This window comes from Saccopteryx bilineata, chromosome 12, assembly GCF_036850765.1.
Source record: "Saccopteryx bilineata isolate mSacBil1 chromosome 12, mSacBil1_pri_phased_curated, whole genome shotgun sequence".
Lineage (NCBI taxonomy): Eukaryota > Metazoa > Chordata > Mammalia > Chiroptera > Emballonuridae > Saccopteryx > Saccopteryx bilineata.
Window position 1 is genome coordinate 29,753,791 of NC_089501.1, and position 144,179 is coordinate 29,897,969.

At 40.6% G+C, this 144,179-nt stretch overlaps 2 protein-coding genes, 1 long non-coding RNA gene and 1 pseudogene across 8 annotated transcripts; 1 reads left to right on the forward strand and 3 right to left on the reverse strand.

The window, feature by feature from the left end:
- Positions 1 to 11,061: 11,061 nt before the first annotated feature.
- Positions 11,062 to 11,216, reverse strand: LOC136316567 (U4 spliceosomal RNA; annotated as a pseudogene).
- A 109-nt stretch (positions 11,217 to 11,325) lies between these two features.
- On the reverse strand, positions 11,326 to 19,354 carry LOC136316022 (uncharacterized). Of its 3 annotated transcripts, XR_010727645.1 has the most exons (4): positions 19,286 to 19,349; positions 13,447 to 13,551; positions 13,100 to 13,269; positions 11,326 to 12,305 (listed from the first exon to the last, which is right to left on the reverse strand). It is a non-coding gene; the product is annotated as an uncharacterized lncRNA (long non-coding RNA). The 3 variants fall into 3 exon arrangements; XR_010727644.1 differs by lacking the exon at positions 13,447 to 13,551 and having other exon boundaries at positions 13,100 to 13,209; positions 19,286 to 19,354; XR_010727643.1 differs by lacking the exon at positions 13,447 to 13,551.
- A 133-nt stretch (positions 19,355 to 19,487) lies between these two features.
- TBPL1 (TATA-box binding protein like 1) lies at positions 19,488 to 55,115 on the forward strand. Of its 2 annotated transcripts, none has more exons than XM_066247736.1 (7): positions 19,488 to 19,714; positions 41,979 to 42,051; positions 43,350 to 43,432; positions 43,592 to 43,655; positions 45,081 to 45,184; positions 45,285 to 45,379; positions 54,581 to 55,115. In XM_066247736.1, the coding sequence occupies exons 1-7, from the start codon at positions 19,593 to 19,595 to the stop codon at positions 54,658 to 54,660; spliced, it is 621 nt and encodes a 206-aa protein (XP_066103833.1). In that variant the 5' UTR covers positions 19,488 to 19,592; the 3' UTR covers positions 54,661 to 55,115. The 2 variants fall into 2 exon arrangements, with proteins under 2 accessions (XP_066103833.1, XP_066103834.1); XM_066247737.1 differs by having other exon boundaries at positions 19,577 to 19,714; positions 41,873 to 42,051.
- On the reverse strand, positions 34,477 to 112,794 carry SLC2A12 (solute carrier family 2 member 12). Of its 3 annotated transcripts, none has more exons than XM_066247734.1 (5): positions 112,513 to 112,794; positions 89,923 to 91,263; positions 71,844 to 71,966; positions 66,188 to 66,320; positions 34,477 to 34,581 (listed from the first exon to the last, which is right to left on the reverse strand). In XM_066247734.1, exons 1-5 carry the CDS (start codon positions 112,625 to 112,627, stop codon positions 34,521 to 34,523), a joined length of 1,773 nt encoding a protein of 590 aa, XP_066103831.1. In that variant the 5' UTR covers positions 112,628 to 112,794; the 3' UTR covers positions 34,477 to 34,520. The 3 variants fall into 3 exon arrangements, with proteins under 3 accessions (XP_066103831.1, XP_066103830.1, XP_066103832.1); XM_066247733.1 differs by lacking the exon at positions 34,477 to 34,581 and adding an exon at positions 56,781 to 58,865; XM_066247735.1 differs by lacking the exon at positions 34,477 to 34,581 and adding an exon at positions 65,329 to 65,565.
- Positions 112,795 to 144,179: the final 31,385 nt, after the last annotated feature.

The following is a 144,179-nucleotide window of genomic DNA, read 5'->3' on the forward strand; positions in this document are numbered from 1 at the left end:
GTTTATTAAGTGAACAAATCAATTTTTTAATGTTAAAAATTATGTATGTTACATAGGGGGGGACATAAAAATGTTAGAAAGGTTAAGGTGGGTCATGGCACAAAAAAGGTTGGGAAACACTGTTCTAGAGGTTCCCTAAATGGTCAAACCTGATAACCAGTAGGTCCCCAAAGTCATCTGGAATGGAGGGAGGACAGTAAAATCCAAAAGAAAAAAATTACCTTGAGTGAAATACATAGAGTGGAGTGGAGTGATTAAGCTGCACAGCAGGGCCTAGATAGCGAAGAGAACATTGGCTCCATGGAGAATGAGGAACTAGGCTAAAATACAATCAATGGGTAAAGCCAATGGCAGAACAAAGGGCAGAGAATAAAGAGTCAGTGAACTGGAATAAAGGACAATAGAAATTACTTATTCTAAACAAAAGAGGGAAAACATATTGAAAAAAATTTTCTTAGTTCCTTTCGTTTTTTGAGATTATAACAAAAGGTCCAATATTTGTATTATCAGAGTCTCGGAAGGGAAGAAAAAGGAGAGCAGGACTGGAAAAGTACTAACGATATAATTACTGAAAACTCCCCAAGTTTGGCAAGAGACTGCAAACCTGCAGATTCAAAAAGGTAAATGAACTTCATATAAGGGAAAAAAGAAAAAGAAAAAGAAAAGAAATCCAGGATAAGATTTGACTAGGAAAGAAAAAAAAAAAAGACCACTGAAAGTTTATAATACTAAAAAGAAAAAAAAGTCTTGAAAGCAGAAAAAAAAAAGTGTATATATGATATATATGGTACCTTAGCTATAAGAGTAAAAGTGACTGATAGTGGACTTTTCATTAGAAAAAACAGGTCAGGAAAAGCTGACTTTTCTAAATTATGTTTGACAGTTGAAGCAAAAATTACTAAAACATTGCCAGATGTGGTTCTAAATGTATGTAAAGGAAATATTTAAGGCAGGCATATTTATTATAAATAAGAGAGGGTAAAAGGACATAAAGGGAAGTAATAAATCTATATATCACTTGAACTGATAAAATGATAACATAAGTATATTATGTATATATATATGGTAATGTATAGAAAATTTACTGATATATCTATACAAAGAAATACACTGAAAACACTATAGATAAAAAAAAAACAAGAAAATTCTAAAAACATTTGAATATCCCACAGGAAGGCATAAAAAAAAACCCAGAAAATAGAACAAAAAAAATAGCAATAATTACATTAAATGTAAATGATCTAAATATACCAATTAAAAGACAGATCACAACACTAGACTTAAGAACATGATCCAACTATATGTTGTCTACATGAAACTCGCTTCAAAAATATAATATAGGTAGGTTGAAAGTAAAAGAATGAAAAAAGATAAATTATGCTAACAAAACAGGAGTGACTATACCATAAAACATAGATTTCAGAGCAAAGAAAATTATCAGAGAGGGACATTAATATAATGATACAGAAATCCATCAAACATATATGAAAATCTTTAAAGTATACTGACTAAATAACAGAGCTGAAAAATATGTTAAGCAAAAATCGATAGAACTGAAAGGAAAAATCCAGAGTGATACAATATTCTCACTCATTCAACCTTTTTACAACAACTAGATACAAAATAAGTAAGAATTATAGACTAACCTTAACAGGTTTTTAAGAAGGCTTTACTTACTATAGGATTATTATTAAAATATTCCCTCAAATTTGTCTATTACATTTAGAGCTTTTTATGTTAAAATTCCACTTGGAATTTATTTATTAATATTATATAAAAAAGAGATTTAACTTATTTTTTCCAAGTGACTGGTCATTTGTCCCAAAATAATTTATTAACTAATTATTCCTTATAACTTCATTTGAAATGTCACTTTTATTACATATACAATTTCCACATATACTCATACCCATTTCTGAATTGTCTATGCTGTTACTTGTATGACAAGGTGAGAGGGTTTCTACTTAGTAATGTATTTATATCCAGCTTTTTATTCATAACAATGTGTCCTTTTTTCCCCATCTCAGACTGTTAAAGCAAATTTTTGTCACTTAAACGACAGCACAAATAGTGTACTGTATGTGAATCTAAGTTGAGATAATCAATAGATAAAAAGAATAGTGAAAAGCATGCACAATCCATCCTGTCAAATACTCTAAAACCTTCCCTTGGTTGTACAATGGAGCAGCAAAGAGCTAGTTGTGGACCATAACACATTGTCCATGGATAGGAATTTATTTACTCAACTGTGCTGGTTATGTACAAAATATTATGCAAAATAGAGTTCTATCATTTGCTACTGCGTTTACTGTAAGGTTGTTGTTGCACACCTAACAAGGTATGCTTAGCAGTTTCACTAATGTCCCAGAATACCAGGCATGGTTGGGCTTCTACTGCCAATGACTTTGGTTCTCTTCTTAACAACTGTAAATGGCATAATTTGTCTCCCTTTGCACAGATGCCTGAAAGATCATAGGCAAATCATCAACAGAAAGATCATAGCGAATATTCAGTGTCATGTAGCCAATTTGCTGCGCTGACTCCACCATGGGTTTCATCTTAGCTTTTTCACCGTCATTATCCATTTTTTACATACTCTCCTTTCACTGATTTTTCCTTCTTATCCTGCATTGTATTAGCCATATGCAGGAGACAGAATAATGGCCTCTCAAAGACATCACTTTTGAATCCCTGGAACCTATAAATACATTATCTTACATGATATGATGGTTTTTTGGAATGTCAATTTGGCTAGCCTAAAGTCCCCGGTTATTCAATGAGTCGCTAATCTAGGTGTTGGTGTAAAGGTATTTTTTGGATGTAATTAAAATTCATATTCATTTAACTTTAAGTAAAAAAAAAAAAAAGATTGTGTGGATAAAGTGGGTGGGTCTGATTCAATCAGTCAAAAGGTTCTCCAGATGAAGAAAAATATTCCACCATTGGACAGAAGATTCAGTCTATGCCCAAGAGTAAATTTATACAATGAATACCTTGTCGTTTGTCATGGGATTCCACACAGTATTGTTTCCAATCAAGAAACTCACATCACAGCAAATGAAGTACATCAATGGGCCTATGCTAGTGGAAATCACTGGTCTTAACACATTTCCCACCATCCTGATGCAACTAACTCGATCAAATGGTGGAACAGTCTTTTGAAGACTCAGTTACAGCACTAGCCAAGTGGCAGTACCTTACCAGGCTGGGGCAATGTCTCTCAAGAGGCTGTTGATGCTCTAAACTAACACTCAGTACATGCAGTGCTCCCAACAACCAGGGTTGGTAGGTCCAGGGATCAAAGGGTAGAAATGAAAACAGCTCCATACAGTGTTATCCCTAGTGATTCACTATCAAAATTTTGCTACCTGTCCACATGACCTTAAACTCTGCTGGTCACGGTGTCTTAGTTCCAAAGGGAAGAATGGCTTTACCAGGAGACATAACAATGATTCCATTTGACTGGAAGTTGAGACTGTCATCCCGCCACTTTGGAGTCACCATGCCTCTGAATCAACAGGCAAAGCAGTGGTTACTCTATTGGCTGGAATGATTTGTCTTGATTACCAAGAAAATCGTGTTACTACTACACAATGGACTTTAAAAAGAACATACAGGAGATACCTAAGGGCATCTGTTAGTACAGTCAAGTCTCCTCATTTTGGGTAGTTATGTTTTACAAAAGCCACTGTAAACATTAAGTTAGAAAATATTGAACCACTGTTTCTAGGGGAATAAAAGATTATATTGGTATGGGGCTAAAGTGTGAGCTCCATGCCACCCCAATCCCAAGGGGAAAAGAAGGAGCCTGCTCTCTCCTGGGGTTGTAGAGGTCGCCCCAGGGCTACTCAGCGAGCTTTGTGCGTTCTTTGGGGATGGCAGAGTGACTCCCTCCTGAGGTCATAGAGGTTCATTTCTTTTGTGCAGAGCCAGGACTTGGATACTATGCTGGGATGTACATATCCAGAGCTTGTCCCATATTGAAAAGAAAGAGCAGACACGAGATCATCCTAGGCCCAGTCCAAGCAGACCCCCCGGAGAGGCAGAGGGACCCAAGCAGTAAGTTCAAATCCTCAGGTGGAGCTTCAGATGGTCTCCAGAGTGGAGATGCATCTGCCTGGGACAAAGGACAATGCCCATAAGAGAAAGCTTGCCTCTAAACATCTGTCAGGCCTGACCTGTGGTGGCGCAGTGGATAAAGCGTCGACCTGGAAATGCTGAGGTCGCCGGTTCGAAACCCTGGGCTTGCCTGGTCAAGGCACATATGGGAGTTGATGCTTCCTGCTCCTCCCCCCTTCTCTCTCTCTCTGTCTCTCCTCTCTCTCTCTCTCTCTCTCTCTCTCCCTCTCCCTCCTCTCTAAAGATGAATGAATAAAAAAATTAAAAAAAAATAAAAAATAAATAAATAAACATCTGTCAGGTCTAGAGCACATTAGAACAATACTTTATTCTTTAAGATCTTTTATGGGTCTCTGGACTGACTCCTTCCTGTTCCAGCTTTTGGGAGTCAGAAAGTGGCAGGGCTAGAAATAGAGGAAAAGAAAATAAAGGGAGGAAAGACTGTGATTAGGCAACCATAGTTTCCTTTTCCACTTCTCATCTCAGGTAGGCCTTGTTCTGGGGAGTTAAGTTTTAACACATAATTAATTAGGTTCAGAACTTCGATTAAATATCTTGGGTTGTACAGTCAACTTACTGAATTTTGACTCCATGACATTTAGAAGTATATGCTATCTAAGAATAAGCACAAATTTATAGAACTTGCCAAATTTTCATTCAGGAGAATAAGAAGGACTTCCCTCACTGAACACTTTTTAAAGAGGCAATAGGAGAATGGATAAATAAATAAATAAGAAAATAAGCATTTGGAAAACATCAGCATACCAGTTAGATTTACTATAGAGACTTGCTTCTCCTTGCAATATATTCCAGTTGAAAAATTAACACTCTCTCTCCCCATGAGGCTATGTTTCTGTACCACATGCAAATTGAGCACCTAGAACCATCAAGATTTCTTTTCTTATATCCACTGAATAGTGTATCCTTCCTTTACATACTGTTATGCATTTATTCTTTCTTTTCCATTTTTCCTAGCTTCCATTGCTCTACTATAGGTCCAGACTGTCTCATATCTTGGTAAATATAATAGTTTCTCATTAGTGTCTTTCAGTCTTAGGATAGCTTTCCCATTGGATCTATACTACATTAGTACCAACTCTTCCTGAAAACATACCATATTTCCCCATGTATAAGATGCTCCCATATATAAGATACGCATTAATTTTGGGGCCTGAAAGAAAAAAAAATGTATTACACAAAGTTATTGAACTCAAGTTTTATTCATCATAAAATTCATTTTTGTGGAAAAGCGGGAAATACAAGTAAAATAATCTACAACCGCTGTATAAGACCCATCCAGTCTTTATACCCTGAATTTTTCAATAAAGGGTGCATCTTATACATGGGGAAATATGGTAGTATCTCTCCATGTTTCCTTGCCTAGCATTCAAGGCCTTTCATTATCTGACTCTACCTTCCTTCTAACTCTCTCTACTCCTACATCTTCCCTGTCCTATGTGTTTCTTCCAGGTGAACAAGTAAGCCTCTGCATCTTTCCCTTATGTCTGAGATATCCCATGGTTGTGGCTATATTTTTGTTCTTTAAAATCTTATACTTCCTTCAAAGTCCAACTCAAACGCCACCTCCTCCATGAAGCCTTTCCCAAACACCTCAGCTTGAAGGTATTATTTGCACTGTGAGTAGGGTGGATTCTGAAATGGTACAAATCGACCTAATTAAAGCAACTAGTAGCCGAAAAGGCATAACGTTTGCAGATTCCCACCAATATTGATTTGACCATTTAGTAAAATGTATAATCTGAGCCAAGAATGGATTGACAAAAGTGACATGATTGACATAAAGAAGCAAAATCTTTATTCTATATTCAGGACTTCCAGGAAGATATAAAGGACAGACTTTATTTTGTCACCAGAAAGGCATTTTTTTTGGTAGAATAGAATTTTGGGGTTTTCATGGAGGTTGGAACCTCCCTGGTGGTCTAGGGCTTAGGATTCCGCGCTCTCTCCTGCGGGTTGGATGAAGGACCCCGCCTGACAGTCCATGTCCAATTAGAGGGCAAAAATCGGAACAAGGAAAGTTTAATAAGTTTAATTTAAAAAGTTATTAACTACAGCAGAGGGTTAACTAGAAAGGGAGAGCCCTAGGGCTGAGGGAGTATGCCCATGGAGGGAATAAACTTGGAAGAGAAGCCCCCTTCACGCGGCTAGGATACAGGCCTTACTGGAGAAGTCCACTGCACGGAGAGGATCCCTGGGTTGTTCTGGACCAGAGTCGGTCCATAGCTGGTCTGAGCAGAGGCTGGCAAGCAAGAAAATCGAGTAGGGACCAGCATGCACGGAACATTCTTCTGGGACCCAGGCAAGCAGAGACTGACAAGCTCGGAGCCCTGGCTAGGGATTTTGCAAGGGAAAGCCATCCACAAGAAGTACCACCAGAGGAGATCCTGCGTAGAGGTCGTCACAGGGAAGTACTATGTTTTATTGGCCACCAGACACTGCTGGCTGCCCCATGTGCTCTAGGAGGCTAGTCCGCAGAGGCTGCCCAGCCTCGGAGACTGCTGAAAGGAGTGTCATCTGCGAACCAGAAAGACTAGCTATTTCCTCTTGCAGTGTCCCTCGAGCGCCCTCTACTGGCCAATTTAACACGGTGCCAGCTGCAAAGGAGGGATGCTTAGAAAAGCAAGCTCTAATGAGTGGATTTGGAGCTGAGAGGCAATACCTTGATAACTGGAACACAGCCAAGACCATCCTCTTTTTGTGTTTTTATTTCCGTAGTAAACAAACAAAATGGATTTTCAAATCAACTCCCCAAGTACCCAAATCCCAGGATTTCTCTAGACATCGCCAACACCAAAAAATACCAAGGAAACAGAAAACATTATTGACACGTGCTCTAGAATAGATGCTCACCTAAGAATATCTCCCAATGTACGATAATGTAATATGCATTATATTAGAAAGTAAGCAATATATAAGTGCATACTACTATTCTTTTTATTTTAATATATAGGGAAGTGAAGTTTGAGAACACACAGTAAGTGATAAGCACAAAATCTGAACCTAGGAAAATAGGTACCTGTTCACTAACCCGGCCCGAATGTCTTGCCAAGAGACTAATTTTGTGTGTATGATGTGCTAAGAAATTTCAGGTTCTAGACTGAGAATGTGGTATCTCAACTAAGGCCTTTGAGTAATCTTGCTGGCAATCAATTGTTTCTTTTGAATGACACATTTAGATGAATGCCTAAAAAATTCAATAGAAGTTACAGTTTTCTTCATGAAATTGGATAGCTTCACGGTGAGCACACTTATCGTCTAGCTGTCCACGCAGCTCCGGCGCCGCTGGGGGATTCTCGCAGCCTCCCGCTCATGGAGCACTCAGTGAGTGCTAGGCATTGTGCTAAGTGCTGCACGTGCCCCTTGCTATGGAATCCTGCCCACAACCCAGTGGGTAGTATTACTGCCCCATTTTTCTCAGACGTGGAAACTGAAGACTGGAGACGTTAAATATCTTAACCAAAGTCATCGCCTAAATGGTGACACTCAATGTGAATCCAAACAGGTCTGATTTGGAGCTCAAGTTCATGACCATACCATGAGGTCACCCAGTCACCTTCTGTTGTTTACCATCTTTATTTCAAATGGTCTAGAATTTTACGTTTTAAAAATATATAATAAGGGCCCTGGACGGTTGGCTCAGTGGTAGAGCGTCGGCCTGGCGTGCAGAAGTCCTAGGTTCGATTCCTGGCCAGGGCACACAGGAGAAGCGCCCATCTGCTTCTCCACCCCTCCCCCCCTCCTTCCTCTCTGTCTCTCTCTTCCCCTCCCACAGCCGAGGCTCCATTGGAGCAAAGATGGCCCGGGCGCTGGGGATGGCTCCTTGGCCTCTGCCCCAGGCGCTAGAGTGGCTCTGGTCATAACAGAGCGATGCCCTGGAGGGGCAGAGCATCGCCCCCTGGTGGGCGTGCCGGGTGGATCCCGGTCGGGCACATGCGGGAGTCTGTCTGTCTCTCCCCGTTTCCAGCTTCAGAAAAATACAAAAGAAAAAATAATAATAAATATATATATATATAATAAGGTTAATATACTTTTCAGCTTCTTTCAGTTAATAAAGGAGATGCTCCTTTGTGATTATTAGGCCCCTTTAATAATAGTAAGCTGTCTTACGGGGTGCAGTTCATTACGGACCCTGCAAGATCAGTAGGGGAAGAGTTACTGATACAGCAGCCTTTGCCCATTCTCATTAATTCCAGATGAGGCGTCAGAGACCTGTAGGAACCAGGTGTGAGCAATGTGCAATCGTGTAGGATGAGGCTAGTGGCTGACATAGTAAATATTTCTGGAGGACTTACTTTTCATGGTCTTGCTTCTTACCTTGGGTGTGCTGGCTGGAAGCATCGTATCCACAGAGGGGTATCTATGCAACCCAAGCAGTGTGTCCCCTTTTGCCTCCACTTTATGTTTAACCAAAAATAGAGCTCAGTGCACATTTCTGTGACATTCAAACTAGGGCAGAACTTACATAACTATTGAAATAAAATCTACCTAATGTTTAAATATTTGCTTCACATACCATTCATTAAATTCAAGTTTATTTATATAGCATGACTATAAATAGGAACAAAGAGAGTTTTAGAAATATTCTATAATGTATTATTTTACTTAATTCCATTTTATAAAATAAAATTGTGAATATATACACCTATTTTTAAGATAAAAAATGTTTTAAAAAGCATTTTAGAAATGGCTCAATGCTGGACATTTGTCAATTATATATGTCTTCCTGGGAAGTCAGGCATAGGTCTAACTAGGAGTTCCTGATGTAGTCTAAAGAGGATATCACATTATCGTAAATCTCATTTAATGAGTTGAAATAACAATTACAGAAGTTGGTAATTGATGTTCTAATCAATGCAAAATCACCTTGCATGCTTTCCTCAATTCATACACTTCTCTGAGGAATCCTCTCCCTTCGGTTCTACTGTCGTGCCGCAAGGTGGCAGCCTTGTTTCTCATTTCCTCTTCTGTATGCTGATTGCGGAGATTCTAATTGTTACTGTATGGGGCTGCGGATGCAGAACCACATTCTGGAGGCAGCTAGTAGGAAAAGTAGTGTGGGTCTTTGTTTCCTTATTTGTAAAACTGAACTGATCTCCAAAGTGCCTTCTAGGTCTAACTTAGGATTCGGAAACCGACTTGACACGGAACCTCAGTTATGGTTGTGGGAAGAGGATGGTGAGACAAAGCCTTCAGGAGCAAGCTGAACAAGCATACACAGAGACGAGGGAAGTAGGGAGGGAGGGCATGAATTGAGGGTGTTCCCAGCATTTTCAAATGGAAAAAGCAGGAAAGCAAGCCCATCAAACGTCTTAAATGGTTGAGGGTCTCCAGGATGAAAGAAATGAAGAAAGATTGTGATGGAAGTTATAAATGAGCTTGAAAATACTTTTGATGTGTTGAATTTCCATACTCTAGAAAATGTGCTAAAACCAATCCTTATGTATAAAATTACCATCTCATAGAATTAACTAGAATAAAATCAATTTCTAATGAAAGTAACTCTATCAGCTTCTTAGAAGAGAAATGCAAAAACCACACAATCCAATCACGGCATAGTTTCAGGAGTGAAAGAGAAACAATAACTGATCAATATTGTTAATTCCTCTGAAAAAAAATAATTTAACAGGATGACAGCTGTTGGCTACCTGCTTTTATCAATGGTGTCTGTAGAAGGGGATACAGAGGATTAAAAATGTCTTCTCCAGCATTGTTCAGGTGAGAAAGTTTTGATCACATTGCATATATATTTGGTCCTTTTGAGGTGACTGTACTTTTAAGAGGTGCCATCTTTACTTGATAATGCTTGTCACTTAAAAGTGTCTAAGGATTTTATTTATTTATTTGGAAAAATCTTCTGATCAGCAATCTCTATAATAGATGAAATATCTTATTTTAAATATTTACTTGGAGACAATATAACAAAGTGTTTCAGAGTACATGCTTTGGAATCAAAGCAAGCTCCAACCACCCTGCCACTTGAGCCAGTTATTCAACCTAAACCTTTTCCTCATCACTGTAGAGGTGTACCAACATACCAGAGTGCTGCTTGTGAGGGTTGATTGAGGTAATGAATGGAACTTGTGGAGCAGCTGCCAGAACATACTAGACACCCAACAAATTGCAGATATTTCTCACTCCTTTCCCTCATCGCGAGGGAAGCACTGCTCTGATTTCTATCACTGTACATTAGTTGTATTTCCTGGAATTTTATATAAGTGAAATCATACATATGTACTCAGTTTTGCCTTTTCCCCTCAGCATAATTATTCTCTGATTCATCAGTGTTGTTATTGCCTGTATCAATAGTTCATACCTTTTTATCTTCAAGAAGCACTCAATTTTATGGAGATATCACCATTTTTTTACCCATCCACCTGATGATAGATGTTTGCATTGCTTCATTTGGGGCTGTTACAGGTAAAGCTGCCATGAACATATGTGTTCAAGTCTTTGTATAAATGAATGCTTTCGTTTTTAGGAGTGGAAGAGCTGAATTATGTTGTAGATAGAGATTAAAATTTTAGCATACTGCCAAATGTTTTTCTAAAGTGGTTTTTATCATTTGCATTTGGCCCTGTTATCTCTTTCCTCTTTTTTTCTGGATTCTGATTAAATGTACATTAATTCTTTCTCCTCTGTCATTTATGTCTCTTAACTTCTCTTCTGTATGTTCTTTTCGTTTGTTTCATTTTATTATCTAATTTTTGCTCTCTACTAAATGGGAATTTATACACTCTTTTATATTCTCTTTATAATAGCAGTGGTCTTCTAGTACTCTTATTTAACAACTCAACAAGATCTAAAATTAACCCCCTTAACTCCTCCTTCAAACAGTAGAAGTCTGAGGACACTCTTCTTGAATCAACCTCCGCTCCACTTTCCCCCAACTTATTTGAGTTGCTAAGGATGCATGATGAAATTTCCAGAGTTGAAATAAAGTAAATAACTTCTCCACTACTAAAGAATGAGATGCGTTTTCAAGTCGTCACGGCGGGGTATTGGGAAAAGTTTTCAATTAGCAATAATCGCGCCTCGGATAAACCTCATTGGCTACGATACTGCCACTGCGCAAAGCTTGAGATGCATTTTCAAACTAATTTTTATTGTCTAAATTTCCAAATAATGTATCTTAGTTTTAATTTGAATTATTTATCAAATGACCTGTTGAATTTTTCTTTCAAGAAGGTGAAATAATAAACACATATTTACCTCTTTAACCTTTCAAAATTTAATAAAATTAACAGAAGAAATACAAACATAAAAATTAATTCATAACACCACTAAAAATGAATTGGGGTGCTACTAGAATACCAGATTAGTGGAGAATTTCTGAATCATATAAATTAGATGTCACCTTATAAATTCTGAGGAGGGGAGTGGAATGCAGAAGGAGGGGAATTAAAGGAAACCCCATTTGTATGTATGATTTGTATTGTCTGAATTTCTACAAAGAAAATGTACCTAGGTATTATTTGTGTAGAAAGAAGTTTATACAGTCATCCCTAAATAAACTATATGGTTAGAAATTGGACGATATAACCTAACACATCTGAGGATCTTTGAAACCCATACATTTGACAAATGTCCTAAAAACGCTTCCAAAATGGAGTTAAAATAAGACACAGTGGAGACCTTTAATCCATGTGGGATTTACTTTTGTTATAAAGATCCAGCAATACATTTTTTTTCCAGAGAATAGCCAACCATCTCAATACCATGTATTGTTTGTTTACCCTCTTCCAACAAAGTTGAAATGTCATCTTTATTATTTACTAGATTCCTTTAAATACATGATCTATATATCTATTCTTTTCCACTCATTTTTGTCCATCCCTGTCCAATTCTATACTGTATTTATTACTATTGATTTATAATGTTTTTATATCTGGCAGTTTAATAGTCTTCTTTTGCAAAATTGTCTGTTATGCTCCCACTTTTTCTTTTTCAGATGAAACTTCTGATTAACTTCATTAAAAATTGTCATTAGTTGCCTGACCGGGTGGTGGTGCAGTGGATAGAGCGTCGGACTGGGATGTGGAAGACCCAGGTTCGAGACCCCCTAAGGTCGCCAGCTTGAGTGCGGGCTCATCTGGTTTGAGCAAAGTTCACCAGCTGAAGCCCAAGGTCGCTGGCTCGAGCAAGGGGTTACTTGGTCTGCTGAAGGCCTGCAGTCAAGGCACATATGAGAAAGCAATCAATGAACAATTAAGGAGCCACAATGAAAAACTGATGATTGATGCTTCTCATCTCTCTCCATTCCTGTCTGTCTGTCCCTATCTATCCCTCTCTCTGACTCTCGCTCTCTGTAAAAAATTTAAAAAAATTGTCATTAGCTATTGATGGAGTAATATTACATTTATAGATGCAATAGAAGAGAATTGACTTTACACCATTGATCCCTCTATCCAAGCAGTTTTGCACTTGCTTCTCTTTCCTCTCCATCCTCTGTCTCTGCGTCTCTCTCCACGTTTGTTCAACTTTGTTATCTTCTAGTGAGAATCATCCTTTTCCTTACAGAAGAAGATGAGTCAGCCTGTTAACCTCAGTCCACACCTTCTCAGTTTCACTAACAGAAAGGGAAATGTTTTGTTTTTGTTTTTCCCAGGTGCAATTCAGTGTATCCTGGAATAGGACACTTTTTTACCTGGCTTGGTCATATACTGTACCCTCAACCCAATCAATCACACGAGCCAGGAAATTGGGAGTAGTGAGTCCAATCAGAAGACACAAGCGATATACTAATTTGAGCAGAGACAGTACAATAAAAAAAAATAAATAACACAAGGGGTTCGGGTATTGAGATTGGCTAGGAAGAAAGAAAGCTCTAGGGACTATAGGAATAGCACATGTAAGGAGCAGCCACCCCCCTCAGAATTGAGATGGGCACCCACGGGAGACCCCACCCCTCTAACATGGCTGAGCTCCAGACCTTGGTGGACAGGTTATGGCCATGGCTCACCAGATAATACAGTCTTTGCTATGATGCTTGACAGGCAGAATTCACTGGAAACCCATTGTCTAGGCATGGGGAAAGCAGTTCAAAGCGTGGTGTGTCCTGGAGGGATGCTCCTACAAAACCACACAAAGGGACGGCGTGGGGGACGAGCTGCAGGAGTGGGCACCGGGGAGCTGCAGAGGTCGCAGGAGGGGAGGCAGACACCTGAGAAGCTGCTCCCATTGTGGAGTTTCATGCATAACAGGAAACTGCCTGACTACTGACCTTCCCTGCACCCCTTTCTTCAACAAAACAATGCTGTGTTCCTCTGTAAGAAGATACTGTTAATATCTTTCAAGTGAAGTTCTCACCTTTTCCCAAAAATAAAGGGCACAGAGTCCTAGAAGTCTTTGAGTCCATTGCTGGCTGTATCAATTAATCCTCAAATTCAGTCCCAGTTCTAAAAATCCTGTCACCTAAAGATTAATTGTAAAGTTAACTTCTGTAGTGGGTTGCACTGTGAGCTCAGAAGTATATGTCGAACTCCTAGCTCCCAGTACCTGTAAATGTGACCTTCTTTGGAAATAGGGTCTTTGCAGATGTAATTAAATTAAGGATTTTGAGATGAGATTATCTTGGATTTAGAGTAAGCCCTAAATCAACAACTAGTATCCTCATAAGAGAAAAAAGAGGTGGGATTATTTATATAAATATATGTATTAATGGTTTATTAATTTTTATGAGTTATTAATGCAATACATACTTGTAGAAGGAAAAAAAATCACTCCAGCTAGTAGATTATTATTCCTTGTTCTCACTTTGTGTTTCAGGGATAAAAGGAACCCCAAAGGACCACGTGATAAACTTATCTTCCCTTTTTGTGGAACCATCGCTGCATCTCCTGAGAAAGAAGCATTCTCTCCATGGGGACTAAAGTTTCCACCCCAGTAGCAGTCCAAGTTTCCAAGTAAGGGAGGAAAATTTCTGAGTGGATTATTAGGTGAAACTCCCACTGCCATACCTTGATTCAAATATATTCTGGCTATGGGCAAAAGAGTACCATACAATGGTCTCTGCTCAAAATACATCCTGTAAGAAAGAATCGCATTTTCCCAGGGGGTTGCCTCCTGACTGGGCATTAACTGAGTCTTCAGCAAGGCATTTTACTGTTCGGTAGCCGGCTGCTTCCATGTGCTGTGTATGTGGTAAGATCTGTTCATTCCGTAGACATAGACATGGCCCCGCTGCTGCACTTCACTTCCTGTGAAATGAGTTCCCTGATCAGATGCAGAAGTGGTGTGTGGAACACACTGGTGGTAGATAAGCCATTTTGTGAGTTCACAGGTAGTGGTGCTGACAGAAACATGACCACTAAAGGCCAATCCAGTTGTACAATGTGATGATTTTAATGATGAATCTTTGCTCCCTCAATGATGAAAGAGGTCTAATGTAATATACCTGCCACAAGATGACTTGTTCTTCACTTTGGGGAACAGGATCACGTCAGGGATTCAATGCTGTTTATTATCTTGACAAGTTAGGCACTTGGCAGTAGTGTTAGCAAAGTGAGCTTGGTAAAGAGAACCCCGGGGGCTGAGTCAATGCAGTGTGTATCCTTACCACCATGGCCACTGTGTTCATGGAACCACTGAGCAAGCACTGGGGTGGCTGGGGAAAGAGGCTGGCTGACATCCACCGTGTGGCCCTCTGTCCACCTGATTACTAACAGTCTCCTCAGCACTGTCCATCCACATAGGTCACAAATACCTCCATAGTCTGTGCTCATCAGAGCAATCCATCTGTCTATATACCTCTTCCCCAAACTTCCTAGTCACAAATCTTCCAAACTATTTCTTGCAAGCCCCTGTCCATCTGGAAAAATCATTAGCAACTGCCCATTCTGGTCATCTCTCATTCCAGTCAGAGTAGACAAAGAAGGCAGATTCTAAAGAAGCCTTCCATGTTTCAGGAGCCTGAGACCAAGAGACAAAAACCTTTCCTTCTTCAATGTCTCTCCAGCACTTCTAACTGACAAAGTTTAACACTGTGATAGCTAGCGAAAGCAGCATATTTAAAGGGTTAAGATTCATCTTCACAGAGCAAACATGGACAGTGAATTTGGAACTGAGAGCAATAACTCAGTTATAACACAGGTGCTCTATAGCTGCTCCAGCGTAGCTCAGACACAGCCTATCAATCACTGTGGCTGCTGCACCTCCTATTTAGACCCGCATGAGATTGGAGGTAGGCAGAGTAAAAGTAGTTTCCTCAAATAAGAGGGAAAAGCACTGGGCCCTGGCCAGTGGCTCAAGTGTCATTCCAGTGTGGCAAGGTCCCAGGTTCAACACCCACCCCGCCGTGTCAGGGCACATATGAGAAGCAATCAATGAATGCACAACTAAATGGAACGAGTTGATGCTTCTCTCACTCTCTCTCCCTTCCTATCTTGCTCTCTCTCTCTCACTCTCTCAACTCAATGGGAAAAAATAAATAAAAATAAAAAAGAGAGAAGAGTCCTCTTCCCAAAAGAAAAGTTCTGGCCTGACAAAACAGTAAGTGTTCCGTACACTCATTAGCTGCTTAGTGTACACACACACACACACACACACACACACACACTGCTTTTGCCACTATCTAGTTTATCTTAGCATAAAGCAGCTATTACATATGCAGTTGGAAATCTCTACCCAGTAAAAGGAGAAGCTCAATGTCACATTCAGCCCAAAATCAGGCTCTCTGAGTGTAGCCAATCTCGACCAGAATCAAATAGAGCTAAATAAGGAATAATAAAACTTTGCCCAATGCACAAATATATAATAAAGGGGTGAGACAACAAAAATTCGTGAGAAAGGGCAAAAATGAGGTTCAATGTGCAATGACTGTGAGCATATACATATCCTGTTGGACAAGAGTAATAAGAGTAAGAAGGACATTGCTTCTCCAGCAGAGAAATGAGATCTTTGGTCAGTGAAGCTGCCAAGACTTCCTTTGTCTATTATCCTCATAGACTCTGCCGTAGAGTAGTGAGCAGGAATATCCTGGGACTGCCCTGACAACTGAATTCATCTTTTTACAGACACAAAGACTGGGACATTGTCTTTGAGGCAGCAAATCAGTAGGTATCTTTTGCCAGGCTGACTTCTGGCAATACCTTAAAACTTACATGGCTGCCAGCCAGTGTCACTGGGGGAAATCCATTAGCTTGTTATCAGAAATCTCACTGAGACATGGGCTTTGAATATGGACTCTGACCTTCTGGTTTCTATCTCTTGGAAACTGGCCTGGCAACTCTATCAATCTCCCTAGATCTTAGTTCAATATCTTTGGCATGGACTTTATCTGAGGCCAAAGTCATAAAGCCATGCTACAGCATCAGATTCTATGCCCAAGCTGCACACCCCTCACCTGGCATAACTGCTAAGGGGCCACAACAGATGATGGGCAAGAAGAGTTCTGAGGAAGGAGGCATTCCTGACTCCTACCTTGCTCTGCCGGGTCTTCACATTCCTAGTGCATTAACTTTATGTGGGGGCAGAAATTTCAGCTGTTTCCATTGACAGAGTAGGTATTAGCTGATCCCTATCAGTACTGGATAACTAAACCATGACAGAAAGGACTCCTCACAATGCATGTAAGTATCACCCCACTGTTGTCTATCTCTTTCATAAAGGCCATGCTGAACCAGTTTGTCTCTAGGGGAGGCAAACAGTAGCTAACATATCCCAATAGACTGATTTTTTAAAAAACCAAGTTCATAAAGCTAGAGCCTTAGTGGGCATGACTATCTGTGGTGAAGGATCAAGTTTTTTTTTTTCTTTTTAGTTACCAACCAGATAAATGCCTTCATAAACACAAAATCACATGCTAAGTTGTCAGTGATATCGAATTATTAGGTTTCAAAATGTTCCTCTCCATTTCTATACCTATTTCATTGATGATTGGTACAGTCTGTAACGACCTTTGGTCTATATCACATTTTAAGTAGCACTGACTAATCTAAGTAGTAAAGTTAACTATTTGCCCAACTTGTGTAGCAATTTCTGTATTAATTGAGTCTTATTCAGAACACCACTCTATTTTAATCTTACCAAGCACCTGAAAAATGGGGTTGTAAGTCCAGTGGAGATCATGGCCTTTATCTCATTGTCTTACTTCTTTTATTGTGATTTCCTTGGTCATATATCGGCTAATGTGATAGTGTTTAAGCATTCAACAAGTTTATGGAGTATGTTGCTTGCAGCAAAACCAAATCCAATTCCAAAATGAGCAACTGTTATAGTGAGACAAATTGTTGACTGATTTATGACAAAACGGAGTTTAAAGTACGTAACTGATGTTCTTGATACCACGTATCTTACTGGTCCCATGAAAAGACAGTGCCTGATAAAGACCTCAGAATTGGGTCACTGTTGCCGTAATATTGATTTTTCAACAGTAGCAGTACTCACCGGAATAGAGCCTTTCCCCTGCAATTCCTTGCTAAGTCAGACCATGTTATTGTACAGCTTACAATCCTTCCTGTCCCCTAGCACTTGAAAAGTTTACAAGGAACTAAAGGTTCAAGACTTCAGCTTTTCTCCAACTTCACCTCATATTGCTCTTCTTGCTCTGATCACAATACCGTCTACATTAATACTCCAGCTCAGCAAACTCTTAGCATATCCTGTTCCCTCTGCCTGGAACACAATGCACATCCCTCCCACTCCAGTTCCTTTTAGAGAACAGCTAAAATGTTACCTCCTAAAAATTGTCTCCCTATTAACACATAGACATTACTTTCTAATCAGCCTCTTGTATATTTTCTTCACTATACCCAGCACAAGCTGTACTTATTTAATAGTTTGAAAAATAATTCAGTGCAGAAATTGAAACAAAATGGAAATTCCGTAATTCTACAGAACTTTTAATTGCTCAGATATTTTTCTTAACAGAGTGGAAAGGAAAAGATCAGGAGGCATCCTTGGAGACCCTCTAAATAATGAAATGTCCAAATGGTTTCGTACACCCACCTCTCCAGAAAGTCAGCCACTGCCTTCTTTTTCAGAAGTAGAGTGCCATCATCATTTTCTATCAATGATTCATATCAACTACTGGCCGGGTTTCCATAAGCCCGCCTCGTGGTCTTTTATAGGATAAAATCAGAGCTGCCCATTGGCCTCATCCAGGGCCAGAGGCTCTGGGCCACGGCCGAGCTCTGGAGCAGAGCCCGCGCCGGCCTGGGAGCCGGCTCTGGGGGCGCCGCTGGGCTCCCGGGCCGTTACTCGTCTCGCTCCCGGGCAGCTCTCGAGGCTCCGCCGGGACGTCCCGAGGGCGCACTCCGACTGCAGCGCGGCCGTTCAAACCGGCGAGTGTGCACTCCTCGGGGTTCCCCGGGTCGTTTCAAGGCGCAGAGCCGTGAAGGGGATCTCAGTCCCCAGGGGCCCAGCTTTTAGGTGAGCGCCCCGCTAGGCCAGTCAGCCCTGGCCCGGCATCCCAGTCCCAGCCTGCAGACGCCCTGTCCCCCCTGCCAGTCCTTCCAGCCTCTGGTCACACGGCGTCAAGGCCGCCCCAGTACCTCGCGACTCGCTAGGCAGAGTCCCGACCGCAGGCTCAAAGGAAGTAAGGAATCTCGTAGGAAAAGGAAAGAAGTGCGACCTAAACTCCCTGCTTATCTATCTATCTAATCTATCTTATCTATCTGTCTGTCTGTCTATCTATCTATACCTAATCTAATCTGTCCATCCATCGATCCGTCGTCCATCACCTATCGCCTATCACTCTACTTTAGGATTGGGATTAGGATTCCTTAATGAGAGGTTTACCACGACGTAGTAAACACGTTTAAACTGAAAAAGAGAAGTAGGACTTTATAGTTGATAAGGTCTAAGCTTTTTGCTATGTTAAATGGTGAACCTTTTCTAGAAATTAAATGAGCTAACGAGAAAGTTATAAGGTTTCGCCAAAAAAAAAAAAAAAGGCATTTATATTACACTTTACGCTAGAAATTACGTGCTCGTTTAGGTATCAGCTAAAAAGGTATAAGGGATAGTTTTCTTTTTCCCACCTTTATTACCTTTTTCCATCACCATTTATTCCCCCTCCCCATACCCTCCTCCAACTCTCCCTACCTCCTAGTTTCTCTGTGTTGTTCTTTTTTTTCCCAAAACCTTTTTAAGCAGATCCAGCAAATGTCTAGCTAGCCCAACATTACCGAACAGCCCCTACCCTTACCAAACTTTGCCAATCTCATGGCACGAGGGGCCTGACTTCAGGACCAGGAAGGAGGAAGCGGAAGTCGAAACAAGGGCGTGGAAAGTGACGGGAGCAGTGAGAGCCGGAAATGAACGGCTAGCGAGGCACCCAGAAGCGTCCCGTTCGTTGACGCTCTAGTCTCTGCGCGTTGTCTCTATGCTCCCCCGCGTCTAGTCTATTTATTGTCGCGGGGAAGCAGCGGCCGCCCCGTACCCGGAACAACAAAGCGCGAAAGACGGATCTCGAGCCTCGGGGGCTCCTAGCAACGGTCCGGGGCGGGAGTTCCATGGAGACGGGAGAGCGCGCCCGCCTCATCATCATCCTTGTCCTCCAGCTTATCCTTCGCGTCCGACGCAACCGGCATCAGCGCTGCCGCCGCGTCCTCTGCCGCCGCCCCCTCTTCCCACGGTAACCCCACGGGCGACCCCGGGCGGGGGGGAGCGCGGGTGACTGGGCGGCCCGAGTGCCGGGGACCGGCGTCCGGGCGCCGGGCGGGCGTGTGCGGAGCCGGGGCCGGGCGGCGGGGGCGGGTGACTGGAGGAGGGGCGATCAGGTTGGGGAAATGGGGTCCGGGAGCCGAGGGAGGGTCCAGTTCTCAGGACAGGGTGACATTGGGGGCTCTCGTTGAGGATGATGAGGTGGGGGTTGGGCGTCACTGCCGGGGAGCGTTATTCAGCGGGGTGTAGGATGAGAAAGTGGTGTTTCCCTTTCCGTGTTAGCCGCCGCTGGGAGAGACTGGGGATGGGAGATTCCCCGTCTGTCTCCGTGGAGCACTCACCCCGGGGAAGCGCGATCGTGCAGAGATGCTCCGGCTCCGTTGTTTCCCGGAAAACTTGAGCGGCCTCTGCCGCGGTGGGGGGGGGGGGCTCCCAAATATCGCCATCGTCGAGAGCCCAGCTTTATATTATATAATTTTGTATTAACCAAAAATGTGAAGAAGAGTCTAGAAACTGAGGAAGATAAAATAAATTATGGGTAGGACTGAGCTGGGGCTAGAGTCGGGATAAACGCTTCGTAATATTAGCCAGAAAGAATCTTAAAAGTAAATTTAATTGGGAATGACGGTTTTGAAAACGCTGTTCTTCGGCCGCGATGTGCATTTGCGGGCTGTGTCAGTGTGCTCTTTACAATACGGCTCAGACTGCAGCCAATCCACATCTGTGAGCCCTCTGACTGCATCTGTCACCTGCAGTTCCAGAGCGACGCTGGCAGTTAACCAGCGTGGGCTTGTGCGTCTAGGGTTAATACCAGTGCCTTAAAATTGGCTCAAGAAAAGAAAAAGGAAACAAGCCCGGAGTGATTTTTGTGTGAAGAAACAATGGCAGATTCCCTGGGGGAATTGAAAAAGAAATATAAGGAGAAGGTTCGGCTATAAACAGCAGTCTCTTTGAGAAAGTTTGAGAAAATGGCAGTTCATTCAACTGGAGAAGGGACTTTTATCACTAGAGTATCTTGCTTAAGGAATTAGTTTGATATGTCCGTTAAATACTTACTGGTTTATTCTACCTCTTTAAGCCTTACATCACTAACTACTTAAAGGTTTTCTGCTTTCCCGAACTATTTTGTTCAGTAAAGGAGGCTTTCCTGTGGCGTACTGAAAGGCCACTATACATACTACAATAATACCATTTTTGTGTTCAGTGAGAACAAAGCTCTCACATAGACTTGAAGGTTAAAGATGAAAATAAGACTGATACATCAGAAACAATTAGGTCAGGCAGTTTCTGTTTGTCCCCCACCTCTTTTGCTAAGCCTGGCTTCTCTTTAAAAAGTGTCGTTCTTATTTCCAGTCCCCTCTTTTTATACTCTTTGCCCTCAAAATCAGTCTCAGAAACTGTAGTGTAATCTACTGTGTGTTCTTGAATATGACTGATGCCAGAATAGAGAGTTTTTAACTCGGACTTTTTCATGGAATGGAGTTTCCTTGTCTCTTGTTAAAGGAATTTCATGTGCCATAAGGAGGACAGTTTCCTTTAACAGAGATGGGAAGTGTAAATAAATACTGGGAAACTTAAAATTGCGTTTTAAGACTCTTAAGAAGAAAAACCCAATATTGTCATCTTTAGGTGAATGAATGAAGGACTGTTGCATAGTCTTTTCGTATGGCTTTTTTGGTGAAAGATATGCTGGGAGATGACCATACTTGAGGCTGCTGGATGTCCAGCCCCAGGATTTTCATAGTGCATGTGAGACATGTTGAAATCAATTCTCAGTCTCAAAGCTGCCATCACAGTCAGTTCACCTAGACCAGTGGTTCTCAACCTTTCTAATGCCGTGACCCCGCAATACAGTTCCTCATGTTGCGGTGACCCCAAACCAAAAAATAATTTTGGTGGCTACTTCATAACTGTAATTTTGCTACAGTTATGATTCGGAATATAAATACCTGATATGCATTATGTATTTTCTGATGGCTTTAGGCGACCCCGCTGGGGTCGCGACCCACAGGTTGAGAACCGCTGACTAGACCTATTAGCTGTTGCCTGTGTGCCTTCTGTGTTTGAGTGGCAGGTGTCATGCCCTACTGTCCACCTTGATTAACAATACAATTTCTGCTTTCCCTGCTCTCTGCTGCAACACTCCTGATATTTGATGCTGCCTTATTTCCTCTCCTTACTTGTGTCCTAATCAAAAAATAACTTTTAAAAAATGCTATTTGTATTACTTCTTTTTCTCAGGGAGTTTTCATCATAGGTCCTTGGCCTTTCCATTAATGTTACATTCTTTTCATTCATGTTACTTTGTTGCATTTTCCTTCTTTCCATATCCCTCCCCTTTATTTGGAGAATTTGAGTGGTCATGTCAGATGTTCTGTACTCATTCTGAATAACTGTTGGTTGTGCTTAAAAGGTAAGGGCCTTATGCAGAGATTGTATTGAAATAAGGCATGTAACAGTATTTGAACTTTTAGAATAAAAGGTGTTTTAGAAGTTCAGAAGTAATACCGAAATTGTAGATGTGGTTACTTTTTTAAAAGACAGAGGACTATTGTAGAGCCTGCTGTGAGTTTTTAATTGAACCTTAGATTTTCATAATTTATAGTCTAAAAAACTTTTAACATCAGTATTTTCTGATCATTTTGCTTCTGAATATTAGACTAAAATTACACTTTGACATATTGGGGGGACAAAGTAATTCCCATAAATTTTTCTTCATGTGGAAAATGTATATATACGTATATAGAACTTGTTATAAAGTATACTGAATACATATGAAATACCCAGCTGAATATTTTTGGAGAGTGCTGTTTCATATGGATGTAGCATTTTATTTAAAAACCAGCAAATATTGTATAAAATACTTGAGTGGGTGTCAGTGCTGTTTTTAGGTGAAAGAGGCCCCATGATAATCTTGTGATTGATTTCCTTCTGTTGCATCATTGGCCATGTGATGACATTATTATTGCTATGAAAAATAAAGTTTAAAGTTTTTTTATAGTAGAGTGTTTTATGTTTCTGTGTCAAAACCTGTGGTGTTGTGAAAATTTAGCTGTATTGTGACATTTGAATTAATAAAGATTTCCTGCAGTTTACATCCATATTTGCACCTTTTATATGCCTGATGCCACATCAGGTGTGCAAAGCTAGACAAAAAGTGTTTCTCTTCTGGTGCTTTTTGTGAACTTGTAAATTGCAGAGAAATAACATGCATGGATATCAAAATACAACAGACACAGATTTGAATTTTAAAGCTTTTATTACATCTTGCCTGGTGCTGCTACAGTTACTAGTGTTGAGATTTCTTCATGCTTGCAAAATTAGAAGCTTCTTGAGGTTCAGGACTGTGATGAGTGGCCACCATGTTGTATGTTCCTGCGTATTTTGAAGATTAATGTTAATAGAAAGATATATATTTTTGTTTTACTTAAGAGAGTTAACCCAGTAAATAAGGGGAACCATTAGGCATCTAATCTAATTAGTAGTCTAATTCTTGATCCCAAATTTTCAACTTTTTATACTGGCTGCTAGTTATAAGCCACAAAAATTTCTTAAACGTGATTAGGGCTTCTTTTATTTTTAACCAATTCAAACAGTAAACGTAATGGCTAGTGCCTTGAGTAGATACAGTATTTACTCTGTCACATTCCTCCTAGTTTGGGAAACTTCAAGAGGGTGAAAATATATACCTATCTGACATCTTGCAGGCCACAGACACAGTCAAGCCTTTTATTCAGAAGAGAGGTGGTGTATGTGTGTGTAATTGTAATTGTGAAAAAGCAAGTTTTCAGAAATATGTCATTTGAAAGGGATTAGGTCATGTCAGAAATTGTGCAATCTGGTTTCATCTTGTGACTAAAGGATGGAAAAATATAGAATTTGATTCTGATGGCGGGTGTCATACTGGAAGCATGCTTCTGGAGATCCCATAACATGTTAAACACACACACACACACACACACACACAAACACACTAAGGTGAATTCTGGAACAGCTGATAACAGCCTTCATGTAGGAGTCAATAATGAAACTTTATAATTTCACCAAAAAAAATGCAGCACAAAAGTTTCGCTGGCGACTTTGACCATGCAGTATTCACTCAGCAAGAAAGAATATGAAAAATCACATTGTGTGTTAAGGACAGAGTTTTCTCAGGACATGTGTAGGTGACTTTAGTACTTTGTGTTTAGCATAAACATTGATCTATAGATATTGGTCTATGGTAGGCTTTTGTTTTTTAACACAACTTGTTTAAAGAAGTAAAATTTTGTCTTATTGATTAAATGGTGTTCAGCTTCCTCTTCCTGATAAATTACAAGTATTTTCATTGAGACAGAACGGTTTTAATCACAATTAGCTGTACTTTCTTGGGATTGGGAGTAGTATAGCGTTAAGAGTACGGACTCTTAATACAACCTGCCTGTGTTCAGCATGGTGGTGATGCTGCTCATTATGGCCTCGAGCAAGTTACTAAGTGTAAAGCACTGAGAACAATGCTCAGCATGGTTAGATGAAAAAATATTAGCTGGTGCAAGTAGCAGTGGTACTTGGCATTACATTAAAGGTGAACCATTAGACCACTTGAATGCGTTGTTTTCTTTCATTTGGAGGCTTTCTATTAAAGCATTGAAATTCTTTGTGATTACTAACTATTGGGCTCATCTCTTCTGTTAGGTTTTGGAAGCGGGGAAGCACTTTTGTTTTAATTTTGAATTGTCACAACAGGCATCTGGTTATCACTTATGGCAGATGGACTAAGTAAAAGACATCTCTGTTTCTTGGAAAAGGAAGGCCAACAAAGCCTTGTCTGGCACTGTGTTGAAGCTATTGAAATGCTATTTCCCTGTGGACTTGACTGCTTATTTAGCTGTATGGGTCTTCTGAATAAAAGCAATAGACTCCAATGGTTTCAGTTAGCAGAATTAGTCTTTCTTTAAAAGACACTATTTTTTGTTTGTATAACCTTATATGATGGTAAACTTGAAACTTGTAGGTATCATTGTTAAGCCGTTTAACTTGAGTTTTCTGTGTCACTATAAATGTTCTAGATAGTAGCCGCCTTGTAATTTTAGCAGAGGCTGAACTACTTGCTCTGCTCCAATAATTCACGTGGCTCAAGAACTACGGCATGAAATTGCAGAATTACCTGTTTATGGTAAGGCTAACACCGGATCCTCGGGCTACCTAGTCAGGGGAATAACTTGATGATTAGAGCTCTTTTAGGCTGCTACTGAAATGGCTAACTTTAAAGTCCAAATGTTAGTTTAGTTTTAGTTTTAGTGTGTACATTTGATAATTCTGAGTAGAAAATACATATTATGCTTAAATACAATGAATTGCAGACTTTTTCCTATTTTGGCTCCTACTGAGGTCTTAGTTTTTAGTTGAAATAATATTTTTATAAAATATGTATAATATAAGTTCATATAAAATAGATTATTTAAAAGTATGTTTTGCTTAAATGTACAGGGGCAAAGTTTTATAATCCTTTCTTCCATGTTGTGCTGTTTGTTTCAGATGGTTTTTGTGTCCCTCGCAAAAGAAGGTTGGCAAATATGCATATATTTAGAGGTGTGTGTTTTGTTTTTCTGTTTAAAGAGAGTAAAGTCTAGTTGACATTGTTGATCTATTTGAGTAATAACTACGTTGGCCAGAATAGATTTAGTATTGATATAATATTGTTAATAATATTTCCATAGTCATGGATTCTGGATCTAAAACATGTTGATATAAGCAAGGAAATGATCATGGCTATTTTACACACACACACACACACACACACACACACACACACACACACACACGTTCACACTATATTAGGGGATTGTTAAGAAAATAAGTCTCCAAGGTGTCAGTACTATTGTCCATAATAAAGCCGGCCTGTTTTGAGATAAAGATTGGAACACATTGTTAATGTGTCCCAGTGTTCTTTCCCCCACACTATCTCAGGGACAGATGTTACAGTCCTTCAGATATGAAGCCAATAAAGCCTAAGCGTGTAATCTAGAAGTGCAAATATGGAGATGGGTATTTGGTTTTTCACTGTGGTCAACATTTTATAGAACCTATTATTATCTGAACCTCAGCTAAAAATCATAGTGAACCTGAAACTTTTGTGGGATAAGAACAACTCATTCTTTTTAGTTTACCAGATACTTTTGTCGAGCTACAAAGTCATTTTCTTCTTACCTGCTGATGGCTACTGTGAGCTACTTGCGTATCGAGCTATTTGTATGCAGGGGCAACCTAGTGAAGTTGTAGTAAGCATCCCCTAATTGCTCATGGGTTGAACACATCCCATCCCACCATCTCTGCTGGTGGCAGCTTAGGTAGTTGTAGGAGACACAACCATGTTGAAGGCACAGTCACCAACTTATTAGATCTTTCCAAACACAAACTTTGCTCATCTCAAAGGCACACTAGATTTCTTTTTTTTTTTCTTTCTTTTGTATTTTTCTGAAGCTGGAAACGGGGAGAGACAGACAGACTCCCGCATGCGCCCAACCAGGATGCACCCGGCACGCCCACCAGGGGGCGATGCTCTGCCCCTCCGGGGCGTCGCTCTGTCGCGACCAGAGCCACTCTAGCACCTGGGGCAGAGGCCAAGGAGCCATCCCCAGCGCCCGGGCCATCTTTTGCTCCAATGGAGCCTCGCTGCAGGAGGGGAAGAGAGAGACACACTAGATTTCTTAACGGGGCTCTATACTGTTTTTGGTGGTGGTGGTGGGGAACCTGAGGTAAGGGATGTGACATGTTTTAACAGTTCACAACTGATAAAAAGCTATATTAATAATAGTTTTATCATTTTCTCAACAGCTTATTGCTTTTGTAAATCTTTAGATCAGTACAGCAGAGAAAAACCTTTGACTAGCCAGTAATCTTGAAAATTCTGCTCCAGTGCTTAGTGTAAAATTACTCAGATAATTATTCATTTGTTTGTACATTAAGATTATGTGCCTTAATTTTTCTTGTGTTGTATCCTCACCCTTACTTTGTGAAAAGAGAGATATCATCAAACTGTTTACTTGGATGGTTGCCATGCCCAAAGTAACTGACAGGGTAGCCAGTCTTGAGCAGCTCTCACGGAATAAGCTGAGCATATGGGTGAGCTAAGTAAGACCCTTAGGGGAGTGTGGAGAGCATAGCTCTTAGGGGAGGGAAAGGAAATATACATAAAAAGTGCTGGGGGTCTGTATGTGTGTTTTAATTAAAAGAATTCTTTCCTTACATCAGAAGTGTATTATATTTCCGTATTTGCAGAAGCTTCTGGGGTACAGTTGTCCTTCAGGATTTGGGGGTTTGAACTAAAACCAATAATAACATGTTAGGTGCAGGAGCACTCAGCGGAACAGACCAGAAAGCGACCTGTGGAAGTAACAAGATACTGTTGGAGAATTTGAGTGGTTTGGGGTTACCAAGATTTTCATTGTTACAGTAAAAAATGTTTACTCTCCCCACTTTTTCCCCACCTCCATAATTCTTTTAATTGCTCTTAAAGTGTTCCTTTAATTCACAGCTGTTTATTGACTTGATAACCAAGTCCTAGGTACTAACCCAAATTTTAAAGACACACATTTATGTTGAACAGTTATCTTCAAGGAGCATGGTGCCCGCAGTCTAGTCGACAGCAATAATACCACAGTACCTTTGTGTTTGCCGTACCCTCTGCTTGGGGTATTCTCTCTCAGTCTTTTGCGTGGCTGGCTCCTTATCCTTCAAGTTCTGAGGTTAAGAAATTTTCATCTTTGAGGCCCTGGCCAGTTGGCTCAGCGGTAGAGCGTCGGCCTGGCGTGCGGGGGACCCGGGTTCGATTCCCGGCCAGGGCACATAGGAGAAGCGCCCATTTGCTTCTCCACCCCCCCCCCTTCCTCTCTGTCTCTCTCTTCCCCTCCCGCAGCGAGGCTCCATTGGAGCAAAGATGGCGGGGGCGCTGGGGATGGCTCCTTGGCCTCTGCCCCAGGCGCTAGAGTGGCTCTGGTCGTGGCAGAGCGACGCCCCGGAGGGGCAGAGCGTCGCCCCTGGTGGGCGTGCCGGGTGGATCCCGGTCGGGCGCATGCGGGAGTCTGTCTGACTGTCTCTCCCTGTTTCCAGCTTCAGAAAAAAAATACAAAAAAAAAAAAAAAGTTTTCATCTTTGAGGAAGTTAAGAGGCCTTCCTGGATTATCCTTCTAAAGTTTCTCTTCTGTCCTCGTATTTCCTGTATAACATAGATCGCTGTTCTCTATGTTAATGTGTCTCTATTCCTTGTCTGTTTCTTCCCCTCTGATACAACTGTCATGAGAGTCCCTTGCCTATTTTGTTCTGAGTTCAAGTCCAAGTGTCTAGCCCCAGTGCTGGGTTCACATTAGTTACAAACTAATTGAATGCAATTACGAGTAATAATGTGTTAGTTGAAGGAGTGGGAAAGGGCATCCTAGGCAGACATAGAATCAGGAAAAGGTCTGCTACTGCAAGAGCATTGAATAGAAGTTGAGACTGTTAAATGTATTGGAAGTAGAAGTAGTATATTGCAAACATGAGCTTGTAGCATTCCAAGCAAAGCAAGTTAGATTCTGTTTTGTCCATGTAAGAGAGCCAAGAGATGTTTCTTTAAGCAGGGTGTGGCACAATTAGGAAGATCATTCTGGTTACATATTTGGTAGATGGACCAGATTGCAAGCAGAGTTCCATTAGAGGGCAGTAGCTGTGGCCCTGGCCAGGTGGCTCAATGGATAAAACGTTGGCCTGTTGCACCAGAGGTCACAGGTTTGATCAGTGAGTGAGTACACAACTAAGTGGAACAACAAAGTGAAATGAGTTGATGCTTCTCTGTCTCTTCCCCTCTCTTTCTCTGTGTTTCCCCTCCCTTCCTCAAATCACTGGAAAAACATTTTTTAAAAAAGCTCTAAAAGAATGATATGTGAAAGCCTAAAATAAAAAACTGCTTTGGATGCAGAAAAGACGCTAGATCAGAAAAGTTAACTGGGTCTAAGAGAAAAAAGCGATGGAGGATTATTCTGAAACTTCTGATTCAGATGTGTGAGTGTTGGATGGTGGCTTCATTAACTAAAATTAAGAATCAGGAGACAGCAAGTATGTTTGATGAGAATAATTAATTTTGGATGTGTTGGTTTAATTTAATGAATATGCCTACCAGACAGGACTATGGGTTCAGATCTCTGATAGGTCAGGATTGATGGTAGGAACCATACACTCATGTTTAACAATTGAAGCCTGAAAGCTTAACAAAGAAGAGAATGTAAGGCAGTGAACTTAAACTTCAGGGATCTAAACTCATTTGCGAATATGAAGGACAGTAGCCTGCTCCCGTATACATCCAGGTTTGTGTGTACATACAGTGTGTCTGTAAAGTCATGGTGCACTTTGACCGGTCACAGGAAAGCAACAAAAGATGATAGAAATGTGAAATCTGCACCAAATAAAAGGAAAACCCTCCCAATTTCTATAGGATGATGTGGCAGCATGTGAGCATGTGCAGATGATGACGTAATACCGTGTATACAACAGAGCAGCCCACGGCCATGCCAGTCGAGATGTGGACGGTACAGAGCAAAGTTCAGTGTGTTCTGTGGCTCGTTAAATTCGAATCCGTGACCAAAGTGCAACGTGAATATCGGCGTATTTATAATGAAACGCCACCACATAGGAATAACATTACTTGGTGGGATGAGCAGTTGATGGAAACCGGCAGTTTGGTGGAGAAACCCCGTTACTGGTAGGCCATCAGTCAGTGACGAGTCTGTAGAGGCTATACGGGTTAGCTACCTAAGGAGCCCTAAAAAATCTGTGCATGAGCCCACATTGAACTGCACTGAATAGATATGAAACTGGGAGAGTTTTTCTTTTATTTGGTGCAGATTTCACATTTCTATCGTCTTTTGTTGCTTTCCTGTGACTGGTCAAAAGTGCACCATGACTTTACGGACACACTGTATATAATATCAAGGGGTTCCTCGCCTCTGGAACCTCTTGAGCTCTTCAGGGCCTGTTATGGAATCTAAGGAAGAACTTCTGATTTAAGGAGCAAATGGAAAAGTATTTGAGATGGGTGGAGAACCTAGGACAAAGTGCCTCAGAAGCCAGGGTGGGGTGGCACCAGGGGGAGGATTTTGAGCATCAGGGTTTCCCAGTGCTGTATGCCCCGGAGAGCTCCAGTAGGAGGTAGTTGCAACTGTGACGTTGGGTTCAGCAGCGAGCCATTCATTCATAACATTTTATACCCTGCAGAGGCAGAGGGTGGATAGAGATGACTTAGTGCATGAATCTGAGTCAAGGAAACAACTCATGGTAGACAGAGTGCAGAAATCTTGATGTTTTCTATGATAAACAGATTTGATATGAGACGATAGCCCCTTAAAGACCTATTTACTGAAAGGAAAATTCCATTATTTTGATGACTATTGTGGTATAGTGTTTCAGCCCAGCATTTCTTAACTAGGTGGCCATTAGAAACAACTTGGAAGTGTTTTAAAAATCAGGTCCCTACAAAGGTTAGTTAATCAATATCTTTGGAGCTTGAGCCTCTTCCATAGTTTTTTGTTTGTTTTGTCTTCTTGTTAAGAACCAGTGTTCCGCCTGACCTGTGCTGGGTGGTGCAGTGGGTAAAGCATTGACCTGGAATGCTGAGGTCAGTGGTTTGAAACCGCGGGCTTGCTGGATCAAGGCACATATGAGAAGCAGCTACTATGAGTTGATGCTTCCCACTCCTCCCCCTGCCTTCCCTTCTCTCTCTTCTCGCTAAAACCAATAAAAAAACAAATAAACAAAAACGAATGTTTTAATCAGGACACTTCCTTATCACTCGTGTGGTGTATGTAAGACTCTTTTACTTGTATGTTATTAATTGCTCAGTTTACTATTATTGTACCAGTTTTAAATCAGTGTCCTGCAGCCTTTCTCATAGACCTTAGTTTCAGTTTTAGAAGTTATGGCTTTCTTCTGATCTTTAGCCAAATTCTTTATATGTATCATTTTTGGTGATATCTCTCTGAATCAAGTAAAATCTGGCCAGTGCTAAATAAAATCAGAAATTCTTTATTGTGCTTATATGTGGAAAGAGTTTTTATTCTATAACCCTATTTGCTTTTATTTATGTTACATTTCTACTAAATAGTAAAAACTGTTTTTAACAAGGACAGTTTGAGTTCGATATGCTATTTTCCAAGGAGCTAATTTCATAGTCTCACCTTCCTTTTCTAACATGACATAGACCTTTGACAAGTTGTCTACATAAGCACAGACATTTTATATGAAGAATAAACTTATGAAGGCAGTTGAAAGGAAACTGTCAAAATAGGAAATTTTACCTGTTATGTTTTTATCATGCAGTGCATTCTCTGATTAAATTCCTGGTGAGCTGTCAGCAGTTCAAGTTTAGACCCTGAATTCACATTTTTGAAATATAAATCAGAATAAAAAGAAATTTGAACTTTATTCATGCATGCCAATCTTAACACCAACCAGAAGCTGAAAGAGTGTTTATTCGTTTTGTTAGCTGCCTAGTGAATTAATGTTTACACTTGCAAAGACAGTAATAATCTTTATAAAATTATGCTGTTTCATTAGCATCAGCGTAATGGCAAATTAGTCGTACAAACTGGAGTTCCTTCTCAGTAACTTGGGACAAATATGAAGATTTTCTAGGAAAAGATAAACTTTCTAGTTTTTAAAATGATCACCCATAATATGAGGAAATCAGGCACATGTGAGGCCTGTGGAGAAAACTGATGCCTTTATACTTGGAATGAACATGATAAATTATACTTTAAATGAAAGGAACATGGAATACAGTGTTGTTGCAATTGAATATCCAAACCAACAACTATTTGTTTTTGTTTGAAATGACTTTGTTGTTACTGGGGACTTCTTAAAAATTCACCGTTAAACTTAGTTATTTTTAAAATACTGATTTCATTTACCAGATACATCAAATTGTATTCTTTACTTTTACTCCCTCTCTTTTAGACTAGAAGGAACATGATCTGTTTTTGTGTTCCAGAGTTTGAGGACCTCAGTGAATAACTGGAAATTCTTTTTATTTTTGAACATTTCTCTAACCATGGAAGAATGAAGAAAGGAGAATAATAATAGTAACAGTGAGACTAGTTAAATTTGAATGCTTATTACCATGTGCAAGTACTATGCTATGTGCTTTGCATAAAATTTCAATTTTCACAATGCTCTGTGATAGGTAGTGTTATCTACCGTATTTATAGCTGAGGACAAGGAGGCATAGAGGCATTGAATAACTTACCCAAGGTCACATGACTGATAAATGGTAGAGTCTGGATTTTACCCAAGCAATCTGCCCTAGAGGCTGAGCTCTTAAACTTGTGTCTATGTGTAGCTAGTGCTTTTTAATAATCTCAAGATAATAGTTAAGCTCTTACAGACATTATATTGAAAATTGGTTAGTGCCCTAGGAACTATGCCAGGGCTAGGGACAAAAATAAGATTTGATAATGCATCTGAGAAGCTTATTGGAGACATAGAGAAATAGGAAGTTTCACTAGGTTATAGAAAAATGCAGTGACAGTGGTATGCACAGCAATATGGTTAATGGGACTCAGAGTGGGATATTCTTTCTCAGTCTTGGGGCTCAGATGGCTTAGTCCCTTTGATTCCTTATTTTACCCATCATGGTTTGAAAATTCTCTCCAGTCTCGACCTAGACCTGTCCTGAGTAATGGACTCTTACCGGATTTTTCTCTCTCTCGGATGTTTCCCAAGTTCCTTCAACTCAGCATGTCTGAAACAGCACCTTACCCTCGCCTTTTACTGTCTCCCCGCAAACCTGCTGTCCCTCCAGTGTTTCTGTTTCAGTAAATGGCATCTCAGGCTACAAGCCTGGGCTCATCCCCCACCTCCCTCTTCCTCTTCCTGTACCAGTTGCAAAGCTCTGTTCACTGTCCCCTGGAAATGGCTCTCCTCTCTCTGCTGCTCCGCGTTGTCCTGCACCCTTCATTGCTGCACTGCTGTCGTCTCCGGGGACCGCGCTGTGGACCCTGACTGGGCTTCTGCCCTTCCTGTCTTCCAGCCACTCTCCTGTCACTGAGGTGACCCTGAGGTGTTTTAAAAAACAAAAACAAAACAAATATACCATGTCATCTTTTGCTCCTCTTTTAGCTCACCATGCTCTTAGGATAAACATGAAAAAGTTTTAACGTGGCCTAGAAGGAACGATTTGACCCCTGCCTGCATCTCCGCCGGTCTTAGGCCAGTCTCCCACACCCTCGCCCCACTCCAGCCGTGCTGCCCCTCCTCTGGTCTGAACAGTTTACACTGTTAACTCACCTCGGAGCTGAGAACACGTGCTGGTCCTTGTACCTGGTCTTTTTCCTTTTTTTTTTTTTTTTTTAAATGTATTTTAGTGAGAGGAGAGAAAGAGACAGAGAGAGCAGAGGTGGGGGAGCAGGAAGCATCATCTCCCATATGAGCCTTGACCAGGCAAGCCCAGGGTTTCAAACCAGCGACCTCAGCGTTCCAGGTCGACGCTTTATCCCCTGCACCACCACAGGCCAGGTGTGTGTACCAGTCTTGTTCACTGCTGGACCCTGCCCCCTTGCCTGGGACAGAACACTTAGGTTTCCAGCTCACTGTTACAGACTTGATTGGATGGGGGTGATGCTGAACTGTAGAACAAGCAGGAGTGTGCCTAGACTCTAGAGAGAGGTCATTTTTAGCAGGAAGAGTAGCATAAGCAGGCAAAACACTAATATTCTTTACATGTAAGAGCCTTTATAAATGAGTAAGAAATCTCAGAAGGAAAATGGACAAAAGATTTAACAGTTAACACAATAAAAACTATTGGTAATATTGGGAAAGTTCACCCTCTTTTATCATTCAAAGAAAATCAGTCAATTCAGTATTGCTGTTTTTTTATATCTTGGGCTATAAAAGATTTTTACACAATTCTTTGTTGACTAGATAAGTTAGCATATGCATATGATCCCAGTCTTGTTTAATGTGCACAGAAAAATGTATAGATTTAGTAGCCTCAAAATGTATGGATTTAGTAGCCTCAAAACATGTCTACATAAGCATAGCAAAATATTGGTAATTATCACTGTGGTGGGTTTATACATAACTTTTCTTTGGTTTATTTGTTTGTCTTTGTGATGGAGGGACAGATAGGGACAAACAGGCAGTAAGAGAGAGAGATGAGAAGTATCAATTCTTCGTTGCAGTACCTTAGTTCATTGATTGCTTCTCATATGTGCTTTGACCAGGGGGCTCCAGCAGAGCCAGTGGCCCCTTACTCAAGCCAGTGACCTTTGGGCTCCAACCAGCCACCATGAGGTCATGTCTATGATCCCACGCTCAAGCCAGTGACCTCTGGGTTTCAAACCAGGGTCCTGTGTCCCAGTCCAACACTCTATCCACTGCACCACTACCTGGTCAGGCTGATTATTTCTTATGTACTCAGAAAATGGTATGCTGTCTTCTTTAAAAGCCATACATTAAGACATTAATTTTAAATACTAAATCTATCCAAAATTTTGCTTTTACATAAGAAATTGATATGATAAAATTCTCATCTTTGGGTCTGAATCCCCAAATTTCAGGTTATATTCAGTAAAATATACTTTTATTTCCTGTTACCTCTAATCAGACAGTTAAAATTAATGGTAGTACTGACAAATATGATATTACTTTAATAGAGCACTTTTTAATTGGTGAGGTGCTCATTATTCTCAAAACCATCATGTGGTGAGGGAAGGGTGGGGTTGACCTTTTACAGGTTAGGTAGGAACGGTTCAGAGCTGTCAGGGACTTCATTAGGATCCAACTCTTAAAACATCCATGTTTTCTTCCCTTCTGGATACATTGTAGTACCTTCTGAAATAGAGGGTTAAGTAGGTTACTGATTAAACATTAATATGGTTTGAGTATTGGGTTGTATATTCTTAAATTGCCAAATACTTTTTTTTTTTTTAACTGGAATTTCTTTATGAGAGTGTAAACCACTGACTTACCTTTCCTTAAGCACTCAGTCAGCAAATCAGCGTCATTAAAATTTTTCTTTACCACCTTTTAGGTACAATATTTTTAAAGACTGAAGCATAAAATACACTTCTCTTTATTATTTTTTTAAATAGGTAGTCGCTGGCAGCCTTCATAGTTATTAATTAATTTCCGTTGGACATTTTTGTAGTTTTCTTAATATAGATTTTTAAAAATTGTAGCAATTCATTTTGATGCTCGCTATTCACATGAACGCTACCTGCTTACCAGTCTTCAGAATTGGTATTTAGATTGAGTGAGAGAGATAGTAGTTGGAGACATGTAATGAACATAGTTTGACTTAATGTAATGATTTGGTACATCAAATACTTTTGCTTTTACTTAATCGTTTCTTAAATGTTTTATATTATTCATTGGTATAATAGGTAATCTTTTCCTTGAGAAGTACAAGGGTTTTTGTGACCAGACATACTATTAATAATTTTTTTCATTTGGTTCTAATACAAAAATGCCAACCCCAAGGATTGATTCCTAAAGTATAAGCTCATGATACAATGTTACCCTGCCAAACAAATGAGAGGGGTTTTGCAGTTTTGATCACTGTCTATGCCATCACCCCTTACTGCATCTAAATTTTTTTTTTTCTTACTGCTCCTTTCAACACAAATGCATGGTGAAGGGAAGTGGGAAGTTCAGAATTAGGGTGTTAATTTCACTTCACTAACATAATAGCTCTAGAATTAAAGTACAAATTTAGCCTTGGCTGGATGCCTCAGTGGTAGAGCGCCGGTGCCCCGGGTTCAGTTCCTGGTCAGGGCACACAGGAAGGCGATGATCTGCTTCTCCCCTCTGCTCCTTCCCCTTCTCTCTCTCTCTCTCTCTCTCTCTCTCTCTCTCTCTCTTCTCCTCCTGCTACCATGGTTTGATTGGTTCAAGTGCATCGGCTCTGGGTGTTGAGGATGGCTTTGTGGAGCGTCTGCCTCAGGTGCTAAAAATGACTCAGTAGCTAGCATGGCCCCAGATGAGCAGAGATGATTCCCAGTCGGCTGTTGCCAGGTGGATCCCAGTCAGGGCACATGCGAGAGTCTGTCTTCCATCTCCCCTCCTCTCACTTGGAAAAAGAAGGAAAAAAATACAGATTTAGTATATAATTCTAAGTTTGGCTATAGTGTGTCTTCATCTAAGATGTTAGAATCGGGAATTTTAGAATTAGATGGGATTTTAGAAACTCTCTGGTCTCATTTCTCACTGAACAAAAGACTCATTCTATAACCTTCCTAACGGTTGGTTAATTTTAGCCCTATCCCCCTTCGTTTTTTTTGACACTCTCTGTGGGGCCCCTATTTGGCAACTATTTGTTTTTTGGTGTGGCTTCATGAGATCTACCTCTGTGTGATCTCATAAAATAAAGTTTCCTTTTTGTTCAGGTATTTGAGAACTGCCGTCGTTCCTTTCTTGTGCTAAATGTCCTGAGACTTTCCTCATACAACTATTTTTATATCTCATATTGTCCTATTTTCCTCTGGATGTCAGTGCCCTCTTTAAGTGATAAGGTTAGTATACTCTAGATGTTTCAATAGCAAAGAAACTATTGTTTCCTTTTGCCTGGACACTCCCTATATAACCTAGGCTTTCATTTTTGTGTGTGTGTTTTTTTGTTTGTTTTCCTTAAAGTAATAGAATTAAAACTCCATATTGTCTTAGTGTGACCGATTATGAAGAAAATTCTCTTAAACAGCTTTTTAAAATTAAGGAGATTTTCAGATAGAAATGTAGGGAGGGTAGTGTAACAAATATACTCATATTATCTGTCACCTCAATTCAACAATTGTGAGGAGATAAAGCAGTGATAAGGTATTTTTTGTCTTAAAATACAATTAACTCAGCTATCTAAATCAATTCTGAATAGATTATCTAAATTTGTTTGGTTCCTATGGCGAGATTCCAGATATCAAGGGAGTCATCTGAAAATTTATTCAAATCTATTTGTTACTGAGGCTAGACACTGAAAAATGACTATATTTTAAAGTAAATTACAGACATGACATTTTCCATTGAATATTTCAATGTGCCTGTCTAAGGAAATAAGCATATTTGTCTACATAATCAGTCTTTCATCTAACATAATTAACAATAATTCCCTAATACTATTTATCACAAAGAATTTGTTATCTCTTACAGCTGTTCTCTTCAACCTAGGATCCAGTGAAGGGCCATGTTACAATACAGATGTTTTAGTCATTTTAATAAAAATGTGAACTTCACATTTATTTGTGTTAAATTTTATTTTATTGATATTGCATCATTGAACTCACCCAGAAATCAGCAGACTTTTCTTTAAAAGACCAGATAGTGACCATATTAAGCCGTGGGTCATTTGATCTTTGTCAGAACTGCTCAGCTTTGCCATAGTTTAAACATACGAGCATGGTTATGTTTCAATAAAACTTTTTTTTTTTTTTTTTCATTTTTCTGAAGCTGGAAACAGGGAGAGACAGTCAGACAGACTCCCGCATGCGCCCGACCGGGATCCACCCACCAGGGGCGACGCTCTGCCCATCCTGGGCGTCGCCATGTTGCGACCAGAGCCACTCTAGCGCCTGGGGCAGAGGCCACAGAGCCATCCCCAGCGCCCGGGCCATCTTTGCTCCAATGGAGCCTTGGCTGCGGGAGGGGAAGAGAGAGACAGAGAGGAAAGCGCGGCGGAGGGGTGGAGAAGCAAATGGGCGCTTCTCCTGTGTGCCCTGGCCGGGAATCGAACCCGGGTCCTCCGCACGCTAGGCCGACGCTCTACCGCTGAGCCAACCGGCCAGGGCTCAATAAAACTTTTTTTATAGAAGCATTGGCCCTTTGCCTGTGGTTTGCTGACTCCTGCCTGACCTATTATGATCTAGGTTTTCTCTGTCTGTTAATGTGGCTATTCTCAAGCTTTATATCAATTCATTAAATAATATTTGGTTATAATATTCAACTATGTGGATTTATCAAACAGTAATAGCTGCCATTTAATAAACATAATGCATGCTTTGTACTTGACATAGATAATGACACTGAATCTCTAGAAGCACCCTGGGAAGCATAGTGGTGTTACTACCCATTTCCAGAAAAGAAAAGTAAGATATGCGCTGAACTATTAAAACAGGTGTAAAATAATAAAATGTTTGATTTTCTCCATCCTGGTCACAGGTATGTGTTGAGAGACTGTCGAGTGGAGTAACCAGTTGGAATCACTGTACAAAATGTCTTTTCCCTAATCTGCTATTTTGGGAGCTTTATGAAGAATAGTTGGTTTAAATGGCATGTGTTTCTTTTAGAAAAGAATGATCCCTAGCAGACCATGTAGGTTCATATTGTGTTTGCCAGTTAGTCTATATCCAGTCTTCCAGTCTGCCATTTCTTAAGTCATGGATGGTAATTTTGGGGTTAAACCTGTTAGGCCCCTCCCTCATTATCATCATATGTAACTCAAATACATTTTAAGTAGCTAGAATCCAATTTTCTGTATTCTAAAGTTTATTTAGTTTTATTTATTGTTTTTTGTATTTTAATTAGATTTTAGAGTAGTATTTACTTTGTTTTATGACAGTGTTTATTGTGAACTTTTTAGTTTAAATATCTTTTCTGGTGTGGAAAATTTTAAATGTAGTAGTCTTGGGTGCAATTTTCTTAAAAGCCAGGAGGTGGCAATGTTTTCCAGGTGATGCTTTAAAGTTACGTGATGCTGAAGTAATGTTTTGTTCTTTTTTTAGATATTCTTTATTTTTTTTAATTCATTTTTAGAGAGGAGAGAGAGAGGGAGAGAGACAGAGAGAGAGGAGAGAGAGAGAGAGAGAGAGAGAGAGAGAGAGAGAAGGGGGGAGGAGCTGGAAGCATCAACTCCCATATGTGCCTTGACCAGGCAAGTCCAGAGGTTTGAACCGACGACCTCAGCATTTCCAGGTTGACGCTTTATCCGTTGCGCCACCACAGGTCAGGCTGAAGTAATGTTTTTAAATAGCACTAGAAAGTCAGGAGGACCTAAAGAACATAATGTATTCTTGTCCATAAAAGCATGTGTCGAGGAAGATGTTGCTTCAACTTCTACAATGCATTTTAATAGAAAGCTAGAACCAGGACATTTCCTGAAGTTAGGACAACTGCAGTTTTGAACTTTGCTTCTTATTAGAAGTACATATATGACCACATAGTAGGTATTTACTTCAGAAACAGGACAAAACACCTGATTAAACCATGTCTTAATATTAGGCTTTGGGCAGTGGGAAGACAACTGATAATTGTATTTAAATCAGAATGGAATTAACTGTATTTTTCTTACAGTAAATAATGTTATTTTAAAAAAGAAAAAAAAATCTAGACTCTACAAAACAAGAGAAGAACAATTTTTAAGCCAATCTTTGAATAGAATACTTGTTAACATTTTGGCTGTATAAATATATAAGTACATATATATACATAGATGGCTTTAGGCAACCCCTGTGTTTTGGTCATTCGACCCTCCCGGGGTCGCGACCCCACAGGTTGAGAACCGCTGGTCTAGTGTAACCTTGATTCTCAAACCAGATAAGGAAGGACAGTCCAAGAGAGGTTATTATATGCTTATTCTACTTATGAGCATAGATGTACCAATCCTAAAGGAAATGTTAGCAAACCGAATCCATCAGTGTGTATTTTTAATCATGACTTAATTGGGTTCAGTGATATAAATATTTATGTAATCGTTTAAGTGAATGATAAAACAAATCAGTATAGAGGTTTCCTCAAGGGGAAGGGATAGGATATGGTTTAAGAGAAGTACAGGGGAGACATCAATTGTATTGTAATTTTTATTTTTTAAGCTGGGCGGTGGGTACATAGATGTTCTTTGTATTCTTTTTGCCCTGTTTTATTTTAAATATTCAGTACTATAGTGTTAGCATGTATAACAGATTTATGAGTTTAAACGCTGCTATCAAATACTATATTTTTTGTGGGTGCTTATCATTCCCTTCGGAACGACACAAACCAGTTAAAACACTTACATGTATACCAACATTAATATGATAAATATGCTACATATGTATGCATTGTTATAGATATTTTGTTAAGGTGCTTTGGCAACTTATTCTCATGGGATATTTGCCAATTAGAATTAGATTTGGCTGCATACGGCAGAAATACAGCATTAGGGGCTTAATACAGAAATTCATATTCATAAAATCTGGAGTTAGGAAGTACAAGGTTAATGAGGAGTTGCCCGGTGTCAGGGACTCAAGCCTGTGTTACTGCTCTGCCATCCTTATCTCATAGTCTCACGATCCCAGTTGGCTGCCTGAACTCCAGCTCTCACTCCCAGACTCCAGGCTACAGGAATGAAGAAGGGCAGTAAGGCAAAAGGGGCTTTTGCTGGTTTAGTTCAGTACCTCTAGGCAGACTTTCCAAAAGACACAAAACCATTTTATTTTACATTTCATTGACCAGACAGAGTAATGTGGCTTTTTCTGTTGCCCAGAAGCCTGAAAGTGTGGTACTTTATTTCTGCCACAGTGTGTGCAGCTCGCCATCTGGGTTCTGGTCCTTGTGAAGGAAGGGTGGAATGGATGTTGGGGTGAGCAGTCAGGAGCCTCTGTGTCACAGCTGATACACTCATGGGAAGTGATGCTGACAAACCCCTGTTCTGCCCGCCCGTTGACTTGAACTTATTATCACGGCGTGTTTGCGTTATTTCCCAGATATAGGTGCAAAGTACTTTTCATACATTTTCTATAATCCCCACAACACTATCTCCTAGGCATCATCTATTATTACATTTAATAGATGCGAAAACCAAGACACGAAGAGATTGCATCACTTTCCCAGGTTCTCATAACTAGTTAGTGGTTAGTTAGACATACTAACCACTGCTTATTAAACCTGCTGCTTATTAAGATCAGTGTTGATAACTGCCTGTCCTCTACTTATTAACATACCCATATATCTATACATCAGGGCCACTGCCACCGTTGCCCCACACTTTGTACATAAAGATCATTTAAGGTTGCTTAAAAATACACAAGCTAAGCAGATTGAAGGGAGCGTAAAAGTAAGAAAATACAGTGAAAATACTGACACAGAGAATTGGTATGATTCTGTGGGGGCGCTGGATGTCTTGGTCTGACTCGTCATTGAATTCTAATATACCGAAGGGCAGAAAAACAAAATTGAATTCTCTTTATTTGGACTTTTAACATCTTCATTGTTTTAGTCACACAATAATTTGAATCCTTATAAAGAATACTAGTTCTTTATATTATGGCTATAAGTAATCTTAAAGATAATTATAATAGAATTGTTACTGTTTTCTGGATTTTCTCTTTCTGGGTTAGATAAGCTGAATTATCATTACATATTTTTTTAAGATGTAGCAACCCAGTCAAAGAATTTTTTTAGCTGGAATATGGATGCTTAGTTCAAACTTAGGATTCGTATTGTTTGTTTACAGAAATGCTCCTATCAGTAGTTGTGAAACAGTACATACCTGGAGATGGTGATCTCAATAAAAATGTGTGTTCTTTGTCAGAGCTCCTCCCTACACATACAGGTCTATGAGCTCCTTAAGGACAAAAGACTGGGCCTTAATTATTTTTTCTCTAGTATCTTCAGCACATAATAGGTGTCCAGTATGAATAATAAACGAATGGCTAGTAAGTGAGAAAAGTTTGTTTATAAATGTTATAAATAATATTCTTCTTTAAACTTAAGTCAATTACTCTACTGGAAAGAGAGGAAAAATAGGTCAACCTTTTCATAGCCCTCCCTATCAAGTATGAGATGGGTTACAGTACCATTAATGATTAGACATTGGAACCACAAAGTCCAGCTCTTGAACTGGGTTTGTTTGGAGACTTGCCATAACTTGGAACACCTGGAACATAATGGTTGTGGAGGCAAGTAGCAGAGATAGTCTGGCAGCCTCCTGGCGTGTAAAAGTTACTTATTAAATTTAAGGTATGAACGTTAGATTTTATGTGACATGGTAATCTTTTTTGAAATGGCACATTTAGTGGGGAAAAGAAAGGACGTGATTTGATCTGAGTAACATTTAAAAATAAATAACCGATTTATTTTCTGCATTTCAGTTTTCAAGATTATCTGTGAAAAATTCAGAAAACATTTAAGTTTAATTACTTTATTTTGTTTTGTTTCTCAGGATGTGATCTTCGTGGTGGGAAGCTAAGTTTTTAAACTACCCCAATGGATGCAGACAGTGATGTTGCACTGGACATTCTAATTACAAATGTAGTCTGTGTTTTTAGAACAAGATGCCATTTGAACTTACGGAAGATTGCTTTGGAGGGAGCAAATGTCATTTATAAGCGTGATGTTGGAGTAAGTGTCGGAACTTCAGTGTGTATGCTACGTAGCCTAATTAGATAGTGCTATGAATGATGAACTAAAATGTGCGCATTTACAGATAGTTTATGAGCACCTTGCCGTGTGCTAATTGTACTGGATACAACAGTGAGCCTTGTTGAAGTGACCCCTGCTCTCATGAAGTAGCATTTTTTGGAGATACTTATCTCCATGTCTTAACAAAGAACTCATGGGATACTAGGCATTTCATACTGTTATCTCAGTTTCTTTTGACTGAAGAAGGGGACTTTTGTACTTTTATGGATACTTATGCAACTATAATTATGTTTAAATGGTGCCTTAATATAGAGATAGATAGATAGATAGATAGATAGATAGATAGATAGATAGATAGTCTCCCCAGATTTGACAGCTTTCCAGTTTGATAATATGGCGTAGGACAGGAAAAGGAAAACCTCAGAATGTAACAAGGATTTTAAGGAGAAATACCTGATTTATTTATGCGTTACATTATTCAGTAACTGTTACATGTAATGGTCATATGCTATGTATTTCCATAAGTGAAAAGTTGCAATGAAAATTTAAATTCACATATGATCTTGGACCTTAGTCCTTGACTTATTTATAATCTCTGTAGGTAATTTTATTTAGACCCATAGCTTTGAAGTGCCTTTTATATCTAAGAAATCTAAAATTACATCTCTAGCTTCAACTTTTCTCCTGCATTCAAATTTTGCATATAAAACTTGAGTAGGTAATGGGCATTTCAGCGTAAGACAATAGAGTGAGGGATACCATGAAGCAGAATAAAGCAGGGTTAGAATGTAGAACAATGAAGGGGTGGGTGTTTGGGTAGAACAGTCAGGTAGAACACCTCTCTATGGAGGTGACATCTGGTGACAGACTTGAGTGAAATGAAAATATGAAGTAATATTCCGGATGAAAGGAACAGCTACCACAAAGCTCCTGAGGTGTGAACAAAATTCTGATATTTGAAGATCCATGCAAACTATAAATTCCAGTTCTGTGACTGGAGTGACATGAAAGGTGAAATGGGTACATACTTTGTAGTTTGTTGATTTCAAGTATTAGTGAAAGATTTATACAGACCATGTATTTTTAACTAATTAAATGCCCTTTTGGGTTAATACATTCTTCTGTTCAGTATGGCACTCGATTTCAGAATGGGTGGGTGATAACAGCACAGTTATTTTGATCTTGGTTAAGCTTGGAACAGTAGTTCAACATTAAAATAGCCATCTAGAGCAGAACCATATATGAAAATTAATCCTTATTGTGTATTTTTTTTCCAGAAAGTATTAATGAAGCTTAGGAAACCTAGAATTACAGCTACAATTTGGTCCTCAGGAAAAATTATTTGCACTGGAGCAACAAGGTAAATCTTACTTGGATTTTTTTTTTTTTTTTTTTTCCCTGAATTCATGGAAGAGATACTTATAGACTTAAAAACAAAATTATATGTACAATTTTTCATGTTCTTTGGTATAAAATTAATTTCCTCGATACTAACCTTCTTCTTTCCTTAAAACCATAGTGAAGAAGAAGCTAAATTCGGTGCCAGACGTTTAGCCCGCAGTCTGCAGAAACTAGGTTTTCAGGTAACATTTTCAAAAATATCCAAACTGCAAATATTCAAGGATTTATTTTTGTAAAGTTAAAATCGTGAATTTAATAGACTAAAGAAATCACTACAGAAACTACTCTCATGATTGAGCTTCTTCTAGATTTTTTTTTTCATATATTATTCTATGGTATAAAAATTTAGTAGCAATCCTTGTCCATGTGGGTATTTTTGAAGGATTCTGGCTTTTTTTCAATTTCTTTCTTACAGAGAGACACAGACTTGTTTTCTTACAAGCTAACTACCTTTTTAACTTTTCAACTTTGGAAGTTCTTTTTGCTTCTAAACTATCCTCCACCCCCCAGAATAATTTCTGGTCTTCTCCAGAGTGGTAGATGGGTGAGGCTGAGCAGGCTGCAGGTTCTGCTGAGCGTGCACACTGCTGGGCAGGCGCTTACACTGGCACAGGGACCGTTGCTGGCAGTCAGCCTCATCAGATATAATTTTGTAGAGGTATACATTTAAATAAAATTAATACATATTATGGACTTGCTAGGTCACTTGCAAATAATGAGTAAGTGACAGAATGATAAAGATGAGCTCTAGTCCCTAAAGAGGTGAACTTAGGCTCTTTGGATTTGGATGGGAAGCTGAGTTTCTCTCCGATGACTTCAGTCTCCTCCAAGCTAGAAAGTGAGGGTGGGACCGAAGTGCTGGTGGGAGTGGGGGTTTTGGTGGGCGAAGACCGCAGCAGTATAGAACCACGGCTAATGGCGGAGCCACTTGGCACAATTGTATGTCCTTCAGCTCTCCTGTGCAGGTACTGAGTTGGAGGATAGTTTATCCAAAATTGTTGTTTTACTAAGAATGTCTGAAAAGATAAGATAAAACCATTCAAGATAGTGAGGAATTGCTGAAGTTATAAATTTGAGAAAATACTATTTTTAGCCTTGGAGCATCATCTTGAGTATACAATTAGAAATGTTGAGAGAAATCCCAATGAGTTAAAAGCACAATTTTATCACTTTATCCCTCACCCTGTCCCCCTGAAGAAAACACACATCTAGCTAAACTCACAGGAAGGTCATTTTACCGTGCATGTAAGGAAGTCTGGTTTTTGGAGCTTAATATATATACTATGTACTGAGTTTTAAAATGACAACTTTGCCATTTTGACTCTTAAAAGGAGGAGAGTGCTTTGATTTTTTTCCTCACCATTTGCTCTCTTACCTCAGACTATCCCATTTGTTTTTTTTTAATGATGTTTTTTAGTCTTTTTCTTCAATTAAGACATTTAATAAGTTACTGATAACTTAAAATACTGGGTCCATACTTAAGGTATTTGTTTTATCTTATTTGTTTTTAGGACTAAAACTTAATTCTTAATTATTAAGGATTTCTCTGATGAGATTTTTTTTTATTGTGTCAAAATAATTCATTGAGTTTTAATTCTCTCCTAAAGGTAATATTTACAGATTTTAAGGTTGTTAACGTTTTAGCAGTGTGTAACATGCCATTTGAAATCCGTTTGCCAGAATTCACAAAGAACAATAGACCTCATGCCAGGTAGGTTTTTGAAAAATGAAGATAACTTACCAAATTTGAAATTACTTGTCAAGCTATAAATATTTATATTAATTGTGGCTTTTTTTTGTTTTTTGAATAGCTACGAACCTGAACTTCATCCTGCTGTGTGCTATCGGATAAAATCTCTACGAGCTACATTACAGATTTTTTCAACAGGAAGTATCACAGTAACAGGTATTTTATGACATTGAAACCAAACTTGTCAATTATGTATTGAGTAAGATACAAGGGCCCATACTGAGATAGAAAACACGTCTCATTTGTCCCAGTCACTCTGCCCTTCGAAACAACCAGTCTTCTGACTTTAAACACTGCAGATTAGTTTTACCGGCCTATATTTGCTCTTTTCTTTTGTGTTTATCTTCTTTCATTCATTATTATCCTAATGAGGTTCATCCTTATTGTTCCTTGTTGTGGCCCACTCATTCTCATTGCTGTGTAGTGTCATCCAGTGTGGGAATACACTGTCCACAGCCATTTGGATAGTTTCCCGTTTGGAGCTATGAAGAACATTCTAGTATATATTTTCACAATACAGTTTTTTTCATTTATGATATCTTGCACTTAAAATACTCAAGGGAAACCCATTTTATGAACTTTATAAAGGTTTTACATAAGCAAAATATTTCGATATAATTGCTACTTATTCACTACATATTAGGTGTACTTTGTTACATTTTTCGAGTCCTTAAACATTTGGAAGGAGTGGTGTCAGAACACAAGGCACAGTGTCAGTGGGTAGCATTGGCCATGCAGGTGTTTTTAAAGGAGGCTGTATGGTTATAAAGTGTACAGAGACATTACTTAGGAATCAGACCCAACTTTTGGCACAATTGAGTTAAGGGAAATTTCTTTAGTATTCTTGGGTTGTTTTTGTTATTGTTCCTCCGATCTTTACAGGAGAATAATATTAGTAACACTTTTAAATGCTCGACAAATAAATTTGAGTTTTGACTCATCCCATGAGCTTTCACACCTCAGAGACTTTATTTTTTTTTAATTTTAATGGGGTGACATTGATAAATCAGGGTACGTATGTTCACAGGGAACATCTCCAGGTTATTTTGACATTTGATTATGCTGCATTCCCATCACCCAAAGTCAAATTGTCTTCTGTCACCTTCTATCTGGTTTTCTTTGTTCCCCTCCCCTCCCCCAACTCCTTCCCTCTCCTCCTCCCCACCCCGTTATCACCACACTCTTGTCCACGTGTCTGAGTCTCATTTTTATGTCCCGCCTATGTATGGAATCATATAATTCTTAGTTTTTTCTGATTTACTTACTTCGCTCAGTATAATGTTATCAAGGTCCATCCATGTTGCTGTAAATGATCCGATCTCATCATTTCTTATGGCTGAGTAGTACTCCACAGCATATATGTACAAAAGCTTTTTAATCCACTCGTCCACTGATGGACACTTGGGCTGTTTCCAGATCTTTGCTATTGTGAACAATGCTGCCATAAACATGGGGGTGCATTTCTTCTTTTGAAACAGTGCTATGGTGTTCTTGGGATATATTCCTAAAAGTGGGATAGCTGGGTCAAAAGGCAGTTCGATTTTTAATTTTTTGAGGAATCTCTGTACTGTTTTGCACAGTGGCTGCACCATTCTGCATTCCTACCAGCAGTGCAGGAGGGTTCCCTTTTCTCCACATCCTGGCCAGCACTTATTCTGTGTTGTTTTGTTGATGAGCGCCATTCTGACTGGTGTGAGGTGATATCTCACTGTGGTTTTAATTTGCATTTCTCTAATGATTAGTGATGTTGAGCATTTTTTCATATGCCTATTGCCCATCTTGGAGAAGATGTCCTCTTTGGAGAAGTGTCTATTCATTTCTTTTTCCCATTTTTTGATTGGATTGTTTGTCTTGCTGGTATTGAGTTTTACAAGTTCTTTATAAATTTTGGTTATTAACCCCTTATCAGACGTTTTGTCAAATATGTTCTTCCGTTGTGTCATTTGTCTTTTTATTCTGTTCTTATTGTCTTTAGCTGTGCAAAAGCTTTTTAGTTTGATATAGTCCCATTTGTTTATCCTGTCTTTTATTTCACTTGCCCGTTGAGATAAGTTGGTAAATATATTGCTGCAAGAAATGTCAGAGAGCTTACTGCCTAATGTTTTCTTCTAAGAAGTTTATGGTTTTATGACTTACATTTAAGTCTTTTATCCGTTTTGAGTTTATTTTTGTAAATGGTGTAAGTTGGTGGTCTAGTTTCATTTTTTTGCAGGTAGCTGTCCAATTTTCCCAACACCATTTGTTGAAGAGGCTGTCTTTACTCCATTGTATGCCCTTACCTCCTTTGTCAAATATCAGTTGTCCATAGAGCTGTGGGTTTATTTCTGGGTTCTCTGTTCTGTTCCATTGATCTATATGCCTGTTCTTATGCCACTACAAGGCTGTTTTGAGTACAATGGCCTTGTAGTATAACTTGAAATCAGAAAGTGTGATACCTCCCACTTTATTCTTCCTTTTCAAGATTGCTGAGGCTATTCGTGTTCTCTTTTGGTTCCATATAAATTTTTGGAATATGTGTTCTATATCTTTGAAGTAGGTCATTGGTATTTTAATTGCTATTGCATTAAATTTATAAATTGCTTTGGGTAATATAGACATTTTAATGATGTTTATTCTTCCTAACCATGAGCACGGTATATGCTTCCACTTGTATCTTCCCTGATTTCTTTTTTTTTTTTTTTTCTGAAGCTGGAAATGGGGAGAGAGTCAGACAGACTCCCGCATGCGCCCGACCGGGATCCACCCAGCACGCCCACCAGGGGGCGACGCTCTGCCCACCAGGGGGCAATGCTCTGCCCCTCCAGGGCATCGCTCTGCCGCGACCAGAGCCACTCTAGCGCCTCGGGCAGAGGCCAAGGAGCCATCCCCAGCGCCCGGGCCATCTTTGCTCCAATGGAGCCTCGGCTGCGGGAGGGGAAGAGAGAGACAGAGAGGAAGGAGAGGGGGAGGGGTGGAGAAGCAGATGGGCGTTTCTCCTGTGTGCCCTGGCCGGGAATCGAACCTGGGACCCCTTGCACGCCAGGCCGACGCTCTACCGCTGAACCAACCAGCCAGGGCCTTCCCTGATTTCTTTTATCAATGTTTTATAATTTTCCAAGTACAAATCTTTAATCTCCCTGGTTAAATTTATTCCTAGGTACTTTATTTTTTTGGTTGCAATGGTAAAGGGGATTGCTTCCTTAATTTCTCTTTCTGACAGTTCATTGTTAGTGTATAAAAATGCCTCTGATTTCTGAGTATTAATTTTATATCCTGCCACCTTGCTGAATTCATTTAGCAGGTCCAGTAGTTTTTTGACTGAGACTTTAGGGTTTTCTATATACAATATCATATCATCTACAAATAATGATAGTTTTACTTCTTTTCCAATTTGGATGCCTTTTATTTCTTTTTCTTGTCTTATTGCTATGGCTAGGACTTCCAGAACTATTTTGAATAAAGAGTGGTGAAAGGGGCACCTCTGCCTTGTTCCTGATCTTAAGGGGATTGCTTTTAATTTTTGCCCATTAACTATGATGTTGGCTGTGGGTCTGTCATAGATGGCTTTATCATATTGAGGTATGTGCCCTGTATTCACACTTTGCTGAGAGCTTTGATCATGAATGGGTGCTGGATTTTATCAAATGCTTTTTCTGCATCTATTGAAATTATCATGTGGTTTTTCTCCTTCCTTTTGTGAATCACATTGATTGATTTGCAAATATTGTACCAGCCTTGCCTCCCCAGAATAAATCCCAGTAGATCATGGTGTATGATTTTTTTTCATATATTGCTGGAATCAGTTTGCTAATATTTTGTTGCAGATTTTAGCATCTAAATTCATCAGGGATATTGGCCTATAATTTTCTTTCTTTGTGTTGTCTTTGCCTGGTTTTGGAATAAGAATTATGCTCGCCTCATAAAAAGAGGTTGGAAGTCTTCCTCCTCTTGAATTTTTTGAAATAGCTTGAGAAGGATAGGAGTTAGTTCTTCTTTGAATATTTGGTAGAATTCACTTGTGAAGCCATCAGGCCCAGGACTTTTCTTTTTTGGGAGTTTTTTGATAACTGTTTCTATCTCGTTTATTATAATTGGTCTGTTTAGGTTTTCTGATTCTTCCAGATTAATTTTTGGAAGATTATATGTTTCAAGGAATTTGTCCATTTCATCTAGGTTGTCTAGTTTTTTGGCATACAGTTCGTCATAGTATTTTCTTACATTATTTTGTATTTCTGTTGTGTCAGTTATAATTTCTCCACTCTCATTTCTAATTTTATTTATTTGAGTCCTCTCTCTTTTTTTCTTGGTGAGTCTGGTTAAAGGTTCATCGATCTTGTTTACCTTTTCAAAGAACCAGCTCCTAGTTTCATTGATCCTCTGTATTGTTTCTTTAGCCTCTAGGTCATTTATTTCTGCTCTGATCTTTATTATTTCCTTCCTTCTACTACCTCTGGGCTTTACTTGCTGTTCCTTTTCTAGTTCTTTTAGATGCAGGGTCAAGTTGTTTATTTGAGCTTTTTCTAGCTTTTTAAGGTATGCCTGTAATGCTATGGACTTCCCTCTCAGGACTGCTTTTGCTGTGTCCCATAAATTTTGAGTTGATGTATGCTCATTATCGTTCATTTCTAGGAATTTTTAAATTTCTTCTTTGATCTCATTGTTAACCCATTCGTTATTTAATAACATGCTATTTAGTTTCCAAGTGTTTGAGTATTTTTCACTTTTTCTGTTGTGATTGATTTCTAGTTTCATGCCATTGTGATCAGAGAAAGTGCTTGATATGATTTCAATCTTCTTAAATTTGTTGAGGCCGCTTTTGTGCCCTAACATGTGGTCTGTCCTAGAGAATGTACCATGAGCACTTGAAAAGAATGTATATTCTGCTGCTTTAGGGTGAAAGGTTTTGAAGATATCTATTAAATCAAGTTGATCTAGTGTGTCCTTTAAGTCTGCTGTTTATTTATTTATTTATTTTTTTGTATTTTTCCAAGGTTTGAAACGGGGAGGCAGTCAGACAGACTCCCGCATGCGCCTGACTGGGATCCACCGGGCATGCCCACCAGGGGGCATCGCTCTGCCGCAATCAGAGCCATTCTAGCGCCTGAGGCAGAGGCCACAGAGCCATCCTCAGCACCCGGGCCAACTTTGCTCCAATGGAGCCTTGGCTGCCGGAGGGGAAGAGAGAGACAGAAAGGAAGGAGAGGGGGAGGGGTGGAGAAGCAGACAGGGACTTCTTCTGTGTGCCTGGCTGGGAATCGAACCCGGGACTCCTGCATGCCAGTCCGATGCTCTACCACTGAGCCAACCGGCCAGGGCCAAGTCAGCTGTTTCTTTGTTAATTTTCTTTCTTGAGGATCTATCTAGTGATGTTAGTGGGGTATTGAAATCTCCTACTATTATAGTATTGCTGTTGATCTCGCCCTTTAAATCCATCAAAGTCTGCTTTATATATTTAGGTGCTCCTATATTAGGTACGTAGATATTTATAACGGTTATATCTGACTGTTGGGTTGCTCCCTTTATCATTATGTAGTGACCTTTATCTCTTACTATAGCCTTTGTTTTAAAGTCTATTTTGTCTGATATAAGTATTGCTACCCCAGCTTTTTTTTATTTCCATTTGCATGAAATTTTTTCCCCATCATTTTATCTTCTGTCTGTTTGCATCTTCTGTTTTAAGGTGTGTCTCTTGTAGACAGCATATGTATGGGTCTTGTTTTCTTATCCACGCAGCTACCTTATGTCTTTTGATCGGATCATTTAATCTATTTACATTTAAGGTTATTGATATGTAGTTGTTTATTGCCATTTTATTCTTTAAAACTGTATTCCTCTTTTGCTATTTTTTTTTTTCTTCTTTGATCTGTTTACAACAGGCTCCTTAGCATTTCTTGCAGCATTGGTTTGGTTGTAGTGAATTCCTTGAGTGTTTTTTTGTCTGGAAAGCTTTTTATTTCTCCTTGAATTTTAAATGATAGCGTTGCTTGATAAAGTAGTCTTGGTTGTAGACTCTTGTTCTGCATTACTTTGAATATTTCTTGGCATTCCCTTCTGGCCTCAAGTGTTTCTGTTGAGAAATCGGAAGTCAACCTTATGGGGGGCTCCTTTGTAGGTGATAGCCCTTTTTTCTCTAGCAGCTTTTAATATTTTCTCTTCACCACTTAGCTTTGGTATTTTAAATATGATGTGTCTTGGTGTAGATTTCTTGGGGTTTCTCTTTAATGGAGTTCTCTGTGCTTCTTGAACTTGTGAGATATTTTCCTGCCTTAATTTAGGGAAGTTTTCAGCTATGATATGTTTGAACAAAGTCTCTATATCTTGTTCTTTCTCTTGTTTTTCAGGAACCCCTATGATGCAGATGTTATTTCTCTTCATGTTGTCACAGAGCTCTGTTTCCTCAGACTTTTTGAATCTCTTTTCTTTTTTCTGCTCTGCTTCCGTGCCTTCATTTATCGTGTCCTCTAACTCACTGATTTGATTCTCAGCTTCATCCATCCTGCTTTTAATTCCTTCCATTGTGTTCTTCATTTCTGATATTGTATTTGTCATTTCTGACTGATTCTTTTTTATTATTTCAATGTCCTTTTTTATATTTGCTATCTCTTTATTTAGGTGTTCATAATGACCATGTATTATTGTTCTAAGATCTTTGATTATCCTAACAATAGTTATTTTAAACTCTGCATCTGGTAATTTGGTTATATCTGACTCATTCAAGTCCTTTTCTTGGAATTTCGCTTGATTCATTTGTGTTTCGTTTCTCTGCCTTCCATTTTGTCTGTGTAAAAGAAGGTTTTGGCCACTGGAGTCCACTGCATGTGACCTCTGTGTTCCCTAGGTGTGGTCTGTTTGCAGGCCCACCACCCCCTCTGCTGCTGCTGCCTAGGGTGTTGGGGTATGGGCGTTTCCAGTGCCAGCCTACTGGGGCTGTTGCTGTGGTTTCCGCCTCTCCTTCACGGGAGGAGCTGTGATCACGTGCTCAGGTATACAAGCCTCGGTGGCCTTGGCCTTCGCCCCGCTCCTGCAGGTGTGGTTATGCTCGGCCCTGATGGCAGGGGTGAGCACCTTTTGCTCAGCTGCGGGTCTCCACCTGATTCTGGGCTTTCACTCCACCCCCACGGAAGGAGCCGGCTCCCACGTCAGGCCACAAGCCTCGGTTCCTCTGGCGAGGCGAGGCTGCTCTCCTGTGCCCTTGCTGAAGAGTGGGTCTCTATCCCTTCTGGGGCTCCTGCCCTTCTCCTGCAGGCTGGATTGCAGGCAGCCCACAGCTGGGCTTGACCACTTTTGCACGTTCCCTCCTCCCCAGGCGGGCAAGACCAAGCTCACACCTGGGCCTCAGTGGTGGCCAGCCAGCTTCCACCCTTGCCGACAGAACCGCGCTTCCACGTCCCGTGGCCTCCTGCCCTCAGGCGAGCCCTCAGCCGTGTGGTGCGGGCGCTGCAGTTCAGACCCTAACACTCACTACTGTAGTCCCAAAAGCTCCCTCCTTTTAAGCGACTCTTCTCTAAGTACTGCAGGAGAGCTTGTTTGGCTAGTGTCCTGCTTCCCTTTGCTGGTATTGCTGTTTCCAGGGGAAATACTCACTTCAGATTTGGGGAGTGACTCGTCCCAGGGGTTAGGGTGGCTGTTCCTCAAAGTGTTTCTCCCTGTGCCTCCTAGATTACCCTCTCTTCCCACTGCTCTGGTCCTCTCCTCTTGCCCTGTCCCCCAGAGCCCCGGGTGAGTGATTGTGAGAGAGGTTTTCTGCACAGTCCCTTTAAGAAGAATCCTGGGTCTGAGAAATCAGTCTCTTTCTCACAAACAGTATCCTGTCTTGTTTCCAGCTAAATACTGTCCATATGCCTCTTCTGGGCTCTGGAGCTGCAGGATGGGGCTTTGTTCCTGGGGCTCAGGACCCTCCCCTCTCTGCTAAACTCACTTGCTACCACGTGAGTCTCTCCGGGCTGCTGTTCACTCTGGGGAGCTGGGCAGCCCTCTCCGCAGCCCTCTCTGTGTTTCCACTTTTCCTACCAGTCTCAGTGTGGCTTCTTCAGTGTTCCTCGGTTGAAGAGTCCTCTTAGTTTAGTCTAAAATTAGTTTTTCCAGATGATGGTTCTTAAAATTAAGTTGTAATTCACTTTGGTTCTGAGAGGTAGAAGTTGGTACGTCCGCCAACTCCATCGCGATCTTGTCGCCTCTGCCTCAGAGACTTTTAAAGCCAATTGCCAGGGCTGTGCCTGAATCTTAAAAATAGAGTGGTAAGAAACAAGTCTTTTTGTTCCCTTTTTTCAACTGTTTCTATAATTGGGAACCCAGACTCCTGAGGGGGCCCCAAAGTCTATGGGTAAGTCTCTGCTAAGTATAGAATGAAATGATGCAGATATAAAGTTTATCTTTATTGGGTTAATAAATAAACAACCAAGTAACAGACTGAAGACAAGTGACCTATTTAATTAGTATGCATTATATATTTACATCTGGAATATTTTTTGAAATGCGATAACAATCAGTGAACACATGGGCAAAGCACTGTACTATATAGAGGGGTAAACTGAGTCAGAAAGGAGTGGATTAGCGTAGATGTGGTCAGCACCCTCAGAGTACACAGTGAGTGCATATGTATGGTTTTAGGATCCTTCAAAAGAGGTGAGTACCATTAGCGAAACCATTTTTATTCAAAATAAATTTTATGAAAATATTTCTGTTGTCCACTTTTATGTTTCTTTTGAGCTATTTAAATGAGTGGTTACATTTTTTAAAAGTTATTCTTAGCGCTATAAGGATGAATTAATATATAGCATCACCTCATTCCTTATACTTTCGATGTTTTCTGTTCTCTGCATAAGCTGTGAGGGTGAATGGCCAGGTTAGCAGAAAAATGTTGCTGCCAAGTAGTTACTCTGTGGGCGTTTTTAGACCATGTTGTTTATATAACAGCGTCTGGTTTCCCAACACTTGGGAAGCAGCTTTGTTTCCTGTCTCGGAGTCCCGGATTTCTTGATAGCCGTGCGAGCTTCCGTCGGAGCCTAACTTAGGTCCAGACTACAGTGAGCGAAATGAAAATAGTCCTCTAGGCCCACTTGTCATTTGTTCCTCTAATAAGCATGTTATAGCACTTTTTATTCCCTTCCATGATTGTTTGTGTGCAGTTTTACACTCTTTTCACATTGGTTCCTTAAACAAGATGAATCACATCATTTTTGTTTCAGATTTCCTTTAATTGTCTAGAAAGAAATTTATTATCTTGGTTTTTAGTATGGTAAGTATATAATTGTATGTAGATTTAAAAAAAATAATAATAAAAGCCCCAGAACTACTTGGATATTTTTCATTCTGAGAAACGAGCTTTTCCTAGTGCTCTCTGCCTCCTCTCACCGTGCCTCCGTGTGTTTGTTCCAGGGCCCAACGTGAAGGCTGTTGCTACTGCTGTGGAACAGATCTACCCGTTTGTGTTCGAAAGCAGGAAAGAGATTTTATAACTCACCATTTAATTGGTTAGAATCCCTAACTGAGCACCTTTTAAAACCTGCACATTGGACTCAAAACAAAAGGAAAACTGGACCAACAGTAATTGAGGAAATAGACTCTTTTATTCCTTCATGGCTACAGTGTAAGCTCCAGTCCCTTTGGATTTTATTTCAAACTTTGCTGTAATATAAAAAGGAAGTTTACAAGACATGACATTGCTGCTTTTCCAGAAGGACATTCTATTTATTTCCGCAGTGATTCTCATGTCCCCATAAGCAGAGCTGTCACAGTGTGCACTACCTTAAATTGTTTTGTTGTTATTTTTTGCCAGTTTGAGCTAATGTGTTTTATTTGTGAATAGTCTTTTACATTTTTGTATGCTGAATATGGGCACCAAAGAACCTGTAAAAGTTATCTTTTTCAATTGAATGTGCACAAATAAAAGTTTGGAAAAGGTCTCTCTTCATATCTATTCTAACTTTTATTCCCCATTTTCTATTTTAATAAAATGGTATTCATAATTCTTTTTTTTTTTTAATCTATGCAAGGTTAGAGTTCTGCTAAAGTATGTTGACTTCTTTTTGAAGTGTATTTTGTAAATATAGGTGCCACATGTATATAGTATCTTTTAATGCTCTGTTACCAAATATCAAATAGGGATTTTTTTTTCTTGCAGATTAGAAATAAAAACATGTATATAAATTCTAGGGAACCAGAATAGAACTTAATAGATTAAGTGTAATCTTTTATGTTGCTAATTTAATATGAGAGAAAATGTAAATATCTTTTAAACATTATAAAATTGTAGTTTTAAAAAGAGAAACCTCTTATCTACAGATGATATGAGAAAGAAGCTGTAATGAGTTAGTTGTACCTCAGATGTACCATGTATCCTGAAAAGACTCAACTCTAGTTGTAGGAAAGTAATCTTAGGTTGGTACTCAAGGCTATATTAAGAGTCTTGTCAAATATTGGTATTTTGTGCTGTTTTAATAAGAAGTGTCCGCTAGCTGCCTCTGTACCGTGGTGTCATTATACTCTAGTTCATCTTGAACTTGAAAGCCATTTTGCAAATTACATCTTTCCTTGTTATGTCTTCTTTAATGGAACTAAGAGTGACTATTCTGGTACAGAGGATGGCTACTCTTAAAGTTACGTTTAAGATAAATATGCGTTTCTGGAGCAGTGGCTCTCTGGCTCACCACGAGCCTGAACGGTGATGCAGAGTCAGTCTGCCGCCTACGTTTAGGAGTGGAGTGTAACCAACAGTGATTTTGCTTGGAAATAAAACTGACTCCAAAATCAAATGAGCTTCTCAGGGGAGGCAATATTCCAACACAATCTTCCACTAAAATCTAATTTCCAGAGTGGTTTGAAACCTTTCTGAAAAATTTCAACATCTTATCCTCTCCATTTTAGTACATTTTCATACCATATTATAAAATCTTGAAAACTTAGCTTAAACACTGTACTGAACAATACATATTATTTGTATCTTCTTCTCAGTGCATTACCTACCTTGTCTCTCCCTCCCTCAGAAGTTGGGGGCCAAAGACTAACCTTTACCTTTTCTTGTAAAAAGCTGTGATTATCAGACTTCTGTTGTTCACTTTCTCTCTACCTCTCTGTTGTTTTTATTTTACATTTGTGTTTAATTGCTTCACTTAAAGTTCCAGTAGGATAGGTAAATCTCATAAAATAGAGAATAAACTTCAATGAAAGAGTTACAGCTTGTGGGAAGACTTAAAAATCTGAGATTTTCCACTTAGTTCTAACTAACAGTAATTAATAAGTAGCCTCCTGTTTCGCTGTGTTTCCAACAGAGAAATATGAAAAAGGGGGAAAACTTTACATGGCTAAGGTACATTCCAGATGTCATAACACTTTCAGTATTCGGGTGACTTGAGAACTGGGTAGATCAGTAAATAGCTCATCAAAATGCCTTCTCGAAAAAGAGGAAGAAAGACAATCTGACCAGCAAAGTGCCGTGGATAACCCACCAGACCTAGCAAGGCGGGAAATGAGCGTGTCTGATGTCTTCTGCTGGCTTTTCACAAGTGCTGTAATTTTTTTTATGAATAAAAACTGTTAATATACACATACAAATTACAAGTATTTCCCCTTTTTATTTTTGAAAATCAAAAAGCTCTGATTGGGGGTGTATTGGGTAAAAATTAGCTTGAAGATAGAAATGTTTAGAGTCAGAATAGTAAAAGAAAAATATAACAAAGTATTTTAAGATACTGAAGTTGAAATCACTAGTAATAAACCTAATAGGTTTACAAAGAGTTTCCTGTTCATTAACAAAGAATAGCTAAACCAAGAAATACCTAAAGTATATATAACATTTGAACTTCAAAGAAAACATGTAATAATTTTGTTAAGTATCTTACATTCTATGATGCTTGGCAAAGAAAATTTTATATTGATTATATATCTTGAATTTTTTTAAAAAAATTCTCAGAATTTCCACTGAAGATTCTTAATGAGTTTCTTAAATTGCTCATCTACAGAACACACTTTCCTTTCTCCTTCCAAAATAAAAGGGGAGGAAATAACTGCATGCTCTAACTTACATGTGAAATGTACCGTTGTGGAATTAAGATCTCAAATCTCCTTTTCTCATAACTTCCCCTGCCTGTTTTAATCGAGATAGTACATTTCAGAACCAGGACTTTCAGTCATTCTCCTGAGTCTCTGATAATGTATTTTTGTGGCTTCTTATATCAGTTCATCTTCCACCTTGTTACATGGCAATGTAGTCGGTCAAATACCCATATATGAAATTTGGGGCAATTTGTTACATGCCAGTAGGAAAATTCCTGGCTATAAGAAAAGGGTTTTTGTTTTTGAAGTTAGGTTGCTCATTAAGTTTTTTTTTTACTGTCTTCCATAGCTTATACTGTTAGTAATTTAATGGATTACTACTGAAGTGGTTTGAGCTTCTGTATTGTAGGTTTTTTAGCATATCTAAATTCTCTTGGTAAAATGCCTGACCAAGTTTAAAAATTCAAGTGGAGAACTGCAAAAGAGAGCAACCCATTCTCATGTGGGTTAAAACTCAAGTTTCTGGCACAGTTGGCAATCTGTTTTATAGAGAAGACCGCAGTGAGGGAATTGTCCTGATGTCTGAATGTCATTTATTATGTCTGCAGGCATCTGAAAGTCGGCATCCGTTACAGCCTGTATTACAGCTTGTTTGCTGTAACCCGAGGTAGGGATAATCCTGAGGACTGCAAAGAATTGCAGGAAACTGGACTGCTATTAAGTTACCATGAATGCCTTACAAAGAGAATTTTATAAGCTTGGCTTCAAAAGTCAAATACACTTGCTTAGAGATTTGGATAAATAATACTAACAGCTACTTCTAAATAAATATGGTCCCAGGAATCTCAATTGTCCTTTCTATTCATATTTTTTAAATAGATGGGAAAAGGTTTATTTTTCTCAGTGGTTGCAGAATTGTTTCTCATATTATTTTACAATACTAACATGAAATTCATAAAAGTAAGATATTTTACATGACATTATTGTTCATAATTCATAAAACGATACATAATCTTTGTACCTGTTAAATTGAAATTAGAAATTATTACTAAAATCCTAGCCAGGACCCTATCCTAATCTAGAACATATGTGCAATCGTCCATTGAGCGCTGGTTCACTGTTACACAGGACCCAGTGCAAGCAGTGTCTTAGTGTAGACCACTTGCGTATTTGAATAATAAGCTGCAAGTGGCCTCTATACATACGTACCTTAAGGCAAGAGGTGATCGCATCCCTAGGTCAGTCTTTTAAAGCTGCTCTGTGAAAAGGCGGAAAGTGTTGAACCAGCCAGTATTTTTTTTTTTACCTGGGATCCTGCTCAGGGTGATGAAGAGATGCATGGGGCCTTATACCTCATTTACCTTTTGTGGGTAGACATCAAAGGTTGCCTTTGTAATTTCAGAGTGACCTTTTACAACTAGCTCTATGACACTCAAGACAGCGTGGGAGTGGCCAGCGTATACTGGTAGGAAGACACCGTGCCCAGTGTTCTTCCACTGCCTCAACATTTGTAAGGGTTCCAGGCCCTTAAGTGTCTGGACAGTGCTGCCTCGGTTGGCCCCTACCACACAGCTTTTTACACTCCAAGAGCTGCTCTTGAGGTTTTTGTTTTGGGGCTAATTCCTCTTGGTGGTGACTCATAAAACAAATGTTGTTTTTCACATAGTTCCTGAAAGACAAAGAGGCACTAATGAAAATGTCATTCTTAGTTTACAGTAATTGAAAAAAATGTGCAGGCTATTATTTTTTTAATTCCCCCTGGACTTGAATGTTTTAGCTATGCAAAAAAAAAAAAAGATTTTTTTTTTTTTACTGCAGGGCCTTGATGTGTCATCATATTCTGCATACCAAAGAATGCTGGTCAGCCTGACCAGGTAGTGACACAGTGGATAGACCATTAGACTGGGACACGGAGGACCCGGGTTTGAGACCCCAAGGTCACCAGCTTGAGCGCGGGCTCATCGGGTTTGAGCAGGGCTCACCAGCTTGGACCCAAGGTCGCTGGCTCAAGCAAGGGGTCACTCGGTCTGCTGTAGCCCCCTGGTAAAGGCACATATGAGAAAGCAATCAATGAACAACTAAGGAGCTGCAAGGAAGAATTGATGCTTCTTATCTCTCTCCCTTTATGTCTGTCCCTCTCTCTGTCTCTGTCTCTCTCACATGCTAAAAAAAAGAAATATTTTAGTAGCTTTCCATTACGCTAGAATAAATACAAACTCATGCAGCTTACAAAACCCTACTTACCAGTCTACCAACTTTCTAACTGAATCTCAGAGATTGCGACCTCCTGGATTTCATTCAGTTCCTGGAATCAGTCAAGTGTTCCTGTTTTATCCTTTGCACTAACTATTCTCTGCTGAATTCTCCTTTCTCCTACCTTTGCAAGATTGGCTCTTCATTATATCACCCAGATTTTATCTTAAATGTTACCTCTTAGCATACTTTTTCAGCTCGCTCAATCAAAAGTAGCCCCAGTCATTCTATCAGTTCATTTTTGCTCACTGATCAATTATAGCACCTAGAACAATGCCTGGCACATAATAGATGCTCAGTAGATATATTTGAGTAAATGAATTTAGATGAAGGAGGAAAGGAATGACCACATAAAATTATTTTAACTTTTTTTTTAATTCAGTGAGAGGAGGGGAAGCAGAGAGACAGACTCCCTCATGCGCCCTGACTGGAATCCATCCAGCAAGCCCACTAGGGGGTGATGCTATGCCCATCTGGGGTGTTGCTCAGCAACCACGCTTGTCTTAGCACCTGAGGTGGAGGCCATGGAGCTACCCTCAGTGCTAGGGGCCAACTAGCTCCAATTGAGCCTTGGCTGCAGGAGGGAAAGAGCAGAGAGAGAAAAGCAAGATGAGGAGGGGCAAAGAAGCAGATGGGCAGTTTTCCTGTGTGCCCTGACCAGGAATTGAACCTGGGACAACCACACGCTGGGCTGATGCTCTCCCACTGAGCCAACCAGCCAGGGATATTTTAACTATTAAAAGTAAAAAATAGAAGCCCTGGCTGGATAGCCAGTACTACCTGGTGGATATCCAGTGCTATCCAGTATGTTAGTGTCCTACCAACACACAACAATTGCGGGTTTGATCCCTGGTCAAGGCTCATACAAGAATCAACCAATAGTGCTGAAGTAAGAGAAACAACAAGTCTCTCACTCTCACCCCCCATCTTTCCTCCCTCTAAAATCAATAAATAAATTTTAAAAATCTTTAAAACAAAAATTGAAAACCAGGCCTCAACTAAAATATTTACGAAACAAGAACTTGTTGGCTTTCTCTCTGTTTCCACTTAAATTGGAGAAAAGTCACAGCTGAAATAGCATGTGTGGCAAATGTCCCATGTTGAGTTTGTAACTCACAAGGCAGAAATCGAAATAAAATCCTTTCAAATTACATTATTGCTGAAATCTTTCCTGACCTCTCAGCTGAGTACTGTTGATTTTATAAGAAACGTAACCTTGGAAGAGTATTTGTTTTCTCAGACTGGTAGCAATAGGAGTAAAATAACCCAACTCCAAACACCAGAGATAAAAGTGGTAAGCAATGTGTAATATATCAAATTTGGAGTTAATTTTATTAAAATGGAATTAATATTATAGTTTCCTTTCTCACTCAGTAGCAAATCATTGGGACTTCGTTTTCCTGGTGACAAAAGTCAATTCATTGTTTCCCTGACTCTTAAATTCATAGACTCCCTTCACTCAGTGGTGTTCTTCCACAGTCTCCAAGTTCACTTCAGCTTCCACCATGTCCTTGCAAATTCTCTGGGCTTTCTGCCACCCCACCTATACTTCGCTAGTTCAATAACTTCTCAGTACCATCATTTTTTTTTAATTTTTATTTCTGTCTCTGACATTTCCCTCCAGGGAAACTTGTTTAACATGCATATTTCATACATACTTTGATCAGTGTACACAATTCAAGCTGCTTACATTTTCCCTTTTGAAGCCTTTGCCAGCCGGCCGCTTCAAGCTAAGACATGCCCCAGCCTCTCTTAGGCTGCCTAAATAGGAGTTCGCCAAAATTTCTGAAAGCAACTTTGTTTCCTGACTGACATCAGTTTGGGCTTTTCCATGCACGAGGATACACCCCAGCAGATCCTGCTCCTGCTGCTGTAAATGAGCTTAAAATACAGAATAATGTTGCCACTTCATCTTTACTAATTCTCTGCTTTGTTCTTCAGTACCAAACTCCCAGTACTTGTGTACTCTGTCTAGAGCAGGGGTCCCCAAACTGCGGCCCCCTGAGGCCATTTATCCGGCCCCTGCAACACTTCCGGAAGGGGCACCTCTTTCATTGGTGGTCAGTGAAAGGAGCATAGTTCCCATTGAAATACTGGTCAGTTGGTTGATTTAAATTTATTTGTTCTTTATTTTAAATATTGTATTTGTTCCCGTTTTGTTTTTTTAACTTTAAAATAAGATCTGTTCAGTGTGCATAGGGATTTGTTCATAGTTTTTTTTATAGTCTGGCCCTCCAACAGTCTGAGGGACAGTGAACTGGCCCCCTGTGTAAAAAGTTTGGGGACCCCTGGTCTAGAGGTAAGGAGTCCTTTGGCTTATAGATCTCTCCTACTTTGCATTTACAATTTTCTTGGAGAGGGTCTTGATTTGTTTGAGCCATTGCACACCTCAAAAGTATCAAAAATGTGGTTCTTTCAAAAACATTTCCTAATACAGAGTGTAATTTAGATTTCTTCCCCACTGCAGATTCTGACTGCATAGTTCCGTTCCGGTTTTAGATCGTGTGTTCCTCCCGTTCTGGAGGTCCACTAGGTGGAAAGACGGGCTTTTCTTAAGTTTTGCCTTCAGATTTTCCTTTGGTTTGCGGTTTGATACATTCTGACAGCCCCATCAAAAAAAGACCTAATAGTTTCTTAAGTTTAACTCATCCAGAACATTCTGTCTCCAAGTCAAACGTTATTAGAAAGAGTGCAACACGGAGTGATAATAAGGTAGCTTCCTTCGATTAATTCATTACTACTTTCTTACTACTTTCTCCCTGCCTCTTTTTTTTTTTTTCTAGTATTGCTCACAAGGATTTTAACAAACCTTTATTTTTATTTTTTTTTTAATAATTTTATTTTTTTAATGGGGTGACATCAATAAATCAGGATACATATATTCAAAGATAACAAGACCAGGGTATCTTGTCGTTCAATTATGATGCATACCCGTCACCCAAAGTCAGATTGTCCTCTGTCACCTTCTATCTTTTCTTTGTGCCCCTCCCCCTCCCCCTTTCCCTCTCCCATTTTCCCCTCCCCCCCGTAACCACCACACTCTTATCAATGTCTCTTAGTTTCACTTTTATGTCCCACCTACGTATGGAATAATGCAGTTCCTGCAAACCTTTATTTTTAAAGGAAGTTTGCTCCCCCGGCTAGCAGGTGGGTTTCCATAAAGTCAATGATATTTAAACCTCAGGGCCCTTCATCTGCATAGCCTCTTCCAAAACCCACCTAGCCATGTCTAAATTTGCATTCATAATTTATAATATTTTTTTTCTTAAACTGGGCCCTCGAAAGATTATTAGGTTTCACAAAATGTGGATCCGCCGCTGCTTGTGGACCTATGTGCCGAGGCCAAATATGTTTCTCCAGTGTAGATCTTCGTCCTCAACTCCAGCTCCCAGTGGACATGTGCCTTCTTCCCCTCCATTCGCGTGTCCCCTGGGCGCCTCACAGTCTGTACAAACTGGACTCAGGGTTCTCCCCGACCAGCCACCAGACTTCGCCTCCCAAACCTGCTTTTTCTCCTGCTCTGGGTCTTACTCCAGTGACTGTCCTGCTGTACACAGGACCAGGTTAACTCTCCAAGCTAGAGAGAGATCCCAGGCCCCTCTGTTCCCTCAACTTCCTTTTCCAATCTAGCTCCAAGCTGTGTGGGTTCTATTCCTCCCACCCCCCTAGTCATCCCCGTAGTGTCCTGATTCCTCCAACGCATTCCTCAGAGGTCTCTTTCATTTGGCATCTCCCCTTTCCCCTGCCCAGACCTTGCCAGAGTGCTTCATCAGAAATCAGGTTATTTCCCCACCCTGCTCTGTTGTTTTAATCATGTCCCACTACTTCCAGGATAAAATCCAGATTCTCGACCAAGATGAGTAAGATCCTCCCTGACTGCTCTCTGCCAGGTGCTCTGGGCTCATCCCTCCGTCCCCAGCTCACAACCTGTCCTCTGCATCCCGCACCACCTGCCTCCCACACAGTCCTCCCTGCCGGATAACTCTCAAGACTCTACTCTGGGCCCTGGCCGGTTGGCTCAGTGGTAGAGTGTTGGCCTGGCGTGCAGGAGTCCCGGTTCGATTCCCGGCCAGGGCACACAGGAGAAGTGCCCATCTGCTTCTCCGCCCCTCCCCCTCTCCTTCCTCTCTGTCTCTCTCTTCCCCTGCCGCAGCCAGGGCTCCATTGGAGCAAAGTTGGCCCGGGCTCTGAGGATGGCTCTGTGGCCTCTGCCTCAGGCGCTAGAATGGCTCTGATTGCGGCAGAGTGAAGCCCCGGATGGGCAGAGCATTGCCCCCTGGTGGGTATGCTGGGTGGATCCCGGTCAGGCGCGTGCGGGAGTCTGTCTGACTGCGTCCCCGTTTCCAACTTCAGAAAAATACAAAATAATAATAATAATAATAAATAAATAAAAATAAAGACTCTACTCTGGCATTCTCTCTTTCCAGGAGCTTTTCTAGATGAAATCCTCTAGTATACTTCCCTTCGTGCTTTCCAACATAGTGTATTACAATGGTCTGTTTTCTTGTCTGACTCTTAAGTAAAGGAGCAGTGGATTCTTTGGCTCTTATATCTTCAGTTCTTCCCCCCTATGCCTGGGCCATAGAAGACCGTCAACAAAGAGCTGCACGAATAGTGTCTGAAGTGGGGGGATGGGCAGTATGGCTTCCTTTGGGGACCACAGACTTTGTCCTCTGCGTCGCTCAGACGACAGATTAGGTCACAGCCTGGGACTCACAGAGGAGCAGCTGCCTTCCTGACAGTTGTATTTCTCTTTGTAAATGAATGTTTCATTTTAATTTTATCAAAAACTATCTTTATCAAAAACTAGCCCTACATTTTAACATTTAACATATGACTTGAATTAAGAGAAAGTTTTTCTGCTCACTAAAGTGATATGTTTCTAAAATATGAACCACTGAAAAGTAAAGTACAAAGTAAAAAATTTTTCCACAATCTTGCTTACTATGCAAACTGATAAACCAGGATTAACCATTTGGTCTATATAAACATATATACCAACCATCATTACAGGCTTATTCTTCCTTCAGGTAAAAGTTTCAGAATCACTATGGCCACAATTTCTGTAGCAATCATACATTTCTCTCTAGTGTACTGGAAGTATCTTTAGAAGAAAGTCACCCTATAAATATGTAGTTTCCTTCCCATTATATTAAAACCCAAGAACAAAATGTCTTTACACTTCTAAGTATAAATATAAGGACTGGATCCAAGGAAGAGTAACAGATTGCCCCTCGTTCCCGGGCCCCATGCAGACCCCCTTTCTCAGGCCTCAGAATCACTTATAAGTTAAATTGTTAACACAGTGTCTCTGTGTGACATTTATTTAACCAGTTTTCTAAATGCCTATTTACCTAAGAAACTCTTAATCTTTCTTAAACTTACTTTGCGCCATATTTGGAATTATTGTAAACATTTAAGCCTGAATTTTCCTGATAATATCAGCTGTAACAAGTATTTAGGGCTTCAAGAGACCAACAAGTATGATACAGATGGAAGAACTGAAGCCCGCGAGCTAGCGCAGAATGAGCCTGACATTCCAGGGTCTACCCTGCCCCCCCAAAACAGAAAACCTTCCGAGTGGGAGGAAGCTAGGGAGAGGAGTTCTTGGATAATTGCTGAAAAGAACTTGCAAAGATTCACTTGTTAGAAGGAACCGGTTATTCTAATTCCTATCACTCGAACGGCTGTATTTCCCATGTATAAGACGCACCTTAATTTTGGGGCCTGAAATTAGGAAAACAGAGAACAAGAGCAAAAAAGTGGGAAATGCAAGTAAGAAAATATACAACAGCCCGACTGGGTGGAGGCGCAGTGGATAGAGCATGGGACTGGAACACGGAGGACCCAGGTTAGAAACCCCAAGGTCACCGGCTTGAGTGCAGGCTCATCCATCTTGAGTGCAGGGTCACTAGCTTGAGCACAGGGTCGTAGACATGACCTCATGGTCGCTGGCTTGAGCCCAAGGTCACTGGCTTGAAGCCCATGGTCACTGGCTTGAGCTCATGGTCACTGGCTTGAGGCCAAGGTCATTGGCTTGAAGCCCAAGGTTGCTGGATTGAGCAAGGGTTCACTTGCTCTGCTGTAAACCACTCCCCTCTGGGGTTAAGGCATATCTGAGAAAGCAATCAATGAGTAACTAAGTAGACTAAGGAGCCATAATGAAGAATTGATGTTTCTCATCTCTTTCCCTTCCTGCCTGTCTGTCCCTATCTGTCTCTCTGTCACAAAAAATAAATAATTTTTAAAAATTCTACAAGTGCAAAAACAAGCATGAAATGGGGAAATGCAAGTAAAAAAATCTACAATGACTGTATAAGACACACTCAGTTTTTAGAGACTGAATTTTTCGGAAAAAAAATTGTGCGTCTTATGCATGGAGAAACACGGTAAGTACCTGGAAGAGAAACTGAAATTATGCTTTGGAATGTGGTTCCACACCAAAGGGAACATCCCAAAGTAATTTCAGATATTATTATGATTTAGTTGTATATAAAAGCTGCATTTTTGCCTAGGTTGGATAGCTTGGTTGGTTAGACTCTAACTTAGAGCATTGTCCCAAATCACAGGGGTTGCTGGTTTGATCCCCGATCAGGGCACATACAGCAACAGGTCAATGTTCCTGTCTCCCTCTCTCCCTTCCTCTCTCTTTAAAATCAATAAAATAAACATATTTTTTAAAAAGCTGCCATTCTGACCAAAGAGTGACATTCAAAGAACAGTGCATATCATACTTACGCTTTCGCCAGCTCCATTGATATTTGTTCCAAAGAGCATCCCTTTGTCTCAGGTATAAACACAACAACAAACACCAGGGCTGCGAGACTCATGGTTGCATATATAAAACACACCGATGGCAGGCCAATGAGATCTACGAAGGACAAAAGAAATTGCTTAGAAATGTGTTTTGTGTTGCTTTGAGCCCACTTGTGGACAGCTGCTTCCTAGACAATATATAAAAACGTGCATTTTCAAACACGCAGGTAGTACACGGGGAAATAGCAATCACAAATGAAAACAATAGCCAGCCTCTGAAAGCTTCGTGTTCACAAACTACCCCAGCTTTCTCTGGTGGAATGAATAGCAGTCTTGTAAGCATCACAATTTAAACCTAATGCTACCTTTTTTGTGAGCATGCTTTTCTTTCTGTTCATTGCAAAACGAGAACCTGAAGCAACACAGAAACACAAGGCAGAAGGGCACAGAGCTCCTCTCCTCATGCTCCACAGCTCCTCTCTGCCAATCACTGCTGTAGCCACTCGGTTTCTATTAATGGACATTTTTTAAGACATTGATACAGATGGATTTTCTTGAAACAAATTCACCCTTCTTGACTCTGATTTGAATAAATCATTTCATGTTGAGGTTATTGTATCATTTAGTAGCTAACATGTTTGCAATGCTTCCTGGATTCAAAGGGGAAAAAATGCAATAACGGTTCTAGAGGAAGGCATTCACTTGCTCAGACACGGCAGCAAGAAGCAGGATGGATTTCACCTGCTAGCCTAGTATTCCCTCTAGCCACCTCTAGCCAAAGGTATGGTCCCTTTGTAGTTACTGAGGTCAAGGTACGTTGACTTGAATCTGCATTTGCATTGGGCCACCCTGGCTCAGCAATGGAAAGTCCAGTGTGACAGAGTAGTGACAAGGAAGTTGGCTCTCTCTATGAACACAGGTTCAGACCAACCATAGGCTGGAACCAAGCATATAGCCCGTCACAGCTGCAACCAGAAGTCACGATCAGTCAGTCAGGAAAACTGACCGAATAGCAGTGTACAAGGCAGTTTTGTACGTGCATTGTGGAAGGAGAAAGCACATTACCCACTAGTCAGCCAGTTGTGAAGCCGGAAAGCAGACGGCACTGCTGTACTTGCATTTTGTTTAAACTGATGCTTCTGTGCTCTTGTTGCTGCTGGCCCAGGGTTTTGCCCAGATAAGTGCTTAATAAAACACTTGTAGAATTGGTTCTTTTTCCTTTCTGGGGCATAAAACCAGGATATAGAAAATAAAAATATCTTGCCTAACCAGGCAGCTGTGCAGTGGATAGAGCATGAGACTGGGATGCTGAGGACCGAGGTTTGAAACCCTGAGGTTGCTGACTTGAGCCCGGGCTCATCCAGCTTCAGTGAGGCCTCACCAGCTTTCGTGTGGGTTCACCAGCTTGAGCGTGGGACCATAGACATGACCCCATGGCTGCTGGCTTGAGCCCAAAGGTTGCTGGCTTGAAGCCCAAAGTCACTGGCTTGAGCCCACGATTGCTGGCTTGAGCAAGGGATCACTCGCTCTGCTGTATTCCCCAGTCAAAGCACATATGAGAAAGCAATCAATGAACAACTAAGGTGCTGCAACAAAGAATTGATGCTTCTCATCTCTTGCCCTTTCAGCCTGTCTGTCCCTGTCTGTGTGTGTGTCTCTCTCCCTAAAAAAAGAAAAAGTAAAAAACCCCAAAAGGTTATCTTACCACATTTGTCCCCTGTTCTGGTTGAGCATTGTCAATAACAGAGGCTCACGACTTTACGGAGTTTCTCTCTTCACAGTAAGCCGGCCTTACCTTTTAAAAAGGTATTAGTTACTGATTCCTAAGTGCAAGTTCCAGGAACTTCGGTTCAGGAACTCTGGTTCAGAGGTCCTGCTTTGTTCTCTGCATCAGCTTTCCCCATCCCTTCTTCAAGACCGTGCTTCAATATTTCTATGCACCCCCGTTCCTTCCCTGAGCATCCTCTGGTCCAAGTCAAACATCCTGAACTCTTGCAACTATTCTTCACAAAACACAGTGACAGAGAGGACAAGTGTCTCAAGATGTGGGTCATTCTTATTAAATGCTCTTCCTGCTAAATGTTAAAATGTATCCCAGTATTATTTGTATATTATATATAAGGAGGATAAGCTTGACAGGTACCCAATCTAGTAAGTGTAACAAGATGTAACTAAACAAAGAGTGTATGTAAGCAGTAGCTGAGCGTCCCTTTGGGGAGGCAGAGCTTTGGATATTAATCCCCTGTCTCCTTTATCTGCTACAAGTAAATAAAACTACCGTGCAACAAACAAGTCTCACATGTCTCAATCTTGAATAGAACACCCATCTGAACCCCGTGAGTTCAGCAACAACAAGTGTCACGCCCATGTCATCCAGATAGCACTTGCTTGGTGGACACACTGCAACCCTCTTACAAAATTTAAACAACCCTCTTAAAGTATTTCTCTCAAAGCCATTGGTATCCAACCATTTCCTTTACTTGGAAAATTGATTTTTGAAAGTAAGTAAAGAATGTCAAACTTAGCCCAGTTAAATGCCATCTATTATACCAGGGTTTTTAAAAAGTGCATATGCCTTCTCAACATTTGTTTAGAAAAACCCAAGAAGAACTCTGGGATCTTCTTAGCTCATCTTACATGTTTGTTGGCCTTGGAGGTTTGTGCCATCTGTTTTTGTCTTTCTTATTGCTGTTCTTATTTTTATATTTCTCCTTCACATCAAACATCAGACAAGGGTGTGTGTGTGTGTGTGTGTGTGTGTGTGTGTGTGTGTGTGTGAAGGTGAAGGGCACAGGTCTCTCTGGCTGTGATTTGAGTAGGAGAGGTATGTTTGGAATTAATGACCAGTTCCTTTGTTTCCTTACATCTTGGGCTATTTCTAAAAAAGTAAGGATGTAAACATTTAAAATTCTTAAATAAAAACTCAAAACCATGCTTATTTAACAACTCCAAAGTTCCAAAAATATTTTATCGCTTCACATTCATTTTGAAATATCCCCTAATTTTTGTTAGCAGTATAGATGTACTTTTTGAAAAAGTGGATCCTGGCCAGGTTGCTCAGTGAATAAAGCATCAACCCAGCAAGCCAGAGGTCATGAGTTTGATCCCCAGTCAAGGCACATAAGAGAAGCAATCAATGAGTACACAGCTAAGTGGAACAACTAAGTGAAACAATGAGTTGACATTTCTTTCTCTCTTTCTCTCTCTCTCCTCCCCCATCCCTCTCTCCTCTCTTTCTGCTTTCTTCTCTTTCTCTTTCTCTCAACTCAATGGAAATTTTTTTTAAATCATAAAAATAGAAAAAGTAGTTAAGATTCAAAAGTACTATGTATATCAAGATATACATTTTTGAATATACATCCTCTTAAAAATTTATATCATATATACATATTATTCACATTCTCCCAATGGTCTTATAATTATTTTTTATACTTTGTTTAAATCACGATCCAAATACTTAACTTAAAATTGGTTGACGTGTCTCTTAAAATTTGTAGGTTTTATCTCCATTTCTCTTCCCTTCCCTTCTCCTCAATTTATATTTTTAATGAAGAAACTGGGTTTCTTCATTTGTTTCATAGTTTTCCCCAGGCAAGGTTTTGCTAATTATCACCATATCACGTGACCTTCTGCCCTTTGTATTTCCTGTAAACTACTATTTAGATCGAGAGCACCAATTTTCGACCTCTTTCATCTTGTGGCATCCATAAACTAATTACTGAAATTCTGCGGCACAAAAATATATTTTTTGCTGATCTAACAACAATAACAAAATCACTTGGTTAAGAGTATCATCCTGAAATGACAAGGTTATAGGTTTGATCCCTGGTCGGAACACACACCGGAAGCAACCAAAGAAAGCAAGACGGAGATGAACAGGAAATGGATGCTTCCCTTCCCCCTCCTCTGTTTCTCTCCCTTCTTCTGACTTCTTTAAAAAAACAATCAATAAAAATTAAGCCCTGGTCAAGATTGCTCAGCTGATTGGAGTGTCGTTCTGGGGCGTGGAGGATGCCAGATGAATTCCCCCAATCAGGACACATATTGGAGCAGCTCAGTGTTCCTCTCTCTCCCCCGCCTCGCTCGAAACAAACAAAAAAGGATATAATTTTAATTCATTCACGACAGATGGTTGTTGATGTTTTGCTGTTGTTATTTTTTTACTTGACAATCTAAGGGGACAGAGGTCAGCACCCATGACTTACTGCATGCTTTAAAATTCAACCCACACCGGCTGAAAATCACAGCCTGATCTAGAGGCTTGAGGAGATTTAGATTTCTTTGTTTCTCTGCTTGCAGCGTGGGGTGTGTGTGTGTGTGCGTGTGCGTGTGCGTGTGTGTGTGTGTGTGTGTGTGCGTGTGCGTGTGTGTGTGTGTGTGTGTGTGTGTGTAAAGGGGAAAAAAAAGGAAACTGAACTCCTTGGTCAGTTCTGGAGGATGACTGGGAACTATCTCATGATTTCAAAAATTAAAAAATCAAGAGGAAATTTTTTTTAAATGATTTTTTTTTAATTTTATTTATTCATTTTTAGAGAGGACAGAGAGAGGGAGAGAGAGAGAGACAGAGAGAGAGGAGAGATAGAGAAGGGGGGAGGAGCAGGAAGCATCAACTCCCATATGTGCCTTGACCAGGCAAGCCCAGGGTTTCGAACCAACGACCTCAGCAATTTCAGGTCGATGCTTTATCCACTGCGCCACCACAGGTCAGGCAAGAAGAAATTTTATGTACGTATCTTCCCTTTCTTGTGTGACCCATAGTTCAGGGTAGGCAAATAACTATCAGTTATTAGAAATTTCTTCTATAACTATTAGAGAAGTATTGCAGGTAAAAATTTAGACAGAATGATAGAATGGACAACGATCCTCCAAGAAAGCTGAGGTGACAAAGTGGGAGACAGGCAAGCCGGACGCGCTCTGCTGGCCAGACCCGTGCTGTCACCAAGAAAGGGGTGTGCAAACAAAGGAGCAAGACACTCGAAATCTCGCCCAGCCTCTCGGTGGAACTAGCTGTTGCAGGAAACACAGAGGGCAGAAGGCCATGTGCTGTGACGACTCTCAGCAAAATCCCACCCGGGGAAACTATGAAACAAATGACACGGTTTGGTTTCTTCATTAACAATATAAAGTGAGGGGGAGGGGAGAAGAAAGGAAGATGAAACCGACAAGTTTACAAAAGACCTATCAATCTATTGTAAGCTGTATATTTGAATTGTAATTCAAACAAACAAAATATAAAAAAAAATCATTATAAGACATTTTGAGAATGTAATGTGAACATAGACTGGCCATTGGTACCAAGGGTCTTGAATGAACATTTTTAGGTTGATAATGATATTGTGGTTCTAGTTTTTGAATGTCTTATCTTTTAGAGGTCCATGCAGAAGGTTGAAAACAAATGACATTCTGTCTGATGTTGTGTCTTAAAATAACACGGGGGAAAGAGCGGGTGGGGTTATAAAGTAACTAAGGTTGAGCACTCGTAAATTGGGTGGTAGGTGCCTCAGGTTCCTCGCTGCCGCTCTCTTTACTTTAGCATGCGTTTGAAAAAGTCCACAGTAAGATGGCTTTAGGTGCGTGTGCTTCCCTAACATCGGTCCTAAGATCACAGAGGCATGAGAGGAAAAGGACACATCCTTACCAGTCACGGTCAAAAACGTCAGAGAGATGAGGAGGTTGATGCCCCAGTTCATGCTGGAAGTTAAAGCCATGGCGCGTCCTCTGATTCCACCGGGAAAAATCTCGCTGAGCACCAGCCAGGGCACTAGGGGAAAAGGCAGAGGGGGCAGCACAGCAGAATGATCAGAAACCTATTAAAACGGAGGGAAGCGTCTGCTCCCCAGTCCCGCGAGATTTGTGGTTGGGGCGCAGGGCCACGTGCTTTCTCTTGACCCCAGCCAGGTGAGAAAAGGTTCAGGAGACACTCTGAGAGAGCCCTACTACTGTTGGTATGTGACATGGGCCTGACAAGTGCAAACGAAAGGGACAGTGGTGGGGCCATCTGCCAAGCACAGAGCTTCAATGTCGGCCTCTAACTCTACCTTCTATACCTCTGGACTCTTTCCTGTGATTTCCTTTGCCCCTGACCTCAGAGAGATCCAACCTCATAGCTACAGAGTAGGTGGGAAATAAAACTAGGAGGGTGGGAGGAAGGAAATGGTTACTCTCACGTCCACCACTTGGGCTTCCCGGCCTGGGGCAAGTAGGTAGAGAAAAGCTCTGAATGAAATAGGGCTCCAACGGGACTCTTCTTGGCATGAACACTGATCAGAGGACCTTCTATTATCTGTGAGTGACAGGGAACCATACAGGAACTGCCCAATTAAAACAGAAGGGAAGTAGAGGAGAAAATTAACGTTCGCCTGCTCACAGCCAATCCAACTGAGTTTGCTCAACAACTCGGCTGCGAGCTCCTACAAGGGCAGGCACTTTACAAACCTTATCTCACTGGATCTTCACCAACTCCTACAAGACAAGAAGTATCACTATCCCTCTTTTCTAGAAGAGGAAACTGCGACTTAAAGGAGTTCATAACCCACCAAGGTCATGGGGCTCAGAAGCGGCAGGGGTGGCGTTAAACCCTGGCACTCAGCCTCTGAAGCTCATGCTTTCAATCACAGTAGTGACTCAACAAATACTTGTTCATTAGTAATTATTAACTGAGGGAAGCGTCTGCTCCCTAGTCCCGCGAGATTTGTGGTTGGGGCGCAGGGCCACGTGCTTTCTCTTGACCCCAGCCAGGTGAGAAAAGGTTCAGAGGACACTCTGAGAGAGCCCTACTACTGTTGGTATGTGACATGGGTCAGATGTGGAGTACAAACACATCTGACCCTCAGGAAAGAAGAATTTAGGAGTTGCCCCAGCCCTGGCGCACTGCTAAGTCACCTCGTGCTGGAAAACCAGCTTTCTGTACCCACCCGCTGCATTGTCCTAGCCCGGACAGGCGGGGGGGGGGGGGGGGGGGGGCCGGCGGAGCAAGGAGGCAGGGAGGGGCCCCACTGGCCAGCCACCACTCGGGCCGCCTACGCCAGCAACAAGCAGTCAACTGTGCCTCTGCTTTAACAATGTCCTTCACGACACTATCACTCTCTATAGAGAAAACATCTGCTTGTGATAAATTTGCAGTTTCAAAGTAAGAAAAATAAAAGAAGGCAGGAAAATATTTTTTTCTTGATTATCTTCTCCAAGTAAATCTATATGGGGTTACCTTTAGGGCATGGAATAAAATGGTAAGAAAAGGAACATGATTATTATTGTTCTAATTGATAGGGAATTCAGAAGCAAAAGTCCACATCCCTGCCCTCCACTTCCTGCCCCCAAAGACCTTCACGAGGTTCTTGCAGAGTCTTTCCTTAGAGAGCAATGCAATGCCCAGGCAGCCTTGGCTGGAGCTTTGTAAGACTGGGGGTCTGGCGCAGAATAGACTGACAGCTGCGTGATTCTGGTAAAGCCTTTGTAACGACCTGTTCTTGGGTAGGTGCGTGATAAAATTATGTAAATTCAAGTTTTTGAAGCTAAACAAGTGATACCACAGACCAATCCTCCTGTGTCTTTTGTTGCCATGGGATGCAACACGATAGGGTAGAGCAGAGGGTCCTTACTGCCTTTTGTTCTAGCAGCTGTGAGGAGGAGGTGAGGGAAGGAGCACTCTCATTTCCTTTTAGTAAAGCAATTAACACAGGTTCTCTTGATCTACTTCTATCCCGTCCTCATCACCTCCGAAACCCCCTCCTTCCCCTCCCGACCTTTCATCACGGTGGCCTCTTGGAATTATTTGATGGGGTTTTGGAAAAATCATTGCTGCGATCATCAGAGCCATGTTAGCCACAGATAAAAATGAGGGGACCCTGCTGTTGCAGCAAGTGATGGGTCTCAGCAGCAAAGAGATGGGACAGAGGCACACAGTACTAGTTATAAGTGTTCAGATGGAAGTGTCAAGGGCTTGTCCAAGAACACCCAAGATCCATACTGACAGCCTTTCCCAGGTGTGTATTCAATGCAGCTCTGAGCCAAGTCCTGGGGCAGTTTGACTAGTCAGTGAGCAACGGACTGAATATTGAAAGAGAGACTTCTGTCAGTGTCTCATGGAAACTTGTCAGGCAAACCTTGCCCCTGAACAGTTCAAAAGATAATGTATCATTGCTGAAAGCTTCTACTTCTTTTTAGAAAGAATTCTAAATTCTACCTGCAATAGAAAGATTTCAAGAATTGATGCCCTGGTTTATCTAATGGATTGGATGTTGCAACAATTGGCAAGTGTTTCGACAAGGACAATTTACCTCTTAGGATAGAGCCTGTCAAGCCAAAATAAAGAGAATATTATTTTTACTATGATTTCAGAACCATAAAAAAATCACATATTTTCAGATCTAGAGAGAGTGAAATAAAAATCTAAATGGCACTCACAGCAAGCTAGAACTTACTGAAAGGGTAAGAGCCTTCCCTGGCAGGTTTAGGAGCAAGATAGTACCAGAATCTCACAGGCCCTTGTGTCCCCTGGGAATGGACTGTGAGTGCCCCAAACAGAGGACACAGAGAACCTTTGTTTCACTCAATTCATAAGTAAGGAGCCCAAAGGTATATTGCCAGGGGATTTACTATGTTGATATTTATAATGACAAGTATAAAATTATTAAAATCACTGATATTTTTCCCTATCGAGATGGCCTAATTTCTCCCACAATGAAATCAAGGTATTGCCACATGCCAAGTTAAGAAGTAGTGACTCTGTCTGGCTGTCCTCCTGTCCCCTTCCCTGAAGAGAGGCCCACAGGAGATGCTGCGTGCTGTTTGCTTGTGGGGGTCCGCAGAGTATTCCGAGATGGTGAACGCCACAGTGAGTGCAGCCACACTAGCTTAGCAGGTCCTGAAACAATTCTTCCTGACCCCTCTCATTCTGCCCTTCTCCCCTCTTCCCAGGACTCCCTCGGCGATCTAGGTCTCTGTAAATGTCAGCACCTGCACGTGCCTGTAAGGCCTTCTCTGCGCTGCAGGGACAGGCTGGGAGATAACTGTGCACAGAATTTCACGTGGTGTTGAAGCAGGCTGCCTGTCAGAACTTGCCTGGTCCTGCGGAAATCTGCACACAGTGTTTACGGCTGCACAGAGCGTCATAAAAGGCCCATGGAGGACAGATAGGTTGAAGTGTGTCCGTGTGCAGTGGAGGACATGGACTTGCATTAACAGGGGCAGTCAGTGGAAATGACTGAGCCCTGCCACGTGTAAACCGCCATGCTGATCCCCTCCCCCTCCCCCCTCCCCCCTGCCGCTGCCACCAAGGTTTTCCCACCGAGGCTGTGCTGTTACTCCCTGGGCTTTGGGATTTAAGCCCGCGGCTCTCCAGGCGCACTCTCTGGGTTTGGGCTCTTCCTGAACTCTGAACCTGAACTCCTTCCTGAACCTGGGGCATGGTAGCCCCGATGTGAGAGTCCCACGGAGGTCCTGAACCTCTTCCCAGACAACTCCTCCCAACGCTGGGGGAAGTTCTACGCTTAGGCTGCGAAATGTTCAACAACTTGATGTGCCCAGGAGCCTGTGCCTCACAGGAGGCATGGCTCCCAGCGCCCTTGCAAGTAGCATGCGGCACACTTACTTCTCTCATTGCAGAGGGCCACTCAGATGTGAACTTGAAAGGGAACGTGCCCAGTTTCTTTAGAATCTGGGATCCTAAATTCCCTAAGTGGGAAAATTATATACTTTTAAAAAATATATACCACCATAGTCAACATCTCCCACATCAACAACGATGTGGTAACTTTAATTTATTTTACATATTTTCTCTTCTCTCCGTCTCTGAGTTTTGTTCACTCCTGGCTTTGTAAAAGAAATACTTTATTCAAGAATATGATCTTGGTTTTCTTAAATAACAAACCAAGATATTCCAGGGTAATGTCACTTACTTCTAGACTAAAAATACATTTCTACTCTTTAAATAGATGAAATTTATTGTTCTGAAGAACAATGAAAATGGATGGGGAGTTGAAGAAAGATTCTAATAGTACATTCATCCAAGTCATCCACTTAACACCACCAGTTATTTGTAATATCAATTGATAACTTGAATAGGTCATCCTTCAGTTTTGTTGAAAGCAAATTGTTGAGAACATCTAGGTAATGAAAGGATTATCATCTAGTTATTAGAGTCATTTTTCCACCCTATACCTACACAAATATTTCCAATTATCTTTTTAATTAGTGTATCTAAGGTTTTTACAATGTGTGACACCTATCCTACAATGTCTGATGGGTAATAGGTGTGTTTCTTTTAAGTGGGAGAGCACATAACTTGGGAGAAGAAAGAAGAAATGTTAGGAAACAGATTTTTTGAAATTGAAATTGATTTCATTTGAAGTATCTTTAAATGACCACTCTGGAAAGTGCCCCCCCTGGAGTATGCATTTCCTAATTTGCAGACCACTTAACTAGAGTTCAAAATAAAAAATAAAAAAAAGGAAAGAAGTACAGAGATTAGCCTTTTCTTTTTTCTTAAACTATAACCTGAATGTTATGTTTCAGATGTAACATTTTATATTGTGTTTTTTTTTCATGATCGATGCTTTGGACTTCAATCAGAAAAAGGTATTACCGTTTTTTAATATGGTACATGTTCTTAGAAAAATTTTTAACCTTGTGTTCTAGAAAATAGTAAAGTAAAAAATGAATGTGTATGTTTATCAGGTAGTATTAAAACCTTAATCTGTTCCTTTACTATCTTTACTGTCCAATGTTCATAATTTTCAAGGGCATAGGAGTATGGTTGTGCTGGGCTGGAAGAAAAGGTTTAACACCAATGTATTATGTGAACAGTTGCTAAGGGTAACAGAATTGATGGTGTCATTCCACAAAGAGTTGAGCTGTGCTCATGCTACAAAATGTGTTTTAAGACCCTGGTTCTGTCAGGTACTACTGCTTCATCACCTAACTCCACTGAGAAAGATGGGATTGAATGAGCTGAGGTAGCCACTTTCTCCCGGTGCGCCAGGGCACACCGTTGTGCCGCAAAAACTTTCACAACATGCGATACTTGACTGTTTAGTGAGGGCATTGACCTGTTTTCTTTTAGATTGCCAATCACAAACTGACAACAGCAAAAACACAATAGCTCTGTGGTGAGAATGAATCAAAATTGTATCTCTTTTGTTGTCAGATTGGCAAAAGATATATTTTTTGTTATGCCACAGAATTTTAGCAATTAGTTTATGTGTGCCATGAGATGAAAAATATTAAAAATCACTGAGCTAAGGGCACATATTTCTTTAAGTTTTTCCTCTTTTGCTTGAATGCAAATTTAGTGTAAAACCATTCGATACCATTTTTTGTTTATTTTGCATTATTTTAATGATAAACACTAGAGGACCAAATAATTCACCATTTTAATCAAGCAAAATGACCTTTAACTTAATTAGCTAAACAAAGGGAGCAGAGCAGTGTGAATATTGGTAAATTGAGACCTCATGTTTAAAAGAAAAAAAATTTGCGAGATCTTAAAAGTAGATGCTGACACCTAACACAAACCCAGCATGTGAACATGATTGTAAAACAGCTACATTTAATAACAAAATTTACCTGTTTAAAGAATGATAATTTGTGCAATATACCTTTTCTCTAATGATATGCCATCATCATAAGAATGGCGGAAAAGGATGGTGAGCACTGCTAAAACCCTTGATTGTGGTGGTTCTGAACATTAGGGGCCTGAGGTCTAGGGAGAAATATGAAGAATATTAAAATCTCTTTTTGAAACACTTGATGTCCTTCTGGTCTGTATGCCTCTCTGCTCTAACTCAATATATATTGGAGTAAGGCTGCTAAGTAAACTTCTAAATTAGAACTTACTGTTCCACATCCCTGGAATTGTCAAAATCTTCAACTGTGCAAACATCACATGAAAAGTTTCTTTTTGAAGAACTAAACTTATATAGGTATAAAATCTAAATGTAAATGTTATAGCAAGAGACCCTGGGCTTGCCCGGTCAAGGCACATATGGGAGTTGAATCTTCCTGCTCCTTCCCCTTCTCTTTCTCTCAATCTGTCTCTCTCTATCCTCTCTAAAATGAATATATTAAAAAAAAATTTATACTGTTATAGCAGATGAGTCTTATGCTTCCTATTGATTCCCATCTTTCAAAAGGCTGGTTAAACTCCATAATAGGAAACCAAACAAAGCTAGGCTCTATAATCTATGAACCTTAAGAAATTCTAGCTTCTTGTTGAAAACAAAAAAGCAGCCTTTTTATGATATTTGAGGTGAGTGACAATTTTCCATGGGTCTCTTGCATTTCTGCATGTCTTACAAACAAAAGCATTGACTTCCACTGTTTCAGGCTTTCTTTCCAAGGATGTTTGTTATACAAACAGCAAAGGTGTGTTTACTACCCAATAAATTAAAGATAAAGTCTCCCTGCAGGGAAGGACTCAAGTTGGCTTACTGTCTATTTAAAAGATTTGGGTTCCCTAGGCTTGGGGCTCCTCTCTTCTAAAATAACACATCATGTGTCATCTAGCCCTCTTCATGTGGCCCTGTCTGTATTGGAGCAAGGGGAACTGGTGCAGATGCTGACATTCTGGCTATTGTTATTGCAAGGAGTAATAAATAGTTTTTTGCCTCTGACCAAACACTTTTTGCCAACATCCATAAAATGTGACAGGCCAACTTGCTAACTTACAAGTGGGCCAAAATATTATCCATTTTGCAGTTCTTGAGGGTTTGTTTACTTGAGCTATGGTATAATTTTGCTACAAAGATCTTTATTGCCATTATTAACTTTGGATTGCCTTTTCATATATGAGGGATTTAATGTAATTCTGAAGCCTGAAATAATCCATTGAAATATATCTGTTAGCTCTAATGCTAATTAAGTAAGCAAAAGCAACCAAATTCCAGGTTCAGATTTTCACACATTACTCTTAGGAAAACCATGAAAGAATTACCTTAAATTATTTGTGATAAAGAGTCAAGTTTAAAAACATTCAATTATTTTAAAAAGATAAGAATAATCAGCTCATGATATGGTTAATCTCAATCTTTTTTTGTTTTTTTTTTTAGGGGAAGGGTTGGGTTATATGCTTGGAAATGAATATTTTGTCTAACACCTTAAAATTTTTAAATTACTTTAGTTTTGGTACCTTTTATTTATTTATTTATTTTAGTAAAAAGACAGAGAGAGAGACAGATAGGGACAAACAGGCAGGAAGGGAAAAAGACGAGACGCATCAATTATTCGTTGTGGCACCTTAGTTGTTCATTGATCGTTTTCTCATATGTGCCTTCACCAAGGGGGCTACAGCAGAGCAAGTGATCCCTTGCTCAAGCCAACAACCTTTGGGTTCAAGCCAGAGACCATGGGGTCATGTCTATGATCTCATGCTCAAGCCAGCAACCCTCTGCTCAAGTGGGTGAGACTGCACTCAAGCCAGATAAGCTTGCGCTCAAGCCAGTAACCTCAGGGTTTTAAACCTGGGTCCTCTGTGTTCCAGTCTGATACCCTATCCACTGTGCTATTGCCTGGTCAGGCAATTTTGGTACCTTTAAAACATAAACTTTCTTTAGTCATCAGTTGAATTGGAGATATCCCTGAATTCGTAATTGAGTAGTTTTTCTCAGATATAATTTTTGGTCAAATGTCCATAGGGTTCCACTCAAACCACAGTTATCTTTCATTCCCTAAATACTGACTCAGATTCATGCCAGAGCAGATCAGGATGCATCAACCCCAGTCTAGAGAGAGAACTCCCCTTTAATCACAGAAGCTAAGAGAGTTTCAGAAACAGCTCTCTCTTTTTTTGAGATGTTTTTGATTCATCTAACAAATATTTATTGAGCCTCTATTGTGGGCCGGCCCTAGGAAACAACAGTAAACAAGACAGTTTTTTGGGTACATAAGACATATCATCTAAATTAGTTGTGCCAACTTAGAAGAGTGGACCTTTGGATGTTTCTCAGTCTAAATCACATCCTTCACTTTTCACCAGAACCTTGGGGTTTTCTGTACAACCTGTCTGTTTTTCTAGGAAGCTCTGTTTACTGCAGGTAATCCAGAATTGAACCATATTTCAAGCTACAAATGTATTTTTGTAGTCATGACCAAACTATTGTAGAATGGTTTATAGAAGGGAAGTGAGGAAGATCGTGGCATCATAATTCAGCAGAAGGCTACGGAGCACTTCCTGTGTGTCCTGACATGACTTAAACAAAATGCCTGCTGAGGACAGTGCTGCCATTATCAGAGCCACCCATCAGTTTGACCATAGCCAGATACTTAATTGAGTTCATGCAGCAAACCAGACACTAAACTATATACACTTTATACAGATTGCTTCATTCAACCCCACAATCACCACGGGACAGGATTGCTGTATTTTTTAGGTAAGGAACCTGATGCCTACAGAGATGCACTGACTTGCTGAAAGTCCTACTTTGTGGAGTTGGGACTCAAAATGATGCCAAAGCCCTAGTCCAAATTCAAACACCATGTAATACAACCTCAATAAGCTTTCTTGCTGTTCTCCTAAAGTTTTAACTCACATCTTCCTCAAGGCCACTTGACCTGCCATTCTCCCTGCTTAAAACTCCCTCCTCCCAGAGTTACACACTAGTTCCTTCATCCAAGCTGTAGCCCCAATGTTATCATCTCAGAAAGGCCCTTTGCTACCACCTGATCTGATAGAACCCACATCCAAACACGCTGTTTCATTTATCTGTCTTCATTTTTTGTTATCATTCTTAACCTCCATCTAAATTGTAACACTTCTCTTTTCCTGAAGTGACATTATACTTCATGTCTTCATTTTCTTGCTTATTTTCTGTCCCTACACGAGCTCTATAAGGACAGGATGTAGGTTTTGTTCAGCCATCCCTGGCTCTCCAACACCTGGTGCCATGCCCGCTACATCATTGGTGAGCAATACACACATACTGCATGAGTGAGTGAATCAATGGACTCCCCAGGCTTTCTCCCTTTCTCTTTTCTTCTTGGTCACTCCAAGACGATATCTTGCTGGAACTCCCCCTTATGTGACAGAAGAAATTGGGGGAGGTAATTGGATGTCATCTGTCATTCGGTCTTCAGTGTAAGATTCTATTTCAATATGTGAATACAAAGGTAGTTTAAGGATGACAGTTACAGTCTCCTAACTGAACTTAATATGTGACCTTGGACAAATTCCTTTCATATGCTCATAATGAAAATATATTAATCATGAGATGAAAGAGGATGTTAACTAATTACAGATGTAGGAATCTGTGGATCTGAAAAAGTCCTGGTAATTATTATGAACAGAACAGCCACACACATTTTTCTGAGTTACAGTGGCTATTTTAAGAAGAGCTGGGTTTCTATACAAGTATCACCTCAAATGAACTTATGAGATAATAACTTTATGCCTTGTATTTGGGCTCATTTTGGCTTTACCTCAAAAGCATGAATAGAAGAGAAATCTTCACGTGGCTCTAAGTTCTCCTGATGTCAGGACTCTGGTTCTACTGAGAAGTTTGTACCATAACAGAAAAATATTTAATTATTAAAAGAAGCTAAACTGATAGTCAGGATCACCCCAGAAATACCATGGAGAGTAAGGTTAAGATTTTGAACACATTTGGTCTGGCCAGTTGGCTCAGCAGTAGAGCATCAGCCCGGCATGTGGAAGCCCTGGGTTCAATTCTCGGTCAAGACACACATAAGTGTTCGTCTGCTTCTATATTCCCCTTCTCTCTCTCTTTCTTTCTCTCTCTCTTTCCCTCTTGCAGTCATGGCTCAAAATGGTTTGAGCAAGTTAGTCCTTGGTGCTGAGAATGGCTCCATGGTTTCACCTCAGGCACTTAAAATTGCTTGGTTGCTGAGTAACAGAGCAATAGCCCAGATGGGTAGGGGTCTTGCTGGGTGGATACTGGTTGGGGCACATGTGGGAGTCTGTCTCTGTCTCCCTGTCACTCATTAAAAAAAAAAGATTTTGAACACATTTGAAAGTGAAATATCAGGTATGGAAAACAAAATATTTAATAGTAGTCTCCAATATAAACTATAGAGCATATATCCTAATTTTATTTGATGGAAGAAATTTAGTATTAGTTAAAGAGAAATGCAAGGCAGAGGTTCTTAACCTCTTTGAGCCATGAACCCCTTTAGCAAGCTGGTAAAGCTATGGATTCCTTCTTAGAAAAATATTTCAAATATATCAAATACAATATATAAGATTACTTGGTATCAAATTTGTTTCCTCTCCTGAATTCCAGACTCTAGCAGGGGTCGTCAAACTTTTTATAAAAACCGCCCACTTTTGCAGTGCTGGTCAACCTGGTCCCTCCCGCCCACTAGTGGGCCTTCCAGCTTTCATGGTGGGCGGTAGCAGAGCAACCAAACTGTGCCGCAATTGGCCTAGAGTTGCTAGGGCAACTCTATTCTTTTACGTTTAGGGAGAAAGAGAACCTGAAAGGAAAGTGATGTAGGACAAAATTGTAACCTAAAAATAGAAATGCTTTTTTGGCAGAAGAAATTACGATATGACTTAATACAATTAAGAAATGTTCTAAGTCAACCCATATTTAAGAAAGCTCATAAAAGATGGTGTAATCTTGCTTTTGATTTTACTTTAGAACAGCACGAGTACTTTTTTGTTTATACCTCTATTTACAGAAAGGATTTACTTTATTATAAGCAATCAACTCTCTAAATGAAATACCTGAATAACAATTACATTAGGTTAATAAGTTATAGATGCATTCAAGATCTGGTATGAAAATCTTACTCCTAATAAAAATCTTCTTTAAATTTGAATTGGTTTCTGCAGTTTATACCAATGCTCTAGAATACAGTTTTGGTAATTGAATTAGAATTCCTATAGTATGTTTTCTTTAGAAAAAATAAACTACAACATGAATACAGACTAAAATGACTGACTCTTAGCAAGAGAAAAAAAAAGGACAATGATTCAAATCCCTTCTAAAAGCTTAAGGAGAATCAATACCTAGCCCCAAACCACAGATGGAAAATAATTGCTTGTTCTCTTCGACAGGCTGGTTCAGAATTCTATCTCATGCTGCATGCTCCCCAGCCTCAGGCAAGTCCTGGGAATTGCAATTATAAGTTGGAGAAATCACAAGATGAAGGGTTATTTCCATTTTCCATACCCAAACCTCTTTCAACTCTGAGATTCTCTATCTCACTAGTATTGGTTTTAGTCTAAGAAATTCTCAAAGAAGCTCTCTTCTCCATATTGTAGAAAAACGCAGAGCTGTCCAAACACATGTGCGCACGCGCGCATACACACAGACACACACAGACACACACACACACACACACAATTACTTTTAGGTCCTCTGTGTCTGAAATTCTCAAATAACTATGACTTAACAAAGAAAACCCTTAAATACCTCCCACTACTTGTTTCTAAGCACTACTGACTCCTCTGCGTCTTTTCTCATGAACAAAAACAGAAAGAGATTTTTAGAACACATGCCCATGTGATGAATTATTCTGCAAAATAACTCGTGATGGTGTTTGGCAGAAACAGGCCCTCCTTTGGCAGCCTCGCATTTCTAATTTATGTGGCATTTAGTTGGCCCTGCAGGTAGCTTGACACGTGTAAGGAAGCACACTTTACGATTTCTCCTATTTCTGCATCTTACTTTTCAAGTCCTTCTTCTTCGTCTCCTTCGAAACCCAAAAGTGTTCTTGCATGCTTTTCAGATTTATTCAGGGCTCCCTTAAAGGGAGGGAAGAAGAAATAGAAGATATCATTTCTTTCCTCAAAGAACTTATAATACAGCCATCATATTCTGGCTAATAAACCAAAAGAAACATACAAAAGCAATATATACTGTATCAGTAAGGACTAAATTATATAACACTGTGTATTATGCTGTGTATGTATCACACTGTAATTTCCATTTATATCATATTCTATAGCATACAAAACACACATGTGTTAGCTCACATGATGCTCAATCTGTAAGATAAGACAGGTATTATTATGCCTGATTCATAGATTAGAAACAGCTTCCTGAAGCTAAATGACTTAAAGATCACACAGCCAGGTGTACAAGTCCTGGATTAGAACCAAGTTTCCTGATTTTAAATTCAAGCTTCTGATAGCCCAGAACTGACCTACTCTATACTAGAAATAACTAGTAGTTCATACAAATAAAGACCTCTAAGAAATGAAGTGAATTAATAGAGAAGAGAAGAAGTTCACTGAGCTTTAAAGACAGGAAGGATTTGGGTAGGGCAGAGTAAGTGTAAAGCAGTGAAAAATAAAGAAGCCCAGAGCGGTAAGCCATTGCCTCATTGCCCAATGCCAGGGGGCCTCATTCACTTTGTAGTCTATGTGGAATCTGTATGTACTTCTGCATGAATGGTGGCCCTGGAGCACAACTCTATAAACTACAATGTAAATGGTTCCCCCTGGAGTTCTGCAAATGCCCTAATATCATTGCGTGAGATGATGGAAGGTTTGAAAGTCATGCAATTTTCCCTCAATGATGAGTGATGCAGCAATAGAGATCACGGAATTAGGCTTCCGATAACCTGGGGTTTTATTTCTAAATCTGTGTGATCTCAGTCTCCTGGTGTTTCTTGTTTCTTTTCAATAAAAACAAGATGTTACACTCAATCATTTCTAATCTCCTTTTCATCCTGCGAAGTATTTGACTTCTCCGATGCGGTAGAAAGTAGGACACCATGGAAGGTGCGTGCACACTGGTGACATGAGGAAAATAGTATTTAAGGAATACTGGTATGGAGGATGGGTGGTTATGAGAAAGGTTTGGGACAAGAGAGAACTGCATTCTCCTAGCAACCTCAGAATGACCATAATGGAGAAGTAAGAATGGCAGAAATGGGAAGGGAAAGATAAACATAGGGCCATTTGTGAGAGAAAACCCAAGAGCATTTGGTCACTGCATTGGACACAGGTCCGAGAGCATCAAACCTGAGTGACTGGCAGACTGACTCCCTCCAGAAAAAGAAAGGGAAGGTCCCCTGGTGACAGGGAATAAGAATTCACCATCGGGTTTCTGGTGTTTGGCTCCCAGAGAAGCATCAAAGTGAGGGAGTCCAGGACTCTGCGGAAAAAGGAACTAGAAGTCATGTGAGATGATACACCTGGAGACCAGTGAGAGTCATCAGCTCAAGGGAGATAATTACTGTTCCTGAGAAAAGAAATATGAAAGCTTTCCGAATGCATTAGCAGAAGAGTGGTTTTGGTTTTATAAAGAAACAAACACCAAGGGGCATTAATGAAATGACCTCAGGACCTCTTTTTTAGAAGTAGATGGAATGAAAGCTAACCATAAATTTTAGCAATTAATGTTTTTATGAAAAGACATAAATGTCTATCACAGCAACTGAAGACAGAATACAGGGCCCTTGACCTTCTGAAATATTTCCTTCCTTATTCAGTCTGGCAGTTCTGTACTGCCAATTTCACTAAGCTGGAACTACATTTCCCAGAATTCCCTTCCCTGTATAGTTCTGGTTTAGGGATGGCAGGAAGAGAAATTTGCATGAGACTTGGGAGGTCCAAGTGACACCTCAGCCCTCTGCGTGGGGGGTTTAAATCAGGGCCCTCGCTGTCACTGCAGCCTGCGCACACTGTTGCGACCTGCTGCTTCTCCTTGTTGGTGCGGGGGAACAGCTAGTGCGACCACATCTCCTTTTTCAGCTTCTCCAACTACTAGGCCGGCCACACTGTCAGGGCTCTAAGGGGAAGGACACCAGTGTTTCCCCGGGAGACCAGCATCTTCGAAGTCGATGCAATGAGAGACTGATGTGGGTTTTAGTTTTCTTCTTACAAATTCCACTCTGGCCCGGCAAGGTCTGCTCTGTTGTCCTTGCTTCCCTCTGGGGGCCCAGCTTTCCTCCTGCGGCCCCGCGGCCCTGCAGAGACTGCCAGCTGCACACAGATGCAGAGACAACACCCCTCCGCAGACACTTCCCCAGCCTCCCTCTGTGGCTCTGACCAGGGTCCTTCTCCTTTTCCTCCAACCCGCCCCTTCTGACTCTCGCTTTCTCAGCATCTCCCACATGGCGTCAGGTCTGATCCCGCTCAGAAATCCTTATCCTCTATCACTCACACCGGTTCACACTTTATTACGCAGGTGTCTGTACACCCAACCTTCCTTTAACTGACTCTGCTTTGTGCATTCCACTTATTCTCAGGGACCAGTAGCTACCAGAAAAGGGGGACGAAATTTTAAAATGCACATTCATAGTTTAAAATAGCCATCGTGATAAAATGAGAACCAATATTACAATACTGGCCACAGTGAGATCTGGGGACATTACCTTTAGGCTCTAGGTGCCTGATCCCGGGAGCCTCCGCAGCACCTGGGACTACCCAGCTCTGGTTGTTAAGTGAGAGACAGAAAGAAACTCCTATCTTGATTAAGCCACTATTTTGTGGTCTTTGTTATAGTTGAGCTTGAATTCTAACCAAAATACGCATTTAACAGTCTTTTAATTGAGTTTGGTTATTCAAGTAAATGCACATCAAAAACTTCTGTATTCTTCTTATTGTCCTCTTTCAGCCTGTAGCTCAGGCTTATGAAAAATACATGCGTACTTATTTAACCGGGCCTCAGAAAAAGAGACTGTCTCCATCTGGAATAAAATGCAGGGTGGCCCATTTGATAGCCTCATGTGATGGACAGTGATATATTCTTTTTGTTCATTCTTACATCTAAGACATCTTCATGGAGAAGATTGAACTAAAAATAATTAACCTTTACTATCAAGACCACAAGACTGCCTATTCTTGTCTTGAATTGGGAATTAACACTGAATTTCAGAGGACGAGAGATGTTTTCATTTTTTGAGCAAGTCACTTCTCTGATGCAATGTTATCCTTTGTAAAATTTGGTGAATACTCCTTCTTCACAGGCTAGTTATGAAGGTAAAACACAGTATTTGACATAGTGGGTATCAATAAATATTAGTTGAATCTAAAGCTTAAATTTTATTGTAACAATTCATATAGAATAGTATTTAAGTAATTTTACAGGGTAAGCAAATAGTCTTCAATAATTTTTTTCAAAATCAGATTGAATTTTCTGAAAAAGGGAATTCTTGCTCTACTACAATAACATATCAAATGATATGTTGGTGACTAAGAATTTGCTACATTTTTCAAAGTTACCCAAAATCTAATGAGAGAAGAGTAGAATGAACTTAGGAAGATTCTTACTATGACTGGGTTGGTTCTGGAAGTAACCAACATCTCTCATATTATAATATGCAGCATGTCACAATCTCTGCCATATTGCAAGTTTCTCTGAATTAAAACAAAGAGGGCATCCCTTCCTTCATGTTAACCTTTTCTTAGATTCTTAGTTGATTGTTCATATTTTAAATGGTTAGGTCAAGAAAATTGACATAAAAAGAAATTTTTTTTTTAGTTTTATGATGAATATATAGGAAATAAGATGCTGGCATTGGAAATTAATAAAACAATATCTACCACCTGAATTTCATCAAAAGAGTAATATTTCTTATACTTATTAGTATAGAAAAGTTCACAAACAAGGTTAAGTTGTTCCTGGGTATAAGATAGCATTCCTGTCTTGCCCTTTTCATAAAGTTTTAAAAGTTTCTGAAAATAAAAATTTAAGACCCTTGCTCAGATTTCATTAGCTTTAGATATCAGAGTACTCATATAAGTAGTGTGTAGACTTCATTTTTGTGCCCCGCTATATGTTGAAACATTAATTCCCGATGTGATGGCTTTTGGAGATGGGGCTTTTGGGAGGTAATTAGGTCATTAGAGTTAAGCCCCCATAATGGGATTTGTGCCCTTGTAAGAAGAGACACAAAATAACTAATTAGTTCTCTTTCTCTTTTTTTTCTCTCTTTCTCCACTCCCTCCCCCTTTCCTCTCTCTCCTTTTCTCTACCATGTGAGCACACAGCAAGAAGGTGGCATCTACAAACCAGGAAGCAGAATCTGCTAGTCCCCTGATCTTGGCCTGCCCAGCCCCCAGACTGTGAGATAGAAATGTTTATTGTCTAAACCATCCAATATTTGTCCTAGCAGCCAGTCAAGATCAAGGCAAGTGCCTCACAGATACACACTTATGATAATTAAATCCCGGTCAAAACTTATTTCCAGGATACTGTTCATTAATGACATTTATCATTGTTAAGGCTTAAAAAAGCAAGGTCAAGGTTCAGGAGATCTGAGGCTAATGGTCTTGTTGTGTTTTCTCTATCTGACCCTGCACAGTCCCTTATAGAGCAATCTTTCTACTAAAGTGCCAGAGGAAGAACCAGCTTCTGGCCATCAGTGTTTTGGACCATGTGGCTCAATCTTGCCATTTCTCATTAGACCTATGACTTGTCACAGCAAAGAACAGAGTCCCTCTCTCGCTCTGGCATTTGAACGAATCAATATGTAGAGACCGATCTCATTTAGAAGTGGGAGTAGACTGAAAGACGAAGAGGTAGAGTTGAAAGAGAGGCCGTGTCAGCCATGTGCAAGTCCAGTTATTAACTAACTGAAATTAAATTGGCCAAACCTGCTGGTTGCTAACCAAAACAAAGCAGACACAAGAACACAGAGCTCAGTCCATTCAACTATAGTCTCCTTGAAGACAAAGACTCAATCTGCCTTGTTCATTTCTGTTTCCCCAGCATTTAGCATAGTTCTTGGTTGTTAAAGAATTAGCCACTAAATACTGATAATTAACACAGTCCTAAAATGACTTTCTATCCAAAAACATCATCCAGTTCCTGGCAGCAGAAACCCACAGTTATCTGTGAGATTCCTTTTCCTTCAACACAGTCCATGTCTTATTATTCCTAACTTCCAAAACGTCCTTTTATTTGAGCAGGTTTGCTTGGTTCTTGATCCTTGTTAACAAAGGTTTTAATACCAGCTCTGTGAGAGAGCGAGGAGGAGAGTTGAGAATAGAGATTAAGCACTTCATTTTCTAGTGAGATGTACAAAAGACCTTCTATAATTTCTCTACAGAGAGGTTTAGGCTTTCAGGCTGAAGCTAAAAGACTAGGAAACTTTAACAAACAATCTATTCTAGCAAACCCCTGAGAGTTTGCTCCAGAGTAGGGCTTAAACATTGTCACTGGAGTAGCCAGCTACACAAAATAAAACACCCTTGTAGCTATCTCGCTGTAAACTATTTGTACTCAGTTTAATAGGAGTAAGTTGACTCCCTTTCTGTTGTTTAATAGAGGAGAATGAAGTGCCTGGGAGGTTACTCTAGTGATAAAATATACTTAAAGAATAATGCATTCTCCTTGCCTACTCATAATTCCCTTCTTATTCATTGTACTTAGAAAATATCCACTATTGTGTCTTTAAGAAAATCTGATTTTTTCCCCCTTTCATTTATGAAGAAACTCAGGAATGACACCTAAAAACAAAGTTACCTCAGTTAACTTTGCTTTCATAAAACAATATATTCTCTTGAGCAATAAATATCTTTCAAGGTCTGGTTCATCTCCAATCAGTTGGTGTTAAAGTATCCTCATATGACAGATAATGGCAAACTTACCCTTCAGGCAAATACTGGTCCTGAACATTTCATTACGCAGGTATAAGCCAAGCATCTTTTCTGCATTAGTAGAAACATCAGGTCACCAATATTATCCCCGCCTATTTCTAATAGTTCTGTGTATGAGATGCTATAACAGTAGGATGCTCTCACTGGTCAAAAGAAATTCATTAACATTTATAAGGGGTGAGAAGGAAGAAATAAAAAATAAAATACTTACTCGGTCCTAGACCAATTGAAAAAGCAGCAACATAAACAAGCAAACTGGCTAAGGATAGCCATTTCAAAAAAGGTGGGACTTCTGCAGGATCTGTGAGTATCTGGTATTCAGTTTGGCTCAGTCCAGTATTTAGTAAGAAGGTTGATGCCATCTCTCCTCTCTTATCCACATCATTTCTTGTAGGCATCATTGAGCTTCTGCTGTGGGAAGCAATCCCCTTAAAGGACTCCCTAAGAGTTTCATTGATGGCTGACAAGTTTCTTGGTCCATGAAACAGAGACACATCCAAGGACTGGTTGATAAGATTCTGGCTTCTGCAGATATTGGTGAAGTTCATGTGGATGTTGAGATTCACAATGCCCATGGTCACCAGTGAGGCTGTCATCACGGAAGAGCCAACACAGAGGAAAGTTTTGCCCCCAACATGGTCTACAAGAAGAGTGGCCGGGATGGTGCTGATGACCTTGACAACCCCAACCCCTGTGGAGGCTAAGCTAGCTGCCTCATTGCTTTGGAAGCCAACAGATTTCAAAACAGTCGATGCATAGAATAATATATTGGGCTGGCCAGTGATCTGTACAAAAAATACCAGTGTTAAGCCTATTATTATTCTGGTCCTCATATTGTCCTTTGAACGAAACAGATCCCCAAAACTATACTGATATTCATCTTTCAGGGAAGATTTGATCAGAGTGAGTTCCTCCATTGTATCTGAGATAGCTCTCAACTTTCCGAGAACCTTGCCAGCAGCCTCCTCCTGTCCTTTCATCACCAGAAACCGGGGACTTGGAGGAAGAAAGTACATTCCGATCGCTTGCAGAACTCCCAAGGGAATGACAAGGCCGAACATGTACTTCCAGCCATGGGGAACATTGGCAAATGCATAATTTGAAATGTAGGCAAAAAGAATGCCAGTGACAATCATCAACTCATTCAGGGATACGAGAAGACCCCTTCTGTGTTGTGGGGCAATCTCAGCTATGTAAACACAAGTGGCAATCGAAGAGAGTGAAATGGAAACCCCTATAGCGATGCGTCCCACGATCAGAACCGTGTAAGATAAACTGAGTATCAATACTAGGCTTCCAAGTCCAAGTAGGCAGGACGACAAGATGATGGCGGCCCTTCTTCCATACCTGTCAATTAGGACTCCTCCCGTGAGAGAGGCTAGGAAGGCGCCAATGAGAAGGGAGCTCACAACCATTTCTTGCTCCTGGCAAGACAGGGCTAATAAGGTTCTTATCTGAAGAAGAGCCCCAGAGATGATCCCAAGTTCATAACCCACCAGAAGGCCACTCACAGCAGCCGTGACAGATGACAGGAGAGTAAACATGCCGCAACCTACAAGCAGAGAGGAGAAACAGAAGGGTTAGTTTCGAATTGTCATTTTAAACATTTTAGGTCTGAATGGAGACTTCACCTTGCATAAGAAAGTTTTTCATAGCACGAGTATAAACACACCCAGAAGTATAGTAAAATAATATGCTCCCCCCAAATAATAGTGAGCTATAAAAGAAAGAAATCCTTTTTCTTTCATTTTTGGGAGAAGGGTGGGGACCTGTAGAAGGTCGTTTCTTTCTGTTTGTGATGTTTTAAGTTTTGAGCTGACAGTTATGCAAGATAAGAAAATGACAAATGATGAGGAGGACTGAACAAACAAGAACATTGTTTCACTTCTGCTTTGGCATTGGGTCAGAAATTTAGATAACCTGGCTCCTCGGGTCCCACCCTGCCTCTCTAAAGGCAAGCTTGAGGGCAGTATGGAGAGAGGAGGACCCTCTGAAAGTGCTACCCGCTTCACGGTGTATACCTGGGGAGGGGGTGGGGAGAAGCACAGCTCCAGCCCCAGTAAATGTTCCTTCTTGTCTCCTTGCCTCTTTGGCCACAACTGGGCCACATTGCCTTTTTCTGAGGCCCACGAGGGAGGGGGCAGACTGGAGGAGATGAGAGTGCCTTATTAAAGTCAATGCTGTGTGAGAAAGGGGGGAGGGAGAAATGGATGCAGGCCAGGGAACAAGTAATACCCAGACTGGCTCGGAGTAAGGAGGACGGGTTGGAACTGGGGAAGATGCTCAAAGGGACTGCTGTTGTTCTATTACTATAATGTTAAAATCGAGGAAAATGGCAAAATGGTTGTTTTTGGTGGTAGGTCACAGGTGTTTGTTATGTTTGTAACTTGTCAAAACAGAAACAAAACAAAACAAAAATAGTTGAGAAGAGAACGTTGCAGGCACAGGAAACAGCAGTTTCCAGGGCCTGAGGTCACACTGCAAACCTGTCTGGCAGCCAGACAGCATGTGAGGGGCATAGCACTAGCCGAGAGGTCAGAGGGGCACCAGTGAACGTGCGTAAGCACAGAGGGGACACTTCACATAGGCCTGGCGGGTGACAGGAACAATTTCTCATTGTTTTCCAACTATAACGGGGTCAATGCCCATTGACTGCTAAGAGGGCGCTGACACTTGGAGCTTTTTGCTGCTGTGTGCAGATGAGTTCTTCAAGGTCAAAGGTGGGTAGCAGGGAGCAATGTGTTGCCTTAGTCTCAAAAAGAGATGATACAAGTTTACACTTGGGTGTGAGGAGTGGAACTAAAAGCAAGTAGATTTGAGAATCAATTTGGAGGTAAAAAATGACTACACTTGTTCATGAGCTGAAGTTAGAGGGTAAAGAAGTGAGTCAGGACCCAGGATGGCTCCGTGGTTTGAAGAGCTAGTTGAGTGAAACACTGGGAGATTGGGAAGAGCACTGGGTGTGAATGGGAGTGAAAGGAACAGTGGAAATAGGAGTTCCATTTTAGACTTACGGTAACGTTTTTCTTTGTTTTACCCAAGTAAGGGATTGAGTATACAGATTTGCAGCTTAAGAGGTAGGCCAAGGCTAGAGATATGTCTCTGTAATTCAGGAGCATGTATTTGGTATTTAAAATAAAGGGAGACAGAATGGAGAAAAAGAAGAAGCAGGACTAGAACTTGGACCTAGGGTACACTGACATTTAGAAGAAGAGGTAACAGTAAAGAAAATGGAGATGAAGTAGAAACGGAATGTATGTAAAAGAAGTAGAAGCACCTGACCAGGTGGTAGCGCAGTGGATAGAGCGCTTGACTGGGATGCAGAGGACCCAGGTTCAAAACCCTGAGGTCATTGGCTTGAGCGCGGGCTCACCAGCTTGAGCGCGGCGTCTCTGGCTTGAGCGTGGGATCATACACATGACCCCATGGTCACTGGCTTGAGTCCAAAGGTCGTTGGTTTGAGCAAGGGGTCACTTGCTCTGCTGTAGCCCCCGGTCAAGGCACATGTGAGAGAGCAATCAATGGACAACTAAGGAACCGCAACGAAGAATTGATGCTTCTCATCTCTCTCCCTTCCTGCTGTCTATCTATCCAGGTCTGTGCCTCTCTCTGTCTCTCTTTGTCTCTGTGACCAAAAAAAAAAAAAAAAAAATGCAAGAAAAAAGAAAAAAAAAGAAGTCGAAGTAAGTGCTGAACACAGCAATCACAGGCTAAGCTAACCTGCTTCAGCAGCTAACCTTAGTTCAGCCTGGGTTTAGCACTAGTGAGAGAAGCAGGTCAGATAAACATGATCTAAATCTCTTCCCACCACAAATACCCAAGGTACTTTACATCTCCAGGATCCTGATGGGATATAGAAAACTGGGAGACTCCAAAAAATAAATTAAAAGAATTGAAAATTTAGATGGAGGAGCAAATAAGAATGTAATAACCTATAATAAAATAAAAGTAATTTATGAACACTCCAACACAAACCATTGAAATGAAATTAAACCAGCAATTTATCCAGCTTATCATAAACACTTGTAACATTACATGACAGGTATTTTCCTAGGTACTTGGGGGCACATATATAACAATGAAACAAAACAGATGTATCTTTGCTCCTCAATAAAGTTAACATTTGAATGAGTCTCTCTTATCTATCATTTATTAGGTACTGTTTTAATTTTTACACGCAAAATGACTTTACTCTCTTGTAGGTTCACTTATGTCGTCAGTTTCCTCATATTCTTTTTCCCTTGTGATCTGAAAGTCCCCAACAAATATCTCAATCTCAAGGAGAACTGGGTCAAGTTCTCACATTTGGATGAGAATATTATTATGTTGCTTCATATCTCTACTTGTCATTCTCCATTTTATTTATGTTTGCAGTGGTGATTAGCGTTGTGTTTTAGCTATTGGTCTGTGGTATCCTGATTGAAGAGATGGTTATTTGGACAATGAAACTCCCAGGGAGCGGCCGGGAGTGAGGCAGCCCAGAATGGATTTAGAGTGCAGGGGACAGCATGGGGACACTGAGGCAAGGATTCAGGGGGATGAAGGCCAGGACAGCTTGAGCAGCAGACTGTCCTTGCCACCTTGACTGCCCCTTCCTTCTCCTAGCTTCCCCGCTGTGTTAGATGGGAACGAGTGCTTCCCTACAAAAGGAAAGTGCCCCTTGAAGTACCCGAGTCCCTTTCTTTGATGCTTTATTAACCTGCTTTAGAGAGTATAAGGTGGCAGTTCAGGGGGGAATGGGGTAACGGGCAGGGCAAACCAGTTTCTTGTAGTCTGGAGAAAACATCTTCTGAGAGACGAAGAAGCCAGCTTGTTCTTCTGTGTTCCCGACTTCATTTCAGATGCCTAGTTCTTCCCGCCAGGGCTCACAGGACATTGACAAGCTAGGATGTGTGCAAAGGGTCTGGAAGCCATCCAGTTTGTCAGTGTCCCTCTTGAGACCCAGCAGCTAGTTCTGAGTATAATTCTTCAGAGATAATAAATTATTTCTCTAAGAACTGGTTAAAATGTTTTTTTACAAAATTAAAAATAGATTTAAATTACAGTGGTACCTTGAGATACAAATTTACTTTGTTCTGTAACCGAGCTCATAAGTCAGTGAACTCGTATATCAAACTGCAGATACTGGACCCCTGCGCCAACGCGCCAACGCCCCAACTAACGGCAGCTTCCCGAATCACGACTCGTATCTTGGAATTTCGCTCGGATCTCAAACAAAAATACGACCGAGTTGCAGCTCGTATCTTAAAAAAATATATTTGTATGTTGTTTTGTTCATATCTCAAGGTACCACTGTATATTTACATATAATTTAAACATTTTTATAAAATTATATATATAATATTTATAAAATTATATATATAATTTTAAATTATATATCACATTATCTGCCTGTCTAACTTATCTCAGGAAATTTGCCTTTAAAAGCTTAAAAAGTTGCACTGGGCTATTCTATGACCCTACTCTGATACGGGGAAGAATACCATCATGGGTTGTACGCTACAGAATTAAGTTCAGGTCTTCATTGTCTGAATTTTATTTGAGAGGTATACTTTCCCTTCCCTGCTGGATGCTTTACCAGATACTGCCCCAAACATTGATTTGTTGTTTCACCTATCCATGCATTCACTGGTTGACTATTGTATATTCCCTGATGGGGAATCAAGCCCTTAACATTGGAGTGTCAGGACGATTCACTACTATCCGGCCGGCACTTTAGAAGATTTAAATTAGGAGTTTGGCCCATGATAAGAGCTATTGCTAAAAATAACTTTTTACTTACCTGATGCCAAAGCAAGCTATTCATTATTGAACACGCTCTCTCCCTGCAACTGTCTTCCAAAGCCCCTCACCTCATCCCTCACTCAGCAAGGTAATATATATTTATACTTAAATTTCCCTTTCTGTCTCTGAATTTCTCACACACGTGGAGTCTGACTCTCCTACATGTGGGATTACCATCTATGCATATGTAACTAAATGTGGTCACTTGCTCTTGCTAATCTGTCTCGTGTCTCTGTGATTACTAGACCAGCCAGAGGAGCCTGGAGGGTGGAGGACTGTTTGTTCCTTGCCCTTGCTTGCACCACAGGCAGTTTTCCTGGTGCTACTTTTCCACATTAAAACAACAACAGCAGACAGGGAGTGGGCTTTTTCCCGTGTCTACATTCCGTTGATGATGATAGGAGCAAGATGTTATTCTATGGATGCCAGAAAGAGAAGAGAACTTTTTCCAAGAAATCGGTCAGGGGATAGGAGGAAAGAGAAAGCACGAGGCAGGAAGGTGGAGTTTCTATTTGCCTAAATACAATGAAGAGACGGGGCCAGCTGCGTGGCCAGAGGAGAAGTGGCCAGTGCTGAAGGAGAGAGCAGGGTGAAGAATCGTAATTAGTCCCTTTTCAAAAACAAAAACAAAAACAAAACACGCAACCCTGAAGTCAAACAGTCTGCACTTAGTGTTCCTCATGACGTTTAGCAATTCCAGCCATTTTGCTCAGGGCCGTATTTTCCAGGGGCCCTATTTGACATCCCTGTGTTCTCTCCAAGTGCCATAAGGCATGCTCAGCTTTCTGTGGACATCATAGAAGTGGTGACTGTCTGGAGACTGGCAACCGGTCCCCACAAGCTGTTGAGTTACACCTATCACCTGTGTTGCTGCTTTGTTAGAAGACCAGCAGTCTGCAAGATGCAGTGAGGATTCTTTAATAAGGTGATAAAGTGAAACTTCCAATTAAAGATGAGATCACAACCAGGCTTTCTGCAAACGAGGGCACTGAGACCCTCAGGGAGACCACGGATGATGGGCAGCCCCACAGGCCATGAGCAGGCAGCCGCCCCACCGCTGCAACAAGAGCCGCATTGTCTGCACAGCTCACAGTGACTCAGACGAAACCACAACGGACTGGCGTGCGCTGAACCACTCAATTTTTCCACAATATTTGAGGTTCTGCCTGCTTTCTTTCCTTTCTTTCCATATGCCTATTACAGCGTATGTACATAATGCGCGCACAATACACACTTGCCGGCTAAGTCCTGCAGCTGAGTGAAAAGCATGCACACCCAGGTTTTTTGTTTTGTTTTGTTTTTTGGGCAGGCAGCCAGGTAATTATACAGCTTGACCAACACTGAATGCTTCACAGTTTAAAAGACCCCTTTCTCATTTCTTGTTTTGCTTGAGAAAAACTGGCGGTAGCCCCCAAATATCCGTGCAGCTGTGCTGTCCCCTTTCTCTGTCCCCTCCTCCCTCGATACCAAGTCATCGTACAAGAGTCACCTCAAGCGCCACCTCCTCTATGGCAACCACCTTGCCCTGCCTTGTTCAGCTGCTCCCGCCCCCTGCCCTTCTGTGCACAAACTGTGTGTTTAGGGCACCTGTCACTTTGTAAGGCATTCATTTCTTTACCTGTTTGTCTTCCGCACTAGGCGGAAAGTTTCCTGATCTCTGCTTTACTTATATTTGTATTCCCACCTCAAGTCTCTGGCACAAAGTAAATGCTCAATAAATGTGCATTGAGTGAGTAAATACTCGATAAATGTGTATTGAGTGAGTGAATAAATACTCAATAAATGTGTGTTGAGTGAGTGAATAAATAAATGAATGATAATGGTGTTCCCGAATACCTGCCAGGCGCAGTTTTGTTTGCTTACTGAAGTTAATACCCAGTCTTATGTGATAGTTAGCATATAGAACTGTTTACATAAATGCTTAGCATTTAAACAGCGCACTGTTAGCATTACTATAAAGCTTTCAGTGCTGCTATTAGCCTGCTAACATCAGAAGCATTGCATAGACCATGAAGTGTCTCATTGTCACTTGTATGTTTATATTTTATTAAATGTCAGACCAGTGCATCAGCCTAGACTCAGTGCTTAGCAGTGGAGGATGTATTCAGATCCCACTGAAGCTCCAGGCACCAGTTCTCCAGCCTGTCTAGACCACGTGCTGCACACTCTTCCGGACTTGTGCTTCTCCCCGTGCTGTTCCCCCTCAAAGCATGTCCTTCCCCTGATTTCAGAGCCTAGGGAAACCCTATTCATCTTTGAAGATCCAGCTGAAACATCTCTTCCTTTACAGAAACTTTCCAGATACGCTCTCCGGTTAGTATTGATCTTGTTTCTCTCTCCTGCATTTTCACACATGGCCTTACACACCTCGGATTGCACTTGGTTACATCCAGTTCCTGACTTAGACTGGGAGTTCTTTGAGAGCAGAAGTGTCTGTATGGGTGGAGGGACTCACAGCACCTGATGCAAGAGCTCAGTAGAAGCTGTTAGATGCCACAGAAGGAGGAGTGAAGGAGAAGTGCTGGCTTAAGCAGAAAGCTCCCTCACACAATCTCCCAGAGGGCACATCCCATGCAGAGAGGAGGTGTGGTGTTTCCAGCAGCTGGCAAGGGTCCCAGATGCTGCCCTTGTCCTGGGACTGTGTGTGATAGGTACCCCAAGTGATAGTAAATACTGGGCATGAGCTTTTATTTAACCACTATCTGCCCCCACCCTGTATGTGTATTCTTTCTTTAGAGTACAATGAAATTCAGATCAACAGAAAAGTTGGCCTTTCTCTATACCTACTGTTGTTTGACCTTTCTCGAACAAAAACATAAGGATTGGCTTTCTTTCTTTTCTTATTTTTCCAATCTTAGGTTTGAATTAGTACTTCCCCAGCCACACTTTCCTAGAAATAGACGATTTCATTGGCTTGAGGAGCGTAAGCAGGGGACATTGTTTAAATTTGCATATTAGCACTTCCCTGCATTTTGTTTTGTTTGTAAATATCATTTTCTGTATGACTTTTTAAAAAAATTATTTTTATTTATTTATTCATTTTAGAGAAGAGAAGGGGGAGAGAGAGAGAGAGAGAAGAGGGGGAGGAGCAGGAAGCATCAACTCCCATATGTGCCTTGACCAGGCAAGCGCAAGGTTCAAGGTTTTGAATCGGTGACCTCAGTGTTCCAGGTCAACGCCTGATCCACTGCACCACCACGGGTCAGGCTACATGTATGACTTTTATTCTTTTCTTTCCATTCTCTCTTTCTTCTTTTATTCCTTCTTTCCCTCCTTCAATGTAAAACTTCAATGAAGATATAGTGCTTCTTTCTTTTATCTTTTTCTGCAACCAGTTGAGTTCTACTCAAAAAAGATTTCTTCCAGTTGTTTTGGCATATTTTTTCTCTCAATTTATTTCAGAATAATTCTTAATGTGTTAAATTTACTGATTTCTTCTCTTATCTCCATCTCTTTGTCCTTTCAAGTGCATGTAGAGTAACTTCCCATATTTATCCTGCCCATCACAGATTTCAGGTAATAATTCTTCTCTTGCACATCTAGCCTCCTCCCATTCCTTATGTGTCATCTATAGGTCTATCTGCATCTTCTTCTCAGCTAGCTCCAGTTTCACCTCAGTTTATTCTTGTCATTAGATATGGTCCTACATCTCTTTTTTCAACCTTGATTTTTGTTGTTGTTGTTTTTAAGTAAGAGGTGGGGAGATAACTAGACAGACTCCTGCATGCCTCCTGACCGGGATCCATACAGAAAACCTGTCTGTGGCCAATGCTCAAATCAACTGAGCTACTTTTAGTGCCTGAGGCTAATGCTTGGACCAACCAAGTAATCCTCAGCACTTGGAGTCATGCTCAAACCAATCAAGCCACTGGCTGCAGGAGGGGAAGAGAGAAAGAAAGGGTACAAGGAGAGATAGAAAAGCAGATGGCTACTTTTTATGTGTGCCTTGACCAGGGATCAAACCTTAGACTTCTACATGCCAGGCCAATGCTCTATGCACTAAGCCAACCGGCCAGGGCTCAAAGTTGATTTTTTTTTTGTGTGTGACAGAGACAGAGAAAGGGACAACTAGGGACAGACAGACAAGAAGGGAGAGAGATGAGAAGCATCAATTCTTTGTTGCAGCAACCTAGCTGTTCATTAATTGCTTTCTCTTATGTGCCTTGACAGGGGGCTACAGCAGACTGAGTGACCCCTTGCTCAAGCCAGCGACCTTGGGCTCAAGCTGGTGAGCCTTTCTCAAACCAGATGAGCCCATACTTAACCCAGCAACCTGGGGTTCAAACCTGGGTCCTCTGCATCCCAGTCCAATGCTCTATCCATTGTGCCACTGCCTGGTCAGGTTCAAAGTTGATTTTTAAAAAATTATAGAAAACAGAAATTAGATGCTTTACAAAATTTGTTTTCTATAAAAAGAAATCTTAAAATGCATGCATTTCCTTTGTACAGTATTTAAAACATACTTTCCAAAAACCAGATCTGCTGTAGTCTTTTGACCTAATCCTCACAAATCAGTGATGATATTAAACAAGGGCTTAAACACTGGGGCGCTTCTTGTTTAATTTTCGAGAAAACCGAGCTGAGTATGGTGTCCTCTTCTGTTTCTGCATACTCAGAGGGTTGGCTCTGTCCACACTTGTCACCTTATGTGCAAGGTGGTGGCCATAGTGTCATACCTAAGATTCCCTCACAACCACGTTCAAAGGCAAGAAATAATGGAAGAGGCTGAGGGCAAGACCTCTTTCTTTAATCAGAAAAGGAACTTTCCAGAAGAACCTTGGAAGATAATGAGATTCAAGACACATTGCTTCAAAATATGACATCTTGGCATATTGAATACTTTAAGCTGGAGGAGTTTAAGAGAATGGCAGATACAGGATGGTACCTCGGGCTTTCCCCTCACTCCTCCCCCTGAAGCAGGACAGAGAGCCGCTGGGTGAGAAGTGCCTTCCCTATCCTAGGAGGAAAGGAACAGTCTTATCTTCAAGAAGACGCCAAGAAGAATCTGAACAAACAGGACTGGCCAAGTTTCTCTCAGTTTCCTACACTTATAATACTCCCTCACCTATCATATTTCCACATCAAACCTGGCATGAAAATACTCAGGTTTAACAATTCCTTTGAGTCTTCATTTCCTTATGAAGACTCCTGTATCTTGTAAAACTTATATTAAAAAAACTTTGATGCTCTTCTCCTATTAATCTGTTATTGTCAGTTTAATTTTCAGAACCAGCATGAGACCCAAAGAGGATTGAGGAAAACATTTTCTTCCCCTACAAATTTACCCTAATGTCTCACTAACCAAAATCAGTGGCATCCGTGGTCAAGTGTGGCTGCAAGAGAGATGGAGAAGTGAGTATCTGACTCTTTTAGTTCCCCAGGTTGGAAAGGCAGAAAATCAGAAAGGAGTGACAGCAGCTTTGGGTTGGCAATGTCTGATCCCGTTGTAGCCACTGGGCTGCAGTGGCAAATTCTCCTTAGTCAGACATGGAAGAGCAATTGACGTGGAAATTTCTGACAGCCAGAAGTTATTTTTCTGGTGTGGCTCCATTGGACTGAGAAAGGAATATATTTTAGTCCCCCGACTATGAATAAGGATATTATTCCTGCATTATTTGAAGCAGCCTGTAGGTCTTTGTCAAAAACAGTACATGCAAAACTACAACTTCTAGAATGTAGCATTCCAGCGGCTCCTCTAGGCTTTGCCCCTACTTAAGCTGATTTCATTTCTCAAAATGCAAAGAGCACCGTCTTTCCTACTGAAAACAAAGTTGCTGAAATATTAGAAATTGTAGCCCCTAAAGAGACATAGAAAGAGAAGTAATAATGAGGTGATAGGATTGCACTGTGGACCAAAAACTTTTGACCTTCTAGAAAAATGACTCTGGGGACTATGGAGACATCTTCTCCTTCTCTGGTGGGTGAAATAGTTTTCAGTGAGGGAGGCACAAGTAAGAATCTGTGGAAGTCTAACACTTTACTGCACTATTTTGTATATTAACGGCCCTGTTTACATTTAATTTAGGGTCAACTTCGAACTCATTGGTGATTCTAATGTTACTATAATTTTCATTTCTTTCCACATTTTTGTGGGGAATTTTAATAGACAGTTAAAAGGGATGAATGTGGAGAACATACTGGCAGCCATCTTTCCTAGACACATACCCTCTCAAGGTGGAGGCTCTCAAGGTATACGAGATGTGATGAGCTATGGACACTTTAAAATTGACAAGGTCTTGGAAAAGGATCTTCACCCCATCAATGATTATAGACTGCTGGAAAAAGTAGTAACATACATATCTGTACTTTAAGATTTTAAGCATGGAAATGTGATAGATTTTTTTAAAATTCAAAGTGCTAGTGAATGCATAGTAGCTTTCTATCATTTTGTATTTTCTAATCAATAAATATAAAACTGTGAAGATTATTATGTGAGGATTTGAATTTGTTTTCCTATGAGTCTATGTATTCAAAAATGATTGGAAACCACTTTTAGTCCTTTTTAAATTCTTTATATATGAAAATAAAATGGGAAGAAAATAAATAATTTTGTAAAGCCTGTGGCTACAAAGCTCTTAGATAGAGCACTTCATTTACCAAAACTATATACCCAGATGGCCTGCATGTTAGGGGAGAAGCCCCCTAGGGCTTGTTGATAACATACAGGCAGACTGTAGGCAAGAGGGAGAGAGAAGGAGAAAAAGCTGAGATGTTTTATACAATGTAGAAGCAAAATTTTGACAGGTGTGTGTGTGTGTGTGTGTGTGTGAATGAGAGATAGACAGACAGACAGATAAAATAGCTAAAAAGGTCCAGGAATAAGAGAAGAGATCTTATTTGTCAAGTTGGGGTGGGGGGCAGGGAAAGAAATAAGGGAATAATAGGGTAAAAGGTCTCTGGATTTTTTAAAAGTTGTTTTACAAGAAATTCCCTATGGTGGATTTGACCAGAGTATTTTAAGAATGGGCCCAGTTAATACTTAACAGCACTAGAGCTCTCTTCAAATCATCAATAAAAATCTACAAAGAGCTAGTGTGAATGGGATTTGCCTGTGTGGATTAGAACAGGGCAGAAACTAAATAGTTGCAGGAAGTGAAGTGCAGGGATTTGGTGGAAGCAATGAGTCAGTACAAGAAGTCCTGAGAAGAACTACAAGTCTCCGAGGTATATTGGGTGTCTGAGAAGAGGAGGGTTGGGGAGCAGGGAGACATGTGAATTTAACCTTAAGGGTAGCTGGAGCTATTTTTATTTAAATAGCAAAAGAATGATAAGCTCATAGAACTGGAGGATTTGAAGACATGCAGATGAGGTTTTCCAAGACTCCCTAATTCTGTCATTGCTTTCAGAAGCCTTCTTGATTTGTCTTAAACTGATACGGTCTTTTTTTAAGAATTCTTCCTCTTATGGTACTTAGCACACAAAGGTTCATGCTATTGTCCTTGTTTACATATTTAAACTCCTCTGTCATCTTCTTTCCCTCCTTGGAACTCGGTGCTCTCATCATAACACAAAATGTGTGCAGTTCCCTGAAAGTGCCATTCTCTCTTCTCCAAACTTGTATCCAAGCTCATTTCTCTGCTCAGAATGCTCTCTGTAAACCTACTGGTTTCAGTTAGTTTCTCCTGACTCAGCTTAGCAACACTGTCTTCCAGGATGCTCTGCAAACTGGCAGTGTTGCCTCCTGTGCACTACCATAGTATTATGCATCTGGACACCTCTTCCATTGTAAGTGTCCCAATCTCTTTCTTCTTTCTATCAATTGCTAACAAGCGTCTGCATTGCATAGATGTTTCTTGTTCACCATTGGACTCAGGTTCTAACATCATGTCTGAATCCTAGTCAATACTCAAAATTTGTTTAATAATTGTCTTGTTAATTGAAAGATAGATTCCTATCTTTCTGATGAGTTAGTAAAATCTATAGACATGAAAAACATCTTAAGATTATTTTTTAACCTTGAAGTATGCATCACTCTGCCTCTCAATAAGCATTGCTAAATTAAAATTCTCTTTAGTTCAAGTCAATAAACATTTCTTTACTCATTTAACAATTTCGCATGTACTAGGTGCCAGCACTGTCTTGGGCACAGATGGCAGTCAGGTTCATCTGGTGGACAGCACATTCAGCAGGTTGTCATTGTGAGCACTGCATTGAGGCATTTTCTAGGGTACATCTGGATTTGGTGGCACAAGATGGTGACACTTGTGCCACATGCCCGTGATCCCTGATGGAAATGCAAAGAAAAAGCATAACTCTTCCCTCTTATGAATTACACAGTGCTTTCCAAGCACTTGAAGTTGGCTCAGAGCTCTAATAGACCCAAGAATATATATATATATATATATATATGTATGTTATTTGGGGATTTATAATCTTATAAAAAAGACATATTACATATAAAATTGAGAAACTAGCTAAAACATAGTGCAATCAAGTTTGAAATGAGTGTAACTGGGAACCCAAATTCACAGATCAGATCACAGATCAGAGCAGGAAGTAAAGACATCAGTGATGGATGGTTAATCAAATGGGCAAAACCCTAGACTGGAGATAGAAAAGTGAGGTTCAGATTTCTGTGCTGTCACCCATTATCTGTGCTACCTGGAGCAGGTCACTTCACTTCTCTCTAGGAGGCACCTGGGCTTAGTGGTGAGGTTACGATCTGGACTCAACATGCCTGAGTGGTTTCCAGTTAGACTTTGATGTGTCTCTTAACCTTTTTCTGTTCCTCTGTGTCATCATTCTTGAAATAAAAGGTGATAATATTACCGACTTTATAAATGTGCTATGAGAATAAAGGAGATAGAAGAGTACCTGGTGCATGGTAGTAGGCGCTTGATACACATTAGCTGTTGCTCTCTCTGCCTCAGTTTCCTTATCTGTGAACTGGGGGTAATATTACCTCATCGGATTGTTGTAAAGCAGGGGTGGGGAACCTATGGCTTGTGAGCCAGATGTGGATCTTTTGATGGCTGCATCTGGCTCGCAGACAAATCTTTAATAAAAAAAAATGTTAAAAATATAAAACATTCTCATGTATTACAATCCATTCATTTCCTACTGCTCACGTTCATGGTTGTGGGTGGCTGGAGCCAAACACAGCTGTCCTCCGGGACAACACCAAATTTTTACTAGATAATGCCTAACGTACACGGGTCGTTGTATGGCTCTCACAGAATTACATTTTAAAATATGTGGCATTCATGGCTCTCTCAGCCAAAAAGGTTTCTGACCCCTGTTGTAAAGAAAAGAAGTGCAAGTAGTAACAAAAGTTCTTGGCCCACAATCATTCAACAAGGATTTGTTAGCCTGAACGATGGAGTAAAATCTCCATAACATGGAAGTAAAACTGTGAAATAGTCTCTCTTATTGACAGCAAAAATGTAAGATGATACCTCATTTTGAGCATAACAATTATGCCTTTTTATAAATTTGTGCATTCCTTTGTTTTTGGCCGTACCTACACAATTGGGCTTCCAATGTGAAACATTTTTCCTGTGCTTGTGCCTGGGGGTTTCTGCAGCTTTGTTTCCCAGTGTAAATGAAACATTCCGTCAGCTTGGGGATGCTCTCTTACTGTGCAAGTTGATTCCACTTGCAACTCTCCCCCTTAGTCTTGAAAAGCCTTGTGCACCTGAGGCTGAGATACCATTTCAGGCATGTTACTAAATTAGCATTGCACATAGCTCCTGACTCCAACTCCCACAAAATGTGGCAACAGGTGTCTACAGGAGCAAAGCATTTTGGATAAAATAATACATAACTAACTATCCCAGAGCCTAACACTGCCAGGCAAACCTGAGTCATAAGCATTTCTGGGAAACGATTACTTCCAAGGGAAACACAATTTAACAGTTTAAAGATAAATTATACTTGATTTACTTATGGGGAAAAAAACACTCCTATAAGTTAAATGAAAGACTGTCTTTTTCTTCTTAATATTTTGGCAGAACAGGATAAAGAGAATCATGTTCGAGAAGAATGAGATCTCCCAAAATTAGAATACTGTGATAAATTACTTTAGCCTTATTATTACTTCTATTTAAATGGTACAGAAAATCAGTATATCACTAAGGCACAGCCAGTTAGTAAAGTATAAATGAGTGTGCTGGGGCATAGGAAGGAAAATGATAACTTTGAGCCAAAATAAAATAAAAAAACTCATATGAATTTATAATTTACTGTAAAGGTAATCTATCTGACTTAAAGTTTCAGCTTGGAAGTATTGGTGGGGAGGATTCAGATTTTGTGCCTTTAACTGAGATTGAGTGCCTTTTGAAAGAAGGTAGGATGGGAAATCATTTTTATCTGGTCTTTGGACTGAGAGGAAAAAGGGTTTGGTACCCTCAAAGTATGTCTTTGGAATAATGATTTTTTTATTTAGAAATTAAATTTAATGGGGTGGCATTGATCAATAAGAATACATAGGTTTCAGGTGAACATCTCTATAGAATTTGAATTGTTGATTGTGTTGTGTGCCCATCACCCAAAGTCAAATTATATTCCATGACTGTATTTGTCCCTCTTTACTTCCCTCCCATTACCCCCTCTCCCTGGTAACCATGTTACTTTTATGTTTGTGAGTCTCAGTTTTATATCCCACCTATGTGTGAAATGATATAGTTCTTAGCTTATTCTGATTTATTTATTTCACTTATAATATTCTCAAGGTCCATCCATGTTGTTGTAAATGGCAATATGTCATCATTTCATATGGCTGAACAGTGGAATAATGATTATTTTAAGCTGGTTATTTTCAAGAAAAGACTCAGGAAAAAGTCTTTGACCTTTCCCTTAACTGCCTAAAAGAACTGACTGAGAGGATCAGGAAGAGAGCTACCATCACAGACAACTACAGTCTAATATGAACTAGGTTTGAGAGAGAAGAACCAAGCAAGGCCTCTTTGAGCAAAGTCTTCTCTGTGTCCCACTGTTAAATGTGGCTTAGCAAACATTTATTTACCCAACATTGCTTTTCATCTCCATATGAACTGCCTTCCTTTCCTATGATGTCCGAAGCTATACAACGCCCTCTCTTCTTAGCTCAAGATGGTTCATATGCCTAACCTATTTCATCTGTTCTCCAGTCTCATATTCTAATGAAGCACCAGTATGTACGTATGTGATCAATTTGGTCACCTTTTCCTGTTAATCTGTTTCATATCAATTTGATTATTAGTCTAGTCAGAACTTAGAAAGGTAAGAGAAAAATTTATATTTCTGACCCCACAGGTTAAACAACTCCTTGGGAATAAGCCCATTCCAAGTTTTCCTCTTTCTTACCACCATAACTTGGTGTCTTTCTACATGGCTTTCATTTCCTTATTTTATTCAAGAATTCATCCTCTTGGAAAAGACTGCTCTTGAGAAACAAAACAACTAGGAAACCCCGGGCTCTGCTCAGTTTAAAAATCCTATAGAACCAGTTCTTGCTCATACAATCTGAGAAAATAGCTGTGTAAGCTCTTAGAAGCCCAAGTTAATTGCACTTTAATGGAGGAAGGTTTGGAGTTCTCAGAACTTTTCAACCCTGAAGCTAAATAGGACTTAGGTTGTTCCTACTGGGAAAAATGTTACCTACAAAATCAGAATTGAGCTAACTATTCTTGAAGGAAAAATATAATCCCACACATCTATGGCAATTAAAAATTGCATGTTTAAATCAGCTGGTTTACCTTTGATATATAGCTGCAAATTGAACTTTCCTCAGGCAGCTCCAGGGTAGCTTCATTGTATTTAGAGTTCTGTTTTTACCAGCTACGATAGGATCTAGAGCACTACTAGAAAGTGACCCTTTGAGAATTCACAAAGAATACATCTCGAGGTCTCACATTAGGGTCCTATCAGGTGTCATCAGGCATGTTCCTGGAATCTCTGGCCTCAGCTCCCGCTAGCAATCTTAGTGAGAGAAGAGTTATGTTTAAAATAATAAACAGCTGAAACAGGGGCCCTGACCTATCGGAACAGATGTCAGCTGTAAAACCAGTCCACACACACTTGTATCTGCCAGCTAATTTCAGTCAATCCAGGTCAGCAGCACTGCTTGGTGGCAACCTGGCCTGCCTTCATTCACGTTTGCCAGGACCCTGCCAGCACCAGCTCCCACCAATGTGTGTCTGCTGCTGTGGCGGCCAAAAGGTGGTCAGTGGCAAGTGGCAACCACTCTCCACTTCTTGATGACATGATCTTAAAGGAGAATAAAAGCTCTTTGAGATCTGGGTGAGCCAAACACCAGCCAGAGTTTGTGCTGAAGCAGCTCTCACCATGTTTATCTTGAGCCGTCTCCCTTTCTAGATCTTGGAGAAGCCATTCGCCCAGTCCTTACAGTTATAAAAATCTCAAGTTTAAACGTTTGATGTGATGTCCAAGTGAGGTTAAATGTACAGACACAGAGAGATCAGTGACTAAAGTAAAAGGGGAGATGGTTATCTTTAAATCGGGTCTTCTTTTCCCAGAAAAGATTCTGCAAGTTTCTCATAAATTCACATGTCTATAAATCTTGTCACTTCCTTGGGACTGTCCAGCAACACACAATAACAATTTCTGCTGTTGTTATCAGACTTTAATTTGTTAAATACATGTTTTTAAAACACAGTCATTTTTGTCGTGGACTTTGTCACTTCACTTTTTAATATATGGAAAGCCTGGGAAATTGGGAATGGCCTCAGCTTGGATCTTGCCAAAGAGACTGGTCTGTTGTTAGAATTGCTCCTCTGACAACTGAAGCTCTGTTATTAGGTCAAGTTAATTGGCCTGCTTCTCTCTTCCTTGGGGACAAGTGTGTTTCCCAAAGTCTCCTCGGTCTCTCTTACAAGTAGACTTTCCCTCAGGCTGCCCCAAAGAAGCCTGAGGAAGCTGGGCCTGACTGAATTCAAGGGGGCTAGGTTAAGCTAAAGCTGGGATCTCAACACTCAGTAGGGGCACAGTAAATAGGCTCCACCCAGTAAAACATGGCCTGCCTAACCAGAGTAGTGTTGGACCTGTGGTTTGCTCATTGTGCTCCCCAACCAGAAGCTTGTCTGCTAAGGGTGACAAGGAACAGGAAGGAACAGGGAAGTAGTCAGGACACAGGGTCTTCCTTTCTCCACCTCCCCTCTTTCCTCTGGAGAAGGCCATGATTACCTTTCTTTTCTTTTTTTTTTTTTCTTTTCTGAAGCTGGAAACGGGGAGAGACAGTCAGACAGACTCCCGCATGCGCCCGACCGGGATCCACCCGGCACACCCACCAGGGGGCGACGCTCTGCCCATCAGAGGGCGATGCTCTGCCCCTCCGGGGCGTCGCTCTGCCATGACCAGAGCCACTCTAGCACCTGGGGCAGAGGCCAAGGAGCCATCCCCAGCGCCCGGGCCATCTTTGCTCCAATGGAGCCTTGGCTGCGGGAGGGGAAGAGAGAGACAGAGAGGAAGGGGGGGGGGTGGAGAAGAAAATGGGTGCTTCTCCTATGTGCCTTGGCTGGGAATTGAACCCAGGTCCCCCACACGCCAGGCCGACGCTCTACTGCTGAGCCAACCAGCCAGGGCCGATTACCTTTCTTATGTACTGAGTACCTACTCAACTTCTACTTGTAAAAAGCTTTAAACATATGTGAGAATGTCTTAGAGCAGTGTTTTTCAACCACCATCTCCTATCTGGTTTGCCAGAAATTTCATGCCAATGCTCGAAAGAGTTAACCACCCTGATCTTGTATAAAGATTATAGGCCAATGATCTTAGTTGAATTCACTTATGCTCAGAGTAATTTCTGCCTTAGAGGTGCCTGAAATAATTCTCTTATTTTTACCAGTCCTCAAGTGTAAAAGGTTGAAAACCACTGCCTTTGAACATTTATCTGATTAGCAGAAGTGTGCATTTATTATATCTCAGACTGTGGCATCTGGATTTAGAAGGGTCTTAAAGAACGTGAAGTGCAGCCCTTTCTACTGAATCAGTGAGCTCCGTTCTAGTGATCTGGGTTCCAGAGTCTTTGGCAATAGGACCTGCAGTGCTGAGAATCTGCACTCACATAATTAATATTGTTCTTCTTTTTTTTAGAGAGAGAGAGGGAGAAAAAGATGGAGAGACAGAGACAAACAGGAAGGGAGAAAGATGAGAAGTATCAATTCTTTGTTGCGGCACTTTAGTTGTTCAAACTTTTTCATATGTACCTTGATGGGGGGGGGCAGGGAGCTCCAGCTGAGCCAGTGACCACTTGCTCAAGCCAGTGACCTTCGGCTCAATTCAGCGACCTTGGGCTCAAGCCAGCAACCATGGGGGTTTATGATCCCACGCTTAAGCCAGCAACCCCACACTCAAGCTGGTGACCTCGGGGTTTCAAACCTGGGTCCTCTGCATACAGGGCTAACACTCTATCCACTGTGCTACCACCTGGCCAGGCTGTTCTTGGTTTCTGACCTTAAGGGCATATCCGAGAGGAAAAAGCAGGGCTGTTGGGGTAAAGAGGGGCTTAAGGAAACCTGCCCCTTAGCCAGTTATTTGAATCATGAAATTAGAGAAACCTGGCAGACCCAACACCTGAGGTGGAGGAACATCTATTAGGCCAAAGCCAGAAGTAGCCAGGGTCAGCTTTGCACCAACCACTTTATGAACTTAGGCCAACCATACATCTTCTGGCCTCATGTCCTTCTTGGGTGAGATTCTCCAGAGGCCACGTTTGTCCCTTCATCTATATCTATTGTTGACTCTAGACACCAGGATTTCAAGTTGAGCTCAACCCTGCCCTATGAAGTCAAGTATAACATGTCTATGAACACTGAAACATTTACTAAAAATGAACCCACCATGAGTCATAGATTCTTGAAATGAATTTAGTTCGTTAGCTTCAAGTCACTGAAACAAAGCATTCTTTCCAGGTTAAGAGGGGTTAGTCGAGAAAGAGCTGCCAACACTTTTCATTGTGTGTAATAGCATTAATGGGTGCAGTCACAGAGCTTAGGACTTTTGTTTTGTTTCACTTGTCAGTATCTCAAATGATTTAATTACCTTGTTCTGGACTGTGTAACTCATTCCTCTGTGCTTTAATTGTTCCATCTAGGACTAGAGAAAAATTTGCTACCTTCAAATGTTAAAAATGGTAGGATAATTATTAAACATATTTTAAATACTCTGAATAAAACTGTGGAAGTTTAAAAATATCAGGAGGTGGAAAGGAATTTTTGTCAAATAGTATTTCATTAAACCGTAACATGTCCATAGAACATACTAAAATATAATCCTAATAGCCGAGGTGAAGTAACTTGTCAACACTGTAAGGTACGTCTGTACTATACATGCACCATATATATATAATTGCCTTTGGGTACCACGAGATGTTTACAACTTAGAAAATAATTGCAACTGTAATAATAAAAAGTTTGGATTCATCTAATTATAAACTACATATAGCACAAAACAAAGCCATATCCATTTAAACTTTTAGGGAAACAAGGCTTACTCTTCTGCATAATACAGTTTCATTTAAAAGGTAATTTATAATATACTGCTCACAAAAATTAGGAGATATTTCAGAAATGAATACGAAGCTATAAAATATCCCCTAATTTTTGTGGGCAGTGTATTTATTGATTTATCTTTTCTTTTCAACAACATAAACAGTTGCACTTTAAACTAAATTTTGCCCATGCAGTCAACCTTTGCAAATATACACGCATCTTACCTTCTGTGAGGATAACAGCCTGTGTGTTTTAACCTACTCAGAACATACTATGCTTTCAAAGCCATATCAAAATTAAACAGGCAATTTTTAATTGTTACAGTGGAGGTCCCTTCAGAAAAAAGTTTCTTTTCATCTTCTTTGCGTCATGATCACCGACACTATGTTAGTTCGCCTTTTGCCCGTGTCACTGCCTCAGCTTGCTCTTCAGCTCTGTCTTGCAGAAGTTCAGAGAGAGCTTAGTAACGCTTTTCCTTTACCTGCTCTTAGACTCAGGCGCCAGAGAACACGCTTAGAGAAAGCTCTGCTTGGAAGGGCTAGGCCATATTAAAAGATAAGTCCAGACATGATCCATTCTCCACTAGAAGTGGGACATCAGGAGAAGGCTGAGCAAGGAGCAGGACAGAGAAAATGACAGCTTCTCCGCCCCCCAGGAGGCACCACTCTGTGCCTCCATGAGAGAGGCCGTGGGTTGCATTCCAGGATCAGATAAACCCACATGCAAAAGTAAGTATACATATTGGGTCCAAGGTAAATGCCCTTTGTATCATTTGGTGCCTTGGATTATTTGTGAAATTCCAATAGATGGCCTGAGAATATTATTATATGGGTGAGAGAGTGGAGCTGAGGAATGAAGGCAATAGGAAGAAGAGAATTATTGGTGTTTGTTTCATGTTACTTACCATCTATCCCCATTCTTTTGAGAACTGAATAAATAGGAAGAGGCACCGAAAAAGGTGCAATGTGTCTGTGGGGAGCGTAAACGTGGAAGTGAAGGCAAGCATTTGGTGTACCAAAGATAACTGAAATGAATTAAAACTTTTCCCAGTTTCACCCCCAGAAGAATGAGTATTAAACCTCAGCTCAGAAGGCTGGATTTAAAGACAGTTTTAGGCTCCAAATGGAATAAAGCTCCAATTCATTACTAACAGATGCTGGGAATGTAAAAACAGGGTTGTGTTCATTGATTATGTAACTAAAAATTTTATGAAGCCTACTTAAAATACTGATTTTGAAAACGGTGGTTATAATGTCCACTTGTACAGATTGTGCATTTGTGACAACAAATGAAAAAGTGTGTGTGCACACGCACATGTGTTTACACATGTGACTATCTTGCCAGTCAAATCTCCCAAAATGAAAAAAGATTCACACCTTACATTGTCAGCACAATCGATGAGACCCAGTTTAGCAATTGTGGGACCTCAGTGTTCACATTACAGCTCCTTGTCACTCCTCCCACCAGATCCTGTCTCTCTCTCCGTGCACCTAGCACGCTCACGTGTACACACTCACACACACAAGAGTGAGACACGAGTTCAGCTTGCCTCTCCAGCCGGTCACTCAAGCCCATCTTCCTCACTTTACCTGTGGCCCGGGGCGGATGCCGGCTGCCGCTGGCTCTGTCGCTGCCATCAGTCTCGGCTGGTCTCCCCTTCGGGTTCAGCGGACTGGGGCCCTCTGTGTTTTCAACAGGTACCATGGTAGAAGTTACAGCCGTTCCCTCGGCACCAAAGCACCCCGACTCACCCCTGTGACAACAGTGGTCACTTCCCCCATGGTCGCATACTAAAGAAGGTGGAAAAAAAACCCAAAAACTTCAGGCTAAGCCAATGTGATTTGTGACCAACTTTGTTTCTATTTCCGAAGGCTTTGCCCTTTTCGGTGACACAGGCTGTTGCTATTCCAAGTAGCCTATCAGCGGCAGTGGGAGGGCCGAGTCTCCGAGGGCTGTTTTTGCCTTCAGATGCCGAATTGGGCGCCCGGGGTGAAAGGGTTTGGGAATAAACGGAGCTCCGACACTGCGTTTGGCCGCAGTGGGTAGGTAGCGCTTGATTCCTGCACCTTTGAAAAGAGGCACCAAAAAGAAACATGCAGATTCAAACGTAGGCTGACAACGAGGGCCCAAAATACTCACAGATGGTATCAGTTAATCTTGCAGAGAGAGGAACAATTTATGCCAACACATACCAGAAGGGAAAGTGTGTCAAATTTTCAACAAGACTGTTATTCCGAGAGTCGTGACACTTACCAGTTTTCACAAAGTATAAAACATCTTTATTGTTTCAACCTGATTTTACTCTAGGTGAATGTCCTGTGTGCTCCCCCTCTCCAAGGCCTGTCAGCCAAATCAGGGCCTGAGACTGAGCACACTCACACTCAGAAAGCATGGATTCTTTGGACTTCTTACACCCCGGGATCAGAGCAAGTAATCCAGTTTACTGGCGCACAGTGTCATTTAAGTGAGGAACTAACCCTAAACCTTCTGCCAGGTTGAGATAAGCCTGATTGTAGGAGGAGGGTACTTCTAACGCGGAGAGGCAGGACTAAATGCCCCATTGGGTGGGCGTGATGGTCATATAATCCGAAACAAAATCAGGCCATGAGAAGAGGACTTTTTTCCTTATTTGTGAGTGTATTTATATCAAAGTTCTTACAGAGTTATGACAGTTTGCCTTCAGCTAAGTATTCAGCAAATCATATTTATTGAAAAATCTTGAGAGGACGTTAGAATTGTTTTAGAAAACCTTTAGGAGTGAAAACTAAAATTTATGGAGCACCTATTATGTGCCAGAAATGGTGATAAGGGAATGAACGCAAATGACTCTTTTGAGAAAAAGCCGTGAGGCTGATAGCCAGATGTCAGAAGGGGAAATGGAGCTGACTTGTCTAAGTCTCACAGCTAGTCCGTGGTGGAGTAAGACTATGAAACCAGGTGGTCTAATGCTGTAACTCTCCTACATCCTAACGTCCTTGCCTTGACTTCCTCCAATTTTCTTGACTTCCTTCACTTTCAGCCCTTCTTGACCTTAAGAAGATGCCATGAAATATGGCTTTTAGATGAGTCACTTCTCTGGACAAATTTGTGCTTGTTCAAGCAGACGCTAACCCTCACAGGACTCACTTTCAGTATTTTGGCTAAATCACAACACAGTTCTGAATTAATTTATCCTTTGTACATTTCCCTTGCTCATCACTAGATACTCATATCTTTCTTATCCTTCAGGTAAACAGGTAGCAAATGAAAACAAACCTGCAATAATTGAACTAGTATTTATGTCAGCACCTATTGTATGTCAGCTAATAGTCCTGACAAGTGGAAGTCTTGTCCAAACATAGCCTAGCCCCCTCCTGATGAAGAGGTGAGTAGTTTAGAAGCCCACAGATCAGCCTGTCCCCATTAAAGAATGTGGAGCTGTGTAATACAGGGATGTTTAGTTTTCATTTGTGCCCAGGATGTGTTATAAATGTAGGAGCAGCAGTTGTTTTTTTTTTTTTATCTGCAAGATACATATTTCTCATCAGCTCTCCATATTTTCTTGGCTTCTATCTTCTTTCTGTTCAGAACCAATGACCTCAGCTGGGGGACATGTTCTTGCAATGAATCAGTTGTATAATTACTTTGTTTTTCATTCCAGGCTCCATGTCTCCAGCAGCTTTTTGGCACCATGGAAATGTTGGGGTGTTTGTTGTAGTCTTTGACTTGGCAAAAGATAAACATAATTCCAGAATTCCTTACAATGCCTAAAAGCAATTCAACAATTCTCACTTTGCTGTCTATATTCCAACCATCCAGGAACTCCTAAGGCATAAACCAACAAGAAATCAAAAGGACTGATCAGACAGTGCAACTGACCACATGCTTCCTGGTGCACCAAATTCTGTCAATATCCCACTGTCGGCCTGACACGGGCTACTGGCTATTTCAATCCCTGCTCTGTGCTGACTTTATTCTGTCAACTCGGAAAAAAAGTTAAGGAGAGGATTATTTTTACCCAGCCAGAAGGGGTATATCCTCCTGCCTAATTTGTGTAAGAAACCTGTATTTCCCCTTCACAGTATTTTGCACACTTATTATATATTTATTATAGTTACCCACAGTGATTTTACTACATGATCTGCTAGATAGTAAGATTCATGAGCATGTGGACTATGTCTGTTTTATTGTGATATTTCAAGTGACTGGCATAAACTCAGTAAATATTTGTTGGCTAAAAAATGGATCCCTATAAATTCAACTAACTTTAGCATTACCAGGAGGTAAACTCCAACAGGACCAGCGCATGTCCGCCTTGTACACTCATTCGTCTCTGTGTTCCCATCTCTGAACACAATACCAGACATGTAATAGACCCTCAGCAAATAATTATGTAAATGAGCCCTCACAATGGAAACTTTAGTGAGCTGAATAAGTATTTAGTTTTTAAATAATCAAAGCCCCTATAAGGATTGCTTATAACACTTTGTCTTTTCTCTTTCCCTTAGTTTCTTTAGAAGAAGTACCAGCACAGGCTGTGTCCCTGTGGAGTTGGAATCACTGCCATCGTTAAAAGATATTCTTCCACCCAAGCAATATATAATCAGCAGATAGATAATTCATCCCCCAAGCCCCATTAATTTTGCTACATACCATTTTAGACTACTTATTTATGGGCAATGTTATCATGTCCAAAAATACATAACATTACTTACAAATTGACAAAACAGGTAAGAAGGGATGAAAGAGAAGGCAAGCAACACCTCACAACATGTGAACATATATATACCAGGGCCTATTTGGGTGGCAATTTTTCTTAAACTTCACAAATGTACAAAGTAAATACTATCACCTCCATTTTGCAGAAATTGAAACAGACATTTATGGAATATGCCTCAGATCAAAAACTACTTTTCAATGTTTCAGCATTTTTCAGTCAGAAGGAAAGCATAGACTCTTTTCTTTTTTTCATTAGCGACAGAGAAAAAAAGAGAGACAGACAGACAGGAAGGGAGAGAGATGAGAAGTATCAACTCATAGTTGCGGCATTTTAACTGTTCATTGATTGCTCGTTATACATGACTTGACTGGGAGTCTCCAGCCAAGCCAGTAGTCCCTTAATCAAGCCAGTGACCTTGGGCTCAAGCCAACGACCATGGGTTTCAAGCTAGTGACCATGGGGTCATGCCTATGTTCTCACTCTCAAGCTGGTGAACCTGTGGTCAAGCTGGCAACCTCAGGGTTTCGAACCTGGGTCCTCAGTGTCCCAGATTGACTATCCACTGTGCCACCAGCTGATCAGACTCTATCTTACTTTTTATGCATGTCAAAATAAGTTGAAATATCAACCAGAGTTCGATATTTGTTTAGGTTCTTTTTTTTTCCTTTGTGACTTTTTATATACAATGAAGTGCACAAATCCTAAGGATACCGTTGTATGAGTTCAGGAAAGCACATACATATATATCAATACAATCCAAATCCCTATTAAGTTATACACTATGACCATCATTCCAGAAAGTTCCTTTATGTCTCTTCTGAGTAAATTTCTACCTCAACCTCTAGATGTGTTTCCATGTGGGCTATTTCTTCCTGTCCTAACTTCTCATATAATGGAATCATAGAGTGTGTACTCTTATGTAAGGCTTCTTTCATGGAGCATCATTTTGAGATTCATCATGGTTTTGTGTGTATTAGTAGTTCATTCTGTTTATATCTGGATATTATTCTGTTGATGAATTTCTCACAGTTTATCAGTTTTCCTACCTATGAACACCTAGGGTGTTTCATTTGGGCTATTATAAATAAAGCTGTTATAAGCATTCTTTTACAAGTTTTTTTGCAGAACATAACATTTCAAAGCACAGCAGTCTAAGTCTATCTAATTCCAAAATCCACATGTTTTCCACTACCCCCTGTTGCTTCTTTGTGGTGCATCCCATTGCACTATGTTTATTTAAAATATACCTCCAGAGTTGCTATCCTAAGATGGTTCTTTACAGTCTAAACACAAATGGAGAAATAGGATCTTTAGACCAAAAAAAAAAAAAATCCAGATGTAAATTCAGCTTCTTATTAACCACATTCCAATAAAATAGTCATCCTGCTCTGATGTTTGGAAGAATGTTTATTATTTTACCTGTTTATATTATCTAAATAATTCCTTTCTTTGAAAAAATTTTTTTCTCTAAATATAACTTTTTCTCATGTGTAGAATAATGCCAGTCGTAACACTGATTAAACTTCTTTGGGTTACAGAAGTATGCTTAAATTCATTGCTATGTCCACTTGATATAAAATTATATAACATATCATTAAAAGATAGCAATGTAAGAATGTTATTCCTATTATTTTTAATGGGAAAAGCAGAGTTGAAAATTGCATGCTACCATTACAATAATTTTTTTTTAAATCTATATAAGACAACTTGGAAAATTTGAAAATAACTAAATATGTTGGAATCTTAGGTCACCATTAAAGAACTTAGAACAATCCTAATTATGTATAAAAAGCATTTTCTAAAAATATATATTTATTGATGTTTTTATAATACTCTATATCTAAATATAATTCTTAAAAAAAGGTCTTAGGGCTGCCATCTACAGTCGTGCAATTTACACACTGCACAACTATAGGTGTGTCGCCCCCATTCATAGACAGCAGAGGTTTATTTATTTATAAGATAGCTTTTCCAGAAAATGATAGTAAAACTCATGGAAAAGGAGCAACTTCTTCTAATTTGCACGAAGATGCATTTGGCTAACTAATAAGCTATTCAAATTATACGCTTCCTTAAAATTGCACTGTCTTATCTATTAGTTTGGTCTAAATCTGCTTTTGCGCTGCTTAGCTATGTAAAATGAGCACCCTTCTTCATTTGATCAGCTATTTCTCCAAATAAATTGTTTCTAATTTTTAAATCTTTAGTATTATCGCCATGCTCTTTGAATGGAGGCAGTCACAAAAGAATTATTCAGTGACTAAGCCCAGAGGCGGATTAAGGTCAGTTGAGGCCCCAGGCACAGAAGAAAATATTGGGCCCCTTAAAAAAAGAGACAGGGAAAATAAAAATACATGTTAACCATATTTTAAATACATAAACAATATTATGTACTATTAATGTTAAAATTGCACATATGAAACCAAACTTGGTGTCATTAGGAAAAAGTATAAAGTTGGGGTTTTGCGGGGCCCTTCAGAAGTCGGAGCCCAGGGCTCGCGCCCGGTGTGCCCGTCATTAAATCCACCTCTGACGAGGCTTATCCTTGCTTTTATACCCTGATGTCGCAAAAGGTTGCTCAGTTCTGTGTGATGACAGCAGCCTTCTTGGCTTGAGAGCTCTGGTCTACCTTCATTACCTGTCTCCATAGTTGCTGGTCGATGATAGGAGTCTGATTGTCTCCCCCACAAAGCTGGAAAGGTCTCTTTTCTGGCTTCCTTTACACCCGAGACCAGGCTCTGCCAAGCAGATCACACACCCCAGATTTTGCATCAGAAGCTGGCAGCACAGATTAGCAGGATTTGCAAGCTTCATTCCAGCAACGATGGTGGTAGTGTTTTTGGCCTCCATATCCAGTGTTCAGTCTCACCCCCAGCATAACTAACTGGCTAAACCAGACTGCCAATCTAAACAGAAAGCCAATAAAGGTAGGCCCAGCTCCTCTCTTTCTGTTGTATCACAGTTCAGTGCCTGATCCTAGCAGAAGCTCTCTGAAGAGGCAAAGAAACTAACCTCCCCATCATATCTAGCTTCATGTAGCTGCATCTAACTGATGTTTAGAGTCCAACTGCCAGGAAGTCTGGGAAATGTAGCTTGTCTCCCTACTGAGAAGGAGGGTGGAATGGAGGTAGAGAGGGCTCTGCCACTGTGTCTGCCATAATAGTGAAGGTTTTTATGTTAACATAAATGTTAACAGAACATTTGGAGTGAGGCCTACGGTCGGAGCCGTGGCACACCAAAGTTTTTCAAGCCAGAGTCATGGCAGAGGGAGCAAATGAGACACTCAAAATAAGGGAAAGCTGAGCATAAAGAGGGCAGGAGAACAGAAAATCGCAGTGAAGCAGAAAGGTGGAACCCTACAGCTCCATGAGAATGGTTGTTGTTTGTTTATCAGGCCTGGCTGTTCTTTATACTTGCCCTTTGATGCTTGAGGAATTGGGTGGCATTACCTTTTCCATCTCTCCCACCTTTCTGCCCTTCCCCCCTTGCCAGGTGCTTTGGTCTTCTTGGATCCCTGTTCACCTAGTATTCTCCAACTGCCCATGGCACAGAGCACAACATGGACATAGGGTGAAGCAGAGAGCACTGTAGTGATTTACTGACCTGTTCTCCCTACTGGACTAGAAACCCTGAGAGGCCGTGCTGTGACCACCTTGTTCTCTACCACGCCTCTTGAGTATAGCATGGTGTCTGAAACCTTGATTTGCATGCAAAATATTTGCTGAAATACCAAAGGAAAGGACAGAGAAGAGGGTGTAAGCAATACAACTTTAGAGTGATCTTGTATTGTGCCATTACACCATGATTTTGAAAGTAGTTTCTTGAATAGATTCGGTTTTAATTCTGACTGTATTACTGACTATCTCTGGAACCTCTTTATGACTCCCTTTCTTCAGTTTTAAAATGGGATAATAATAGCATGCATATCAGAGGGTTCTTATGGGGATTAAATAAATACAGTAAATATTCAACCACAGTGATCCTCAATAAATAATAGCTTTTGTTATTGTTGCATCCAGGGGCTCCATAGAATTATAAGGTACTAGTAGAAAAAATACCAGTTCAAGAGTAAGATAATATCAATTCTAATGTTGGATTTCTGTTTATTATCCACATGACTTTGGACAATTCAAATCATCCCTCAATTTTCTCAACTCTAAGAGAGGAGACAAACACTTGCTTTGCCTAAAGCTACTAACTTTTGGCCAAGCAACCAAGCTCCCTTTTTTTGGCAATATTCTTATAATTTTATTTTAGGAAAATTACATGTCATTTTATGATGGGCCATCCCTTAGCCAAGGAGTAGGCTTGTAACTGCCTGTCATGACATTCAGATGTACTGTCTCTGGAATGTGAGGCTTGAGAGGTGACAAAAAGACTGTACCTGGGTGGAAAATCCTGTCCCTCCCCATGGCAAAGCCCAGGAAAGACCACCCACTAGTTCCTATTGCCCATTTCTGCAAAACTTTCCTGATTCTCCCCAAGACTTTGCTCTTCTTGTTTTTTTCCTTCAGTTCTGTAAATTACTTCAAAACCAAGCAACAAGTTCATTTTGGCCTAGTGTTGGCCAGAATCCAAACATTCCTTAACATAAACTCTCTCAAAGGATTTTAATTCAGAGAAAGTATTTGAAAGCATTTTAAAAACTGTTAAGGTGCTATATGAATATAATTTATTCATCAACAAGACAGCAATAGTAACTATAGAAGAGAGTCCAGTTAACACTCAGTCTGTTCACTCAAATCATGCTCTCTCTTTCTAAATAAGAATGGAAGCAGCATATGACAGTAGACTGGCAACTGATACAGTGGTGATAAACCAGAAAAGTCCATGCATCTCCAGCCTTTACAATAGCATGAGCTGAATCAACAATTCACAGAGCCGCACACCCCACTGGAGGCCCCTGGTGAGATCTCTAACTCTCAGATGAAAACTTGGGGGCTGGCCTTACCTACCAGGCAAGAAGGTGAGGTGGGAAGTGCCAAGTATAAAGGATTGGTGGTACATCTATATTTTTCAACCTCCAACTTTAGAAAAGTATTGTGAGCAAGGGAGCATTCCCAAAAGGAGTCACTCACCCACGTTTGTGCCTTTCTACAAAGCCAGATTTATTAAAGGAGATCTCTCCAATAAGCCAATAGAGTCACACGCAGGTTACACAGAGAGAGGAGGAGCTTATGCAATAGAAGAAAGCAGAGCAAATGTCCAATATGAAGTCCTGGTCACTAGTGGTATCCACAGGTAGAGGGTTAGGCATTGACCTTAAGCCAGTTGTGTCCAGTGGTGGCACGCATCTGGTGGAGTGGAAGTCTGGCAGGGCTCCCAGTGTGACGAGTAGTACAACCCAGCTTGGGCATTAGGTGGCCAGAGGTCTGAGTTCTTATAACTCGCAAGGGGTGGGGGTCCCATTCATATCAGTGTCTAGATGGAATCCTTATCTAGTATTCAGACTTATGGTTTTGGGTGCTGTGCCCCCCCCACCAAAGGTGCTCCCATTACACCTCATTACCTCAGTCTCCAAATAGCACTTGATGTAACTGTCATGACTGACAGTGACTCCATATATTCAGTTGGTAAAGGTGTTCAGAATGTCTGCTCTGTTCTTGCCCTATACAACAGTTTACTCATTAAACGGTAGGGGTCAATGTTGCAGTCCCCGCCTCTCCGTTGATAGAGCTGATACCTTAATGCTGAGAGAATTAACTTAGGTATTAAGAAGGGAACACATTTGCTAGGACAACACTTTCTAATTTGTCTTTTAAATGGTTTTGGTGTCCCTTGAGATGTTCCTAGGCATTCTGAGAAAGGAAAAAAAAATAAGAAGGCTCTTTCATCACTTAAAAGTTTGAGAAATTCTTCATATTGTATGCTGTTCTTGAATCACCAAAAAGCATTTTAATCTCCAAAAATTTTCAGTATAGACACTGAATAGTTTTAGTGTAGATTTCTCCTAACTTCTTTAATTTTAGATCCTTAATTTCTCTGCAAAAAAAAAAAAAAAAGAGAAAAAAGAAAAGAAGAAAGGGAGAGAGAGAAAGAAAGAAAAGAAAGAAAGAAAGAAAGAAAGAAAGAAAGAAAGAAAGAAAGAAAGAAAGAAAGAAAGAAAGAAAGAAAGAAAGAAATCTTTTATTTTTAGAGAGGCACAGTTTGGGAAATCTACTTTAAGATATTTGTGGGATGGGTGGCTTTGCTCACAGCAGGCCTCAAATCTGAATTTGTTCTTCTCTGCTGCCCCCTTTTGATAGGTGGAAGGAAAAGCAAGTTTCCAGCTGCAAGGGACTGAGGAGATGGTAGGTAAGTGGCTGCCAGTGTCTAGTGGGAACAGAAAGCAAAGCCACACATCAATCCTGGGTGTTGCTTTTGTCAATCATCTGCTCAGTTTTTGTGGCTCCAGTTAGCTAGCTACTTGTTTGAGTTGACCAGGTGTCCTGGGCCATGAAAGAAATGGAATAAGGACATTGAATCAAAAAGTCATCCATCCATCCACACAAATATTTATTGCATGTTTACTATGTGCCTAGTACAATGCAAGGTGACAGGAATAGAGCAATGAACTCCTCACTCCTGTGGAAGAACCGGAGACTTTTCACAGACCATCTGACTACCTTCATTGCCCCTGTCTGACCTGCCTTTGACTCTCATATTCTTTTTTCCTAAACATGGATCTCAAAGGCTGAAGCCTTTGATTGAAAACGTTTTCTTCTTGTGACATCCGGTGACCATCTCTTCAGTTTTCCAGATCCCAAATACTATTTAGTATGGACACTTTCCTTTTCAGTCATAAATGGCCTCCTTAAGTTTGTATGCATTTCATGGCTCCAAAATTCTTATTTCATAGTCTTATACTGAGATTTGAGGCAGAGGCTACCACTTGAAGTTACCCTGGGCATAAAAGGGCATTCACTCTGGGAAGAACTCTTAATGGAGTTCTTCAGGTGTCAAAGTGTTATCATTCTGAGCATGAGCCTTCTAAGGCTCAGAAGAGTTTTTTTTCCTTAAAAATAATTTTTATGTATTTAAAAATTTTTAATTACAGTTTTAATTGATATTAATTTCAAGTATACAAGGAGAATTTTTTCTCTTGCATAATTATTATTACAAAACTGATTTACAAAGGAAGCCATTAACTATTATATAGTAGAATTATTAATTTCAGGTTATCTTTGATTGTTAAAATTATTTTAAAAAAGTCATTTGTTAACTCCAAATTGTTTGTGCTGCTGGACCTGATGTTGGGCTGTGGTGCCGTTGGCCTTGTTGACACAACTCTTGCTTTGCCTCACCCTTGTGACAAAGGACTGACAAGTCCCAGGGGCAGGTAAGAACTGGACAAAGATTAACGTTATGCCCTAGGAAATATGATTTTCTCTTGCCTTATTCTCTTAGGTACATTTTATCATATTTCTTTCTCGATATGCTAAAACATTTAAACATCATGGTGAGAATTTAAAAATGTATATAGAATGGCCAAATTTTCCATGGTCAAGGAATTAAATGGTGAGTAAGTTTTTTGATGAAGATTCTGAAAGAAATTTTAATTTAGTCATTATTCTGTGCATCACACACTTCCTTGCTTTTGTTAACATAAAATAAGAGCCAGATGGAATATTTTCTGGATTATTCTAGGTAATGAGTGTATTGTGTTGTCGAACAGTGGTGGCCTGAAAAATAACGGATGTGTGAAATATGAAGTCAACTTTGTTCCTTTACTAAATTGGTGTTAGCTGGTGGCCCTCAAACATTTTGCTCAAGTGCACTTTAAAAGAATTTTAAAAACTGTTGAAAACTTTTTTTACCTCTTCACACATTTTAAAGCTGACATCTAAATATTTTACTATAATTTTAAATAGTTACAAAGTCTGTATTCTCAAGAATACTGAATATTGTATAAATTCTTTAAATATAGTCATTAAAAGCAAGAAACTATAGATTTGTTCTGTGGATATCTGTCACATATATTGATAGGCTTCAGTGTCACACCAAACAGTTGAATAATTTTCTACCAGGAAATATTTAATCTCATTTTTAAGTTCAGATGACTACATTAATGCGCATCTCCTGTGACAATCTTCTTATTTCTGAATTCTTGTTCTAAAATAATCGATGGTAGATAGAGGGAGGGGGATTTGTCATGAGTTGGAACTTGAGACCTGAAGTTTGTCCAATACCCATTTCATATTGGAAAAATTGTACATTTTTTAAAAAAGCAACTAGTGTTATCACGTCATAAAGAGATATGGAAGAATTATATACTCAGCAAAATAATCCAAAAACTATATTCTGTATGATTCCAACAATATTGCATTTTGGAAAAGGCCAAACTATGGAGATAGTAAAAAGATCAGTGTTTGCCAGGAGTTGGGGGGAGGGAGGAATGTATATGTAGAACATAGAGGAATTTGTTTTTTATTTTTTTATTTTATTTTATTTTATTTATTCATTTTTAGAGAGGAGAGAGAGACAGACAGAGAGGGAGAGAGAGGAGAGACAGAAGGGGGGAGGAGCTGGAGGCATCAACTCCCATATGTGCCTTGACCAGGCAAGCCCAGGGTTTCGAACTGGCGACCTCAGCATTTCCAGGTCGACGCTTTATCCACTGCGCCACCACAGGTCAGGCGAACATAGAGGAATTTTAGGGCAATAAAATTGCTCTGCACGGTACTATAATAGTGAAGACATGTTTTTATACATTTGTCAAAAACAATAGAATGTGCAGCACCAAGAGTGAACCTTAATGTAAACTATGGACTTTGACACTTACGATGAGTCAATTGTTCCTCAATTGTAATAAATGTACCATTCTGGTGCGGAATGTTGATAGTGAACGCAGGGAGAATATAGAAAATCTCTGCACTTTCTGCTCAATGTTGCTGTGAATCTAAACTTATTATTTAAAAAAAATTTTTTTAAATAAAAACTACTGGATCGCATTTGACCAAGCTCAATCTGAACTGGTCTCTGAATGTCCCCTAGGTGCTATAGTGCCAGATTAAATCCCTCTGGCCTGGGCAACCATGCTCATGCTGGTCTGCTCTGTGGATTCCATTGTCTTGCTGGGGCCCAAAAAGGTTAACCCCTCTAGAATGGTGATACAACTCCAGCAAACAAGTGGAAATTTCCACACTCATCCTGAAGAAGATCAGATCTAGAAACCAAAGATAAACGCTCTGAGGTCAAGGGTGAGATTGGGTGAGGCAGGAGGAGAATGTTTTTTCTTTGTACCATAGAGAAGAAAGGTTCAGGGAGGAAAGGTGTTACAAAACTAAAGTGTGTTTGTCTGCACACATCAAAGCCCAATAAAATGTGAACAGCAGTTTGCAGCATAACAAGTAAAGGTTTAGCCCTGGTCGGTTGGCTTAGTGATAGAGCGTTGGCCTGGTGTGTGGAAGTCCCAGGTTTGATTCTGGGCCAGGGCACACAGGAGAACCACTCATCTGCTTCTCCACCCTTCCCCCTCTCCTTTCTCTCTATCTCTCTCTTCCCCTCCTGCAGCCAAGGCTCCATTGGAGCAAAGTTGGCCTAGGTGCTGAGGATGGCTCCATGACCTCCACCTCAGGTGTTTGAATGGCTCTGGTTACAACTGGAGCAACACCCCAGATGGGCAGAGCATCGCCCCCTAGAGGGCTTGCCAGGTGGATCCCAGCCGGGCACATGCGGGAGTCTGTCTCTCTGCCTCCCGCTTCTCATTTCAGAAAAATACAAAAGAAAAAAAAAAGGAAAGTTTTATTTAAGGTAATGGCACCAAGTCCAGAGGCACAGGTGAGCTAGTAAACTAAAATCTGGCTCTTCAATGGACTGCTCAGGGACAGAGTATTTAAGAAAAAAGTTATTAATCATAGTAACTAAGGCAGTTGGGGTTGTGGGCTCTACTGATTGGTTCAGAGCAGAGTTAGGAATAGTTGATCATTAGGTCAGGTCCTGAGGTCAGCTATAGTGTCATTCTGTCTGGTTTCATGAAGGTGTGATCAGTAGGGTCATTTCACTTTCATTGGCCTGGGGCTGAAACACAGCTGAAGTCAAGATATTACCTTTAGTTTGATGGAAATTGTTTCTGCGGTCAACAGACTTAAAGCTTTGTTCCTATGACCAGAACCTGCTGTTCTAAGGCCCTAAGGCGGACTGAATGTCAGATTAAGTTGTTGGAATTGGTGGTGGAAGAAGCTTGTGGTAGAACTCAATCAGAAAATAGGTGACTGTAGGCCTGGGCTGAGAGAACTGGGAACATGAAGTAGATGGTGCCACAGTCACAGTTATCCAAGTTCAGAAATAACGTCAACTGGTGAAATGTCCCAGGTTGCAGTAGTGTTTAGGGTTGACACAAAGTGCCACAAACTGAGTGGCTTAAACAGTGGAATTTATTGTGCCAGTTCTGGATGCTGGGAGTCCAATTTGAAGGTATCAGCAGGGCCATGGTTCATCTGAAGAGCTAGGGAAGGCTCTGTTCAGACCTTTCTCCCAGCTCTGGTAGTCCTTGCTTGTGGCAGCATAATCCCGGTCTTCACATGGTGTTCTCCCCGTGTGTGCATGTCTAAATGTCCTCTTTTTATAAGGATACCTGTTGTATTAGATTAGGGGGTCCTCCCTAATCCTGTATGACCTTCTTTAAACTAATTATATCTGTGATGATTTTATTTCCAATAAGGTCACATTCTGAGGTCTTGGGAGTTGAGACTTCAATAAATTAATTGAAGGGGAGGCACAATTGGGACTCTGCTCAGAACAACCTTTCTTCAGAAGTTGTGTCAGAATGTCTAAGAGCTTTAGAAGAGGACTGAGGATCCACTGGGACCTGGAGCACACTGCAGGCCTGTCTATTCCCTAAACACCCACGTGAAGGATGTTGAAAAGGCTGAGTTCGTATTAGTCTTTGGTACAGAAGAAGCTGGTCAAGGAGATTTAGACACTCGTAGCTCGAATCTTGCTCATTTAAAAGAGGCATGGGCACTTGCAAAGCGGCACGCCCACAGGCTGCATACTCACCCTCACTGGACTCTGTGCATCCCCTCCCCCACCGCAACTGCTCTCCTATTCATTGAAGCAGGTGAAGAAAAAGGGAGGGGAAGGGCCAGGAAGCTATCGCTCACTTCAATGGTATAGGAGCAAGGCCTGGATAGATTGACTTCCGTGGCCCCTATCCTGCCTGCTGTGAACAATTGTCTTCCTCTCCAGCTGACTTTAACAAACTCGGCCTCCCCAAACTGGAGGGCAGTGATTGGGACTTCGGCAGATTAAGCCCATTCCAAGCCTGGGGTGCCTGTGACCTGGGGAACTCCCTCACAGGTCGCCCCGTCTGGTAACACTAAGGACCGCTGGGGAAGAGCCTTCTCTAACCGGTAAGCTGCTTCGGGTCGGGGAACTACCTTCCCGGGACACCGAGATCTGGTTCTCGTGAAGGGATAACAGGATGGGAAATAGCTTTCAGAGACTTCCACATTGTGTGGGGGTGGCTGGAGGGACGTCAGGTCATTCTTTGAAAATTTCCGTTCACGTTTCAGCGTTGTTGCTGGGGAGCCTGTGCCTCCCTGTCCTGGAGAGCGCCGGGCCTTTGTGTTTGCAGCTGGCCGCGCGCTTTTGTGCGGCACCGCGGGCAGCGCCGGTTGCCAGGCACCCGCACACAGCCCTCCTCCTGGCTTTTGTCTTGCCCGGGCCTGCGCTGATTGAGGGGAATTAAGCTGCCTACCAGGAAGAGCGAGTGGAATGAGCTGAAAAGAGCCTGGCTATTCTAAGGGAGGGAGGTTTTCAAGAGTTCCCCCTCCAGAACTGAGACGGGAAGGGGGGGCTTCTGTGATTTCCACTCCTAGGACATCAACGCCGGCTCCTTACCCCGCACCCACCCCCACCACTCACACCCACCCCCACCACTCACACCCACCCCCACCACTCACACCCACCCCCACCACTCACACCCACCCCCACCACTCACACCCACACTGTCTTGAGCATCTGGGGGCAAGGCTGGCAGAATCTCGGAGCAATGGGTTGACTCTGGCTTCGCCCAGGGCGGCTGCCCCTCTCCTCACCCAGTCCTTGTGGACATTAGAAAGAGGTGCCCCAAGCGGTCCCCCTCACAGCGGTGACAACAGAGTGCAGCATGGACCGCACCCTCCCCGGCCCCTCGCTCACCCAGACCCACTGGTCCTCTCTCCCCACTTCATTATAGTTCTTCTCTAAGGCGTCTATTGGATTTTTTCCCACATGTCTCCAATGCTCACTCCAGCACTACCCAACTTTTAAAACAAAACATTTTTATATTCTCAATATTTATAGTATTTGCGTTTTTAATGCCCCTAGCTCTGGTTAATTTATTAATGCTTTATAGTTTTTTTCCATGTTTTAAAATTTATTTATTTTAGTGAAGAAAGAGAGAGAGAGAGAGAGAGAGAGAGAGAAGTGGGGAGGAGCAGGAAGCATCAAACTCCCATATATGTAGACCGGGGGTTTCAAATCATGACCTCAGCATTCCATGTCGTCGCTTTATCCATGGCATCATCAGGCTATAGATTTTTTAACGACTGGTATTCACTATAGCTCATTTACAACAGGATGATAATGAGTGCATCATACACCATAGAATTATATAGAGTAATGTGATGGCATACATAAAGAAATATACTCCTGTGTCACTAAAAGCTGCAACAATAGAAAAAAAAATATGTTCAAATGTTAAAATTAAATAATTTTTTTGTTTTACATTCTTATCAATTGCTCAAATTATACCACATTTTAGATTGCTTCATATTTGAACTTTAACTTCCTTATAGATGTTTGCTTTAGTTTCTAACTGCCTTTGTGTTTTCCTAAAAGAAGCATGCGATTTTACCTTCCCACAAAGGTCATCTAGCTTCCTAATGATACTTGTCAAGGTGAGTCAATTGACCTTTGACTTCTTGTCTTAATTTGAACAGGCTGCTTTCCAGGCTCACTCAGTATTTTTTTTTTTTCAGAAGGATAAATAGAAAAGCTGCTGAGCCATGAAGATCTGAGAATACCTTTATTTTTCCTGCATATTGCAATAATGGTGTGGGTTGGCATATAAGTCCAGGTTAAAACAACCTTTCCTGAGAACTTTGAAGCCACCCAGCCAAAGAGTGGCCACCTCAATTTCATTACTTTTAGAGAAATTATGATATATCTTTCCCTCTCCCAAAATCTGGTATTCTGAATTTTTTTTCTTGATATGAATATTTTCTCTCCCACCTATTGATCACTCTGTGCAGTTTTCAGTTGGAGTTGTTAACGTCTTTATGTTTTAGAAATATTCTTGTATTATTGCATTTATTATTCCCTCCTCTTTATTTTCTCTAGCTTCTATTTCTGGAACTCTCATTGACCAGCTTTGGGGTTGACCTCTCATGTATCAGTCATCTATTGTTGCATAATGAGTTACCACAAAAGCAGTTTAAAGCAAAACACATTTGTTATCTTCAGCTTTCCACAGGTCATGAATCTGGGCATCGTTCAGCTGAGCCCCTGCTCAGGTTCTCAAAAGGCTGCAATCAAGGTATCAGTTGGTTTGCAGTCTCTTCTGGAGGTTGACTGGGGGAGAATTTGCTTTCAAGCTTGGCAGAATTCATCTACTTGCAGCTTCAGGACTGAGGATTCCTGGTTTATTGGTAGTTGGCCTGAAGCCACCCTCAGCTCCTAAAAACCACCCTCAGATACTTGCCATGGGGACCTCCTAACATGGTGGTTCTATTCTTCAAAGCAGCTGGGAAGAGAGAATCCCTAGCATTCATTTTGAGCATTAAAAGTTCTTATGTAAATTAATGTAATCACAAAAGTGGCATCCCAATCATCTTTGGCGTAGTCAGTTCACTGGAAGAAATCACAAGTTCAGCCACACTCAAGGGAAAGAGATCATCCCAGAGAATCAGTACCAGGAGGTGGGGGGTCATGGAGGGGCCACCCTAGCATCTGTCTGCTGCATCTCAGGCCTCGTCATCACCCTTTACCTTCTGCACACATTTTCATTAATTTTTTTCCCTTTATGCTCTGGGCAAATTCTTCTTCTTTATTGCCTGTTCTTCCTGAGAATAAGAGGCCAAAGAAGTAGGCGAAAATCACAATATTGTGATGTCCTGGATGTCTAAATGTGTTTCAAAGGAGAGGGAGTGGTCAGCAATGTTAAAACTATATTTTATTTGTTAATGAATCAAGAAAGATGAGGGCTGATAATTCTTGCCTCCATTGCATTTAACAACATGGGAACATTGCGACCTTGGCAAGGACAATTCTGGTGGAATAATGGGGCTAGAAGCCATTTGAAGTGGGTTCAAAAGAGAGTAGAGACATGAGTTTTAAAAAATTAATTAATTTTTCCAGTTTTATTGAAAAATATCTGACTGGACGAGTTTTTTTATTAAGAGAAACAGTGAATGAGACAGGCATCAGACAAGGATGCAGGGTCAAAAAAGAGATTGTTTAATGTGAAAAGTTATTACATGTGTGGGAGCTAAAAAATTAATAATTTTTCTCCTACCATCTAAGTTTTTCTGGCTGGGCTAATAACCAAATTAATAGAGACAAATTAACAGGAGAAAAATCAAATTTTAATACATGCACATGGACAATTAACATAGGTGTGATTATTCTATAAAAATTCCAAAGACAGTGAGGCAACATCAGGTATATAAGACATTTTTGGACAAAGGAGAAAAGGGGAGGGGATGGATGGGGTAATAGACTTCAAAAGTGAGAATTGGGGGGTTTACAGGTAGTTGAGAAAGAGCAGAATACACAAGGTAGGAAAATCCTTGCTAAGCAACTCAGAAACATTGGGACACAGGGTCTCTAGCTAATAGGTCCCTGCCTGAAGCCCTCTTGTTTACTAAATAATTCAAATTAGGCTAAACCAGCTTCCTAAATTCTCCTTCCTGAAGGAGATTTCTTTGTCTGAATCTCTTGGACAGAAAAAAGGGGAAGGTCAAAGTTTCCTTCTGCATCTTTTGTTTTTTAATAAAGAGCTTAAAATCAGTCTCCCAAAATGGCAGCTTCAGGGTGGCAGAATTTTGGTCCCTCCCCATGTTTAAGTGCTGGTGGCAGTGATCTAGGAGAGAAGATAAAAAAATAAGATGATACAGGAGAGAAAATGAACAATAGGTGGATCAACAATCTTTAAATAGATTGTAAAGCCAGGAGGCAGGGCCATGGCCAGCATCAGAGCTGCCTGGCTCATGCAGGTTCGCATTGGATTCGGACAGTCGGCAAAGAAACAGCGGAGCCAAAAACTGGTGGGCCATAGTCTTTAATTCTAGCTTTGCACCCGGCGGGCAAGTAAAAATACACACTGGGCTCCAAAACCCAGTCACATTCAGTGCTCACAAAGCTACTGACTTATCCGAGTTTCCTAGAATCAAAGGTTTCTAGCTCACCAGACTTATTCACCTCCGTTCCCCATCTCCTTTCCTTATCCCAGATACAAACTCTACACAAACTGGCATCTCACTCAGCACTCCGCCATCTTGGCTGCTTCTCCTGGCCTCCTCCACGTGGCCTTTCTCTGCTCTCCTCTGCTCTCTCTTCTAATCTCAGGAACCAAGCGCCAAATCCCGTTCTGCCTCCATTTTATAGTGTAGAAATCCAAACCCTTAATCCAATATACATAATAGGGAAGTCTCTAATACAAAGTCACTTCTCTGAGGCATGATAGGATTGTACCACCTCACACCAAAAAGGGTGGGGCAGGCTTAATCCCAAAACCAAGCCTCAGGCTACAACAATTCTCAACACACATTAATATCACCTGGGCAATGGCCTCTTTAACAAAGTGAGCATAATACATTTTATCTGCCCAACATAGATAAAGGGCAGCAGGATCTGATGAACAATGGGAAGGTTGGCCCTAGATAGGAGCACACACCTTATAAGAAGAAGAAGGGTGAGAGCTGGGAAGGGGAAAGTTAATATCAAGAACGTGGACTCACTAAAGGGACACAGGAAGATGACTGATCTTGACCAGAGACAGAGGAAGACAGAAGACAGCCTAGAGTTGTATAACTCACACCATTACTCCAACATGAAAGCAAAATAAAGTTACTTTCAGAAATGCATACCTTAGAAAATTTCTATTTACCATTTTGAAAAAAAAAATTAGAGATTTTCTTCAGCAGAACTTAAAACAGCCCTGGCCTGATAGCTCCACTGGTTAGAGCAGCATCCCGATATGCAAAGATTGCAGGTTCGATCTCTGATCAGGGCACATCAGAAACAGATAGATTTTTCTGTCTGTCTGTCTGCCTTCTTCTCTCTAAAATCAATCAATTAAAAAAAACCCACCTTAAAATAAATCTGAAGAAGAAAAAAGTATCAGGTCAAGATTGCCTGGAGTTTATGGAGTGAGGCGGCATGACCGGCTCTGGAGTGGACAGTACACCGCACCATATGCACTTTTCAGAAACCAGTTGTTAATCTGAACACAAAGTGCGCGCTAATGAGGGTGAAAGCAGTGGCTAGCGAGGGGGGAAGGGGGTCTACCCTGCCCCGGGCGCCACCCACGGAGGGGTGCCAAAGGGTCTCCAGGACAAACAAGAGCGTAGTAGAAGCCTAGTTAGGTAGTGACTATTCGCAACATATTATAGATATTTTAAGGTAGGTACCACATTCTATTATTATTTGTCTTATATTCTTATTACTAGTAAATTCTATATATTATATTACTATATGTGTTTCTGGAGGGGGGAGGGGCGCCAATAAAGTGTCGTGCCTCGAGCACCAGTTATGTTCGCTACGCCATTGGGTGAAAGAGATATTTTTACAAAGCTGAGTTTGACGGATTCGGGCTCCTTCCAAAAGAAATGCCTGGCTCTTTCCATCGTCTTTGACTTATCAGTGAGGTTTGGTGCTGGATGAGATCTATTATTTAAGTGAGTCAGCTTTGACAATTCAACCCTTCTACTCCAAAGGCAGGTAAATAGGCAGATGTTATCGTGGGAGTGTGGTGGGCAGAATATCTTCTCTATCTTTTATTTCTTTTGGGTTCCCTGGGAAAACTTAATTTCTCCATAATTAGTCATTCTGTTTATTCCTTTTGGTCCTTCTCTTTAGATGATTAATTTTGAGAAATCGTTCTTGGTTGCCTGGCAACAAGCTAGCTGAGACTGAAGGTTCACGCTTCTCAGGGCAGAAATTTTCTTTGTAATCAAGTGCTATGCCTGCCTCCACTGAGAGGGCTAGTACTGAAATTCAGCTTTCCACACTAGCAGGAACCCCCAGACTTTTCAGTTGTGCACAGCTGGCACTGCCTGGGAGGTTCCTAAATAACTGGCACCCAGGCTCAGACTTCTTAGTACTCTTGACCAAAATGTTTACTTTTCACATCCAAGACCACTGTTGTACTCACCTTAATAAAGAGCAACAGAAATCAGGATCACTCTGTGGGAGCCCAGCCCTACTATGCGCTCGGCTGCTCCCCAGATCAAGCATGTCTCTCTACAGAACGTGAGAGGCCAGGGCACTCCCAACGCCTACCACATATAGCCTCTGGTGTTTGCCCACAGCTCTTGGCTGATGGTCTAGTGAATCTTGGTTGTCCTTTCCTGGTTCTACATGAAAGACTAGAGTGACCCATGGGTGGTAGTTGGCCTGATTTTCAAAACCCCTTCGTAGATTTGTTCTCCCAAAGGGGATCTTCCTGAAACTGGCTTATTTCTGAGAAGTGTATGCGTGTGTATGTGTGAATGACAAGGTTTACTTTTGAGTGGGAGCTCTGCTTCGATGTGACAGTGTTCACTCTTGGAGCCCTAAACTCAGTGTAATAGGTCACTTTTTTTTCTTCAGCTACCACATCCGCATTTTCCTCCCCAGGACTAAAGAAAACAGTAGCAGGTTGTGTGGAGAGAGGTGAGAGATCGATGGGAAGCAGCCACCGGCACCGCTGTTCCGTGGAAAGCCTTCCATTACATGCCGACCTCCCCGCTGTGCTCTGACTAGGCTGGTGCTGGGCTTAGTGACTCCCTGGAGTGGAGGCTGAGTTGAAAACAATATGTGGCAATGGAGACAGCAGCCACCTATATGGCAGCCTTCTTCTGAAGGTGCTAGGTGGCTTGGGTTGTCATTCAGTATAGTACACCCCAGTCTTCTTTCTGCATTCCAGAAACCAGTCCAAATCTCTAATCCACTCATGGCCTGGTGGGGTCGCTTTCCCCTGTGTATTATTTTGCTTGTGATACATATGTTCATCTGATATTTTGAACCAGAAACCTAATCCCTTCATTTAAAAAGGAGTCTGGGTTTGAAATAACAGAGTATTCTGAACTCTGCCTTTTGTGTTTGTATAAGGTGTTACTCTACGACACTTTTGTTCTCAATTTTTACTGTAGCCTCGAAGGCTGAGTTGAAAATAACATGTGGCAATGTTCTCACATTCTCAAGGGAGGGGCAGCAAAGGAGATGTTTTCCTGACCCTTCTTAATATCCTATCCTAATATCCTATCCTACTATCCACCAAAGGATATAAGAGGTTGAGGTTGAAGAGGGAATTCAGTAAAAAAAGAAAAATGCCGGCAAGCTGAGGCTCTTTTCATTGGGAAAGGGAGAGAGCTGCTTCCTCTTTACTCAAGCCTACTGAGAAAAAAGCTTCAGAGACACACTGGGAAAGCTTGATGAGTGTTTCTTAGAGTTTGGGGATGTGTTTGAGCCATACTTATGAAGCCAAACTAAAAAGCTAAGCTGCAGCCACGAGTGAAGGCAGGAGAGGAAAGAGGACTGTGATGGGGGCAGGTGGTATACTGTACTTAAAGATGCTTGAGCTTGTCGTGGACCAAACGGACTGTGCAGGTTGTAACTGGATAAATCTGGAAGGAACTCTACATAGGAGAGCAGCCTAATGAGGTAATCCCATCAATCTCAGGGCAAAGGAACCCCACAGGATTTGGTGCTAAAGGCAGGAGTTGTCACAACAGTTCAGTTAGGGAATGCATCACCCGTGTCAGAGGACTGGGCAATGTGAGGTCTCATAGGGTCCTCTGAAGTCCCCATAGGGGCACAAAAAGAAAAAAGGCATTTTGGAATTTCAGTCACCTGTCCTCTGCTATGGCTCAGATCAATTGGTATAAAGAAGAAAGAAGTTCATGGAAATAGAAAAGAAACCGATCATAACTATGTGTTCTATTGCAACTTTCCAGCCCAAAGGTGGTTTGAGCTGGGTAAAGAAGAAGCCTGTATTTAATTTAAGTTTGGAGTTCTAACTGTATACACGGAACTAGACATATAGATATTGAAATGAAACTGTTACCAAGACTACAAATAACTAGAGGTTTTTGTTTGTTTGTCTTCTAAATTAGTGAGAGCAAGAGACAGTGAGAGAGAAAGGGACATATAGGAACAAGCAGACAAGAGAGAGAGATGAGAAGCATCAATTCTACGTTGTGGCACCTTAGTTGTTCATTGATTGCTTTCTCATATGAGCCTTGACCTGGGGGTTCCAGCTCAGCCCGTGACCCCTTGCTCAAGCCAGTGACCTTGGGCTCAAGCTGGTGAGCTCTTGCTCAAGCTAGAGACCTCAGGATTTCAAACCTGGGTCACCAGCGTATCAGGCTGACATTCTACCCATTGCACCATGGCCTGGTCAAGCTAGATGCTGGGTACTTGATGACATCTTTGGTTATTTAATTTTTTTCTCTTAAGTGAGAAGTGAAGAGGCAGAGAGACAGACTCCCACATGCGCCCTGACCGGGCGATCCACCCCGTAATCCCCCTATGGGGTCATGCTTTGCCCTTCTGGGGCCGTTGCTCTGTTGCTCTACAACCGAGTTATTTTAGTGCCTGAGCAAGGCCTTGGAACCATCCTCAGTGCCCAGAACCAAATTGCTCAAACCAAGCCATGGCTGTGGAAGGGAAAGAAAGAATCAGAGAGAGAAGGGAGAGGGGAAGGGGGGGAGAAGCAGATGGTTGCTTCTCCTGTGTGCCCTGATGGGGTATCAAACCTGGGACGTTCTATTGCTGAGGCCAGGGCCTCTTGATGAAATCTTTGAACTTGCAGGTCAAACCAATCCCATCTTACCTCTGAAATATTGAGTTTGAGAAGCCTATTAAATATCTTTATTATTTGCACCAATAAGTAGATAGAAAAATTTTAAAAGAAGAAAATGGTAATATCTTCAGTTATTTTTTAAATTAATTTTAATGGGGTGACATTAATCAGTCAGGGTACATAGGTTCAGAGAAAACATCTCCAGGTTATTTTGACATTTGATTATGTTACATACCCATCACCCAAAGTCATATAGTCTTCCATCACTTTCTATCTGGTTTTCTTTGTACCCCTCCTCTCCCCCAACCCCCTCCCCATCTTCAGTTATTGTTTTTTACCATAAATTTGACTTTATTTATCATTAGGTAGGCTTTCCAGTACAAAAAAGGCAGTTGTGTTTTGATATTAGTGGAGGGAGAGAAAAAAGGAAGAGAAAAAGGAGGAGGTGGAGAAAGAAAGGAAATTAGAAAGTTATTTTTAAAGCTAGCCTCTGGACCCCAATTTTTATAAGACTAAAACAAAACCATTTAGAGAGTTTTTTATGAAAGTAAAGTTACTCACTTCAAATGACTGTTCTTTATTCAGAGATTATGTTCTTCCAACTACATTTTGGTATTAAAATATTCTTCACAAAACATGAATGGTGGTGATAATCACAGTAGCTTAAAAAGAAATTCTCTTGGGAGGATTTGAGATCTTGCTCCGAACATATGTTGTCAGTTTGGTTCAAATAAACTCTTAAAAAAATTCTCCATATATTGCATACATTGACAACTACCATATTTTCCCATATATAAGACTCACCCTTTCCTGAAAAATTTGGGGTCTACAAACTGGATGCATCTTATACAGTGGTTGTAGATTTTTAGACCTGCATTTCCCACTTTTTCGCGCTTCTTTTTGCGCTCATTGTTTTGCACTTGTTACTGGTATGTTACAGTAGGTTATGTTTTGTCATGTTCTGCCCAGAAATGGCTCAGAGAAGATTTTCATACAGTGCTGAAAAGTTCAAGTAAAAAGTGATCCAGTTTGCAAAAGTGAATGGAGATTGTGTTGCTGACCATAAGTTTGGTACTCCTCCAACTGTGAAATCAATCTGAGACTGGCTATAGGAAGAAGAAACCCTACTGAAAATGCCACAGCAGAAGAGGGCCATGAGAGGTAAGTCAGAAAAATGACCTGATTTAATCTTTTTTTGTTGTTCTTTTTGTTTTGTTTTGTTTTTTTATTTTATTTTTATTTTTTATTCATTTTAGAAAGGAGAGAGAGAGAGAGAAGGGGAGAGGAGCAGGAAGCATCAACTCCCATATGTGCCTTGACCAGGCAAGCCCAGGGTTTCGAACCGGCGACCTCAGCATTTCTAGGTCGACGCTTTATCCACTGCGCCACCACAGGTCAGGCCAAAAAAATGACCTGATTTAGAGAAGGAATTGAAGATATGGATTGAAGAGCAAAGGACAGTTGGAATTCCTGTGTCCACAAAGATAGTTCAGCATGAGACAAGAAGACTTGCTGATGAAAAAGAAGTAACTGATTTCAAAGGAGGACACAATTGGTGCTTCAGGTTTATGAAACGGGATGGACTAAGCATGTGTACATGCACCAGACTTGCCCAAAAGATGCCTGAAAGCTATGAGCAGAAGATCCTTAAATTTCATCGTTTTGTCATTCAGTGTCAGAAGACACATCAATTTGAGTTGGGACAGACTGGAAATATGGACAAAGTCCCCCTTCAATTTGACATTCCAAGTAACAGAACTGTTGATAAGAAGGGGATGAAAACTGTACCTGTGAACTTGTAACTGTAATTTGTGAAGATAAGTAGATATGAAAAGAGCCATCATACAGTTGTTCTAGTTTATGCTGACAGAACCAAGCTGCCTCCTATGCTGATTTTCAAATACAAAACAATGTCAAAAGAAGACATTTCCTCGAGGAGTGATTGTCCACATTGATGACAAGGCTTGGATGGATCAGGATGGGATAGAGATCTGGTTTGAGAAAGTTTGGATAAGAAGACCAGGTGGGATCTTACACAAACTTGTCCTATTGATGCTTGACCAGGTCAGGGCACACATAACAAAAAACACAAAGAAGATTGCTGCAGAGCAAAAAACAAAACTTGCCATCATACCTGGAGGCTTGACATCCCAGCTCCAACCACTTGATGTCAGCATTAACAAACCCTTCAAAGCTGCCATGAGAGACGAATGGAACCAATGGATGAAGTCTTTTGGGGATAATTTGACACCAGCAGAAAGAGTAAAGAAACCAACTATAGGAAAAGTTTGTACTTAGGTGAAAAGATCTTGGGGTAATATCAACATTGAGATTATTGTCAAGTCATTTTAGAAGTGTGGCATTTCAAATGCCATAGATAGAACTGAGGATGAGGCAATATATGGAAACAGTGATTCATCATCAGATACTGATGAGAACAAGCTAGTGGATGGGAGTTTTGACAGTGATGAAGAGTTGTATAAATTTTATGATGAATAAAACTTGAGTTCAATAACTTTATGTAATACCTTTTTTTTTTCTTCAAATTTCGGGCCCCAAAATTAAGGTGTGTCTTATACATGGGAAATATGGTAGGTCTTGGTTTTGCCAGCACTCACAGCTACCAATCACAGCTAAGTTTGATCCTTTTCTGTTGCATAAGAATCGTTTCACAGAACATTAACACCAGACAAGGTCATCTGTGACCATGACTGTGACAGACTAGGCATAAATAAATGTACTCTGCATTCATGACTAACCGCAGACAAAAAAACATAAATGTTTCCCAAATTAGAAAAATGACCGAACATCCACTTAGCCTGGCTAGTAGTTGTGGCTGCTGTTTCTTTACAAATGACAGCTTCAGCTTTGTTCTAGTCCCTTTTTCTAGATAAGATTTGATAAGAAACCTGTTATGGATTGAATTGTGCCCTCCCATTCCTATATTGAAGTCATAGGTCCTAAAACCTCAGCATGTGACCTTACTTGAAAATGTGTTGTTGCATATAGAAATAGTTAAATTGAGATGGGGTCATGCTGAAGGAAGGCGAGGCTCCTGTTCCAATGTGACTGCTATCCTTAGAGAGAGGAGAAATCGGGATACAGACACAACTACATAAGGAGGATGCCATGTGAAGATTAGTGTTATGTTGGCACAAACCAAGGAACTATCTAGAAGCCAGGAAAGAGATCTAAATAGAGTCTTCCCTAGAGCCTTCAGAGGGAGCATGGCCCTACTGATATCTTGATCTTGAACTTTCAGCCTCCAGAACTGTGAGAAAATAAATTTGTATCGTTGAAACCACTCAGTTTGTAGTATTTTGCTATGATAACCCTAAAAAACTGATAACTATTGATAGAATAACTTTTTTTTTGTAACAGCATCAAGTCCAAAACTGTACTTTATTGAACTTTCATAAAAATCACATAACAGAAGCTCAACTCCTATGTCTTTTCTGGCATTCTCTTACCACAGTTCTCCATGGTGTGTGTTCTCTCTCACTGCAACATGTCAAGAAAACCAACTTTATTTAATTGCACGTGTGTTCCTGGTGGCCTCTGGATAAAGGGCATTGACACAACCCAGAAAAAAATTCTTTTTCCCAAATTGTGTATAATTATTTCTTATTTCAACTGCTTGGATGATTTTCAAGAAACCCTTAAGTTCAGCCTGACCTGTGGTGGCGCAGTGGATAAAGCGTCGACCTGGAAATGCTGAGGTCGCCGGTTCAAAACCCTGGGCTTGCCTGGTCAAGGCACATATGGGAGTTGATGCTTCCAGCTCCTCCCCCCTTCTCTCTCTCTCTCTCTCTCTCTGTCTCTCCCTCTCCTCTCTAAAATGAATAAATAAAAAAATAAATAAACACTTGCTCTTTATTATATATATAAAAAAAAGAAACCCTTAAGTTCATATCATGAATGTTTGTTCCCTGCTGCCTTCTCTATATTGTAAGACACCTAATTATCACTGGTTGAATTTTATACACTATCAAGTCACTTTCTTATTATTTCAAATGTAAATTTTTAATCATATCTGCATTTTTAAGTTCATTTAAAATATTGCACTATCTTCTTACTTTCATTGCCTTAGCGTACATTAAAAATAATTCAGCCTTTTCTCTATAACTTTCTGATTTTATTTCATGTTGGGCATTTTATTTCACATTTCAAATCCTATTGAAAGTTTCAATTTTTCATTTAGGTTCTATAATAAATAAATAATTTTTAGACGTTTCTTTTTTTGTTTCTTGTCTTTAGTATTATCTGTTTTCTACTTGTTCTATAATATATTTTCAGAAGCTCCATGCTTTTGTTTGTGTAGATTACAGGCTTGCTAAAAATATTCACTTTTACGAAGGAATATAGTCAATCAAGTCCAGCCTAGATCAGCCAATCCTTAGCTGATTCACAGATCCATGAAAATAAGTATTTACTGTTGTATGTCACTAAGATTTTGTGGTTGCTTGCTATGCGTTAACAGATAATGAATATACCTTGCTTCCTTGCTCTCTCATTTCTTTGCCTGTGTAGTCATCGTCCCATGATCTAGATCCAGGATTTGCAAAGTGGGGTGGATGGATGCCCTGGCTTCACTTTCTGACAGTTGAATGCTCTTTACATTTTCTCTTTAGATCTGTAACTGTTTAATAGGCTGCCTCTAGCCCAAGTTCTAGCAGCTAGCAAGTTGCATTCATCTAGCTTTCTTCTGTGAAGTCATGGGATTTTATTCTACTCCTTCTATCAGTTTTCTGACATTGATCACAAAGAGAATTTGGAAAGCGGTTCCCTTCAGAGATGGCACTCTCTGTTTGTAACACTTTAGTTATGGAAATGACACGTCCCCAGACCCAGTGCCTTTCCTCCTTCTTGTCCAGCTGTCTCCAGTTGCAGTCCCTGAATGGATATAAAACAAAAGGGTACTATTAGGAACATGGACATGGGGGACAGAGGTCATGAGAACCCTAGAATGATTAACTTTAAAATAGATACTATCGGCTAAAGAGAAATTAATTCTAGTTAAAATAAGATATTTCTTGTCTAAACTTGTTCAGGACTAATACCTCGGCCGGCATTAACAACAGGTAATTCCACATAAATTAGTTCTTGAACCCTAAAAGAAAGCTGCTTAGGAATGTTTCCTTTCATTTTGGCACAGTGACTTCCTGAACGATTAAGTATTTCTGGCAATGTTGACATGAATTTATTACAAAATTTTTGCTACTATTAATGGAAAACAGGTTGAGCAATGCAATCAAGTACCTTGATAAAATTAGGCAAGTAAATATTTACATTACATAAGACAAATGATTTAAATAATTTTCTATAAAATGATCTTATTTATCTTACTTTATGGTGTTTCACCTCTGAATCTGCAATATAATGAAAAATTTTAAATTTAATTAACTTCTAGTTTTTAAATTCTATGATTTTATAATTCTTCAGTCATGGGCAATATATGTTTTGCTTCTCTTTTCAAGTAAATAAAAATAAAAATGAATGTTTTAAGTATTAGAATTGACATATACAGAAACATAATTTCTATTTTCATGTATGTAGTGTTTCTGTCATTGAGTGAATCCAACCAGGGTTCTCCAGAAATCTTGTGAAATCTCCAGTTTTCTAGAATTTTTCTTTGCTCCTAATCTAAATTTAATGTTTAAAGGTTAGAGAGAAATTATCATAGAATAAATCTACAGCGTCACTACGTAAACAAAAACAACATCTTCTTTGAAAAAGCCTGTGACTTCAGCACCAGTGGGACCATTTCCGGTGTGCCGGCCAGACTCTTCCGAGCCAACATTGCCATCTATTGGTAATGTTACTACAGTATCTTACAAAGTGAGATTTTGGTTGATAAATGGTGAAGTGTTTATTTTTCCTTCTGCTTTGGTCTATTTTATAAATTTTATTCAAATTGGCATGGGTGGAAGGAGAAGGTTTCTTCTACTTCCTGACAAAATTTCACAATTTGGTGTTGTGACTAAAAATACTGGTTTTCCTTGTTGTGCTGTTTCCAACTTGTATGAATTTGGCGAGGGATTTATAGCTTTCTGCATCTTTACTCTATCATCCATAAAATGGACAAATTCAGAACAGCGCCTGACATATTCTGTGTTCAATTAACATTAGCTATTATTATTACTTTCTTCTTAAGGCAAACCTGAATAAAAACTTCTTGATTATTTTCCAAGTATATCCCTAATTTCTAAGATACTTCTCATGTGGTTTGTTCAAATAGCCCTACAAAAGCAGAACATAATGAAAAATCTAAAATTTTCTAAAGTTTTATTTTCATCACTTAAAATTAACCAATGTTGGCCCTGGCCGGTTGGCTCAGTGGTAGAGCGTCGCCTGGCGTGCAGAAGTCCCAGGTTCGATTCCTGGCCAGGGCACACAGGAGAGGCACCCATCTGCTTCTCCACCCCTCCCCCTCTCCTTCCTCTCTGTCTCTCTCTTCCCCTCCTGCAGCCGAGGCTCCATTGGAGCAAAGATGGCCCGGGCGCTGGGGATGGCTCCTTGGCCTCTGCCCCAGGTGCTAGAGTGGCTTTGGTCGCAACAGAGCGACGCCCCGGAGGGGCAGAGCATCACCCCCTGGTGGGCAGAGCGGTCGCCGGTGGGGGGCGTGCCAAGTGGATCCCGGTCCGGCGCATGCGGGAGTCTGTCTGACGGTCTCTCCCCGTTTCCAGCTTCAGAAAAAATACAAAAAATAAAAAATTGACCAATGTCTTAAATAGACTTAATTGAGAGTTATTTCAGGTTGTAACCTTTTTAAAAATAAGCAACGCTAGTTTTATTTTGAATTTTTACATTTTTTAATAAATCCTTTTTATTTATGGTGACAAAATAAGAAAAAGATAACTATGAACAAATAAAAAAATAAGTATGGCTTTTGGAAATGCAGCGTGTACTTACTAAGAACAGCTTCTAGAATAGAGCAGACAATCAGCTCAGCTTTCCATGCGCTCTAGATCAGAAATTCACTGAGGGGTTTGGTAACATCCCCAATCTGGCTTCTTTTCCCCCTTCAACCAACTTGTCCCCTTCCTTCACTTTAAGATTTGTCCTGTAGCTTCATACCCTTTCCGGTGTGAATTTGCTTCTCCTTCCTCAGCTCCTGCCAAATCTTCTCTTCATTCATTCTTGATCAATATCAATGAAAATCCAGGAGTTCAGTAGGCCCCTCAGAGTCCTCCTTGGAAGCTCTTGGGGAGGAGGGTTGAAGACACTGTCATCATAATATCTGTGACCGAGTCTCATACATATTTTATAAGTGACAATTAACACACAGTGCTGTGAAGTAATAACCCATGCTCATCATCAGAAAGGGAATGAAACTGCTACCAGGTGTTTCTGCCTCAGTCTTCGAGGGTCCAATTCTCAGGTCATTTGGCTTCCTTATTGTGTCTTTTTCTGAATCTTACTCTTATTAAATCTGAATGGTCACTTTTCTCGCATCAAGACTTTTATACTAATTGCAGAGAACCCTGGCCCACAACCAAGTCTGACGTTTGGATCGCTGCAGCCTCCTGTCCTGCCCCAACTCAGCTCCGCTCCCTCCCTGTCCTCGTCAATGACACTACACTCATCTGTCATCTCATTGCTCAGGTCCAAAGTGGTACAGACACCTTTTCTTTCTTTTTGTGTCTCACATCTCAAATTCAGTCCATAAACAACTCATCATCCCTACCTTCAAAATACATCCCTAATCTGACCGTGTTTAAGTAGGTCGTGGCCTTTCTCTATAATAGCTCTTCAATGTCCCCCCTCATATTTAGGAAACAATTTAAACTCCTCACCCTGGCCTCCAGGCGCTATGGAAATTGGCAGAGATGACGTCACTCATTTCTTTCCCTCTCTCACATCGTGCCTGGGCCTCACCAGCCTTCTAGCACTTCCTGAACATTCTGAGTTTATCACCCCTCAGAGCCTTTGTAGTTGATGTTTTACCCACCTGAATACTCTCTCTCCAGGTGGTGCAATGGTATGCTGGCTCACACCATTCACACCACTGCTCAGATGTGACTTCCACAGCCAGGCCTCCCACACACGTGCGAGTTACCTCATCCTGTTACTTGCATCCCTGAACCAGCTCCATGTTAATTTGGAGCATGTATTCCTCCCTGGTATTATCTGTTTATTTGTTGGTAGTATGTCTCTGTTCTAACATGTATACTTCTGCAAGGCAGGTCTTTCTGTCACCATTGTTATACCCCCAGCACTGACCATATAGGAGGAATTTTTTTTAATTTGTTGAATTTATGTAAGAATGATTATATAATTAAAATCTGAGGGTCTCTATTGACTATTTCACAGACATTATATTTAGTTATTAAAAGTAAAAATTACTTACCACTTAGAGAATTTACCAAACACCAGATCTTACACTAAGCACTTCACGCATGTTGTCTTATTTAATCCTCACAGTAAATGCTAAAAGAATCCTATGTGTTTCTTCAACTGCCTGATAATGTTGGTTATCTATCAATTTTTATAAATTAAAAAATTTGCTGATTAATATTGATAAATAGCACAGTCTCAGACACTTTGTAGATATGTTTTGTTGTTGTTTTATTATTCAATGAGAAGAG

What these genes read in the sequence shown, in the direction of transcription:
- TBPL1 (XM_066247736.1), top strand. Translation starts at nt 19,593, where the DNA reads ATGGAGACGGGAGAGCGCGCCCGCCTCATCATCATCCTTGTCCTCCAG. An exon ending in ATTTGCACTGGAGCAACAAG is followed by an intron (nt 43,433 to 43,591) that starts GTAAATCTTACT and finishes TTAAAACCATAG; the next exon opens with TGAAGAAGAAGCTAAATTCG. An exon ending in TGCAGAAACTAGGTTTTCAG is followed by an intron (nt 43,656 to 45,080) that starts GTAACATTTTCA and finishes TCTCTCCTAAAG; the next exon opens with GTAATATTTACAGATTTTAA.
- SLC2A12 (XM_066247733.1), bottom strand. Translation starts at nt 112,627, where the DNA reads ATGGTACCTGTTGAAAACACAGAGGGCCCCAGTCCGCTGAACCCGAAG. An exon ending in GCATCCGCCCCGGGCCACAG is followed by an intron (nt 91,264 to 112,512) that starts GTAAAGTGAGGA and finishes CTCTGCTTGTAG; the next exon opens with GTTGCGGCATGTTTACTCTC. An exon ending in TCAATGGAGCTGGCGAAAGC is followed by an intron (nt 58,866 to 66,187) that starts GTAAGTATGATA and finishes TTTGTCTTTCAG; the next exon opens with GAACTATGTGAAAAACAACA.